The sequence below is a fragment of the Myodes glareolus genome, chromosome 12 (assembly GCF_982192425.1).
Source record: "Myodes glareolus chromosome 12, mMyoGla1.1, whole genome shotgun sequence".
In the NCBI taxonomy this organism is placed as follows: domain Eukaryota; kingdom Metazoa; phylum Chordata; class Mammalia; order Rodentia; family Cricetidae; genus Myodes; species Myodes glareolus.
Window position 1 is genome coordinate 50190803 of NC_142037.1, and position 144179 is coordinate 50334981.

Sequence of the window (144179 nt, forward strand, 5' to 3'; positions counted from 1 at the left end):
TTCTCGTATAACCAGTTATTGTAACCTAAAATAAATGTCCAGCTTTCATATCCCCGCCCAGAATGATGTTCTCTCTCTCTCTCTCTCTCTCTCTCTCTCTCTCTCTCTCTCTCTCTCTCTCTCTCACCCTGTGTGTGTGTGTGTGTGTGTGTGTGTGTTATGATAATCCATTTGTTGAAAGTAGCCAACAGGTTGAAAGACACTTTAAGAAACAAATTTCCCATGAATGCTGGAAATAATATGTGAAAGTGGACAGACAATATGCAGTTTCACATGCTGTCTACATGAGCTGAGGTCAGTAAAGTAACTTTGGCCCTCCTAAAATTCTTTTAAACATTTCTATAAATGTATTTCTCATTTCATTTCCGTACAAACTTTTCTGTGATGCCCAAAACATGTGGTGTAAATAAAGGCTTTTATTAGAGACTGACAACAGGGGCAGATATACATCATACAGGAAATAGATCAATAGCTACAGACCACAGACTGATGAAATATGCGTGCAGAGATGTAGAGAATTCAAATTTGTGCTCATTCTTTGTCTCAACTATTCCAAGAAGAGGTCACCTGGCCTATTCTTGAATGTGACATCAATGTAATGGTAGAACAAAACTATAGTATATTTTTATTTATTTTTTCATTCTAAAACCATATTTTTCTATGAAATACTACCTTTCCAAAACCCTAGTGTTTGACCAAAGATGTCCAGCTAAAACTATGTTCCTTAATTTCACGCTAATATGCATAACTTTTGAGAATCATAGAACCCCTTAATATAACAAATATTAATTTCTTACCTATAATATTCTATGCGTTACTTAATGGGGAAAAGCTGCATATGGTCTTATAACTTGAGGAATGATAGCCCTGTGATAACTATTTTAATCCTTATGACTTTATTTTATCGTTACAGTAAAATAACTACACTACTATCAGTTCCTTTATATATATAATAATGTATAACTAAAAATGGTTTTCAATTCCCTTATGTCTTAGAGTTCATAAGTGTAGACCTAGAATCAATCCTTTCTACACTTGCTGGAGTCCTCCAACGTTCTTTACAATTAAAATTACTGATGCTGGTCATGAAAGCTTTAGGCTTTTATTAGCTGACACAAAATTGATGTAGAAAACCTTGTCGTTTCTTCTGCTCTTTCTCCTCTAAATGAGTTTAAGGTCTTGCAAACATGCAAGACTAGGGGATTTCTAATTCCTAACTAATTGATCCATGTTGCCATCCTATCGTTATGAGCCCCTCCTGGCCTCACAGATAATACATACATATGACTACTGCAATCTTTCATGACCCCTAGGTGCTAAATGTTTCAACTTCATGTTCATAATCTTTCAAGAACCTTGATTCTATCCAGAACTGCATCCTTTGTAGTCATTTTTTGAGTATTATTAAATACATTTCTCATGATTCTGGTTCTGATTGAAATTTGAAGTTACTATTAATGGGAAAACTAATCAAACTTCTGTTACTGTCACTGCTACTTTCATGCTTTTTATCTATTACTATCAGTATAAAACACTTTGAATGCTTACCAGTAGTATCCTTTTTCAGAAATATTGATCTGTAGATTTGAACATGTAACTTTAATTCCATGCATATTAAGCAAATTCCAGACAGTTCCAACTGTTTGTTATTAGGCCTACCATATGCTGTTCTGTATGTGGACTGGCTAATATTTGATGTGTTTTCTGTGAGTACCTAAATTTTCTTTGAAACTGTATGTTGTTAAGCACAGACCTTTAAGTCATTCTTCTGGATGTGCAATGTGGAATTTTAATCATATCCTTAGTCTAGCCCCATTCTGTACCCATGTTGGCTATGCTTTCAATATCCTATTTGTCTGTGTGCTTACTTTGAGGGGGCGGTAAGGATGGTTGGTCTTTGTGGTGTAAACAACTTGGTCTGTTTTCAGTGTAGATTCTGTTTTACAAATTATTACTGAAAAACATGAAAGCGTATATAGACTATAACCTGCATATATTGAAACTAAAACTATCATTTAGGGCAGTGGATGTGGTTTTATTGGTTTACTGGTAGCTGGGTCTGAATGTTTTTTTGTTGTTGTTGTTGTTCTTACTGTTGTTATAGTATATTAATCCACAACTTATAAACAATATTTTCTTTATTTTGGAACATATTAAATTCACAAAATACATTTCTGAAACTAGGGTACACTCTACTCATAGAATTATTCTATGTTGAGTCATTCTAGGCTGTCCAATAAAATCCCTAAAAGAGAAAAGCGTTGTAATTTTCACAAGAACATCGATGGCGCCATACCCACTACCGTAAAAGGGCATCATAACACCCAGTGTGCTACTTTCCACACTTTCCAAGGGTCTGGAGTTCTGGTTTTGAATAGTTGCCTTCCTCAGTAACTCTTTAAAATTTGTTTCTATATTCAGCTGAGATCAATGTTAAGCTCACCAATTCTTTTAATGAAACCTGTTAATCTTTTTCTTCTCTTATGGTAGCTAAATGCTCTTGTAGCTATTGCTTTAAGTTTGAAAATCATTTTAGTCATCTTTGATCTTCAACACTCTCAATTCTAGTTGGTGTGGCTGTCATATGGGCAAACGGTACTGGTTTTGGTGAATTCTTTCTAAGTTAGATTTGCCGAGCTTACTCACTGCAATTACAAAATTTTCTCCCACTTTAAACTTAAATCTCCCAGAAACATTTATTACATTTATTAGATCCTTTTTTAGTCCACAGATCACTCACAGTGACAAAGAAGGCAAGTAAAATAGAGTTCAGAGGATTTGTCATCTCTTTCTCGGTTATTAACGCTCAATCATTAACTTCAGGGAATTTATTTATTCTTCTCCCTTTTTCTTAGTTGCTGTCTGAAATCCTCTTCAGTTCATAATGTTTCCCCCTCACATCTCCTTGAAATACTTTCCACTTTCAAGCTCTACCATCTTGATCCACTTTCTCCACATTCATCATGTATCATATGGTGAGATCCTTTTCATCACACCTGTTACTGTGTCTTTTAAGTGAGGTAACCCAAACACAGAAAGACAATTATCACATGTACTCACTCATAGGTGGTTTTTAAACATAAAGCAAAGAAAGCCAGCCTAAAAACCACAATCCCAGAGAACTTAAACAGCAATGAGGACACTAAGACAAACTTAAATAGATCTAATCTACATGGGAAGTAGAAAAAGACAAGATCTGAGTAAATTGGTGGCATGGGGACCTTGGGAGAGGAAGGGGGAAGGGGAGAGGCAGGATGGGGAGCAGAGAAAAATGTAGAACTCAATAAAAATCAATTAAAAAACACAGATTTTTTTATCAGGATTTATTTGCTTTTGAATTAGTTGTATATGAGTGTCTCTCTATGTGGATTTTTGCATGGGGGTATCAGTAACTTCAGAGACCTTGGGTTTATTCTCTGAAGCTGAAGTTATAGGTGTTTATTAGTCACCCAATGTGGGTCCTGTACAAGTTCTTGAATTAAGTACTCTTAACATGCTGTTTCACCATCCCCTGCTATCAAATGTTCTAATTCTAAACTATGGAATTAAAGTTGCAAAATCACACAAAGTATCCTATTTTCATTTTTGTATTATCAACATAGAGTTATGACTGGGAGGATTATCTGGTTGTGTAAAAAAAACAGGATAACAATGACTCCATAATTTCTGTCATTAGCAATGATGAGGAGAATAAATCGTATGATAAATGATGTCAGAGTGGGTGGAAGATAGCTGTACAATATGAATTTTACAAAATGAGGAAGAGAATTGTGAAAATCTTTAAGTTATGAGCTATACATATGAGTACATAAATTCTATTTTCTTCATTGACCTTTATTAACCTAAAGGAATAATTATAATGCTCCTTTTAATTGTCTCTGTATTTTCAGTAACTCAAACACAAAGATTTACATATTTTATTAATATCTAGAAAGCTAAACATGCCTCTATTTTCATTTTTGTTGATTCTTTTGTCATGTAGAAACATGAATAAAAGTTCTATCCTACCTGCTGTAAATTTCACGTGATCTATCCAAAGCAATGCGTTCTGAAATCATTAAAGACAATATCCTGCTAGACACTGTAAATGTATTTTTGTTCCTTTGCATAAGTATCTAGCAATATTTATAAGTAAATATTTTATGCATGTTGTATTTTAACTATGAATATAAATCAATGGGTTATAAATAAATCATCTAAGCATCTGATGAAACCATATGTAGTTTTGCTTGTATATTATATATTCTTGTTAGTTTACTAACCTTTATAACTTCTGAATGCATATTATGCAATATATTTTTCATAGGTTATTTTCAGAAAGAATATTTAATACTATGAATCAGTTAAATACTGATATTTGATATTCTTTCTAAATTAAATAAAAAGATAATATTCCTCTGTATTCTAAATCCTATGGGACCAAGTTTTAGATAGACATTTAGAAACACTTGTACAGAATTTAAGCACTTACTGTTTGTCATGGGTATTGGTTTTCCGACAGGGAAAAACTCCATTCCATTTTTTCTTAGGGTTTGTTTTCACTGTCCGACTTATTGTTAAATTCTAGTTCAGAGTCAGAAATGAAAGTGTTGCATGGTTTGGCTGAATTAAAGCTGTGATTTTGAGTCATTTTACTGAACATCACAATAGAAATTAATCAATTCTGATGTGTAAATGCAATAAACTTATTTCAAGATTAGAACTCATAGCTTCTGTTGAAATCAGCTCGTGGGTGAAAAGATAATCCCTGCAAGTTTTTTTGTTCTCTTATACTCTTTCTCAAAAATACTTACTGAGATTATATGTTGCATTGCTATATCACAATTATAGTTATTTTTTATCTTGTTTTGTTATTCAAGACAGTGTTTCTCAGTGTTCTCAGTCCTGCTTGTCCTGAAACTTGTTCTGCAGACTAGTCTGGCATCTAACTCAGAGAGAATCACCAGCCTATGCCTCTTAGTGCTGGGATTAAAAGTGTGAGCCACCATTGCCCAACACAATCCTTTTCTTGACCTGTGGTAGTTCTAAGACACTTAAGGAATATGAGACTTTAATGGCCTATTGTCCACCTTTTATTGGTGAACACCATCAGCACAGTATAGGCTTAAGCTATTGTTATGGGAATGATTGAACTATAGACTCCCTAGCATCTAAGATTTCAAATTAATCTCATGTTAATTAACATATGTGAAGAAGCAGTAGAGGTGAGAGAAATGTGAAAAATGAAAAAAATTAGAAAACAATAAGGCCAAACGTTATACATTTTTAAAAATGTGGCCAGATTCTCTGAATGTGGCTGGCCCGGAGTCTTTCTGAAAAGTCATTGACAATGACACTGGGACTTGTTTCCTCTGCATATACTGGATTTTGGGGCTCCAGTCTGTCTGGACACTCACCTTCCTGGACCTGGAGGGAGGGGGGAGGAACTTGAACTTCCCACAGGGCAGGAAACCCTGACTGGCAGGAAACTCCATTCTTAGGGATGGAGAGGGAGGAGGAGAGGGAGTGGGGGGAGTGGGAGGGTGTTGGGAGGAGGGGCAGAAATGGAAACTTTTATAATTTAATAAAATTACTTTAAAAAAATGATCATCTTATATCTCAAGAGGGTTTATTATACACTAGTTTTAGATAGTTGATTTTGGCTCTAGACATATGAAACAGTGTTTAAAAGCACTTGATGCTCTTGAATGGGGACCGAGATTGTATTTCCAGCACTTGCATGACAACTCACAAACATGTATAAATGCAAGTCTAGAGGATCTAGTATTCTTTCCTGCCTCCGTGAATATCAGACACATGTATGGTGCACATAAATACACGCAGGCAAACATTTATACACATTTAAAATTTCTTGAAATAGAGAAGAAAGTATTTTTTGAAATTACCATTTTTTCCATAGTATAATTCTCTTATCAATCTGATCCTGTCATAGTGCAGAAATTACAGTTTTGAAATTCCCCAAATTCTTAAGAATTCATGTACCACTGACTTCTTGGTATATTAAAGCACCAGGCAGAAAGTGTCTATTTTTCAACAAACTCTTACTAGTACCAAATTTTTGGGAAACGATTCTAAAAATGACCAAGAATAGGTCTCACCAATTGTGATTAAAGAATTATTTTATCTTCCCAAGTTTAAGGCCATGATCTCCTTGCCAGAATCAATAGCATTATGTTGTTTTTCTTAAATTACTTAAAACTTGAAGTTTCTAGATTTCACAACCAACAATTAGTTACTTTTCTATTCTTTACTGTGGGTATATTGGAATTGAAAGAATAATAAAAATATAAGACAAATTTCTTGAGTCAATAGTTGAAAATTTAAAGAGCCTGAGTCCAACCCAAGAACTACTATGGCAAAATAATATAAAGGAAAGCGTAATTAAACCAATATTAATATCAATATTCTCCTAATTTAATTTCTACATTATGGTCTAGTTCACATACTTTATAATTGTAATAACTGTAATTCTGCAAAATGTTCATTGACATATCTTATTCATTTTCACATTTCTAAAAATGCAGCTCATTATTAACATGAACATTCAGATTATGATTATTGATTGAGGCTACTTACAAAATAAATAAATTAGTAACATAACTATACTCAGTTTAACTATCTTAATGCATATTTCAGTCTAATTTAAATAACTCAAATTGAGAGTTCTTTAGAAGTTTAAAATATTTACAAGTTATATCTGAGAGAACACTAAGGTACATTGAGTCTCACTTTTTCTAAAATTTAGTGCAAGAGAGAGCTCTTTTCCTATACAAGGATAATCTTTGCATTAATGTTTGGAATTTTACACTCTGAATTGTCTATTATTTTCTTCAACAGTATTTTTTAAATGTTTAATGTGTAATGACTACTTCAAGGGAATTTTGATTTTTTTTATCTTTTCTCCATCTCTCTTGATGCAGGCTTTTTTCTCTTGCCTTTTAATTTGCTTGTTCTTTTATAATTTCACTGACTCTTCACTAGTTAAACTGCATAAACATCTTGTGATTGCTAAAAGCTAGGGTTACGCATGGTCCTTATCTGAATTCAAGTACCAGTGACAATCAAAATCAAAGTCCTTCTCAGGTGCCACACAGTTACCGGTCATTTGTGCCCTATCAAGGTATCTTTTCACTCCTGGACTTTCTTAACCTTTTTCAGACTTCTCTGGTTTTTCAGAGTTAGGCTTTACTTTTTGCCTTACAGTGTGTTATTGAGCTTTTTCTTCTACTGTCTTTCCTTCTTATCTGATGTTTGGCATCTTTGCAGTCTAATTGAAAGAGATTTGGAATCAACAACTCCAAGGAAATCTTCCACATAGCTTACAAATTTCATTTGTGTTATCTGGGTCAGTCTCTCTATATGGACATTTAATTGCAACCTCAAGCTTTTGCTCCCTGAAGAAGTCACAGCTCCATCACACCTATTTCACACCAGTTTTGATAATATTTTTCATTCCTAATGTTATGTTAATGAGAGATAGTCAACTAAATTTATTTCTCTTTCTTCAATATTAAATTGCTAGCACCTATATTAATTTCCTTTTTTCTATATATTCATGTTTTTGGAGATAGATGTAGATACAGAGAAAGATAATAGATAGAAAGATAGACAGGTGATAGAAAGGTGATAGATAATGTGTGCATTTTGACACATGGTCGTAAGTATTCCATATATATTTCCCATGTTCTAATATTATTATAGCTGGTGGAACAACGAAGCAAATTGTGTTGTAATAAATTTAAAAACTCAGTTACTGTAGGAAGGTGACTGATGTCTTGAACACAAGTGTCCAACATTTTATGAGTCATCAGTGACTTTCTTCTTCACTTAAAACCCTGGTAGATTTAAAGACTTTATTAATTTGATTACCATAAAAAATAGATGTCTTCATACTCAATGGTGGGTGCTTGTAAGTTTTCTATATTTCTTTCATTTAATTAGTAATGCAATATGAAAATATACATGTGTGTGTACATGTAGTTAACTTAAGCTAACTATTAATTTGTCTTCTTTATATTTATATCATCCTTAAATTCATATTCCTAAATCTTCTTGGTTAAACCATTTTAAAAACATTCTTAAAAGTCTAACTGACTTGAAAATTCTAACTAACTGAACTGAAACTCACTCTACTTATCTTCCCTCTCCCGTCAATCCAATGTTGGAAATAGCATCACTTAAATAAGTCCCTATTTAATTCACCCACTAAAATATAGTCACTTCAATATAGTTCAATCATGAAACTAATATACTCTGAGTTCAGAAATATGATGCATTTTTATAAGCTGGTTGGTGAAAAATTTGATTTCTAATTTAAAGAAACATATTTTAATGAGAGAAATAGAACACTAAAATAGCTACACAACTAGGTCCTTCAACAATCCTCCTCGCATGGAATAAGAGGACTGAGTGAAAATCTACAGGTCGTTAAATAGATGTTTGGCGAGTATTTGAAAAGAAAGCAATAACCATTAGGGACCAGCTTGGACTCACAGAAATAACTTCTTTTTTGATGTAGGTGCTAGATAGGTAAATTAGAAGAGTTTTACGGACAAACATTGTTGATTTCAGTAAGCTACATTTGACCTCAGTAAGGTTGTTTCATTGATGTTCTTGGAAGAAAATGGGAAAATATTAATAGAAGGCAAACCATAATAGTAATGGATGATACATAATAATTAATGGTCTACATTGGTTTGTTCACATCTAAAAATAAAGCTGTCTTGTAGACCTTTATGGGAACTAGAATGCTCTAAAAAGAATTACTTTGAAAGGTACATAATAAAGAAAATCATTCTTTTCAAATATTTGAGATTATTAAATGACAGAATGTACAGTGAAACAGATACCACTTTAAGCATATATAAAAGCCTTCTTAACTTTGTGAATATTTTAAAGATTTATAAATAAAACTAGATAACATTATTGGAAATTTATATTTATATTAAATTAATGTTATTTTTGTTTCTTAATGCATGGAAATACTTTGTCACACAAGAACATATTTTTAAAGAATGCATTTGACCAAAATGTTTTAGGTACAATTATACTGTGATAAAATATACCCATTGAAGGTATAAGTCACAAACAATCCCACACCAGTTTGGAACTATGATTAATAGAATAGTTATTTATTTAAAGGGGAAAAACTTACAGATCACTGTCCCAGACAACAGTCCTCTGTGCGATCAGGAAAGGAGTCTAGTCACAGTAAGAAAGAGAGTGAGCAGAAGGCTGCCGCTGCGTTTTTTAAAGAGAGAAAGACCACGCCCCAGTGGGCTGGTGTCTCAGCAGCTATTGGCTGAAGGAACAGAAGGAGTTCCCGCAGCAACTCATTATCAATACTAAAACAAAATTATTCAAGGAAATAGATCTAATCATGAAAAAAGGTAAACAGATGATTGGGTTGTTAACATGTCTTCCAAAATGGCAGACAGGAGCTACTTGAAATGTGGCTAGAATTACTGAAAAACCAAGTCTTGAACTGAATTTAACTAAATCAAGTTAAGTTAAATTTATACATGCATAAGAAGTTAGCAACTTGCATATTGTACTATAGAAGCAGAGATATTTGGATTATAAAAGAAAATTCTACTGAACAGTATTGATTTGATAAACATATGGTAAACAGAGATCAGTTTGTTGCAGGCATGGGATCTACAACTCAAACAGAAACAAAAATTAGAGGATCAATTGATAGTCCTTTGACAACTAAGAAAAATCAGTTTGAATTAGGGAAGAAGCCATTTAGTTGTAGGGCAAGATAAGATTTGAGATGACAGCTTTTAGAATGTACTCTTTGAAATTGCTTGGCAGTAGGCAAAAGTAAAAATAAGATAAATTTTTTAATTACCTATAAGAGACAAATTTAGACCAGTAATAGCAAAATTTCATATTTAATCAATACTTTTTGCATTTATCACACTACAGAAGAGTATGATATATTTTTCAATTTAATTCCCACTTCAAATTCTGTGACACAGTACTAATTCAATACACAATATTACTATCATTCTCATTTTACCTAGGTATAAGTAAAAGCTTAGAAAAGTTAATATCATAAAATATTTCCCAGCCTGATAATGTCAGAGCAGTCATTTCAACCGTCATTTTTCAGATACCAGCACCTAAATATTTAATTACTGAACTCCACTGCTTCTTGTTCTATGGAGTGACTCTTGATTAGACTTAGCTAACATATTTTCATTTTGGCAAAGGAAATTGAAATACAATCTTTAGGGATATATGGCATTATAGTCATGTAATCAGTTCTAAACCTTTGCTAATCTGTATCCTTCCTTCTTTCTTTCTTTCCTTCCTACTTACCTACCTTCCTTCCTTTGTTTCTTCCTTCCATCATTTTTGACATAACACTTAATATGTAGTAAATAAAATACCAAATATAAGACTGCAACATACTCTTCTTTCAAATAGCTAACAATATTTTAAGTCACATTTGAATACTTGGCACTGAGAGAAAGACAAAGACATGAGAAAATTCTTTAGCAGAAGAGGTTTAATTTGAGAAAACCTGCAGAAGGAAGGGATATGTATAAATCATGAAAATCAGAGAGTTCTCTGTCCTTTTACAAACTAGACCTCTTTACTAGAGGGTAAAGAGGGAAGAAGGGATTTGGGGCAGAGGTTAAAATAAAAAGCTTCCAATTTTTTTTTGATGTGACATTAATCATTCCTAAGCATGAGAATGTCAGCTGATCATTAAACACCACCTATGTGCAGCCATTATGAAACCAATAAAGTAGGAGAGACTAGAAAAAAATCTAGCAAAACACACTGAGTTTTAAAGAATGAAGTGTCCATGGCTTGCAACAGTCTAACAATTTTCTTATACAGGCGATCTGACAAGCTTAAGGCTTATATATCAACGAAAGTGACATCGTAAATATGGAATTTGCATTTTGACTTTTTAATATTCAGTCTCCTCATGCTCATGTTTGTTTAAATATATAACAATCTGTTCTCAAAGTAACAGATTCACTTGTACTTGAATAAAATTGTAATCGACAATTTATTACAATTATTACAATTAAATTTATTACAAATTTAACAATATAAGAAATTTTCAAGTATGGCAAACAGAAATGGGGAAGACTAAAATGCAATGGAAAGAAGTGGTATCGTGAAAGAAATCAATCCACATTGACTTTCCTTGTTTGCTAGTAAATTGCTTGCAAATATTAAAATATAATCTAAAGGTTTTTAACCCCTCAAGAAGTTTGTGTAATGTGTCAAATAATGTTGTGTTAGTGAGAAAATCTGCTTTGGACATGAAAACTAGAATTGAAAAAGGAATTCACGTTCACATCAAAGAGCTTATGTGTTGTTGATGGCATTAGAAACATTGGTTAAACTTGTTTTTCAAGAAGTTTATAAGAAATAAACTCGGGTATGGAGACAAGACACAGTGGTTTACAGAATTTTTGTTAAATTTCCTATACTCACGTGGTGGTTCACAACCATCTGTAACTCCATTTCCAGAAAATCTAACACATTCTTCTGGTCTCCACAGGCAAGACTGTTGTACACAGATATACAGATAGGCGAAGACTAATACTGAGGAAAAAAATAAGTAAATATGGAGGGAAGAAATGTAACTCTGAGGCAGAAAACAAAGGTCCTAATAGTGCACAGACTCTGCTTTATAATAAAAATGATTAAATAAAACAAGGAAGACTTTTCTTCTGAATGTTGGGAACAAGCACATTGTATGGGAATTTCTTCTGCACTGAAGCATTCAATCTATGCCTCTTGGAGGCATGAAGAATATTCATAATATTAACAAACTTCAAACCATTTACAACATGTAGGAAGTTCAGAAATCCATCACCAAAACAAGTCTAGCCAAAAGCTCATATACGGATGGACAATATCTAGTAGGAGGAGAGTCATTAGAGGAGTTGCCTTCAATTCGGATAGAGATCTTCAAGAAGTCAACTTTTTGTATAGTCATTCAAGCTAGAATTGACTTTTCAGTGAGTCATATGCCTAACAATCAACCCCGGATCTTATAATTAACTCCCTAAACCTCATTTGGATCAACAAGATGATTTGAATGGAATAAATTCTTTAGTATTTCATCAATGCCCCATCAAGGATCAACAGACGTGTGTTCATATTGCCCTCAGAAAAAGTCATATATAGCACAAATACAGGTGAGATTCCTGTAAGGCACAAAGGCACTTGATAGTGGCCACTTCATTTAGGTTACTATAGACCAAATCAAATCAGTGAGTAGAGGGTGTATTTGGCTGTATATTCAAAGCTTTGGTCCAATGATAGCAGTAAAATCAGGAACCTGGAGTTAAGAGATGAAGTAGAAACCAGGAATGAACCCTGCTCAGTACTTTGTTCTGCCTGCCATCCAAAACCCTCTTCCCAGGAGACATCATGCCCAGTGATCTGACTCTCTCCTATCTGTCATTAATCCATAACATTTATGACAGACTAACCCACAGTAGGCATTTTCTCAACTGAGTTTCCTCTTCCCAGATAAGCCTTGTGACAAGGTGACAAGAAAAACTAATCAGAACAGTGGCATAAAGAGTAGAAGGCACAAGCAACCGCCCTTCAAATGAGAAGAATGAAAGATGAAATTCAGTGGTCCCAGTGCTGTGCATTTCAGAAACTTTGCTATAGACACTGGCAACTTTAGCAGTGGGACTAAGTCTCTTAAAGCTTAAGGATGTTTTGTGTTTTCACAGGAAGTTTGTTCCTTGAAATGAACTTGTTCTCCTTATGGCCAAGCTGCTGATGCTTGGAAAACAATCTTGTGGTCAGTACGTATTGCTACGCTATTCAGTTCCATCATCTTCCTAAGGCACATCAAGTTTTTATTTAAATCAGATCAAGTTGTGCAAGCCATGAAAATCCACCATCCTAATCAACCTGTGACTGACCAGCTATCACTGGTGTCAGGGGCATACTGCATACAGTAGCACCTTTTTCATTTTCCTCCAGTCCATTGCAGAATGACCCTTTATGTTCCAGTTCACACTGTTGAGAACAAGGGCACACTGCTGAGAAAACTTGCCCTGTATGCCATAATTTCAGTGCCCCCTGACTCTCCTGAATATCTTCTTTCTGTGTAGTTTTTGGCTTTATTCTCATACATAGGTCACTCAAACTCATGGGTTACAGCTAAAGAGACTATGGGGAGAAAATATATTGAACACATCAGGGCCTAAGACCTGCATAGCTTTAATTTGGGGGAGAAGTGCCACCCAAAGCATTTCTTCAAGAGAAAGCTGGCTCCTCTCAATGCCAACATTTGAAAATGCAGGAGACCCCTGACCGTCAGCTGTGTAAATTTCAGTATAAACTAAAGGATTTAAAATTTGGAAACAAGTAATATAATGTGTCCAAAGCAATGCAATTGAAATAACTTTTTAGCAAGTATTCTGACAAATAATTCAAAAGAATGCATATAAGGAAACTGAATGAAACCCAAGAAATAAAATGCAAACAGTTCAGGGATATTAAGAAAACAATTAATACTATGAGTTTGAAATTTATCAAAGGGGAAAAAATCAACAGAAGTCATGAAAATGAAGAACTCAATATGCGAAGTTAAATCTGTGTGTAAATCTTAAACAGCAGCTAGATTGTGCAGAGGAACTATGTTGTATCTTAAAAATCAAATCATGCTAAATATATAATAAGACAGATATTTTAATGTAAAGAAAATTAGAAACTTTAGAAATGACAGTCAAAGAACCAGTCTTAATATGTTCAGGGTTTCTGAAGGTGGAAGAGAATAAAGGCATAGAAACATTCTGACTGTAGTAATCCTTGAAATAAAAATAATGAGGAAAACACAATGAATCAAACATGAAGAGTCCATAATTCTATTTAGATGCGATTAGTAAATATTTTCTCTTGAGTGTATTTTGTGTCAATTATCAATGGTATAAAGCAAATATGGTATAAAGCAAATATATGATGCTGTACATTGGACTAGAATAGTAAGAGTCACATTTATGATTACCCCTGTTATATTACTAGTGTATTGTCCCGCGCTACCGTCTCGCCAGCAAGAACCACACGGAACACTAGGATCCTTCTGCAGGAATGGCTTTAATCCTCTTGGGAGCTAGAGCATAAGCCAACATGGCCGGGGACCCAGATAAGATGGAACCCATCCCTTATAAAGGAAACAGACCCTGCCTTGGACGTGTCATTCCTGGATTGGTTAACTGCTCCCAGTCCCAGGTGAAACCTCGGGAGTAGGCAGGGACGCAGCGGTAGAGAGTTACAAAGCACGTGCGCTGGGATTAAAGGCGTGTGCCGCCACACCTTGGGGTCACAGAGGTCAATCTCTACCTTTGTTCCTAGAAGCAATGGAGAATGTGGTCCGGCCCTCCACAGTGTATCCACAAGCAGAAACCTTAGAAGATCAAAGGGAATGAAATCACACAGATTTACAGAATATTTCAGCCACACCTACACTGTGCACTACCTTCACCAACACATGAAACATTCTCTAGTATACCATACATTAAGTCATAAACAAACCTTAGCAACTTAGGAAGGAAGGAAGGAAGGAAGGAAGGAAGGAAGGAAGGAAGGAAGGAAGGAAGGAAGGAAGGAAGGAAGGAAGGAAGAAAGGGTGAGAGAGAGGGAGTGAGGGAAGGAGGGAGGGATGGAATGAAGGAAGGATGGAAGGAAAGAAGGAAAGAAGGAAAAGAAAGGAAGAAAGAAACTGCTTCATACATCTTTACGATCACAAGTAATACAACTAGAAACTGGTCAGAAAGGAAAATTTAGAAACCATACATGTACATGAAGAACAAACCAAATATTTTAAATAGACATTAAATAAATAGATTTAATTAATTAAACAGAATATTTTAAATAATTATTTATTGAAGAAATAAAATAAAATATTTAACAAATAAAAGTACAACAAAATAAAATGTGTGGTGATATAAGACTAAAATAACAATATCAAGAAAATGATTCATAATGAAAATTATCTTCACCAAAACAAAATTTAAAAAGTCAGACAAATTATATATTTTAATACAAACTAAAATAATCAATATAAAGTTTAGACAAGTAGTTATTTTGTGAAAGCATAAATGAGATCAATAAAAATTCAGCCAGCTATTTCAAGATCAGCTTGTTTTAATTTAAAGAAAGTAAGAAAACCAAATAGAAAATTACAAATATTAAAGGAGAGTCCAGGTACAAATATTATCAAGAAGATTATCAGGGAGAGCAATGAACACCTTTTCAACAGGCATGGCTGTGCACTCCTGCAATCACAGACTTGTCGAGGGGAGGCTTAAGTAGGAGTATCTCAATGTCAAGTTATTTCAATAGAATGAAAGTTGTATATGACAATTCTTTAGCAGCATAATATAATGGGATTAAACATTTGCTCTAAGATATAGGACAAGACAAAAGTCCACCCTCACTGTTACTCAATATAGTACTAGAAATTCAAACATAACTGTTAGACAATTAAGGAAATAAAATACATACAAACAGTAAAGGATACAGTCGATGATTACTATTTTTATATCATCTTATTCTATGCATAAAAAACCAATGACTATAAGAAAGATAACATCAAGGAACTGCTAAAATTTAAAAATATAAAACTGTCCATTCAGAGTCACTAGATTTTTACATATGAGTGACAAACTTGATGAGAAAAACATCATAAAACATTCTCAGTAACTGCATATTTTCCATAACAGGCAATTAATTTATCCAAGAAATGAAAGACCTCTGCAGTGAAAATTAGTTGCATTGATCAAAGAAATTAAAGAACATTAACAAAGAAAAAATATTTCCTAAGTTTGTCAGCTGAGAAAATTAATGATATTGAAATAGTACATCCTACCCAAAGTTATCCACAGACACAACACAATCCTCCTCAGTACCATGATAGCATTCTTTACAGTAGTGGGAACACCAATCCTAAAATTTATATCTAAGCAGAAAAGACTTCAAACAATTTGAAAATGAAGAATAAGCTAAAAGCATTATAATTTCCAAATTCAAAACATACCAGAAAAACTGTTATCAAGATAACATGTTACTGATACATAAACCTATGAAATGAACAGAGAAATCAGGAAACAATAACCAGCCATAGCAAACAGTGGACAGGAACAGTATAATTCATGATAAATATACATATATATGTATATATCAGAAAACATGACATGTTGTGAATATGTGTGCTTAAAGAAATCACTTTTCATATACACAAAACTGTGTCATGCATCTTTTTGCCATGTTTTTCTAAATTTAAAATAGTTTTTCAGACAAAATATTTTGATCACTTTCCTCCCCTCTCTCATTTCTTTCAGATCCTCCTATCTCCCTACTCATTCAGATTTATGTTTCTTCATCTTTCAGAATAAAGACTAAAACACAGAAACAACAACACCATCAAAATAAAATAAAACTCCAAGACAAAAATCAAAATGGAGACAAATAAGAACGATAGAAGAGGAGGGGAGAGTCAGGTAGAGGAGCAGATAAAAAAAAAATGAAGAGTTCAATAAAAATAAATAAAAAAATAAGAACAATAGAAAAGGTCTCAGGTCAGGTTTCAGTCCAGATACAGTCTAGGACTGTGCCCTGCTAGTCTGTGCTGGACAGGTGTCTCCCGCATTTAGAGAATAATTCACGCATTGTGTTAGTTACTGTTTTATTGTTGTGAAGAGATACCATAGTCAAGGCAACTGTTATAAAAAAAATCATTTAATTAATGGCTTGCTCACAGTTTCAGAGAGTAAGTCCATTGTCCTGCTGGCAGGAATCGTGGTGGCAAGTAAGTAAGGAGGCACTGAGAGCTTATTTTTCTGATTCACAGTCAGGCAGAGGGCAATACTGAGCGTGGTCTGGGCTTTTGACATCTTGATGCCCCCCTGCCCCTAATGACATACCTCCTCCAATAAAACCACATATATTTGCACAATTCTATGCCTCCTAATTATTCGCTAAAATAGATGAGAAGCATGAAAATAAATAGCAGGCAACCCGGCAAGAGCAATCTGCTAAAGCAAACTGGACATGACACAAGGTTTTTAATCTCCTAGTCTTCACTCAGTAACATCCTTTTTCCACCTAAACTTTCTGTACCACCTAAACTTTCCCAAATATTGCCACAAACTTGGGACCAAGTTTTCAAATATTTAGAAATATGGGGGGCATTATTTTCATTTAAACTCCTACATTATATGAGCTGAAATATGATAGACACAGAATAGCAAATCCTGTGCGGGAATTAAAGTAAGTAATTTGAATGTAGAATATTAATTAGCAGGAAAGGGGAAGATGAAAAATACCTACTGAAGAAGAGTTATAGAGAAGAAGGGATTTGTGGTGTTCCTCTCAACAATGGAATCATTAAGTTTAAATAATCTTTTATTTATTTCATGAAGATATAAGAGAGGAGCTTGAAATTTCTAAATATAAGGAAATGATGCAGAGAGGTAAATGCTAATTACCTTTATCTGATTAGTACACATTGTATACATGTATTGAAATATCACTCAAAACTTTGTTACTCTTAACCACTAACATCTATTAATAAGAAAGAAATGAGAAAAAAAGTGGAGTTCATCTTTCCCTATATATGAATAAATGCAAAAATCATGTATAGAGGAGTAAAATATATAATGGTTGTTGCTTTTCAAAAGCATTACATGCTTGAGTCTCTGTGAAAATTTGTACTGGGAAGGTGAAATTTTGAGTGCATGTGAAGCTTTTCAGGCTTTTTATGACTCATGTGACCCTGCCATGGCAAGGAATCCAATGCCCTCGACCCTTGGGAAATTGCAGAACCTTAGAGAATAAGTGCTGCTGATATGTGCAGGAAATGTCCACGGTAGCCTTCTCCTCTAATGTAACTGACCTGATGAGGGTTCTTCTACAGAGACTGCACCTGTAGAGAGGGATCCTAGCTACAGTTGTTTCTTTGTTCAGCTGCTTGACATCTGCTTCACCTCCTTCATAAACCGGATATAATAGCCTTTCCTTTCCAACTATGTATACGAAATGCTCTATGCCACTAGGGCACTGTGGTTGGTGATTTGGATGAATAAGGCATCAGCTCATATTTTTGAATGTTATATCCCGAGTTGACACAATTGGTTTTCAAGTGACTAGGAGATGAGACCTTGCAGGAGAAGGTATAATGGCTTTAAGGTTTGAGGTTTGAGAAGACATATGCCCTCTCCACCAGAGAACCTTGGTCATGCAACTCCAAAATCTGTGTCTGTATCTTTGCATCTGTCCCTCCTTCTTTCCCTTGCTGCCCTGTGAGTTTCCTGTGAGTCCTAGACATTAAAAAAAAATCTTCAAATCAGTAACTAGAACCCAGAATTGAAAATCATTGAAAAGTTGTTTTCCCTCTTTTTTCCTTAAGAAAAAGAGAGTAAGGGATGTTACACAGTGAAAAGGACTTAAATGGGTCAGAAGACTAAGTTGTTTCTATTACAACTAAACGTAGAACAAGGAATAGGTTTTGAACTTGTGTGCCCCAGATATCATATGAATTAAGTATAATTTCAGGATCTAAATCCTCATTACTCTTCTTTAGAAAAAAATTAAAGTTTGTTTCTAAATATGAGAAACCAAATTTCCATCAAAGTTTGGGGCTTCATGAGTATTACTTGGGAATTTTTCTGGTAACTGCTTATGGAATGGATGAAAGCAAAAAATTGGAGTCATCATCGTTACTAATTTCCCGTTATCTGACATTTGTTAGTACATCAGAATGTCTTGTATAGCATGTGTGCTCATGATTCTAGGGTAGGTATACCGCTATTTCATTTAGAAGCAAAGGGTTATGTTTTTATATTTTTCTTAAAAAATTTACCTTGCCTTTACATTCCAATCAAAGTTCCTGTCTCTCCCCTCTCTTACCCCCGACCCCTTCCCGTCTCCCATCCACTCCTCAAAGGAGGTAAGGTCTTCCTTGGGGAGTTAATAAGGTCTTGCATAGGGGTATTAAATTTTATTTCTGATTAATATCTTTAAAAGCATCTGCAGGTGGTGGCTCCAAGTTGTCCTGATTCTCCCTATTCTTCATCCTGATAAAGACAGGGGAGTTTTCAATTTCTTAATGTAAACCAGTATTTTGGATCTTGTGATCTTATGTGCTCTAATTCCATCATAGATCATTACCTCCTGTTCTCATGGGCTTAGAATCATCTTATGATTTAGGATTCTTGCTGGCTCAATAATTCATACAAAATTTCCGTTGGTAAAGTATTTGCCTGTTGTGCACAAGACCACACTAAAACAAAACAAAGCAAAACAAAACAGAATCCTTTCATATATACCTGAGATCAATTTGTCTGAGACACTTGACTTTAAAAAGCATATTCAATATTCAAATGGCTACAATAGTGACATCTTATAAGACATAGAATTATATGGGTTTAAATAAAGCCATCCTCAGTTGAAGGTTTATTTTCTCTGATCATCTTTTAAAAATATACAATATTCTCCATTCGCTCCCAAACTTACTTTCTTCATTTTAAATCTGTAAAGTAGTATTGCCCATATGAGAACTATGAAGAGTTTAACATAAGTAATATAGTCAACTCAATTTAGTGCTTGAATTATACTTTGTATGCAATTCAATTTACTTGTTATTACAAGAGAGATAAGCAGACACAGCTATAAAATATAAATAAAATGATGCATCAACAATTTCTCTTTAAATATATATATATATATATATAGATAGATAGATAGATAGATAGATAGATGTCTATAAACAAACTAGACTTCTGCTTCGTTTATCATATTATCATTTATTCTTGGGTAGTGATACAGGTAGAAAAATATTTTAAAATCATTGTTGAGTGTATAAGCATACTCAAATAATTCAAATTGAGTCTATAAAATCATGTTCTATACAAACAACTTATCTTCTTCAGAACTCACCTGTAGGCTGTGGAAATTGGTTCCTAGGAATTTATATTTAATGTAATTTATGTATTTCCTGTAGAACTTTCCACGTCACATCTGTTGCTCTGACTGAGTTTCAGAGAGGTATCCTATGATGGAAAATAGAAAGCTTAACTGAAAGTTAACTCTCAATTTATTACCTGTGGGAAATCATTTATTTTACTTTCAACCTTTATTATATTATGGGGGTTTATACCAACCTCATTCATATGTCTTTGTGATGATAGAAGGATCATTTCTCATTTTCAGATGAAGTAAAATCATCCACAAGGAAGAGATATAATGATGATTACACAATAAATTATGAGCAAATTATGCCTAAAACAATTGCTTTAATAACATAATTACAGTTTTATTATTGATAAAATATTAGCAAAATGAAATAATTTCTTGCCTTCAAATTCTGACATTCAATGCTAATCTTGTCAGCATTTATACATATGCTGGCCCTAATTCCATAGCTAAAATCAACAAAAGCCCTTCCCTTTTCACACCACCAGGAACTGACTTCCAAATTAAGGCTGCTTCATATATCACATCTTTTCACAATAGGAATTGATGATCTATTATTTCATTGGGTTTGAGACTTTTGACAAGAGAAGTAAAATGATCTGGTAATTCAGAGAATTAAACTGTGTGGATGATCAAGATTAAATTCTGCACAAAGAAGAGAAAAAACTAGAGGGAAATTCATATTGATATCAGACAAATGTTTTGATGAAGGCTTCGAAAAAAGAATAGACACTAATCAAACCAAGTATCATTCATACACAAAACACAATGAAACTGAGAACAGATGTGAAGGGCTGATGCTACAGCAGTAATGAATAATAAAGCTATTCAGTGCTAACCCCCATTTTACCTGATTATTGCTGGCTCTTTTCTTGGATTAAATATGAGAAAAGTTCATTTGTAAAACACTAAGTAAATCTTACTTATTGAATCCACTATCAATTCGTCAACACCAAATGACTGAGTGCAATAACTTAAGTTACCTACACAGAACCTGAATCAAGACACACTCTGTAGAGAAGTATATCTAATGACATCAAAAGTTGTGCTATTGAAGTGATAATAATTACAATAAATACTGGAAGTGTGTTATGTTAGTGTTCATCTGTCACTTATGCTTCCTTTTTCTTTCCAGAAACACCAAGAACTAAATAATGTTCCCCATTTTAAAAATAAGAAATCTGCCTCAAAGAGGTTGACTAAATTATTCAACCTCACCTGATCAATAAGTAGAAGGGACAGGATTCATGCAGGCCCTCTGACTCCAAAGCATCTATGCTACAGTCCCACTAATGATCTTTGTGTGATCAAACTTTTATCTCAGCTACTCCAAGGCTTGAAGGTTATTGTAGGTCCAAAGAAGGCATTTGAAATTTCTTAAAATAGAAAATCTGGAAATTATTCAGATATTATTATTACTGTGTACAATTGGCAACTTCAGGCTGTGAGATTGTTTAAAATAAACAATGGTGCTCATAGTATTATTTAATGATTTAAAATACAACTAATACTCTATCGTGGCATGAAAACATCAAAAGATGTCACAGAACAGAGTTCACAGGCGATATCTGATAAAGGCAAGTAGCCAGCAAGGAGGTGAGGTCTGATAACAGATGAAAAAAATCAACCCAAACATTTTAAGTTGACATTAGGACTGAACAGAACATGCAGCATGTGTACTTACTTCAGTGGGCTAAATATAACATATACGATTGTGACAGCTTAAATTCACAATTGCCCAGCCTACATTTTTTTGTATGGAGAGTATAAGAAGTAAGAAGTAAGATAAGAAATATAGTTCTATAATTTTAATATAAAATGAACTTGTATAGGATTAAATGTTATAATCTATGCGGAAATGTTAGCTCAGATCTGTCACTATAAACTCATAGTTTGTTTAGCAGGTATTACTTTTCATTGATAGAAACTTCTCTATTCAAATTTTGGTCTACCAGGGTACTAACTGAAGAATTTCAGTTAGTATTTTTTAAACTATAGATACGTTAATTTTTTTTTAAATGTGAAATGCTTAATTCACATTGGCTAAGTTTTAACATTTATAAATTCTTAGTGCTTTCTGGGATGGATAAGTGTGTGTGTGTGTGTGTGTGTGTGTGTGTGTGTGTGTGTATGTGTAGTCCAGCACTCAACAAGAGCTGTCTTCCTTTGTTATTTTTCACAGTTTTTGTATGGTGTTATGTTTGGTTTAGTTTTTATTTTTTTACTTTTAGATATTGATTGGCTAAACTGGACAACTAGACTTAAAATATTGAGTTCTTAGAAAAGTGAAAGACTGTCTAAAATATGTAAGACAGAGAAGTTGAGGGAGAAATACTTGTGTCAAAATTTGGTTTTGACACTCTCATGGGTGAGTTCACACACACACATACACACCATATATATGTATACAGAAAACACACAGATTTTACTTGATGTATTATAGTAAATATAGTCATCAATATTCTTTATTTTCAGAGTTTTTATTTTTAGTTGCTTAACTCATCATATAAACTTTGATTCAAATTTTATAGTTAGAATTTCTTATGAGTCTCTAGATTCATGCAAGTCAAGTAAAACAAAATAAAAGAAACAAAAAAATCTATCTTTATTGTGCCAAAACCCTTGTTTTCTAATAACGCATAATATACACAATTAGAGTAACTAAGGTCTCCAGACATTTCTCTTTCTTTATTTCTGTCAATTACAACCAAACAAACTAGACCTTCTAGGCAGATCAGGAAGAGCCTGAGATTCAACTTGATTGGTCACTTAGGACCTGTGTAACGAAAAGAATCAAGTTCAAATTAACTGTCTGCTAGAGGGTAGAAAGACACCATGAACAGCCTATACCACCCAAGTGGCAGAGCTGGGCTAAGAAGGGGAAATCAGGCTTTGGCATCTATAGACTATGTATCCTGAGGGGAAAACAAGGAAGGCTTTTCCAGAGAAGCAGACTAGAGTTTTTGCTTGAATCCAAAGGATGAAACAGAAGACACCCCCTACCCCAGCTGTACCCCCGAGATGAGCAGAGAAAGTGATATTGCAGGATGTAACACATTTTCCATCATCCTCACAGTGTGCTTAGCATGCAACTGTACACCCACAATCAACTGTCATTTACTGCCTGCCACCCACCTTCCACAAATTCTTTTTCGGAAACCTAGGAGTGTTTCTAGTTGAATAATGTGATCTATATCCATCTGCTAGAGCACTATCTGGTCCTTAAGACACACTCTGAAATATTTTAAAATTTAACAGATACGTGTTAAATAAGTGAAATTGGATGGTGTTCTGTTAAAGTCATTGCATAATGAGTTCTAATTATTAGAACTAATTATTATTATTTCTCATTTGCATGAGAAAACGGAGAAAAGGAAAAGAAAAAAAGTTAGAGATTTGGAAAGAGAGGTGTGTGGGAAACCAAACATAATAATTTTCCACTTGAATTTTCTTTTTTTAAAACTATGTAGTCAGAATAAAGAAAAAATAATTTATTTTTTTCTTTTTTTGCTTTTGTATTATCTTTATGGTGACAGAAAATTTTATTTGGAGACTTATGGTCATTTAGGATCTTGACATTTCATATTCTCTCCAAAAGCAAAATGGAGTAAGCACTGATTTTGCTCGTTATCATTGAGTATATATATATATATATATATATATATATATATATATATATATATATATCAAGCAAAACTTTGCTTTCTGTTGCTAATGCACAGTTTCTTATTCATGTGTTCATTATGAGTGAACTTGACCATTGCAGTAGTTCCCATAATCGCTTCCCTACAGTTAGAACAATTTTTGATGATATCATCCTCATGCTTCACTTACTTAATTAGACCCCAGTGCATCAATGAGTCATTTTAACTCTCTTCTGCGAAGGCTTTTCATGCCCAGGGCTAACCCCTGTCTCTAAGTTTTATGTGCTTCTTCTTACCCAAGGCTGTAGGATATTAGAGTGCAGTTTCTTCCTAGATAATTTCAGTAAGAATTTATTGATAGCAGAATGGATTTGTAGCCACTTCTTTCTTTCTCCTCTGAGTATGTAACAGAGGTAATGTTTACTGAAAACTGCCATGTGTGAGGTCACATACTATACATATAAAATTCATGATTCCATTTAACATGGATATTTTCATTTTAGACACAGTAACTATTCAATGTAAAATAAAAATTTATAAAATTGAAAACCAAGTTTTGTTTCTAGTTTAGAAGTAAAGATTTTTAATATTTTGGACATGACATTATGCATATAATTTTTACTGATATATTTAGCACATTGTAAGATTATGTTATTCATAAAATCATCTATATAATCAATTATAATCATTTTTAACCCTTTAAAACATTTTAAAGTATCTTGTGGTAAGAAGGCATAAATAACACAAAAGATATTCAAAATAAGTATACAAAACCATACTGTTTTATATTTATCTAGAATTACAAATAATGCATATATATGTATATATACACATTTTAATGAAGTAACACCACTTAAGATGATAATGCTTTCCATGAGAGCCATGGACTATGTAGAAAAAAAGGCTAGTACAAGGCATGATACTCCTTTTTGATTTGTATTGGACAGAAAATTCTAAGTGAGTTAAAAAAAATATAGTTTGGTGTTGCTACTGCTGTTTGCTTACCAGAAGTTAAAGGTAAGTCCGTGATGCTGGAGATATCATGCACTTTGGACACAGGACTCTGAGCATCTGACCTGGATATGACATGATAACCTCCTCCTAGAGGGCTAGGTTTCAAAGTACGAACAGGGGCATCTAAAGCCCCAAGGGAGGAACATAAGCACTAGTCCTATCCATCAGTGATACCTATGAACTAAAACAATGACCATCATGGCAGGATAATAGGAAAACAGCGGCAGCAACCAATAGCTGTGCAATTAGACTTAAAATCCCCTCAACAGAAGAGAAATTATACCTGGTACAATAAATCTTGTCAAACTTTCACAGTTTTGTGTGCTTGGGTAAGTAAATCTTTATGTTTCTTCCATTAATCTACACAGAAAATAATGAGTGTGTGGTATTACTCAGTATAATTGTAAATATGTGGCCCAGTTTTCTTGGGGTATGAAAAGCATAGAATTAGAAACTTAGTTAATTGCAGGATTATCCAAATTTGTGCTTAATGATATGCTTATTTCTGGAATAACATCCAGATATTCTTGGCAAACAGAGTTGGCCAAAACTTTGTATATAACTTCTACTAAATACAAAAGAGCCCTTATTCCCAGCATGACCTGAGTTCAGAAACAGGAGTCAATAAGTTCCACGTTATCTACAGCTGCCTCTAATGCCTTTCTAAGGCAATCCAGACTGAGGGGAAAACCCACAAAGTCTGGTCAACAATTTATTAAGGGTTACAGTGAAAAAAGCAGACTCACGAATACAGGACAAGATAGACATTGCTGCTGATCCAGCTACCATTGTCCTGCCATTTTTCCCAATGACAATGAGGACCAACCACAAGGCTTGTTCCTGCTTTGTCCACCCAAGAGAGAGAAGACACGCCTTGTCAGTTTTATTCTGTCATGTATCCAGGGAAAATCACACAAATAGGGATAGTCATTCCAAATATCATTGGTCAAAATAAATCTAATTCCCATAACTTCACTTCTCAATTTTTGGCTAATTAAGAAGATTTTAATCCTAACTTGAAAATGTATGCAATAAGAACAAATATCTAGTATTGACTGGAAGAAAGAAAAGGTAATAACACAAACAAAAATGAAACTACAACTGTTGGCTGAAAAGATTGAATTCCTATAACACCAGATCACAGAATGGATCAAGAAGATGGAGAGACTGTGCCTAAGCAGGTGCCACTGAAGGCTGCCAAGGTCATTGCTTCCGTGTACACATATTTTAATTATTCAGAATTTATTTCTATGAAAAGTAAAATTATAGGTTACTTTTTTTTCACAAAGTTTATTAAAATACAAAAGTCTCCATTTCCACCCCTCCTCCCAACACCCTCCCACTCCCCCCACTCCCTCTCCTCCTCCCTCTCCATCCCTAAGAACAGTCAGGGTTTCCTGCCCTGTGGGAAGTTCAAGTTCCTTCCCACTCCCTCCAGGTTCAGGAAGGTGAGTGTCCAGACAGACTGGAGCCCCAAAATCCAGTATATGCAGAGGAAACAAGTCCCAGTGTCATTGTCAATGGCTTTTCAGAAAGACTCTGGGCCAGCCACATTCAGAGAATCTGGTTGGGTCACGTGCTTGTTCAGTCCCAGTCCAACTGGTCTTGGTGAACTCTCATTAGATCAGTCCCCTTGTATCAGTGGGTGATCGCACCCCTCGCGGTCCTGATTTCCTTTTTCATGTTCTTCCTCCTTCTGCTCCTCGTTTGGACCTTTGGGGACTCGGTCCAGTGCTCCAATGTGGGTTGCTGATGATCCACAAAACATACTATGTATGAACAATTATTCACAATAAATAAATTTAGCACAGGTTATATGGGAATACTTTTCTGTAGAGAAGACAAGTGCCAAATGTATTATTTTTTTGGAGTATAACAAAGGTTTATTTATCTAGTGGAAAACTCACAGAAAGCATAGCTATCTGCAGTCCTCTGCATGTGCTGGTGGCTGGAACCAAATCCAGCAGCCAAGAGACCCGTGAACACTTTTTGTCTTCATTTATAGTGCATGTGACCATGGCCAAAATGAGCCTGTATCTTAAAGGCTATTAGCTGAAGAAGTTTCCACAGTACTGCCCCTTTGTCTAAATAAGAGAGTGCTAAGCCTAATCCCAAACTGTATACAACAAGAACAAATATAAAGTGTTATCCATGGAAAAGAAGAGACAAAAATATACATAAAAATTAAAATTACAATCAGCATGAACATCAAGCAAGAAACATGTGCTAAATGTTTCAATAGTTAGTCTTATCCTAAGGAGTCTAAGTCTTACATTAAAAATGGCTTGGCTAAGTAACTATGACTGCCTAGTCTTCAATCCCATCAAAGACTTGAGTAGAGAAATAATCTTAATTGAGTAAGCAAGAAGTATAATCAAGCAACTTCCAAAATGTGCAAGAAATAATAGAGATAGCTAGCTACCTGGGGAGTCACCCAAAGTCTCATTTGTAACTTTGGGGCAACCAACTTTGGCTGAGGCCTAGAGTAATTGACAGGCCATTTTAAGAAGCATGAAAATTTGATAAACTATTTTACCCTGTCTTTTTAAAGTTTGGCAGTCTTTGTGCTTTTAGTATGCTTATCCAGTCTTAATACCGTGAATTTTGTCAGTGTTTGAGGTAGGGTCAGTTCTTTGCCCAATGGCCAGTTTTGGCAAGAAGAAGGTAAGCTCCAAGAGGAGTGTCTTTAGTGCCCAACATTCTCTTAGGATTAGATCAGTGCTGACAAGAGCAACCATGTCTCAGATCAGCAGAATCCTATGTTATTTTAATGCCATAACTGAAACATATCTCTGCATATCTAGAAAACCTAACTAATATCACTAAATGTTTGACTATTATAAATGACTATCTATTAATATATAATTTTAAATTATACATTGCATTTTTAAATGAGCTGCACAAACACAATATCTTAACAAGAGCAGAAATACCTATACATAGTGTAAATGTATTTGTAAAAACTTAAGAACCAGAAAGAAAGAGAGCACATGGTTTATGTTGTTATTTGCTAAGACACTGTTTTGACAGTGGCACCAATAAAACTTTCTTTGAGATAAATTGGTCAAGCAGAAGGTCAATGTACACATGAAACTGAAGACTTTGTGGCAGGATTGTAGTCTCCTCAGAACTAGCCTGTTATTTTCATTACCGCATATGTGTCCCTCTGAGACAGCCTTGCATTCTTTTTACAGTTTGTTTGAAGGTAATTATGTGGGAAACTCACAATTATTCCAGAATACATTATAAACACGGGACCTTAAATTGGGTAACTGTTCCAAAGAGCCAGTTTCATCTACCAGCTTATGAAAGAAAGCTCTCAACTTCATCGTTGCTCTTTCCTTAATATTCATAATTACTTGCCATGATTAAAAAGATCAAGCAATTCTCACAAATAATCCAGGTTGATAAAGCAAATCCCAAATAACACACTGAATTTGAAAGAGTTCTCTGAAGTATTACTAACTAAAAAAAAAAATAGCTGCAAACAGAAGATATTGAAGGGAATGCTTGGCTTTAAATTAAGAAATATAACAAAGCACACAGGAGATGACCTGGAGAGATTTGGGGAAATGATACTTAAGGCTGAATTGGTTTTGCCTGTTCACTGAGTAGAAACATGGGGCGTTAAGAGAGTGTGTCAAACAAAATCCACATTTGATGTGACAGATTTAATTAGCCAACACAAATATCATAGCACATTAGCACATTTAGCAACATGACCTTCAATTGTTCCTGGGGGACTCAACCCGACTAATAAAACTTTTTTTTTTTCCTGAACTGACATCTGCTGGTAGTCCTGTGTGTTTAAACACTCTCTTCCATCTAAAACTGGCTTTCCCTAAATTTTGTGATCTTCTTCTAAGGCTAATGAATCTAAACTAATGACTATGACAGGTTTGCTTCTGTACGATAGGTCGGTTTCACAGGCAGCCAAGGGATTAAAAATTATTCCAAATCTAGGACTCGGAAAGGGCACAGAACCGGAGAAGGATGAAAAGCTCTAAGTGAAAGGATTAAAATTGATCCTAGATTATCACAAAAGTCATCTAAGTTGTCTCCTGATGTCTACGCCCCCTCCAGATGCTCAATTTTCTTTGGCTTGTATCCATTCTTTTTCTTAAGCACATCATTGTTCATTTAAATATGCATTAGTCACTTTCAACTGAAACACAAATGCTATCCCTTCTGGTCACTACTTAACTTCAATACCCTTTAAAAATGGAAGTTTAGCAAGCCCGTTTTTTTTGTTCTTTGTTTGAACCTTCCACTCTTTCTACCTTCTCTTTATAGAAGCACTCTCAAAACATATACAATACCTTTTCACTTATAGTTATAATTCCATATATTCTCTCCTTAAGTCAGGAATGAACTATTTATTTTTTGCTTTGTATTTCTTAAACACTCTGATTTTGGGTAATGATATTTTCTACGTGTCCATGTAGTTGGGAATCACTCTGACACTGCATGGCGCTCTAAGTATGCTAAGTTAAACAATTTCTTTCCAGAGGCAAATAAACTGACCTACGGATACTTCACTGTACGAGTTCCTTTGAGCTGCTATGGCAAATACCGTATGCTTTTCAAGATTTCACCTTTACTTTGCAGAGTTTTGGTGTCTGGAATTCCAAAATGACAACATTGACATATTTGGTGACAGATGACAGCTCACTTAAAAATAAATAAATGAAACTTTCTGAGTCCTTAGAATATTACAATAGAGTAAATGACATTGAAACTGCAGATTTTATAGAACTATTGAGCTTCAGCATCATAAAAGGTTAATCTTATTAACCTGTTCATCCCCATTATTCCAAATTAAGTGATCAGTGTTGGGAGAATAAGTAGAGGGGGTGGTTAATCAATATTTCCCTGACACCAGGGAAATAATAGAGAAAAAAAAAGGTCTCCTGACCATAAATTCATCTGGAGATTAACATGAGCTTTAGATTTAAATAGAGAAAAACTGAGACAGAGGGTAAGATATATTCAGAATTTAGCAATAATGATAAAGATTTGATCTGCTTGATTACTTGTCTCTGGAACTGTATGGTGGTTAAATTTTCGTATCTTATTCATTGCTAAAACGTGTGCCTTCTTCCTATAAACAACTACTTCCCATCCAGTGCACAGTCATGGATAACTCTCTTATTTGGGCAGGAATCTGGACTGTGAGGTGAAGTTCTCCTTGAAATTCAAGGTTACTGTAGGTTTAGAAAAATAATTTATCTCTGTGCCATTAGCTAGAAAACAGACAGATCAAAATGAAGGCAGGGATACAAGCCTTTTATTCTGTTTAGTTATCTTAGGAGCACAAGTCAAGAGTCAATGGTTTCTTTCTTTCTTTCTTTCTTTCTTTAATAAAATCATATAGGTGTCCATTTCTATCCCTTCTTATGCTGAATATTTCTCAATCTTAAAAGAAATGAGTTGGTTCATTGGCTTCATAAGTTTATCCTACTGATGATCTGTTACTAAAGAGCTTCACAAGCTGTAATGTCTGAGGCATCTAAGAAGAGAGAGAGAGAGAGAGAGAGAGAGAGAGAGAGAGAGAGAGAGAGAGGAGAGAGAGAGAGAGAGAGAGAGAGAGAGAGAGAGAGAGAGAACCTGAAAGTAGAAGCCTCACTATGAAGCATAATATAAGGAAAAGGCTGTCAGAGAACTAATTAGATAAAATTTAAGGAAGGGAGTCATCTTGTAAATAACTCCATGAGGATTTGCAACTAAGAATGGGGGTGCAAGGGATTTAGTTTGAGGGTGCCAGATAACTGAACAAAAACCATTCTTTTTTATCATATCATATGGCCTTAGTTACTTTTGAAAAATCTAGGATAAGTGATTCCAATTTCGGTTTTGTTTTTAACACAGGATATCATCATGTACTAAAAAATGGCTTCAAATTCATGCTGTACTAGTTTGAGCTTCCCAAGCGCTAGGACTCTGGGTCCTGCCACCGTAGCCCACAAGGTTGAATTTTGACTCATAATTCTACTCTTATCTCTGACCAATTTTCTCAGAAATATTATTGAATTCTTCTGCATCCTTGAGGTAAAATATGTTCTTGGTGATAAATGGGGTGGGAGTAGCAGATATCTAAAAGTTAGCATGAAATAAAACCCCTATTTCTCTAATGTAAGTAACTGAGAAGTATAGAAGGAGTCTCTTAACATAAGTTCACTAAATTCCAATCCTAAACTTAGTCTTGTATCACTGGGTGATAACTGTAAAACACTACCTAGGTTATTTTGTTAAAAGTTGTTTCTTTAGGCTATCAAGTGACAACAGTTTTCAAGAAAATTTCAAAACACAACAAGAGCAAATGTTTAATGAAATATTAGTCTCAACATTAAGATATTAAGAGTCATTTTTCATGAGTTTTTAAATGCATTAAATGAAGATAAAAACCATGGTTAAGTTAGAATAGTGATAATTCTATGAAAAGATTAGCAGTTGACAAAACAGTCTACTTATTTTAATTGTTTATACCATTGTAAGACATTAATCATGATTGACAACATTATGTACAAACTACAAAGTTGCAGTAACATTCTGTAGAAAAATATACAAAAATATATAGACTTATATAAATATATGTTTATGAAAATTTACATAAATATGTGCATAGATATATATGTATGGATATATGGATATGTGTAAAATTTTACATGTAAAATTATGTAATTTATCAAAATTAGCCAACTTATACATATAAATCTCCATTTAATTTTGACTTTAAGAATAAAAGTAAAAGATTTAATAAAGTAGGATAAATTTAAGAATCTCCTGAAAAGACAAATAAAATTCTATTACTTTTCTATTTAGGAGGCACTTCTGTGAGTGCTTAGTACCTGGGCCTGTAAACCTTCTGATACAATTAGGAATACTTGAACAGAAAGCTAGACAATGTTAACACCTTTAACAATTGTAGCTTGGAAGGCAATAGATTGGTGATATGATCTCATAATCTTTGTATTTTAGAATGTTTACATAATGTGGAATACAAATATATTTCACATACAAATTAACCAGCAACAAATGGTTTTACAGCTATATAAAATTTATGTACAAATTTAGGTTTTCTTTTGAAGTACAATTTGGAGTTTTTGACTCATCAGAACAGTAAGTAAATCCCTGAAACCAAAAAAAATATTAATATTATAAATTTAGGAAATTGTTCTAGTCACCACTAAAAGTCTCACTTTTTGACAGACAAGTATATACAACATAGTCATAGTCAATACCATCCAATTAATTATTTAAGATGAATAGATTCAGCCCGAAGTTTATATAGAAGAATTCCATAATACAAAATTTTTCATATGATTACAAACAGGAAAATTGTCAAAAGTTTTATTGGTTATTTTAATGAGTTGTAAGTTCATATGCAATGAGTTCAGTATAGAAAAGAGTGGTCACTGGCCATTGGCTTGAATTAAAATCACTTACGATTAACTCTATAAACTTCCTCAGGTAAAGTTAGGGGCATGTGGTGTTGCACAGTTTTACTCAAAGATGCATGAGCTATTACATGTATTAAAATTGAGGCAGACCATAACCATACTGAGGAATATTTTGCTTATCACCATAGAACCTTCATCTGGCGATGGATGGAGATAGAGACAGAGACCCACATTGGAACACTGGACTTAACTCCCTAGGTCCAAACGAGAAGCAGAAGGAAAGAGAACGTGAGCAAAGAAGGCAAGACCAGAGGGAACCTTCATCCAACGATGGATGGCGATACAGACAAAGACCCACATTGGAACACCGGACTGAGCCACCCAAGGTCCAAATGAGGAGCAGAAGGAGAAAGAACATGAAAAAGGAAATCAGGACCGCGAGGGGTGCGATCATCCACTGATACAAGGGGACTGATCTAATGAGAGTTCACCAAGACCAGTTGGACTGGGACTGAACAAGCACGTGACCCAACCAGATTCTCTGAATGTGGCTGGCCCGGAGTCTTTCTGAAAAGCCATTGACAATGACACTGGGACTTGTTTCCTCTGCATATACTGGATTTTGGGGCTCCAGTCTGTCTGGACACTCACCTTCCTGAACCTGGAGGGAGGGGGGAGGAACTTGAACTTCCCACAGGGCAGGAAACCCTGACTGTTCTTAGGGATGGAGAGGGAGGAGGAGAGGGAGTGGGGGGAGTGGGAGGGTGTTGGGAGGAGGGGCGGAAATGGAAACTTTTATAATTTAATAAAATTACTTAAAAAAAACAGAAAAAAATAAAGTTGAGGCAGAATGATTGTTTATAAAGTAGCTATTTTAAAAGTTAAATATAAAACTAGACATGCTGGTGTATCCCTTTAATCTCAGCACTTGGGAGGAAAAGGCAAGCAGATTTCTGTGAGTTCTGGGTCAGCCTTGTTTACAGAGCAAATTCCAGGACAGCTGGAGATATACAGAGAAACATTGTCTCAAAAAAAAAAAAAAAAAAAGAAGAAGAAGAAGAAGTGTCACAAACTTATCGAGGAACATAAAGCATTATGGTGATAAAGCATGATAAAACATGTAATCATATTTGCTATATTTTTTTCTGCAAAGCTCAGAAAGATAAGAATAAACTTTGTAAGAAATACCTTTGTGTTCAATAAAGAGACTTAGTTTCTAATTTTATATTAGTGCATTCATGTTTGACCTTAGAAAACTCTTAGATAAATTCACAGCTTGAACTATCTTTCAAAAATTTTAGACTGTAAAACAAATCATTTTGTAATCAATTTATTGAGAATGTCATACAATATATTTTGAACACATTAGCCTACCTCTTCCCCTTCCCATTATCATCCTCTCCTGTCCTATTACTGGTCTTGTCTCCTAAAATGGAAGTACTAAGCAGTGTTTTTAATTTTCAGTATCTAGAAGTAACTATGTTAATTAGAATTTTAACTCCTAAAAATACAAAGTTCCAAGAAGAAAGCAATCTTGAACTCATTTATTTTTAAATTAGACATTTGTGCAAATGCTATTACTTGGAATCTCAGGTAAATTGCAGAAGAGAACAGAGTCTATCTTATATTTAGGGTAAAATGGAACAGATTAAGATTATCTCTCCATGTGATTCCTTCTGCAGACCTATTTAAACAGACAACAAAAGCTTGGTTTTATAATGGCCAGCTTAATTTTTGCCTTAGTTCCATACTTAAAAGTTAATTTCTAATTTTGTACTTCACAATGATGGCTAACAAACAAGAAAAACTAGTTTTTCAAAAGAAGCAACAGTGTGAACAGAAATAGTATCCAGGGAATAATCAGTCTGCTTTAATGTTATCTTTTTAAGATCAAAATTCACCTCCAATAACTCATATTCAGGCTTGAATCAGGCTTGACAAGAATAACACTTTGCCTGATAAGTTTGGAAACAATGCCAAAACGAAGTGTCCATTGATTTATCTCTTTCTCCAGACAACATATAGAAGAAAGACATAAAATGATGGCAAAGCTGCAAGTCTTTATCCTGTGAATATCTTGGGTGTGGTTTCATTTCAGACTTGAATTCTTGTTAGCAAAGCATATTCTTAAACTGTTTAATAAACGTAACAATCTCTTCCTGCAGTTTCCTATCTGCCAATACCCACACTGGTGATTTTGTTTTAATATGTGAATTTTGTGGGGGATATAAACATTTAGAACCCAGCAATCTTTAATACCTTTAATTTGTGATGTAAATAGGAGCTTAGTGATGTGGGATAAACACAGTGTAAATAGGAACTTAGTGATGGGGAATACACACACACAAAAGAGAGACACACTGACACGTGTACACGCACACATATAGTGTTTACCAGTTGCTTGAGAATTATTCGTAAAGCAGCATGAAAAATTGATGCTGGGATCATGTTGAGTTAGGTGGCCCCTGAATACTTTTAATTTCTCTATGTCTTCTCCCTGAACTATCCAGTTTTGATTCACCTCCCTCTTCTCCACACACATCTCCCCTCCTTCCAGATCCACTTTCTTCAATTTCTTTTCAGAAAGTAGTAGGCCTCCAAAAGAGCCTGTAATTTCTTGCAAGGCCAATGTCGCATAATATGGCCAAGAGGATGAAATCAGGCCAGGTTGGAGGGGCCATAACACAACTGAGGTTATGGCAATTTTATTAAGAGCAATTAGACATTTTATACCTTTATAAGAAACAGCATATAATGGCAATGTCCAGAATCAATACAATTGTAGCTGTTAGGATACAGTGATGTTTGCAAGCCCTACACGGTACAAAAGATTAATGTCTAAGACCAACGGTTTTCAAGTTTCCATGTTTCCTTGACTACTAAGGGAACATGCAAAAAAAAAAAAAAAAAAAAAAAAAAAACGCAAAGAGGCCTGAATGCCTCACTGTCTGAGGAAGGGTATCAGTCTTTCAGGAACTGGAAGGCACATTCTGCTCCAGAGACCATGGGACTCTAACCTTAAAAAATTATGACACATGCCTGTTAAGGCAGCTAGGTCAAGCCAAGACCGTGGTTCTTTGCAGTTTTTCAGGAAATCAAATATACACAGCATATCAAGTTACAGTAAGAATAGACACATCCCTCATATTAAGGCTGGATGAGGCAAGCCGGTAGGAGGAAGAGTCCTGAAAGTAGTAAAAGTATCAGGGATACCCCCATTCCCACTGTTAGGAGTTGTACAAAAAATCGAGTTACTCAACCATAACATATGCAGAGGACCTAGGTTAGACCCAAGCTCCATGATTGCCTGTTCATAAATGTTCCATAATCTGAAGCCTAGCATGGGGTGGGACAGGTGGGATGGGAGTGTTCTATGACAGAATGCTTGCATGGGACCTTATTTATGTTCCATCTCCTCAAGAAACAAATGCTTCTCACAAACCCCTTCTGACCACACAACGCAAATTATTTTATCAGTTTTTATTAAAATGACAACAAAACCTTTGAAAAATACTAATATTAAATCAAAAAACTTCAAATATGTACTTTGGTGTCTCAATGAGATTCTTTTCAAATTTATTAGACCAAAAATATTGCAAAAAAATAGTTAGCTATCAAATTTATTGTGCTTAAGGTTTGAAACATTAAAAACAAAAACAAACATCCCTGAAAAAATCAAATCTGGTCTGGTGACGTTGGTCTGTAATCCCCATTCCTTTGGAAGCTGAAGCAGGTGTGCTATAAATGTAGCCCTTTGAACTACGGACTGAGATCAAGGCCCTTCTAGACAACCTACAGAGCCCTGCCCTAATATAGAAAGTACAGAGAGAGTTGGGAATGTATCTTAGCGGCATAGTACTTACCTAAAGCATATACGGGCTAGTTCAGTCTCCAGCACCAGAGGAAACACACAAAAAGGGAATAGAGGAAAGCCTAGGCAAGATTTATTGAACAAGTAAATGAATTTCACTGTAAATATGAAAAAAATATGACTCGCTCTAGAATAATTTCACTTGTACAAAGAATGGAAAATGAACCGCAATAACTGGAACAGAGTTTGGTTTTGTCAACTCCAGCATCACCACGGCAATTGTTTCTTCATCTTGTCTCTCAAGTCCATGCCCTTCCAACAGCAGAAGAGAGATACATACAAGAGAAAACTCACTGTAACTGTGGATTTTCTGTGGGAAACCTCGCTCAAGTGTGACATTTTAGAAATGAGTGGTTGACCCGATTAAAAATTAGGCTGTGTCATTTCTACATTTTCACATCTCGCTTTGGTTCAGTAAATCACTCGGCTAAGAGATTAGGCAAAAGTTCAAGTTAAACTCAGGTTCTAATGTTTTATCATCTAGGCCATCACATCATATTTATAACTCATATATATATAAGTCTGTGTCACCTGTTCTACCCTGAATAGATCTAAGAGACTTTCCTTGGGAAACATACTTTCTTCCCTCATTAATTCCTTCATCTCCAACTTTCCCAACTAGTTCTTAAAATTTTATCTGACAATGTGATGCAATTTTGAAATCATTATCATGTGAAATACACACATATGTATCATATTTCTACTGATTTTTAGCATGCTTTCCTTATTTGCTGAGATTTAGCCCTAGGAAAAGCAGAATGTCGGATGATTCTCTGTGCACACGTATGAGTTTGGTCTCACTGGCTTACTGTTGGACATGACCAACTGTAACACATGTGAACCTAAAATTTGTTCTAGAAGCATTTAAATGCACTTGCAAATATTCCATTAATAATCTTGAAAGATATTGAAAGATCTATGGAATTTCTCTATTCTGCTTTTAAAAGTGAAAGTTATTTATAAAAACTATGTATATATATATTCATAAAGACTATTTTTTCAACCTGAAATTCTATGAAAAATATAAATTAAATGAATATTATTAATATGCATGTTTGCATATTTGTGGGCTATATCAACTCTTTTATATAATAAATAAAGTATATATATATATTATACATTGAGGTATAATGTCAAGTGTAATGAGGTGGTTTCAATGTTAAATGAGTGGTGTAAATTTGTAAATTTGTTTTTATGTGATCTTTACACATTGTGTAAGTTATCTGGAAAGAAGAATTTCATGATTAAAATTTTGATATTGTTCCTACTCCATATAACTTCAGACTATTTAATTTTAAAATTTTTAATGAAAAAATTATTGTCCCTAAGGGTGCTGAAGTTTCCCAATATGATCAAATTAAATTTTTCAAATGGACTATATTCTCTATCTATTTTCCATATTGAAATATATAAATATTTCAGTCCAAGAAATATTTTTCAAAAGAGTAATCATTTGCCACCATTCAGTATACCTTTGTCTAATAAATATTTAATAACAAAAACATATGAAATAAGTTGCCTGTATAATTTATTTATGTTCTGCTAAATTTAAAATGGTGTAAGATAATATATTTCATTAGTTTTGTTTTAGTTTCATAAGGGATATAATTTTACCCAATTAAAAGATACAAGCTCTTTTAATATGCTATTCCCACAAGTAATGGTGATTGAAATACTATTATAGATTTTTCCAATTATGTTTCAGATTCTTCATGAAATATCATAATTTAATTCACTTTTCATTCCATTGCTCTTATAGGAAGAAATTCCACAATTTTCTCGAGTATTTGCATGACTGTTTCAATGGCTGGAATTCTCTGAAGTTTCAAAACTGAACTTTGCAGTGCTCCATTTTGGGAATAATTTGGTGACACTCTTATACTTGTCAACTCATTTCTTCCTAACTTCCCTTCACCCTATTATTATATGAATCAAATGATAATAATAGAAGAGTTTTTTATAATCTCAACACAAAGAACTGATAAATGACAGTCTTTAATATCCTGCTAAATATTTATGAGGTACCCTGTGTCCTACAAACATGTAATCATTTTAAGAAAATACATTTATTTATTCTTTGAAGATTTCCTCTCTCTCTCTCTCTCTCTCTCTATATATATATATATATATATATATATATATATATATACACACACACACAAAACATCTTCATCATACCAACTGGACGTCTTTCTTTCTGGTTCTACCCAGCCCCCACTCCCAATGCTAAATATGCCCTCACAATCCTTCTGCCTTTACCTTTATATTGCTGAGATCACAAAAGTAGGCCACTATGCCAAGTTCTATACATTTATTTCCAAATGCTTTTTCACTCACTCATTAAGAATAATTTTATATACTTATGTCATATAATACTCAATTGTATTTTCATGGCATAAATATTATTTTCACATATTTTTTTACTGTTTTTAATTGAGCTATATATTTTATCTTTCCCCTCTCTTTCCTCACTCCCCTTCTACCCTCTTTCATGGTCCTCATGCTTCCAATTTGCTTAGGTGATCTTGTCTTTTTCGACTTCCCATGTAGATTAGATTCATGTATGTCTCTCTTAGGATCCTCTTTGCTCTCCAGGTTCTTTGGGATTGTGAATTGTAGGTTGTTTTCTCTTTGCTTTATGTCTACATAGTTATATGTAGTCACTTAGTGAGTACATATGGTATTTGTTTTTCAGGGTCTGGGTTACCTCATTCACTATTATGTTTTCTAGAGCCATCCACTTGCCTGTAAATTTCTAGATGTCAGTAATTTTTTTTTCTGCTGCGTAGTACTCCATTGTGTAAATGTACCACATTTTCTTTATCCATCCTTTGGCTGAGTGACAGCTAGGTTGTTTCCAGGTTCTAGGTATTACAAACAATGCTGCTATGAATATAGTTGAACACATTTCCTTGTGGTACAATTGAGCATCCTTGGGGTTTATAACCAAAAGTTTTATTGCTGGGTCTTGAGGTAGGTTGTTTCCTAATTTTCTGAAAAATCACCATACTGATTTTCAAAGAGGATGTAACAGTTCTCAATTTGCAAAATCATATAGAGTCTGAATTACATATTTAATCTTACATATTTATTGCATTAATTGAACAAAACATTACTGGAATTTAATTTCTTTCATCTTTTGAGGAATCTTCTGAGACATCTACAGGCTTCCTGCATTCAGCAACCTGAGACAAGGCAATCATTTGTTTCATTGGCAAAAAACATCATTTCTCACGTGCAGAGAACCTTAGGATCAAAAGAGCATTTGCGTGCTACTATTCTGCATGAGTTTCATTATTTGCAAATCATGTCATAATTTAAAACTAAAAATATAATATAATAAACAAAAATAATAAATAAAGGAAAAATTTTCTTATATTTGAATAAGAAATGATTCTTCAAAATCAACTCTATGCCTTTTGTCACACCACCAGGAAGCCATTATCAGGAACAGTCTGTTAAAATGCTACTAACTTCCAAAGCACGTGTTGAACTTCTAACAGTAGATTCAAGTTTCTTGGTTTTAATGTTTTTAAAAGCCTTCATGGACCGGAGCATTTGGAAGATAAAATATTTAGTATAAGTTACAGCCTTGTGGCAAAATTTCTTTTAAGAATGAGACAGTCAATAGGGCAGGAACTGTTACTTTACTAAACACATTCTTCGTTTTTGTAAGCCTATTTCTGCCGAAATAGTTCTGAAACAAGAAAAGGGGATAAAATAAAAAATAACACGAAATAAACAAGTCCAGGTGACCATTCTTTGCTTTAGGAATACTTCAGTAAGAAATATTACACTAATAACTGTATTTTCTGGGACAATACAATACTTTCTATTTCCTACATATTTACATTATTTTTCATGCCTCTTTTGAACAGAAATGTGAAGGCTTCAAATGTCTAGCAGCCTACCGCATGGATCAAGATACAATGAGCTATTGGTTACTCACTTCGCAAGCTTTCTTTCAGGGAACCTTGCTAATTATGTTTTATCTGTAGAGGATTTGAAAAGGATATATAGATTACCATTGTCTGTATTTCATTTAAATATTGTATTGGAGAGTGCTGCTAATTGAATATGTAGCTCCCACCACAATAGAAACCATCTCAAAAGAGTAAGGCAAAAACAACCTAATACCATTTAGTTCAAAGTGATTGTTCATGGTATTTTTGTTTCCAGAAATCTAGGAGAATGTCAAGGACGGCAGGATAAGTTTGAGGACGATGTGCCTAAGCTGGTACAATATTGGGAAACCTGAAAAATGCGAAACTTTTCTCAAGCCTTCAATTCATACACACACACATACACAGACACACAAGACACACACACACACACACACACACACACACATACACACACATAGCTTTTCCCTTGACAAAGGCTCCACTGTACACATTTTTCAACTTCCATATATTAAATCTAAATCTGCTTGAACTTTTCTTATAAATGCTTCTTGTAAAGTTTGGGGCACTTTTCTTAAATAGCAGCTCAGTTCTCAAATTTTCATGTGTTTCATCTTTGAATTGATCTTGACCATTAACATAATAAAAAAGAACATTCCCTAGGACTCATGTGATTTTACATCAACATCTGGCATATTTGCATGCATTAAAATCTCAACTGGTTATTCAGACATTTCCCATATACTTCTTTTAGTCTTAATAATATGTTATACATGTGGTAGCTCTCTCTGGGGATTATAGAAAAAAATGTGTTTCAAATGAATGTATCCGAAAGGTTAAATTTTAATTAGAGTCAAGTACAACTAGTCTCTAGGTATTTAAGGATCCTCTGAAATTCAATACCCTTATGGGAATAAGGACAATAGGAATCTATGCGCACAGACTCATGAGCACAGATAGGCATTGTTCCTATCAGCTAGGCGATATTAATTTTTTTACTTAAACTATTCATTATTGTAGCCTACTGGGAATTCTTATGCTTTTTTCTTCTCTCTCTTTTTTTTTCAAATTCTGTCATTACAATGGGTATGTGCTTATAACCTGAGCATCTGTATCTCCATTCTTCTGGTGACAGCTCTGAACATATTCTTTGTTCAGATTGTTTGAGATAAGGGTGTAGTCCCAGGAGCTATGCTGTACACTTTTTAAAAAAAAATAGATACATACTAGGCAAATATATGATGCAGAATAGAATAGACACATGTAGTAAGCAAAAGTAAGTCAGTAGACAAATTCATTTGCTTCCACCCATTTACAATAAATATCTTGCTAATAATAAACTTCTGGTGGTAATATGACTACATATTAGGAAAAAATAAATATTTTACCACTTGATACTTATTTTAATGTAATATGAGTCTGCCTTGAGAGAAGAAAAGATTGGTAATTCAAAAATAATAACTTTTAATTTATATTCATGATGCTTTAATTCAAATAAAACTTCAGGACACTTTATATGCATTTTGTTATCACATACATCAATTCTCTCAATAAGCAAATAGAAAAGAGGGCAGAATTTTCATGGTATATTTCCAAACAATGATTCTCAATCACATAAGAGGTAGTTATAAACAGTTTAATGTTTCCTATTTGTTTTGAGGTGAGTACCTGAAGGTGATTTGATCTACATTAGGAAATATATACATATATATATATATATGTATATATATATATACATATGTGTGTACATATATATGACATTTTGTCTATGCATATCTGAATGGCATGCATGTGTATAAGTGTATTTACAAGTAGATGTACCTCAAGGAGTATGTATGCCTGTGTGTATGCATCAATACAGGTAAAGACCTGAAATTAGCATCATGTGTCTTTCTCAGTTGCTAATCAGAGTAATTATTGAGGCAGAGTTTGATTTCTTGCTGAACTGGAATCTTTCCACTTCTGGGTGGCTCACTAGTTATCTTGTATTACGAATACCCTCCCTCTACCTCGTAAGTGCTGTGATTAAAAGTATCTACCACACTTTCCCAGTTTAAAGTGGGTTTTGGGATCCTAATTCTTATCCTCATACTTCATGACAAATGCCTCACCCACTGAGACAACTCTCAGTTTCCTAATTCATTATTTACTTTAAAACGTTTGTGAATTTTTCAAGTCAGTGTCATTGTAGGTATTTCATCTCATACCCATCAGTCTCACAGTTGTTAACACTTGAGATTTGGGTAGTTTTATTTATTTGTTTTTTTTAACAAAATGCAAACAATATAAGGACTAGTGTCCTTATAGAAAAGCAAACTGCAGTTTAGGGGATTGTGTACAGAGACTCATTTTACTTACTGTGCTATAACACACGCAGTATTTGCATATGGAATTGCCTTGATTTCTCAAAGACCTCAAAGGACTGTAAAATAGTATCTTCATACCTGACATTAGAGGAATAAATCATCTGGATCAGATGGTGGGAGCTATGCCCAGAGGAAAAGGAGCAATTTTTGCTTAAACCACAGATCTAGAAAAGTCAAAGTGTAACTATTGTTGTACAAATCCTCCATCAGAATTACTCAAGTCCTAAGATTTAATTGATTAAAGTACCCACAACGTATCATAAAAATCACGTTACACAACTTTGTCACTCTGCATTGGAAAATGACTATTTTACAAGTACGTGGAAATAAGAAGTTGTGGGTGTGTCAAGAACATTGTCAAATAAAGCACTGCATCTTTGTCCTACAGAACATGGATACTTAGCATCCTCCTTATATATTTAGTGTACCTCATAGATAACTGTTTATATCAATCTTGTCTCACAATGTAAACTCCCTTAAGAAAAAAGGTTCTTTAGAGCAGGACTTCACAAGAGACAGAGAATTATATATTTAACAAATTCTATTTTATCAAAAGTAAAAAAAAATCACAGAAATTAGCATTAATAAATTATTCAAATATAAAATAAGAAAGTAGAAATGTTTACTTAGTAAGATCAAGGGAATGAGAAATATCTCTTTTATCTTTTATGCTGTTCCATGAATTAATGCTCAAAGATTTGAAATATGACATGGTTAAATTTGTAGAAAAAAATGATCATAAGTAATGATTTTTAAAAATATCATTTATCATTATCTCAGAACTTTGTTGACCCCAAATTAATAACTAAGAAATACTGAACACTAGCCCTTACTCTTTTCATTTTGACCCTGAGTGTTCAGTGCTGACTTTATGTACAGAAGTATGACCTACTAACCTTCTCTGGCACAAGGACACTCTTTTAGCTTGGGTTCACTGACAAACTTAGCACATTATGTGTAGATGCCAATAAAAGTGACCTGTACTCTACTTTTTATGTCATAGCATAGAATATTAAATTTTATACTGTACAATATCAGAAGTTAAGAGAAAAATATATTTAGAAAGGATTGTTTGAAGATTCTATATCTATTTCTCTAGGTACCTTCATACCTATGTCTTGGTTCAGTTCATCAAATGTCTGTGTACCTGAGGACTATTGTACTGGTTTCTCATAGAACCTGTTTTATTAAATTATGAGTAAGCATAATTCCAATAGCCATATATTATAAGAAATAGCACTATGCAAATCAAAGCTGTGTTTACCAGAGGATGTGAGTGAGGGCTTCCTTCATTAGATTGCAACGTTCTCATTGGGAAGAACTTGAGAAAGAACAGATTATTCTTTACAGACTTGGAGTTATACACTGATCCTATTTTCATTTCTATTTTTCTATTCTATGGTGGAATGATAGAATTCACCTCTAACATGTGCTTTTCCTCATTTATTTGATTTTTCTTCTCTATTTCAATGATATTTCCCAATACATATTTCTACTACATTAGATTACTTTGTGTATTTTTATCTGCTTTTTTGTCCTAACTTCAATAATAAATGACATAATAAATATCATCAATAAAGAATGATTTCATAAAATACAGTTTTGGTATGTTATGTACAGGAATGGTACCCACAGTCCCATGTTCTGGAGTTTTTGTTGCCAACAAATGGTCTTCTGGAACATGATAAAATCCTGAGGGCTGAGGGACAGTCAAAGACTAAACTATCTATGGATTCATAGATTTGAAGCTCGTGTGAATAGGAAGTGGTTCAGATGTCCTGTGATGGCAATATCTTGTTCAGGTCTCTTCTGTTCCCCTCTTTCTCTGCTTCCTCTGGATGGCCAGAGTTTATACATCTATGTGCTATGACTTAGCAATCTTTTGACTGATTAAATGTCTAATCTTATAAGAGAAAGCAAAATCACCATTCCTTTAGTTGTTCTCTTAAGTACTTTATCTAAAAGAGGAAAAAAAATCTTCAGTGCAGAGGAAACAAGTCCCAGAGTCATTGTCAATGGCTTTTTAGAACGACTTCGGGCCAGCCACATTCAGGGAATCCAGCCTTCTCCAGAGAATCTGGTTGGATCAAGCGCTCCTTCAGTCCCAGTCAACTGGCCTTGGTGAACTCTCCTCTGCATATTCTGGATTTTTGGAGATCCAGTCTGTTTGGATACTCACCTTCCTGGACCTGGAGGGAGCGGGGAGGAACTTGAACTACCCACAGGGCAGGAAACCCTGACTGCTCTTAGGGATGGAGAGGGAAGAGGAGAGGGAGTGGGGGGAGTGGGAGGATGTTGGGAGGAGGGGCAAAAATGGAAACTTTTATATTTTAATAAAAAAAATCTTCAGTGATCCTAAAAATACATTTCTTTGAAGGAACTATAATATAACAGAAAAAATTTCAGATTCAAATCAAAGATTTGGTTGTATTAAGAAACTATACAATCATAGATTTTTTGCTTATTTTTAAACAAACTGTTGTTATATGTGTACAGCAACTGAACTGAAAGCAGAGAGAATCAAAACACAAAGAAAGAAACTTGGTTGAAGTTACACTAGTAAGCAGTAGAACTGACACATTACCCTGTCTTCCTTCTCCAAATGCAGCACCCATTACAAAAGCTCATGAGTTAAGACATGTTTTTTAAGTTGTTTGTTCCTTTCAAGGAAACATGTCAAGCATTCCTTGACATGGCTCATGATATTCCTTTACCTAGGAAAATCTACAAACCACCAAATTACTTATAAAATTTAAAATGCATCAGTTGTGTTATAATGATTGAAAGATAAGATTCTGTTATAATCTGTCCTGGTGGTAACATATTCATGCATAGCTACAAAAATACATTGTTATCACAAATGAGATATAATATGTTCATGTAAAATGGTGAGTGAATATTTCATTTAAAATGCATTGTGAATTGCTCTATATTAAACTCACAACCAAGGAATACCATGCCACTTACATATATAACTGTGTTGTGTAATGAGAACCCATAATTTTTGCCAGCTTACTTCAATGAACACTTGTCATGGGTCTGTCTGCTGAACTGGGCCTGAGGCAAGCTTCTCATGTCTGATTGTGGGTTAGGAAGTTCTTGTGCTCTAGCTCGGCGTCACACTTGCTTTGGAATTCAACTGGATAACTACAGATACTATATTTTTTTCTCTGGGTTTAATCCTATTAATGTTGGTCAGGAATTCATGATTCTTCCAGTCTATATAAAATCTGAGACTCCTTCAGATTCAAGAAGCAAAGAGACTACTCTTAATAGAATCACAAGTAGACACATATTTTAAAGTCATAGATACAGAAAGCAATGGAGAATTTCGGCTGGAGACATTCTACAACAAACACAGACAGAACACAAGATGGTTCTTTTATCTGTTATTTTTCTCACTGTGATTAGCCTTCTAATGTGACCTTCCTTGGGTTCCCGATTGCCTACACTCCTCCAGTCACCAGGCATGTGTCGTTTACCTGCTCCTATCACTTGTCGGAATCCCATTTTCAATCATTTCATCATAGCCAAATGTAAGCTTTCAAAAACAATCAATCATTTTGCCTGAATCTTCTATTTTCCTCACATCAACATTAAATAGCAGGCACATTTTGAAAATCTGCCCCCCTTTTGCGTATGAAACAGAATATTTGTCAGAACATGATTGTACTTTCCTCTCATTTATCCTGTTGGAAGGCTTGTTTATTTTCAAACCATCTCTTTTAAGGTATTAAGAATTCTGTTAGCATACCTTATTATTTCTGTTCAGTATTGACGTAATGTAGTAGTTTGAATAGGAATGATTACAGTAGACTCATATATTTTAAAATTCAGTCTCCACAAAATGGAAATCTTTGATAAAATTAGAAGAATTAGAAGTCGTGGTCTTGTTACAGGAAGTGTACCAATGGGAGTAAGGGTTGAGGTTTCAGAATCCCATCCCAGCTTCGGATTCTCTCGCTGCCTGTGGATTAGGATATAGCTCTCAGTTGCTGCTCCAGCATCGTGTGTGTCTCCATGTTCTCCTTCATAATAATTGACTAAAACTCTGAAACTTAAAACTAGCTCTCAACTAAATACTGTTTTAAAAAAAATAAGACTAGCCTCAGATGTAGTGTCTCTTCATAGCAGTAGAAGAGTGGCTAAGACAGGAAGCGTTGTAATTTACTGAGAGGGGTGACAGGACAAAATATGACCTCCCTGACTTTAGCAACCACACAGCAGTCACAAACCCTGCAGTCATTTTAAGGTGTTTCTTCCTTTTTCAATGTTTCACATTTTAGAAGAAGCACCGCATCCCAACAACAGACAGCCTCTAAGTTTCATTTTCTGTCACCTAGAGTAATACCATGGTCCTCACTCTATACTTCTGACATTTTCTTCAACGGTTTATTTTCTTGTACTTGTACATCTATATTCCCATTCATTTTGTAATATTGTTATCTGTTTGTTTTTAAATGATGCTTCTTTTATTTTTTGTGTCCTTTGTTGACTTAGTGTTACTCTCAATAAATACAAACAAATTCAGTAATATTTGTTGAGTGTCTATAACTTATCACTAAGCTTGATGTTTTGTGTGCACCGGATCCTTTAATTGTGTGTAGAATATCTGAGGATATTACTAGCAGTGTTTCCACATTGCAGATAAAAAGGTTGAAGCTCTAAACAATTAACCTGAATGTCCATGTATTCAGGTATAACTATTTAATTTAGGCTATCAAAAGTCAAATGCATTGCCCTTAGTTGTTATATTTTATTATTGTTTTCAACATAAGTTTTATTGGTTCTTTGGTAATTTCATATCAGGCACTCCAATCCCACTCCTTCCCACTCTTTCCATATATGTCTGTTCTCAACCTTTGTAAGCATACCCACAGAAAAATAAAAAATTAAAATAAGAAAGATCAAATGATCCCCTCTGGGCAATGATCTGCTTCTCTATCAACCGCTGCCTTCTTTCGCACCTCTCACAGCTATCCCACCACCAGGTTCGCTCTCCGCGTACAGCTCTGCTCTTCTGCCTTTCCTGCCTCTCCTGTTCATTAGTTGTCATGACACTAGGAGCTACAGGGTGTCATGTAGTACACCAAACAGCTCTGCTGGCAAATGTTCATTGCAATGAGTGAGGCCTCTGCCTTTTACTACATCATCCATACTGGACCCTTACAGAGAATCCTCTAGGATATCCTGCTGCTACCCAGAGTCATGGAAATCAAGCTGGAATGGTTCCACAGGATTAGCCCCTTCATACACTCCAGCAACTCATAGATGGTGTAAATGTGCTAAGGCAACCATCGTTAACTGTATCTTATATATTTTCTAGTCCCTTTATCTGTCTGTCTCCTGATCAATGTATCCCCTATTCAACTGTGAGTAAAATAAGAGAACTGGCCTTCTTTAAATCTCACAATTTGTTCTGTCATTTTCATCAATAATTACAGTTTCACTTAATTACACCTTCATGTCTGTAAGTCATCCTGCCAGGCATCATTTTTAAGCATTGAATTTAACCGAAAGCTTCTTGCAAATGAAATGATCTCATGTTGACAGTCTTTCCATCACACATGTAAACAGTCTCCTGAGTCATATTTGTTAATTCACCTAAGGCCTGCCTTGTTTCATTGGTACGGGTCTCCAGAGTCGCTGCATTTGAATTTGCAGCTCTGACGTAGCCAATAAGTACTCTCATTTTATCTATTTTCTACTTCGTTTCTCCTGCCTGAATTCATCTCACTCAAACACCTTTGTCTTTTGATGATTTATCAGTTGAAAAAGCTCACTTTTGCAAAGTGTTCTTAGGTAAAGCTGACCTAAAATGAAGAATGTATTGATTTATGTTTTTGAAAATCAAATAAGAAGGTAGGTCCAAATCACGCTGATCACTTGGCCATGGTTCCTTATGATTTTTAGGCTGTGCCTTCCAAAGTTCCAGTGTGAGTCTTATGCTTGCTCCTAATCTGCCATAAGCAGGAGCAAATTTCTTTTTTAAAGAAATTTTAAAGGGAGGAAGACATTCCTTCCCTTTACCATCAGCCCTAATTCAGATTGAAACCTCTCTCAATTCATTCTGATATCCACCATTTACAGCCTGAACTTCTGATCACCTTGAAGCAGTTACCAAACCAAAACTGGAAAGTTGCTCAGATTCTTTGTTTGTGTGAAGCCACCCATTAATACCATGGCAGGGTGATCTAAAACACGTTTGTTTTAACTTCATCCTTAATTGCTTTGCTTGATTTGTGCTAATTTTTGTGTTTGTGTCAAATTATTTCTATCCTGGTGATATCAAGTATTTCAAACTCACGACCTTGTTCATTCTATCAGGGACCTAAAGTTTCAACCCATAAAACTTCAAAAATTTGAACAATATGTGAAATGTATAATGTCTGATTTTTACCCATGATGCTGTCTTCTTTACCTTCTTGCTTGGGTAAAAGCCTAGCTTGACACTTACAGAATTTGAAGACATCTAGTATACTCTAATACAGTGATATTCAATCTATCTGATGCTGTGACCCTCGTGTTGTGATAACTTCCAAACATAAAATTATTTTTGTTGTTACTTCACAACTTTCATTTGATAGTTGGGAATCATAACATAAATATTTTTGGACATAGAGGTTTGCCGAAAAAGTTGTAACCCAAGATTGAGTACTACCACTCTAATATAATAAGTATCCTATATATATTCGTGAACAAATCTTGATCATAATGACAATTAGGGAAATTGGCAACATCCAATACTATTTTAACTATAATCTCCAAATGCTGTGTAAACACAGCACAAAGAATCATGTATTTGGATTACCAAAAGAAAATACACTTTCTCTATTCCTTCCCAAGTTCTTAAGTATAAACTACATTTAAAATTTCTCCTTAAGAGGCATCAAGAATTCTGCAAGTAAAATATTAATTTTCCTTATGGTATTTCAAAAAACATTAACTCAAAATATTTAATTCCAAGTTAAGTGGAGTGGTACACACCTTTGATCCCAGCACTCAGAAGGCAGAGGTAAGTGAAGTTCTGTGAGCTTGAGGCAAGCCTGGTCAACAAAGCGAGTTCTAAGACAGCCAAGGCTGTTAGAAAATCCCTGTCTTGAAAAATCGAAAAAAGGGAAAAATTTATTTCCTTATTTCTCAAATGTCATATGTACAAACACACCTAGAGAGTACCAACATCTATCCCAAATGCCCAGTAGATCCTCTTGATAATACAGATTCAGGCAACTAATATTGGAATGAATTCAGAATACTCTGACCGTTTCTTAATAGCTAACCAAACTCAAGAAGTTATCTATATTACTTATGTCAGAAGTGTGCAAAGAAATTCTCAAAATAAAGAAAAGTGTTTTCGACTAAAGATGATGCATTGGCTTTTATACTTCTCAGTACAATAAAGTCTCTTTTAGAAGTATTTTATAAAGGATTAGATTTTTGACCAGCATATATGAAAAAAGCAATTTATCAGCATATACATGGATGCTTCATTCAAAAAGATTATACTGTTCTGTGATTCTTCAGTAGAAATGAAAGTCTAAACCTTACTATCCAACTGCAACACTGACAAAGCATGTAGTGATAAGAAGCCCTCTTGAAAGTGATCGTCAATGTAATTTAATGCCAGGCTCAAAGTAAAAAACATGCTCATCTCTTACTTGAATTTCTGAAGTGGTGTATGTCACAGAAGCCTTGCAATCTGTTTCTAGACTTGCGAAAAAAATTGTGGTCCTATGTTGTTAGCAATGGAGGCCCTCAAAGCAGCTGCATTTGAGTCATTTTTAGACTTTTAGTTTTAAAACACTGCCTAACATTTCTTAAAAAGAAAAAAAATAACTCTAAAGCCCTAGCCCCATCTGCAAAATGCAAACCCCCGAGGTAAACTACACTGAAGCAGCAAGACTTAACCAAGCACAGAAGCTACCTCAGTTCACTCCAGGAAGGCATAGTCAGTGAAAATTTTGCTAGAAGCAATTTCATAAAGGTTTCCTAGCCAGAGAAATATTCAAATAATTCTAATTAGAGTATCTACCTTAGAGGGTTAGATATATTTTAGATTTAAAATTTAGCATCAAAGTGTGTCTATAGTCTCCTGAGGATCTGCAGGAGTATTTTTTTCAGATAGGGTGGCACGTGTTAGAGCCAATTTAATAATAATAACAGCTTATTATTTGTCGTCCCCCCTCCTGAGTTGGCATTTATACTGATGGTGCAAAGCTAATGATAAGTAAAATTGCCGATATCTTAACATAAATCAAGGCATTAACAGCAAGCTAGACTAGTATATAAATAATAAGGAGGTTAAATAATGATGGTAATAGCAATAAGGAGAGGAAATGAGGCAACTATCCAAGACTGAAAGTTTCCCTAGTTCTTACTCATAGCTGAAGTGTTTGACTTGGAGGCCTCCAGAGGAATATTGACAATCCACTATAATACTTTCATTACTGAGTTGTCAATTATCATTTTATTCTTCAAACTTGATTCTGGAAAGAATCAACTAATTGGTTTGCTTTAATTGTTTCTAAGGATAGTACTTTAGAGCAGGCTACCCTATATGTGGGTCTAACTCTAGCTTTACATGTCTGGGCCTTTCTATCATGCACTTATCTATAAGGAATATAGAAAAATTGTCCATATAGAAAAATTGATTGTGTGTCATAACTTACACATCTGTACAATGGATCTCATTCCGTGCATATGAGCATGGAATACAGAGACAAGAATAAGATGTTCTTAATCAAGTAGTTTAGTGAGGAGATCTCTGCCACCATCCCTAGTGAGAGTTTTGAAATTCTTCCTTTATGTACCAAGACACCAGTTCACCAAAAACACTAATGTGTTTTATCAATGTGTTTCCTTGGGAAAAGGATATATGGTTTCAATGACAGTGTCTCTGAATCTCATTTTCCTTCGCTGCTCTGGAGAAGTCACTACTTGTACCATTCTTGATAGTGATGAAAGAATGAATTTGATGCAGAGAGGCTTATCTAGAGGGATAGAAGTTGTCACTTGCTAGATTGAGTAAATGAAACTTTAAATGCAGTAATCACTAAGGATAATGTTAGAGTACATTCTTAAAAGCAGAGACCCTTTCCTTAATGGGTTTAGCATCAGGTATAAGGCTGAGGAATTTGAGAAAAAAATGATAGTGCCTGTGAGTATAGAGAAAAGAAAATGGTTTCAAAAGGCAAAGGTAGAAAAAATACATACATACACACATACATACATACATACATATATGTTCTTGAAGGTCTGCAAATAGGGCAGTATCTTTTCCAAAAGTTTTATTTATTCTACTTAAATTCATATCGGCTACCTGTCAATATGAATTTTTAATGATTTAAACCACAAATTATACATTGGATTTGCATAGGAGCAGTAAAATTTAAAACTAACAATTATAATCATCCAATGGAGATGCATGTTGTCTGGAAATAGGTCCAAAAAAGAGAATTTGTATATATTTGAATTTGAAGGGGGTGCTGAAACATGGTTTCTTTCTGTATCCTTAACTGTACTTAGACTTCTTTGTAGATCAGACTGGCCTAGACCTCAGAGATTCACCTGTCTCTGCCTCCTGAGTGCTGGGGTTTAGGTTATGTGTCATCACTGTCAGGCTAGAATACATGAATAGTAAGATTCTTTTAGCATCATTACAAAATGGCAATATTATGAGAGAATAATATATTTGGAATTCTGCTCTAAATATTATTTTAACAAGAAATATATTTACGAAGATTATTGTTTTTATACATATTTTAAGCATAATTTTAATTTTTACGATCTTCATACATGAGCACTGCACACTTACATGAGTCTTGCCCATCTCTCCCCTCAAACATCAGTCTTGTTCACTGCAAAATTTATGATTTCTTCATTAATTACTATTTCCACATGCTTCTATATAGATATATACACATGTGTATACAAACCTTTTGATGCACTTCACATTGTTTGTATGTACATGTGTCTAAATTGACCTCTTCAGATTAGACAACATATGTAGGAACTGGCCAGACATATTTATTGTTGATAACTACTTGTTGTTTTTCCGTAATTATTAACAGTTTAGTGACAAGAATAGTAATCTAGAATTCTAAAACATGCAGAATTTCTTAGAAACTTTCATATTTTCAGTATTTCAAATCAACATTTCTAAAGTAGTGAAGATTGAACTTTCAAATTATAAAAAGTTCTTCTTTCCATCATATATGTACACTGAGTATACTATTCAATGATAGAGCATTAGCTTAGCTTATCTAGGATGGGTCCTATACCTTAGTGATACAGACACAGACAATACACACACACACACACACACACACACACAACCACAGAGAGAGAGATACACACACACTACACAAGAAGATAAATATAGGAAAAATATTTAGTTTTCTGGAAACAGTTGTAGTTTTTCACCAATTTTCACTTTTAAAATACAGTTTGAAAAGCAAATGTCAACTCAGTTCTTCATCTCAAAGCACAATTTTTCTGTAATGACTCAGGATATAGGTCAGGATAGAATATTTTCTTCATATGCACAGGTTCAGTCACCAGCACTAGACAATTAAAGAAGGAAATGCTCTATGAAATTTCTTTTCTAGTGTTCTGGCTTTTTATAATTTGAATTTTTTATTTAAACAATAAGCTAAACTAACAAACATTCGTATTTATTTGTATATGGATACATCTATGTGTTAAAAATTAAAATTAAAACCAGAGGAAAGTTTCTCACATTACTACTAATAATATTTATAATAAAAATATCATATATATATATGGAAATGATACAAATTTATAAGATTTGAAAAAAGAAAAATACTAAAGTACTATAAATGCAAAAAGTACAAATAGCATAGAAAAAAATAGCGGAACATTCAAAGTAGAATTTATAATATGGTTATGGTAGTTTGAAGGAAAATGGCCCGTATAGGCCCATGATAAGCAGCATTACTAGGTGGTGTGGCCTTGTTAGAATAGGAGTGGACTTGTTGGAGTATTTGTGTCACTGTGGAGGTGGGCTTTGAGCATGCTCAAGCTGCCCTGTTTCCTGCAGATCAAGATACAGCATCTCACCTCCTTCTCCGAAATCATGTCTGCCTATGTGTTGCCATGTTTTGAGCCATGAAGATAGTGGCATAACTGTAAACCAGTCTCAATTAAGCATATTCCTTAAAAGAGTTGCTGTGATTGGTGGTCGTGGTGTCTCTTCACAGCAATAGAAACCCAAACTAAGGAAGACAATGCTGAAGCTTGGCAAGGTGGCATATATCTGTAATCCCAGCACTTTGGAGACTAAGGGCACATGGAGAGACGGTGTCAACATGGAAAGAAAATGGGAATGGAAGGAAATGGACAGAGCTAGAGAGTGGGAAATGTAGGGTGAGGGAGTGAAAACTTTAAGCACAATTTGTTTTTGTAGAAATCATATATGAGAAAAACTATTCAGCTAAAGAAACATCGATTTTTTATTTTAAAACAGACTTTTCTGATTAATAGACTAGAATAAGTGGCAACTTGTCCTTGACCATGATTGGAGTCATTCTGGGTACCATGGGCCCAGAAAAGCACATACCTATATTGCTGCAGATTTCATTTAGAAGAAAAGAAAATGGTGGCTACGGTAGGCTTTACATTCCTTCGAACTCAATGGAATTTATACAGAAATAGATCACAAGATTTAAATTATCATAAAAATGCTATCGGTAACAAGATAATGAGGCTGCTTATTACCCATTTCTATATTCACAAGGTATAAATTCTCACAACAGAAAGGATGAAAGCCAGAATTCGTAAAAAAGCAAAATTAGCTTTCAGAGAGTAACTTCTTCTGCCACTTATAGAAGAGATTATTGTTGAACAAGGTTGAGACCATTTCCAAGACCCTTGTATATGTGCTGACCAATGGTACCAAAAAGTCAGTAACATTTTAAACATCAAACTTAAAAATGTTACTTTATATATCAAGACTAACTTTACAGGTGAAAGCAAAATAGTGATCTTGAGTTGAAAAGCCTTCCTTAGGTCCCACTGTACAGGACACAATACAACCATAGCCGTCATTCTAAACAGAATCAAAGATGATCAAAGTGAGGAAGGTAAGTGTGAGATGAGAAGGGGCTGAGTTAAGAGAAAGAAGCCAAGAAATACTTTACAGTACTCATGGACAAGATTTTCCCTCACTCCTTGGAGCTCCCGAAGGTAGGCCTTCTTGGAGAAGCTTTGATATCCACTCAGTGATACAATTTGAATTTTTGACTGCCAAGATGGTGAGAAAGTAAGGTAGTGTTGCTTTGAGCATTTGTTACAGTCGCAGCAGGAAAATAAAGCAGAACACCATTCGAGAACAGATACTAGGAACTACTTTGCAGCCTTCGCAAGGTGAGCTGATGCAATCTCTTCCTTACAAGCCAGGCAAAATGCTTGTCAAGTGTAGGGAAATTGAAGTACCATGGCTTGTTCATCAGCAAATGAGTAACTTGAAAGTGTATTCATATGTTCATTAGTTCAAATTCATACACTTATTGTAGATGAAGTTTAAAGATTTGAGTCATTAATCTTTCAACTTATGTGGTAAATTACTTTGCATGGCTCTGAGCAATAAATATGAGGATGATTAATATGTTCTTTCTCATAGTGATATTGAACATTGATGTTTAGAACTCAGTTCCGATTGATTATATCTTAATTTAAAATTATTCATCTTATGCAAAATGTGTCTTCACTATATAAGCTATAACATAGATCATACTGTCTCATTAATTTCCATTATTGTTTCTGGGTGGTATATTAATAGCCACTCATTTCTTTCTGTGATGGCAGAGATAAGGACCAGAAAGTATAACTATTCTGATATATACTTGAATTCAAAAATATATGTTTTAATGGGTTTCTTGAAATTGCACATAGCCAAACCTAATACATATTGTTTTATCTATATTAAATTAGCTAATATGCAATATGAAGTTTAAATTATAAAAGACATTTGGATCCTTTTTATTTAACTTGTGAGGAATATAGATGAAGTATTTCAAATCCTGATCAAATGTTGAATATGTGTAAATATAGAGAAAAATAAGAAAGAGGCCAAACTAGAATTTATTACAAGCTGAGTAATCATAACTAATAAAAACAATATACATTCTCATGGTATTTATATGTAAAATCTGATTGCTATTATCTATATGGCAAAATCCATATCACAAAACAATATGAAGTATGAAAACTTTTTTGTTTAATTCAAAACAGAAGAGTTACAGCTTTCTGTTAATCATGGTATTAGTCAAATACTGGTGACACTGGAACAAAAACAGGACTTTATCAATAGATGTGTTTTCGGTGAAAAGTTTATTGAATTACTGAATGAGTGGTGATTTGGGCTCTCCTCATGTCCTGTGTATTCTTCAGCTGTATGCCTTTCGCTAATCTCAAGATTTCTTTTATCATGTACATTATTAAATTAGCCGAGAACTTTTATAGATAATAAGGTATGTGCATTTTCATTGGAGAGTAATAATAAACTGATGTTCAGCATAACTCATAGACCAGTACTGTGAAAATAGTGAATTAGCTTTTTAAAGTTTTAAAAAGGTCAAGGTCAGAGGCAAAACGTTTCTTCTGGACAGGACAGAATTTCTGCTCTTATGAACACAGCTGCATCCTTTTGCTTCTTTTACACAAGGTCAAAGCAGTTAACAGACTTGCAGGTGGTGGGGAAGGAACTTAAGAGCCTGCCCTGCTAACAAAGGAGCCATTTATAGTTGATGACTTCTGAGTGAGGAGGAAGTGTCAGTTTCTTTAAGGATGTGCTCTCTCTGATATACTGAGCTATTTCCAGTAACGGACCCCATATCCTGGAGTATATGAGCAACACAGTTTGGACTTCCTGGTTTATAAGAAAGATGGAAGTCAGGGATTGGGGGGGGACAAGAAAGAAAGAGGATAGATGTTGTGAGTGGGTGAAGTGGAAGTGTAGATCATAGAGGAGTTGGAAGCAGTAGCCTGGAGTTTTAGATTGTAACAGTTGGCCTTGTAAAAAGTAGTGCATCTTTACTCAAAATTGTTACCAACATACTTGGGACTTAAAACTTTCAATAATAATAATATTTTAAAAACTAAAGAAAATACAATGAATTAGTGAAATAACAATGCATATTAAGTTAAGTTGGCTTCAAAAAGGAGAGATAAAAGAAAGGAAAGGGGAAGAAGAAAAGAAGGGGGAGGGAAAGGAAGGGGAGGAGAGGGGAGAAGGAGAAAAAGGAATTAATGTTACATCTTTTCAGTTGACCAAATGAATTTCAAAGGCCAAAGCTTTCATGCAGGTAATGTAGGTAGTCACACCAAGTGATAAAATTACACTCCAAAAGTGAGTCAAGGAGACCTCAGAATGCGTATTGAGAAATTACCTCACAAAGCAGGCACTGAGCCAGTCAAACATAATTCAGTCTGAATTATAAAAGAAAGGAGGCTGAAAATAGCAGCTTGGCCACATCACAGAGAAGGGCAGCAATTCTGCCCTTGATTGTTTTATCTTGTTTTGTGTTTCATTTTGAGAAGGATAATTTTCTAAACTATTATGTTTTCTGGTTAGTCAGTCTACTTAAACATTGGGACAAACCTGTATTAACAGCCAGAAATTGCCACTGCATTGAAATAGGACAAAAAGCGTGATTTATCTGATTTGAGAAACACCTCAACTCTGGTTTCAGTGCCCCAGAGTTTTCTATTAGAGAGGTTTCTATTTCTCTTTTTGTTAATTTTCTTAGAAATTGGATCACCTCATCTTCTGAACAATATAAGCATGTAGCTATATAGTTTCAGCAAGCTTACCATTTACATGTATATGTGTACAGATTTTATTACAAAACATACATACGCATGAGCATTGAGAGAATTGCTTTAGTTTTAATTATTTTAAAAAATAAGTATAGCTTTCTTCAAATTAATTTTAATTGTAAAATCATCAGTAATGCATTTGTTTGAATTAAATTTCCTTAAATACAATAAAAAACCAGAAACGTCTCTTAAATAGTGATGCTGTACCATGAATTAAATTATTTATTCACTCTATAAGATTTTGAAAGAAAAGACTGAAGACATCTAGAGAAGAATCTTGGAAATGAGTAGGCAGGTGACTATATCATATCTACGGGAAATGAAGATTACAGGGCTCTCTGAACCACTCAAGTATCATCGAAAATGACTATCTAAGTTTATGACTTCTATTTTTCTACCCACAGGAATAGAGACAGTAATAATTATCTACAATTTCACCTACTTTGAGAATGTATTTTCTTGTCATTTTCTCCTGATTGACTGTGAATATACCTGGCACATTCATTTTCATAAATATAACAGATGAACTTTTGTCAGTCTGTTTTTCTGGTTTTTTTTTCAACATCTTGTCAGAATTCTCATCTCCTAAAAACTACAGAAGCTAAAGATTTCCATGCATTAACTATGTACAGTGACCATGACAGTCTCCCAATCCCAGGAAACAACAAGTCAACAGTGATAAAAAGAGGAACTGAGAGCAACAATGGAGCTTTGTTGAGCTTGCAAAAGGCTACAGCAAGAAATATTTGTTGTGTAATTCTTAGCATCATCACTGCCATAACAAAATCTTAGACTGTAGGAAATCCAAATAAAAGAACTTTGTTCATCAGAGTTCAGGATTTTGGTACACACAACCTTAAGAAGAAAACTGTTGTAACATCTTGGGATAGTTCATAGATTGTTTTCTTCTTGCCATGTCCTCCCTTTGCTGAAGAGACAATGGAACATTTCAGCTCTTACAGATTCCTATTTGAAATACTTATCACCTACCAAAGGCTCTGCCTCTTAATCACATTGTATTGGGTTTAGAAGTTCCAAGTAAGAATTTTGAAGTCCTGCAAGAATTGTTTGTAGCAGTGACTTACTGAATAACTTACATATAGAAGATTCTGAATAAATGTTGTTGGGTAAGTGAATTAGAAAAAAACCTTACAATTAAAACTAAGACTGACTATGTAGAGAACATAGATTGCATACTGGGTATTAACATGATAAATTACCAATTTCCTGTGATGTCTTATACTGTATAAATTTAAATATGGCCCAATAACATCAGAATCTGAAGAACAACAGCTAATGCATCAGTTTTATTAGCTGAAGCATATTTTAAAAAAAGAAACCAAATTATGTCACTGAAAGAGGAACAACATAAGATTATTTTGTCTGGGTGCAGACAGTCATAATTATCTTCAATTTCACTTACTTTCCAGTGTATTTTCTTGGCACACTTTCCTGATTAACTATGAATGCATTGGGTAAATTAATTTGTATAATAGAGCATTTGTCTATATGTTTTTAATATCTTTTGTTATTATATGATTTTACCAATTCAATATATACATTATATGTACAATAATATTAGTTAATCAATATTATCAACTATGCATAAATATTTATATTCATAATTAATGCAGCGACAAGTAATTTTTCATGCTTTATTTTATAGTGACATTTTAATGTATATCATACTATATATGACTATATATATATATAGTCATGTTAAAAATCTATCAAGAAAATAACTTTTCCTCCACTAACAGCTATTGATTAGATATAGCTCCTCAGCTGCAGGGTAACCTAATAAATCTCTCATCCATCATGTAGAGATTTCTGCTGCCTTGATCTTGTGCAGATGTTGTGATTATAGTCATGGGCACCGTGAATTCGTGTGTGCAATGGTACAGTTTGCCCAGCAAATACTGTTTCCATACATATATCCACTTCCTCTGGTTCTTGAATGTAATGATGCCCAAGTCCAGGGAGTAAGACACATGATATTGATGACGCATTCATAGCTAAATACTTGGCAGTGTCCTATTATCGTCACACTAGGTAATAGTGAGTCTCTAACATGTTGTCATAGTTATCTTCATGTATGGGGACACTGAGAGGCTATTCGTGCTCCAGTAAATTTTCCTGCACTCATGCATATACAGGTAGCCCTATGTGGACTCTGAGTATTTGCTTTATTTAAGCACAAAACCTGTGAAGGAAAAGTGAGGAGAAAGGATAGAGAATTGTAGGGGAGAAATAGGAGGTAAGATTTGATTAAAATACATTATTTGCATACTTGAAAACCTCAAAGATTAAAAAAGTAACATAGCAATCCTATTAAGCAAGAATTAGTGAATTGGATTAATGTCTAATATTAAAACATGAATTTTATCACAGAAATCAAATCAGGCAAGTTGACATTTTAAAAATTTGGTAGGATTTGCAAATTATGGAAATAGTTTCAGAATGTGTAGGTTATCTTTACACACTATCAAGAGACAGAAAGTAAATTATTATAAAGGGCTATTTGCAAATGATTAATTTCTTCTTGGTTATTACTCTGAAAAAAAAATTGCTCTTGTTGGCTGTAGAAAAAAAGTCTACCCAATATTTAGGTCTAATCTCATCTAAGTTTACTCAAAAAGACAGGGAAACAACTGTTAAATTAATTGATATGTCTGTGATATACTGAAGAAAACCAACTTGATAAAGGGAAAGTTCCATTTTAGTAGTGTTTCAGAGTGTTTCTTCCATGCTTGAGAGCCTTTGGGCCTGTTACCGTGCGATGTCTCCCAGAAGGAGTGTGTATGGAGGAGACTGTCCACCTTCTGTGAGTTGGGAAAGAAACAGAAAGTGGCATTGTTCACGTATCACTTTCAAATAGATCTTCCTTGACCCGTGACTTTACATACACCACCAAGAGCCATCCGCTAAAGGTTCTGTAACTTTTTGATATCACTTGTTGCTGGCCAACCCCTCTGACACATCTCCTTTTAGATAGCACTCTAGAGTCAAGACACAGCAAGAAGGAAATGCAGGAATTACACAGTGAAAATTTAAAGTACCTCTGACTAACTGCCCTAAATAATTACACACACACACACACACACACACACACACACACACACACACATATATATATATATATATATACCAAACCAAAATAAATAAAGAAATCAATAACTTAAGACAAATTGTAAATAGCTTTCATTTTTTGAAACCCATATTTCATGTACCTTTTTTGTTGTTGTTGTTTACTGCTTGTCTCATTTTTAGTAGTTGTTAGTATCAATATCAGTGGTGGGCTGTAAAAATTCTGAGATATGACATTTTTGTCAATTATTATAAATGAATGATGTGTATTTGTGTATTTTCTCACTATAAGACCACTGTTTTTTCTGCAATAGGGTGCTGCATAAGGGATTCTGCTAGAACCACAGGCCACAGAAACCGCAGCAGTGATTTCAAGTCCTCTGTGGCCGAGGAAGTTGGTATTGGAGGAACGGAAAAATAGCTGACAGAAACACAGCATTATGTTTAAAGACAGAACAACGAAGATTTAAAAAATGGCTACTGCCAATGTCTCTGGAGACCACATTGCCTGCCTTACCTACCACAAAAGAATGAGTGTAATATCATATTGCATATTTTAGGAACCAAGAAACCTCTAATGGAAACAGTTCACAAAAGTATGCCTTTTGATTGAGATAAAGCCTTGATTCAGAGAATACATGAACTTTCAAGTCTCAGTACAATGCTGTGTTGTCACCCAGCCAGAGCAATGTTTTTATGCGTTGATGAGGTGTGGTAAGCATTGGCCTACACAATTAATGTATACCAAGAAAACGATTTACCATAGTCAAGCTCAGCTCAATGTTCAACAAATCAGTAGAACTTGCTTATTATTTACTCAGCAGAAGAATCTGTGGAAGATAACGCAGAAGAGGACGGTGATAATCACGGACCATAGTCTCAAGGAGTTTAAAGTAAGTTTGACATTCAGGTGAAAATACACATGCAAACTATTATATATACACCAAAATAATACAGGTCTGATTGTAGTAGTCTTTGCTAATCTTTGAAATACAAGGCTAGATCATTCTTAAAACCACATATGGGTAAACAACCATACACACTAAAGAAACTCGGGAAGGAAATTTGAAAAACTATGGATGCAATCCCTTTAATATTTTACAATCCATTTCAATAATTAAATATTCAGTAAGACTGACAAATGATCTCATAATTTTGAAAAAATTAATCATTTATATAATAAATTTAAAAGCTTTTGACATTTATGCTTTGTACTATAACAAGTCGTACTTTAAGGCTAATGTATACATTTTGGAAACGTTGATTTATATATTGAGCCAATGCAATTGCATACTAAAGAACTACACCAAGATTGATATCAGGTACAGCAACATGTTACTAGATAATGCTTCAGTTACCTTGTTTTTAAATAAATTTAAAAATTTTCAGCTTTTCACCCCAAAATCAATGGTTCTATAAATTTCTCCTTTCATTCCCATTGGTTTTCAATGCCATTTGTGTCTTTAATTTATTTTTAATAGTCTTGCCAAAAGAAAATTGAATGAGGATTATTCCTTTTGTCTCTTTCCCTGCTGATTATTTTCCACTTATTCTGACCTCCAATCACTTAGCTACTTCAATTTCTGATTATCTAGACACCATTTGCAGTGGTGCTATCTTTATTAAATTTAATTTTCTCCTCTTGGGAAATTTTTTTCACTCAATACAACCAGAGCCTCTTGACATTTATCCTTTTCATCAGAATCTCCTTATTATTTGCAGCAGGCTGTTTCTGCCATTTCCTTTTCCTCTGCTTCTCCGCTGTTAATGGGACACTAGCACTATACGTATTTCTATACTTCCTTCTCCCTCTTTATTACTTTGTGAAGAGCATCTAACATTCACTCGTACTGATAGAAAAGAGTCTGAACAAAGAAGAGGGAACAGCCTATAGATGATGGCTTGCCAAAAGGATTACAAAACTGCTAAAATGAGAAGCTGGCTGTTGCCATGGCATTTTGCCTCACGTAGATGAATCACGTTTTCTTTGCTGACAGGATAATATTGGCATCTTAATACCTTGGGTACCAAAAGCCACTATTATGTATACACCTATAATATCTATCAGCTTCATGAATGGAATGATGGTAACTCACCAAGATTCAGGTATGTGATTTTCATTCTGGTTCTGTCACTGAAGAGCTACATAAATCAGCACAGTCAATTAGTCCAGTGTGCTTTGATGTAACCAGTGGCAATCAAGGTTAATGATACCTACTTCAGTTGGTTATTGAGGCCCTTTATTTACCAGTTAAACTTGCACCCTCTATGCGCATCAGAGTGCACTGAAAATTATGATGTTTAGAGTTTGTTAGATAAGCAAAAAAGTCATTTTATGCCTGTATTTGAACACTTGAGAATTTCCTAAATAATTATACTGCAATTAAGCTCCATAAAAAAATAACAAATGAAGCAACCAGAACTAAAATTAACCTTGTAATTTACTTTTGTGACAAAATCTTACCAAATTCTCAGGGTAATTAAGTGATATGGCCTGTTGCCAAGGAAATTTTCTAGACTTCTAAAATGTAAGGTGTTGATAATGATTAAGAGTTTTGTGACTGAGTAATTACCTTCAAACTTGAGCAGTAGAAGCCATGAGTAAATCTGGAGAAGCTTATTCCCTAATCATTCTTTTCTGAGTAGTTAAAGGTTCTTGGAATTTGGTGTAGAAATAAGGGCAAAATGTACTATTCAAGTTTCTGGACTCTGTGTTCACTCCGTGGAAGAATAAATCGCTGCTCGTCACCTGAGTAGCATCTTAACTGAGAGCTTTAAAGAAGGAAGTAGATAGGCATGTGGCATGAGTTGGAAAAGCTTAAGAAGATGCAATAGTGTTTAATATATTTTCCTGTAGTAAAATGATATCTATTAGGTTCTACAACTATTTTTCTTATGAATATAGCTACTAGAGAAAATATGTAGCATTATTCATCACCAACTACACCACATGTTTTTCCAGCTTTGCAGATTTCATATGGGTGAGGATACTTATCACAAGGTTTCACATTCAAACCATAAATTTTGGTGCAATTTTTCTGCTAATCAAGTTAACTAGTATTGCAAATTTTCAAACTAAATTCTTTATGCCTCCACAGTTTTTAAGATTTATTATGTGATGTCCAAAAGATTCTCATTCCCGAAAAGTTTTTTTCTTTAATAATGGGATAACCCATTCTGAAAATTGTCCATTTGAAATTTTGAAAGTTATTTCAATTAAATTCAAGCAGGATTTGGATTTTGTTGTAGCATCTAAGAGCAATAAAATGTTACCTTGTTAAAAACAAGCTCGGGAGATGGCATGTGGTTGGCTAGAAGTAGCTGTGTATGGGGGTTCTCCTCTCTGCCATTAGGAAGTGTCCATTCAAACTAATCAAAACCCAGTGCATCCAAAGTTGTCCATTCAATAGAGATGTACTAATCAGACTGTTTCACACAATTCTTAAAATAAAAGGATAGTGTGAAGTAATGAAGTGTTAGAAATGACATTTTTATAAAGCTGAGAATCTGGAAGCATGAATAACTAAGGAAAGATTCATTTAGAGGAAGTAAGTTCCACACTAAAAGAACTGGTTATTCAAAATTATGTATGTCCTTTTCACAGACTCTCTATATCTTTTTCTTTGGGATTTCTTCCTTTCTTCTCTTTAAGTTCAAGGTCCTCATTTATTTATCATATAAAAGATTTATTTGTTTATTATTGACAATTTAATGCATGTAAATGATGTATTTGAGACCTTTTCGTCCCCTTTTAGCCTTGTTCATTTCCTTCAAATATTGCTGAACTCTTTCCTTTTCCCCAAAAGTCCTTCTCCTATGTTCATATTGTCATATGTTTGTTCGCTTTCTCTTATCCCAATGAGTTTATTAGGGTTGTTTGCATGTGCGTAGATAATACTGAGTTATTAATTGCAGAATGCACAGATTCATAGTGGCTAAACCATTGAAGGAAATGACCTCTTCCCTAGTAAATATCAACTGCTAATATTTTTTTCTGGGTCATTTGCGCTCCTCCAAATAAAAAAGATCGCATATTGTATAGGTTATATTCAGATAATCATGGTTACTGTGACTACATCAGTGATATACATGCCATACACAGAGGACAGCATTTCAGAGCATACACAATGCTTCTTGTGGCTTTTTTTTTATTTTGTCCACTTCCTTTTCCATGATGTTTCCTGAAGCTTAGCGGTGTGTCTGTTGAATATTGAGAGCAAGAATGCTAAGCTGGGATTTTGAAGATAAACTTGCACACTAAATACATACAGTATTTTATTTGTCTTAAGTAAAACTGCGATTTTTAAAGAAAAGTTCAGAAATCAGCTAAGGTGTTGCAGTAGTTTTCTCAAGAGAGCTGCCAGAATATTTTGCTCATTTTTTTCCTCAGTAGGAATCTAGAAAATCCTTATTTCTTATGACTAGTCTTTATATGCCATATTGTTTTCCATTATTTAAATAGAAGTTTTAATTTATGTTATTGATGCATCATAGACTACTATAGACTACTTCTCATTAATCATTTTTAAATTTCATTTTATAAGATCTTTCTGCATTTATTTTATAATTTCTTTATTTTTTTGAGACAAATTTTCAATACGTTCCTAGACTAGACTTGAATTTATAATTCCCTATGCCAGGTTCCTAAGTAGTTAGGGTTAGAGGCATACACCACTACAATCAGCCATCAAATGTTCTAAATCTTCTACTGAACTATTTGAGTCATCTATGTTTAAGGATATGTTTTGTTTTAAATAAACTAATATTAATTTGCTTTATTTTAGTGACAAGTACTCTTTGATACATTTTTGAATACTGTATGTGAGAAACTTTTATCATTTTATCACTTCTAATAACTCAACTTGTCTTTTAACTTAAATGGAAGTTTTCATGAATTTACAACCTATACCTTTAAGTAACAATAGTGAAGCCTGAAACCTCAAATTATATTGTTCTATTTCATGTATATTATCCTATTCAATCTCGAATTTAGTGTCAAAATGGCTATAATTTATAACTGTTCTTCCTGTCATTTGTAATATTGTCATACATTTAATATAGTTATGGACATAATAATATGTGGTTATTTTTAATTAATATTTTTTAAAAATGAAAATGAAAATATTACACTTACACATTTTTACATGTATCACTATTTCTCAGGGATATATATATTTCATTAAAATAAAATTACATCCATTTCCTCTTTCCTTTCCTCTCTTCAGCTGCTCCCAGGTACTCTCCCTCCAACTTTTCCAATGTCTCCAAATTTATAAGATTATAGTTACTTTTTTATTATTATTGCTACATCTACACACATATGGAGAAAGATATAAGTATAACCTTCTGAATTCATTTTTGTTGTTTATGTTTATATGGCTTCAGGGATGACCGCTATTTGCTGGACAGCCAGTAAAAGGTTTCATCCCTTTGACAGAATTATTGATATTGCAATTAATTTGACTTTGTTTATGCAGCCATTTCTATGAGAGACTGTTTGACAGCAGACTTCTTATTCTGGCTCTAAAAATCCTTCAGTCTCTCCTTAGATTTCCTGAGCCACAAATGAAAGCGTTTTGGTGGAACTATATCGGCTGGAGCTATGTTCCCCATGATTTGTTGATCTCTGAAGTTTTTTACATTTTCTTTTCTGTTGTGGTTTCCATTTTTTGTAGAGAGGCTTCTTCGATGAAGGGTGGTAGCTATATTTTTCCATGAATGGTAGTTCATGTACTATTCCATACACTCTTCCTTACTTTTCTAAGTAATAGCTTCTAGTCACAATTGTGTGAACAGTAGATAGATTTTCAAAAGACTCAGAAATCATATGTATTTTTTAAATGTTTTGTTGGCAAATCATGTTCATGATGCATGTAATATTATTACTTGGGACACAGGCACAAGAGTATCTCCACATGTCTGAGATAACACGGGTCTCATAGTAAGACCTGACATGAAATAAATGAATAACTAAACTAATGAATGAATCAATTAATTAAAAAATAAATTTTATTTTGTTTTTGTTTTGCTGGGTATTTAATAATATTTATAAAAAATTTATAGATTTTTAGGGCTGTATTCATCTCAGTATTATTTCTTTTGTATTTTAAAATTATGAGCAACATCTAATATCTACCGTTATATTTTGGATTAATATGTGTGAATTTTACCACTTTGCCCATTTCTTGCTCTTCCTTTTATTAAATGCTATTTTTTGTCATTATTTTCAGGGGATTTCTCACAAGACATCTTGACATTTCACTCTCTGTTCTTTAATGTCATTAATGTTAATGATGTCAGGTTAGTGTTTTCACTACACTTGAAAATACTCAGCTTCTTACCATTACCTTCAGTCGTTTTTTTCTATTCCTTCAGATTTTTTTCTGCAATTCTCATTTAAAGTGACTGTAGATTATTTGTTAGTGTTCTACTTGTCAATGTTTTGTCTACTGTAAATTTATATAAGCAATGTAATTTGCATATATAATATTTAAATAATAGTTTCTGCTGTCCTTTATCAATGATCATTATTTGAATTATTATCTTTAACTTATAGCGTGTTGTTTTTTGTTATAAAGTAAACTTTTATATCATTTTTTGTATTTAAATTTTATACATTATATTTATGTCTATAAATTGTATAGTTTTAGTACCTATCTTGATTATGTTCATATATTCCGAATACTTGAAGGTATAAATTTTAAATTTCATCACTGTTTTTTGAAAGTTTTGTCATTTCTGGTTTTTCATAATTCTGAATAATATTTTCCTACCTATTTATGCAGTATAATTTTTTGTCATGCAGTCTAAAAGTTTGATTACATGGCCTATTTATTATAAATGTATCTTGATTTTCTTTCACAAAACACTGTGTTTTGCTTTGTCATTCACTTTACTTCAGTAATTTTTGAGTCCAACTTTGCAGCCTCTAGATTCCAGAGTCCAAAACATAAATGGTACTTTTTCGGGAGAATAGCTTGGCCCTATATCTAACATTTTATCTTTTTGAAACTCTAATGAATATCATATATAGTTAATAGTTCTAACACTCCTCTTGTTCAACCATGACTCCTCCAAATGGGAGGGAGAACTGAGAGAGACACAGTAACAGTTGAGGTAGAGAATCTCTTTACGGTGTTACAAGACTATCACTATTTGTGATGAGAATTTGGAGTTAAGGAATGTGTTATGTCAGGTGTTTCGTGACTTCCTCTGGGTGCCACCTTGTAGCATCCAGGATGCCAATTTCTCACGGTGTACTACAAATATAATAAATGGTCCAGGGTAAAAATTTTCAAAGATCAGCTCAGAATTGTCAATTCCCTTTGGCAGGCGTGGGGACCAGGGTGCATTCACAGACAACCTGTGCTATCCATTTGTTTTTCCTTTGTTTGTTTGTCTTGAACCTGTAAGACAGTCATTTCATATGTTTCCTTCAATGTCTAAGATACTCTGTCAGAATCAGGAGTTTTATATTAGTCCATCATGGCCCAAAGTATTTCATTATGCATTTTCTCAATTGCTGTAAAGGTAAAGCGTGAACTTCGTTATGCATTTGTATGATTTTAACATCTAGAGGAGCTTCCCTATATAATCTAATATTCAAAAATGAACATTTTAAATATTTACCTCTAAAAATAGAATTGTTTCACATGCTATCTCTTAATAGCTTAGTTTTAAAACATATTCAATTTCATTACTAAGAAAGTATTCTTTCTCAATTTTATACTCAGGACATTTGCCAATATTTCTGGAGAACGGCTCTCTTTACTTAATTGTTGCTGATACTTTTCTGTTTGCTGGCTACATGCCTCTTCATTTTGCTTGATCAGCATAATTTAGGTTCCCACTTTGGTAAGAAAGCAGCTAATACATCAGCTCACATCGAGGCAGCAGAAATATCATCCAACTTGTGTCTTAACTGAAATGAGATCCTTTGTTTGGCAGAAAATAAATGGCATGGAAACTCTCTTATGGCTTTTAACAAATATTATTTATGAAACAAGTATTCAAATTGTACTACTTTAAAAAAATGTGACACCTGTCTTTTGAAGCTATATTCTGTGTTACATCTTCCATTTTGTTTCTTAATTCTTTCTGATTAGATAAGGAGAATCTATGGTCATGAATCTATAATAGATTAAATTCCTATTCCTTTCTACTTTGTCCATTCTGGAGAGGAAAACGTCTATGTATCCGCTAATGTCTTGGCTTTTTCATATGTGTTATTTAACAATCATTTCTTTACTTTTCCCATTAAAACACAATTAAAAATATATTTAAAGGCATTTTTTGAGGATAGATATTTTACTTTATTTTATGTTTCTAACACTAACAACATCTAGAGTTTTCCTTTTCCTTATGTTTATTCAATAAATTCTCAAAGACAGTAATAAGAAATTAACTCTGTTGCTTTTTATATCTGAGATCATATTACCTCACTTAATAGCCATGTAATTCTAGTTTCTTACACATTGTATTCCTCAAAATTCTTTAAATGTCCTTGGCAAAATTTTACCGTGGTCATTTATAGCCCAGAAGTCAATATGTAGCAACTTTTAGAGAGAAATTATTAGATGATTTATTCATTTAATTTATATCAGTCGCATTATGTATTTTATGTATTGTTTATCTCCTTACTCAAAATGTGTTCTATAACCAAAAACTTTTATTTTTTGTTTATTGTATATCCTGAAGTCCATGGTCCATAATAACTCCTAATAAATAAAAAAAATAAAATTGAATATGTATATATTTTATTTTCAATATATGTAAATATTTGTAGACTTGAAAACTAATGATTTATGAGTCATTTTTCGCCAGACATTGCAGGAGCCCTTTTCTATCAGTAAGCTCAAGGTAACTTAGTCACAATTTCAAAAGATGTAAAACAGACTGCACACTAGCATGCAGACTGAAGTACTTCTTCAGAAATATATCAGTGAGTGGTTCTGTAGTTCTATGAGTATTAGAACACACTTATAGAAATCTGAATGTCAAGCTAAACGCAAATCACATGGCCTCGATACAATCCAGAGACACCATAAACAAAGGATGTTTAATAAAGCTCAGTGAATTACGGCAAATATTTTCACAATGGATGTTTTATAAGTAGAGGGAATATACACTAAAATTACAAGACAATTTAGCATGGGAAAGTACATAAAGCCTGATTTTCACTCTTAAGTATTCTGTTGTATATTACAAGCTGTGCGGTCATTTGGTTCTACAAATTACATCACATTAGGAGTGATTAGACAAGCATAAACATGGAAGGACATTACACCGTGTCATTATTGTGACTAGAATGTCACTCACTAGACCCTAATCATTTTCAGTCATTTTCTCTTAAGGCATTGTCGAAATACAGTTTATTATTGATCAGAATGTCTTACGTAGTCTTTTACTCATATGTCCTGGTTGCTGGTTTTGTGCTTTTTATATTTTGCATTTGTGTATGTATATGTCGCTGAGTGTATGTGTGTGTGTGTGTGTGTGTGTGTGTGTGTGTGTGTGTGTCTTTTGTAATTTTAAATTATTGCTTGTTCTGTTTTCCCTGGTGTTTTCTAAAGAGAAAGGAGAAAAGTGGCAAGGAGGTATGTGGGAGTTGGGGGAAGATCCAACAGGAGTTAAGAAATAGGAAACTGTAATCAGAATATAGTGCATGAAAAAGTATTTTAAATCAAAATAATGTGTTATGGTGGCTCATGATTGTTATCACATCCTTACGATGCTACTATTGGTGTTATTTTTCAACTACAATCCTTGATCCTTGATTCATTAACATGTATTTGATGCGTGTGTGTGTGTGTGTTTGTGTGTGTGTATGTGTGTAGAGGAAGATAAAGGAAAGGAAAGGGAAAGAAAGCGAAAGAGATAGTCATTCATAGGGAGTAAGGAAGAACAAGCAGAAAAGAGAGAACAAAAATAAGTAATCACGTTCATTATTTCTGATCAGTAACGTTGGGAAAATTATAGCAAATTGCAATTTAGTGACATATTTTGGCTCTTCTTATGAAAAAAAAGAGGTCCAATTACTGGTATTTGAAGATTAGATAAATGAACAACATAAATTTCTAAATAGTCAGTGAATACTGTACTCTCATGCACTATTTTCTTTATGAGCTTAAAGATTTCCTTAATATGTAATTTTTAAAAAATATCTTAAGCTCATGTCTTGAGCATAATGAAGATAAACAAAAGAAAAAAAATGTGACATATTTTCTACCAAACAATATTTTTTTCAGTCGTAGATTTGTGTGTAGGTCCCTTCCTCTTCAGTGTGGAGAGTTTTGCTCTAATGGCTTAAAGATTTTTGAGATCTATTAGGGAGACTCCTGTGCCCTTCCTACTTCATTGGAGAGTGTGAGTGTGCGCCTGTTAGTTGATGGCAGGCATATAAATCACTTGCCTACTTTATTGTTGCAACAGATTAGGAAAATATCTGACAAACACTACCTTGAGATAGAACAAAATACCCAAAAAGAAATGTAAAAGAATAAATGGACCAATGTTTGGAATGATTTGAACATAGACCACAACATCTTGAACAGGTGCATGTTATATAATTTGTTAGCAAACTAAAATTCACCTTCAGTATCTCCAAAAATATAAAATTAATTTGAGACCCCTTTAGAAAAGAAAATGCTTATATTTATATTGATATTCCCATAAATAGGATCATACACAACCGAACAAGACACAGTTCTGTTTTCTTTCACTTATTTCCTGTTATTCTATACAATGTTATCTGTATTCAGGAAATACACCTTTTCATATGGCAACTTTCATCCACTTGGAAAAGGAAATCTTTTGATTTTTCTCTCTGAAGTACCAAATAATTAAACAAATAATAAAGTCAACATTTTTTTCAGTACTCTTGCTCTCTCTTTGGTTTTTGAATTTGCCAAGCTATTACTGCTTATTAACTGACCAGACAGCAAAAATATCGTGCGCGACACCTCAGTATATCTGAAGAAAAAGCTAGTTAATCGTATTGAGTATTCCGGATTACCAGCATCTCCATTTTCCACAAAATGAGGCGGTTTTTTTTCTGTTGTTGTTGGTGTTGTTTTTTTCCAACTCTCCATCATGGAGAAGATAATTGGAAGAGCCTTAAAGTGTTTCTGTCTCTCTAGATCTTGTTAAGTCCTGCATGCAGAATTCCCGATTTACCAAGAGGTCTAGCAATCAAGACATTATCTGTGAAGGCTAAACACTTCTTAAGGATTTTGCCATAGCCATGCCTGTAGAACATCTCATTTACTGGCTTCAGGTGGGGGTATTCCCATGCACTGTAAGATTTCACAGTCCTCGGAGTGTTAACTGAAGCCTTATTGAGCTTAACAAAGACAAGTGCAGCACCTAGCAGACCTTGAGGGTTAAACCATCGATATCTCAGGTTCTGATGGCAAAGGCCAACTTCGTTCTGCAGGTGCGTAGCAGTTGCAGCTTTTGGTACCATCCTAGCCATTCGATTCTTAGTCCTGTATTCCTTGTGATAGTGCTTTTTTACTGTCTTTATTTTTTTCCATAGATAAGTTTCTTCCTTGCCTTTCAAAGGAGTTTTGGGGGCTAATTACTTCTATCAGGAGCTTCACTTTCAGCTCTGAGGATTTTCCTCACTTTTTCTGAATGTTTTCTGTAGCAGCAGGAACCTTCTTTTACTTCTCCAGCACAGCCTCGTGGTTACAGCCAGAAGAAGAGCAATTGTCTGGGTCTAAGCATAACTTCTGTAATTTGCTTATGCGGTTCTATTAGGTGTAGGAGGAAGGTTACTTGTTTATCCCCGACGACTTAGCCCCGAAATAATCACACGGAAACTGTATTAATTAAATCACTGCTTGGCCCATTAGCTCTAGCTTCTTATTGGCTAACTCTTAGATGTTGATTTAACCCATTTCTATTAATCTGTGTATCGCCATGTGGCTGTGGCTTACTGGCTAAAGTTCTGGTGTCTGTCTCTGAAGTGGCTACATGGCTTCTTTCTGACTCTCCCCTTCTTTCTCCAAGTATTCAGATTAGATTTCCCCTCCTACCTTTATTCTACCCTATCGGGCCAAGCCAGTTTTCTTTATTCATTAATAGTAATCACAGCATACACAGAGGAATACCACATCAATTAGGTCATGAAATGCACAACTCTTGTTTCGTACAAAAGGACTCTTGTCTTTCACAGTGGTCTTTGCAGTATTTTGTCAGAAGCATTTTTTTTATACCAGCCACTGTTGTAATTGAATTTCAGTTACTGCTTTTCTTTTTCTGATAAAACATATATCCTGTCCACAAGGAAACCAGGAACTGACTTATAATTGTAGATGACCTTTTTTCTTTTATTGAATAAATATTTTGCTAAACTTCACAATAATTTAGGTAAACTTTTTCTACTTTTAAATCAAATCTTCTAGGTTCTACTTTGGCAAAATAGAAAATAGCTGCAATTAGTAATTGCATGCATACTGTGTTATTACTGTTAAGGCTGAACGGTTTCACATGAGTAATTTCCCTTTCCGAAAACAATAACAAAAGCTATTAACTTTGACGAGTAGCGTAGGTCGTTTTCCAACTAAAATGCTGTCTGTTGTTCAGTGGTATTCAGTCATAAAATATCTTGATGAGTAGCCTCTCTACTACTGTGTTTCAGAAAAATTGTCTAGATTATACAGTCAAATTCCAATGTTTTCAAGCAAATTTACATTTGTATCAAACATAACTATACCATCAGGACTCGCATATATTTCATTGAACATACAGTACATAATCAATGATCTTAAATTCCTGCCATTAACTTGGGGGTCATACTGTTCCATTCAAAATGAAAAATACCAGCATGACAAATAATTTGTATTTATTATACCTTCTTTTTAATCTTGAAACTGGCCAAGAAATTTACTTTACCTAATACTGCAAGCATATCTCTACAGAAAAGAGTACTATTAATTCTCTTTAGTGGTTGTGTCTTCTTTCCAGGTTTTTAGACTTCATTCTGGTATCATATACATAACTTATGAAATTTTAAAATGTGCTCACACAAATACCTAGGGATGCTGTATGTATAGTTATCTAAAATGTTTAAGTCAGTATCTTCAAATTATGTTCCATGATATACTGGCTCTTCAGGATACTGGTGCATGCCATTAACAATCAAAATAGTCTTATTATTGCAAGAGGAATTGCCTAAATCTAATATACATCACGCTCTTCAAAGCAAGCTTTAATCTTTCAAATTTCTTCAATATTTTATAACAATTTATTATTTCCCAAGAACATCTTTTGAAATAAAATAAACTATAGAATAATCTTGAGTCTAGGGATAGCTTAGTTTTAAAATATTGAAACATGGGGATTCAAGTTAGATCACTATCCATGTAAAATGCAAAGCATTTTGGAATTTGTCTAAAATTCAATGACTGTAAAGATGGACATAAGGGAAATTTTAGGGTTCACTGACCAGTTAGTATACCTAAGCATGTGAGCCTTTGGTTTCAAAATACAAAGCAGTCGGTTCTGGAGAAACGATACTGATGTTTGCCTCTGACTTTCACACACAAACACACACACACACACACACACAAACACACACATGCATTTTTTCTCTCTCACACACACATACACACACAAACATGCATACACACAAACACACACACACACTAACCTACACACACACAACTCACATACAAAGAATATGCTTGAAGAAAAACTAATCTTATTAATGCTATAATAAAAGTAGACAATTGTAGTTAATGTATTATTCTATTGGTTTTTACCCTTTATTAAACTAGGATGCCTTGTTTAGCACTCACTCCCCAATTATATTACAGTTATGTATGTGTGTTGAAGAGCATATCATGATGTGTTTGTCATGGTTTATGTGTACACGTCACAATGTAATTTTCAGGGTTTGGGTTTCTCCTTGTAGCATGTAGGTCCTAAGGATGAAACTCAGGTTGTTATGGAAATACACAGATTAATAAAAATGGGTTAAATTAATATGTAAAAGTTAGCCAATAAGAAGCTAGAGCTAAAGGGCCAAGCAGTGATTTCAATAATACAGTTTCTGTGTGATTATTTTGGGTCTAAGCCAGCTGGGTGGCCAGAAACCAACAAGCAGCCTCCCTCCTACAAATTGGCATCAACTTGGTTGACCAAAAACCTCTTAAAATCTGTGAGAGCTTACAAAGAAAATCTAGACACAAAAATACAGGGTTAAACACAGCTTCTTTCTGTTTGCTGGCAGTGTGCCACAGTTCCCTTAAGAGAGGTTTTCCTGACTCAGATGTAACAGAAAAAAAAATGCCGTGCTGTTTTAAAATGCCACTTTTCTGGGCCCTGCTGCTAGCCTGACCTATGGCTCTTTGGGGAGATAGAGCATTTGGATGGTGTTTGTGAGCAGTGTGCTGTGCTGTGGCTTGCTTGATGGCAACATGGACTGGCTGTGTGCCTGAAAGTGGGGTGGTCTACATGACTCTCAGAGGTACAAGCAACTCTAGCATGCTGGACTGAGCAGGCCAAGCAGGAACTACTATATTTGACCTAGTAATGCTGCAGATTAAGTTTTCAGAAGAGCTTAACATTTTAAGAAGTATTCCTGGACAGTAAATAATTACAGATACACAGGACAGATTCAGGCACAAAAGACTTCTAAATGGATCACAGTGTTGGACAAATGTACATAGGCTTGAAAGAAAAAATAAAACGAGTATAGAGAGTTACAAAATAAAGTAAATGCTTTATAAAATTATAAAAAAATAGTCTTTAAAGAGACAGAGTGCAGGAGAATTGTCTGTAATCTGTCAATCATGTTTTAAATAAACGCTGATTGGCCAGGCAGGGGGTGTAGGTGGGAAAAACAGACAGGAAATGGAAATGATGCAAGGCGAGCAGGAGAATTCTGGGGAGGAGGAAGTTGATTCCTCCCACTACTGCCCAGATCACTGAAGCAGCAGGATGTGAGCTGCCCCACTGAAAAAGGTACTGAGCCTCATGGCTAAAATAGATCAGAAAAAAATGGGTTAATCAAGATGTGAGAGTTAGCTAATAAGTAGCCAGACCTAATGGGCCAAACAATTTTATAACTTACAAAGATCTGTGTGTGATTTTTCTTTGGGACTAAACAGCTGGGTTTTCTTTAAATTTTTTAACTGTGAAGGAACTAAGTACAGAGAGACATCTTTTTTTAATATGGGTTGCTAAGCTACACCAGCCTGTATGTATATTATAAAGATACCTTGACTTCAGAATTTGGGTCTAAGGATATGTTTCTTTAAAAAAGAGGTTTTTTTTTTTGTTTCCACAGATGATGACAATCTGTGGATTCATTGCAGGCTAATATGGCTTAATATACCATGACCCCCGAAGAGGTTGCAATGAACAAACTTGAAAATTACTTTGTCCAATAAATAGCAAGAAAAAGTTCAGACAAAACTACACCCATATCTCCAAATATTGTTTGTAAATGTTTCTTTACATTTAAAGGGGAATATGCTATAGAGATGGATACTTTGCACTGATATGGATCTTGGTTAATTTATACAAGTTTTAGGTCAATTATGTTATATGTATATTACTGCTCTCAATTAAGGTACTGTGTCTGTATTCATTTCAAAATGTAACGTATAATCAAAAATGTTGGTTAATATATTATTTAATACATTATTATATATAATATATTATATTATATTTTATATTATATTATATATATTATACTATAATATATATAATATATAATAATCTATACTATTCAAGCTTGTAGTCATGTTGGTTATATTTTCTAAATGTATTGATATATTTCAGTTAGATAGGTATTCTTCAAATCTTTTCGAGATCTTCAAAATATAGCATTTGAAATGTTTAAAAACTTAAGACTTTTCTTTACAATGCAAAACATCTGCTCCTGGCAGCATCAATCTACTTCAAGAGAAAGATGGGCATCAAAGAGGCTCCTGATGGAGTTTGCTACCCATTTGGGCAAGAAACTGCTCATGTCTGGACTGCTTCATAAACTGGATATGCAAGACCCACAGGGAAATGACTGCTAAACTTGCCTAAAGGTGAGACTGTTCTTCAGGGTTCCTGCCTGCTTCATGAAAGAGTCTACTAGACATTCTACAGGATTCAGAAAAAAAGTCAGACCTGTCTTTAAAATTTCCTGCTTCAGGTTATCAAGCTTGGTGGCAAGCTCCTTTACCCACTGGATGATTTTTGCCTGCCTTTGGGTAGTGTTTACTCTCAAATTTACTATTTTCCTATGTATTCAAGTAATAAACCACCTCGGATAAAATGTAGATGAAAATATTATCAATCTTGTTCATCACAAAAATTAGCATACTTTAGTTTCAGTTATAATATACCTATTATTATACACAGATTTTTTTGCTTGTCACATTATATAAAATGTTTTAGTTGCTTGCTATTTTGTCTGTTCTTAGATTAGTTGGGTGTTTATATAAAGGTCTAGATCTTGTTTTCACTGTGTATGTCACAACAGTCTGAAGGATTTTTATAAAGTAGACTTTCACAATTGTTTTTCTGGATATTACTTAAACACTAGACCTTGTATTCGCTGCCTTTTACAGAACTGCTGGATTCCTTGACTAGGAATATGCAGGACGGCAAGTGTCAAGGTCTGGATGTGGAGCTGTGTGTTTATTTCCAGGCTAGCTTCCACTCTGCACCCCAAACTTTCTAACCAACAGATGTTTCTGTCAGTTGCTTAGTCTCCTCACTGCAGTTTTTGTCTCTCAACTTGAAATGTGCCTTGAAAGAAGCTGAAAACATGGTGATTACAGTTCAGCAAATTAAGTTCTACAATGGCCTAATTAGAATAACAAATTGTTCCATTCTTTCTTTAGAATATTCCCATCACATCTACTGAAAAAAGCACAAAACAAATGAGGCATTCAAAAGTCTTGCTTAATTCCCTCTTTACTTTCGAAGGAGGGACCAGAGTTGAAAACAAATGAGAACCCTAAAAATTTGAAAGCTATAAAATAAACATCATAAAAGATGAACCTTGAATTGAAATACATTAACAATTAATAGTGTTTTAAAATAATATACATATATAATGTAGTTCCCTGTATTTTTTCCCCAAAGAGGCCATCATATACAGTGAAAGTGTGTATCAACTTTACTAAGGAACCAAGCATGTCACACCTATAGTTAATTGACTGAATTTCTGTGCTAGCTTTATAAGCTGAAGGCTACTAAATTGTGCTCATATAAATCAAAGGTCAGATCTGACAAATCAGATAAACTGTTCTTCTTTTACTTTTGTGTTGTAAATTTAGCTTGACATATTGGACAGAGGGTCATTCTGACCGAGTTTGGGTCTGGAATGTTGTGACATTCTAGAAACTTTTGGTATCAAATAAACTGTGTTGAGCTAGAGTCAGGTTTCCTTTGAGCAAAAGTGGAAAATAAAAAATCAAACGCTCCCAGGGAGCACTAAGATCATCAGCTGGTATAGTATTGCTCTAAATAAACTGCCACAAAGTTACATTCAGTTGAGATTACTATTCTTGGTAGGAATAGATGATGAGTATCAGCCTTCCTTTGAAAAACAAAAACATAATCATTAAGCAAAACTACAGAAAGAAAAGAAGAGCAATAAGGAAAAAATAATAGTATTTTTGAAAATGGAAATTGTTTAAAAACATAGATAAACAAAAACAAATTCACAATGTTTTCTATAATTAGTAAATACACAAACTTAGAAGTGGATGTTGCAAACACTACTAGGGAATTTATTTAAGAAGCAGTGATAACCATTCTTTTTTGTTTAAATAATTTTTTAACTTTATTTCGTGGGAATTGGTGTGAAGGTGTCAAATACCCTAGACCTGGAGTTACAGACAGTTGTGAGCTACCATGTAGATGCTGGGAATTGAACCTGGGGTCTCAGGAAAGATAGTCAGTGCTCTTAACCCCTGAGCCATCTCTCTTGGCCTGTCACGGTGGTGTATACTTTTAACCCCAGTATTCCAGAAGCAGAGGCAAGCCAATCTCTGTGAGTTCAAGGCCAGACTAGTCTACAAAGTTATAACCTTTCTTCAGGCAAGACTCATCACATATTTTGCACACACTTTCCGACTATATCAACCAGCCAACCATTCATTCTCTAGTAAAAAGTAGAATTTTAATTTCCTACAGTAAACATAAAAAGGTCTCTAGACGGCCCACATATCACAGATTTAACCAGAAGAAAAATTTTATTTGTTGAATCTCAGTACATAACTGTGTTCATCCTAGAGACCCACCCACCTTCTAAAGCACTGGGATAAATAGATAGCATATTTTCATTTCCATCAAAGAAGTTATAAAATTGCAGGACGGTGGTGGCACACGCCTTTAATCCCAGCACATGGGAGGCAAAGGCAGGCAGATCTCTGTGAGTTCGAAACCAGTCTGGTCTACCAGAGCTAGTTCCAGGACAGGCATCAAAGCTACAGACACCTTGTCTCAAAAAAAAAAAAGTTACAAAAAAAGTTACAAAATTATTTTGAAATCATTACCACCAGCAGCACCACCACCACTCCCTCACACAAATGACAAGCTACAGTAAACCAAGTAAGATATACAGACAAAACCAACACAGAAAGGCCCCAGAGTAAAAGCTGTGTGCTTTTCTACCATTTACTTTTAAAGATAGATTTAAGGTAGCATTACTGCCTTCTTGCAAGAGTAAAATACACTTTTTAAAGGAGGGCAGAAGTAGATCATTTCCAGTTTCAAATTAAACAGAAAAAAATTAAGTGCTTGGAACACAGGAGAATAAAACTGGGTAAATACAAGGTATCATCCAACAGATTTAATGCTAAGAATTCTAGAAGAGAACATAGATAATATGAGAAAAAGAACCATTATTTAAGTAAAATAAATTTAATAGAAATGGTTGGGTGAATAAAGGACACACAGTTCCTTGTGCACTAGACAAAACCATAGATGCCTATGCTATCTTTGAGTTTTGTAGAGATAAAAATGTGTGAAATTCCAAAAAAAATTATAGATAAAAATATATTGCATAAACCTACTCTTGATGTTTCTTTATCAGTAAGTCATGGATTAATATTCTGCGTGCTGAGGATGAGCCAATTGCTTGGGAAGTGTGCAGCTGTGTTAAGTCAGTGCATACTTCCGGATGCTATAAGAAGCATGATGCTCAAGAAAGCTAACATATCCTCTCCCACAGTGAAAGTAATAATTGGTAATTTGAAGAGATACTTAAGAAATAGTGAAAGAAACTTTAGTGTGCAATGGTTCGTATACTAAAGAAACTTTAGTATACAATGACTTGTTTAATATACAATTGGCTAACAGTGCTGACAATATTTGTCCCAACAGAAAGAGAAAGGGGGAAAAGAGGGAGCCACATTTTTATAAACATGGTTTTCTATGTCAAAATCCATTTTATTCACAAGAAAATGGATCAATGAAATCGTTTCCCATAATTGAACCTTAGAATTTCATCTGTAGCCATCTAGTTCTACTTATCACATCAATGTTTATAATACCAAAATCATAAAAAACTCAAAATATATAAAATAAAGTAAAATTAAGTATTCAAAATGTATATCACAGAAAATTTTGTTCGCATTAAACATTTTGAGTGGTTTAGCATTTTAAAATTCACACATATTAATGTTAAATGAAAATATGAGATGAAAGATCTGTATGATTCAACTTAAATGATTGAATAGAAACCACTATAAAATGATTAATTTTAGAAGTAGAATTTTTTCATATTGTTCCTTTCAATTTTCTACATTCTATTAAATACTACATAATATAAGGTTTATTTTACATATAAAGATTTTAGAACTTAGAGATCTATGAATCTATCGTTGCATATTTTCTCTTGAAACTATATGCTGTTCACTGTGTTTTCAAATTTGATCAAAGCCAGCAAATATAATTTGAACTCATGAACCTAATGTAAATGGTAATATTATTATTGCTTTTCCTATTTCACTTAAATGAAAAAGTTTCCTAGGTTAATAAAACATTTATAGCTTTTCTCGGGAATAGAAATCGGGGTGAAGGGTCACACCCTGCTGGCAAGAGACTCTCTTCCATATTATTGTCATCATTCTAGATTGTTATGCAGTCAAAATGAAGGGAACTGGTTTGGGATCTCTCTCTCTCTCTCTCTCTCTCTCTCTCTGTCTCATCCCCTTTTTTCTTTCTTTCTTTTTTCTTACAACTTCAGAACTATCACAGCATTTATTTTCAAAATTGAAAGAGGTAAAGTATAATTTTCTGAGAAGAATGAGAGTCTTTTGGTTACCAATCTGTTCTGACTCAACAGAAGACTGTATTTATTTATGTATTTTTCAGCTATGTACAATTGACATCCGGAACCTTGGCCCAATGCTTAGCTGTAGATCTTCCCCCATTCTATCTATCCTGTTTCCTCATGTTCTCCTCTTCCCTCCCCTTCTCCCCTCCTCCACGACCAGTTAAAGAGAAGCAGGAGCAATAATATGAGCAAAGGGGGTCAAGACCATGATGGGGATACCTACCACAACAGCTGACCTGAGCTAGTGAGAGCTCACTGACTCTGGACTGACAGCTGCGGAACCTGCATAGGACCAAACTATGCCCTGTGAATGTGGGTGACAGATGTGTGACTTGGGCAGTCTGTGGGGCCACTGCCAGTGGCACCAGGGTTTATCTTTAGTGCCTAAACTGGGTTTTGGAGCCCTTTCTTTTTGGAGGGATACCTTGCGCAGTCTAGATATAAGAGGAGGGTCTTGGTCCTGCATCAAAGTGATGTGTCAGAATTTGTTGATTTTCCATGGGAAACCTTACTCTCTGAGGAGTGGATGGGGGTCGGATAGAAGGAAGATGGAGGGAGCAGGAGGAGGGGAGAAAGAGGGGACTGGGATAAATATGTAAAATGAGAAAAGATCATTTTAAGAAAATTAATTAATTAATTAATTAAAAATGCACAACTGAAGCAAACAATTTATGACTATAGGGTATTAGAGAACCATGCAGAAGAGTTAAAGGCAGACAATCAATAAACTTTGTTCTATTTCAATTTTGTCACTGAGTTGCCTTCTTGTGTTTTAAATAAAATGGCCAAATGAGGCAATACAGTCACTGTTCTAACACTGGGAACTTGATGTGACTGTGTAGACATGGTGTCAGGCACTCAACATTCTCCAAGTTTTAAAATTCTTCATGTACTAAGAAAAACTCATGCCACTAGTCAATATGATTAGAGGAGGCAAGATACACCCACCTCAGTGATGAGCCCAGAATGAACCCAAAAAAGGATTTAATGTTTCCATCTTGATGCAGCCCTGACATTTACCTGCTACACAATAAAGGTTATCCATATTGAATAAGGGGAGTAACTTGTGAAGGAGGAGACATATGTGCTTTCCAAGGCAAAAGAGTCAAGGAAGGCTGCATATTCCGGATCTTAGCCTTTCCAGACCAACATTTGCCTTCTGGAGTTCCAGACATACTGTGAGGAGGTGAGTAAGTTTCTGCTGCATAATGTATGATCTTTCGTATGCATGAGAAGAATGCAGATTTTATGCCTATATTTGCTATTTTGTAAATGAGCAAAGATGAAACGTAGACCTTCAACACATAAACCTACAAATAAAGTTGCTGACTAAAATAAATTTGAGAGTACGCAAGTGACACAGATCTACTTATTTAATTGCCTTTAGAAACCTCCAAAAGCCTGTGGGCTTTGGGATAATGATTGCTTAAATGTATATTTTTTTACACTATGTGATTTTATTACTAAACCATTTCAGAAGTATTATCCAGTATTTCTTTTCTCCTAGAAGAAGATTTATTAAAAGTAGTATGAATTATTTCATTTGCTTTACTTAGCTGAACCTTTTCCTATCACATTGAGTATTTTTAGTAGGAATCGTTTTTATAAAGTTTCTTTTTTCTGTGCCCTGTTTTATATAATTCAATGGATGCCATAAAAGTACTGTGTTCATCTGTGAGAATGACTTGGCATTACCAGAATGGGGAGTGGATTTTAAGAGGCCAGTAATTTTGACATTGGTACTGACTTATTCATTGGAAAGAAATTACTTTCCATGTCATTCAGAGCTCAACTCCATGAGTACTACAGGTTTTTTTGCCAAGTTCTCACCACTTAGATATTTAAAAACACAGAAATATAGAAAAATAATCGGCTGTGTTAGTTTTTCTCAAAGTTCACCCACAGACCCTCAGAAAGGGTCAGCTAATAATTTCACCTTCATTGATCTCTCTAGAGGGTCATAATCAATGTGACCAAAGTTCCAACTCCTTTTTCTGCCATTGATTTTTATTCAGAATTAAATATTGTGACTTTAGAAGTGTTCTGACCCATCTTCTGTATGGGCAACAATTCTTATATAAATTCTTGTGGTATGGATATATGGAGAGAATTCCTAGGTCGTTATCTGAATGCCAGGATTGTAACAATGATCCAGTTGTCAGGTACTAGTTAGGTTAATAAGTTAGAAAATGATAACACTATTAGAGGAATACATATTCTTAAGTTTTATAGAATAGAGATACAGCTGGAGGTGGAGCTCACTTGGATAGAATGCTTATCTAAGGTTAATAAAAGCGTGACTTTAATCTCTGGCAAGTCATAAACTGTACTGTAGTGATGTACTTTTGTAAGGCTGGCACATGGAATGTGGAGACAGAAAGATGAAAAGTTCAACTTCAGCCTGAATGTTATTTTGTCTGAAAAAACAACCTAACAAACAGAACTGTTTTTTAAAAACTGTCTGTAAAATCCCAGCACTGAGAAGATGACATTTACCCAAAGTCACAACCATATACAAAAAGATATACTCAACTGATACGTGCTGGGGAAAGGAAAAACAGTACTAACACACACATATGCTTAGCTTTGGATAACCAGTTGGTAAATTTTCAATAAGGAAGGCTGTTTCTCTTACTTTCAGCATTCGTTAGTTGCCAGAAGTTTTTTTTTTGTGAAGGGTTGATGAAGGTTTAGTGAGAAGACCTCCCCTTCCACGTCATTTTATTTGTTTATTTTGTGGATGACCACAATCATACCAAATAACTTTATATTAAAAATAAAGGGAGGTAGAGCTGAGATCACAAAGTAGCATCTAGGTTGCAGACCAGGAATCATTTAACTTACTCAAACATAACAAAGATCTAAAACTTGTGAGCTAAATGTCCATTATCTGCCACTTCAAACTGAAAGGCAAACAAACAATGCCTAGAACAATAGGGAATGATGAAGAACAACTCACGAATTTCTAGGCTAGAAGAGACCTCAAAGAATGTTATGAAGGCTGACTGAGAAGCCAAGGACAGTGGCACTGGGTTTTGATTCTACTGCATGGACTGACTTTGTGGGAGCCTGGTTTGTTTGGATGCTCACCTTTATAGACCTGGATGGAGTGGGGAGGACCTTGGACTTCCCATGTGACAGTGAACCCTGACTGGTCTTAGGAATAGAGACAGAAGGGAAGTGGGGAGGGGAAGGGAAACGGGAGGCAGGGAGGAGGTGGAAATTTTTAATAAATAAATAATAAAAAGTAATTCAAAAAGGTAAAATAAGTATTGCCATAGTCACGTGGGGTCTAAAGAGACCAGATAACTAAATGCCATTTAATATTCTGGATGATACCCTAAAACAGAAAAAATGACATGAAGCAAAAACCAAGGATTATAAATAAAATGTCAACTTAGGTAAAATATAAAAAAGAAGAATGTTATATGTGAAACCAAGGTGAAATCACATGTTTGTATTTCTTCATCTCACGTGCTTTCCCATGCACTATTTCCTTAGCAAAGCAAATCAAGGTAGCTGGGGAAAGTGAGCTGTTTGGCAAGGAGGCATGGTGTTAGCTGCACGTGTTTTGGGCTACATGCACGGCTGTCTTGTGCAGTGTGTGGGCCACCGGTCGCACCAACCTGGGATGACAACAAATTAGGTGACGTTTCTTTGTTCTTTGTTTCAGGCTGCTAGTTCAGTTCCTCCACTCAATTCACCTGCAGCCAAGGCTGAATATAAAAGGCTACTCACAGTATTTCTCTTCTCACGACAGTGAGTAAAACTGAGTAAGCACATTCACGACTCCTCTGGCCAAGTGTGTCACATGGACATGCAACTGTCAAACACCAAAAAGGTCTACACACAATGAGGGAAGTGATGGGGATGAGTTTTACTAAAATCATACAAACTATCATAGACGATATATAGGTACAATTTAAGAAGAAAAGTTGAGTGAGATTCCTTGGTGCAAGTGACAAAAGTCCATTCCCTGCTTTTTAAAAATAAATTATATTAGAAGTATATTACTTTCATTTTATTCTTTGATCATACCTGCTTAATCTTGGCTTTTCATCTCCTAAGCTCCTAGAATTTTCAGTGTATCACATGCTCTTAATAGCTTTGCTCAACTCTAGAGTGTTTAATAAATAACTTTGTTTTAGATTACTGAGAAATAAAGCTGAACAATGTTGAACAATTAGTTGTCACGAGTAATCTCTCAAACTTGTACTGCAATTAAATTAAAAGGAACCCAATGCATGCAAACCAAACAAATGTTACAATACTACTACAACAGGAAAGTAAAACCTATTAGCATAAGATAATGGGATAAAACCTCCATAAATCTCCTTTGCTTCATGCAGTTAAAGTTAAAGAAGAAGGTAAGGTTGATTTTCTATCTGTTCAGGGAAAAAATTGTTTTCTGAAAGTATTGAAAAGTAATATATGAGAGAATTTGTGCATTATTTCCTTTGGGTATGTGGGAAGAATGCAAATGTAATAGTTCAAATTTTGGCTATACCATTATTTGATTATCCATTCTTCTCCTAATGGTTATATAGTTTATTGTCAATTTGAGCTAAGACGGTTTCAAACTTTTTAATGTCTTTTGTACATATGGGTTTTCATGTCTCTTAAGTTCCTGGATAGAATGGTCAAAGGATGTGCAAAGTCACGAGGAACCATGAAACAATTGTCAGTATGAATTTTCCATTTTATCCTTACATGGGTTGGATTGGAATTTATTTTACTTGTTTGTTCTTATTTGGTTTTACCAGACTTTAAAATTAAAATGTGTTGTAGCACACAAGACTTTTCAGTGGAATCATTTTCTTGTGCAGATTCCAAAGAAGTACAGAACATTTTTTTCTGTTTTCTTCTTTTTTCTTTGTTTTTATCCTTGTTAATGGTTTTAAATCCTGTAGTCTTCATTCAATACTATTGAGGGAAATATCACTTGTGAATAATTTCTCCAATTGCATTTCCTTAATGGCAACTGTTATTTAAAGGGAGGTTTAGATTCCAATGAAGCTTCCTTACCAATTACTTTTCCCTCATGGCTATAAATATTTTTGGTCCAATTAATGATCCTATTTTTTTTCACTTCTCTATATTCCAAACACAATGTTAATGCCTTGTGTTCTCTTCCAGAGTTATTTGGTGGTGATGTTTTACATGTAAAACTATGATACAGACTTTTGAATATAAAAATTATCATACATATCCAGGTCTTTGATTTTTTGGGGACTGCCTAAATTGCTAAGTTTACTCTTCAATAGTCAATGGTACTTTTTAAAACATATATATGAATCCACAACAGTAACAGAACCTGCTCCAAACATTCTTTTCTGTAAAATTAACGATCTCTGTCAAAAATCAAACTAGTCACACATGAATGAGCCTAACATAAATAGCACTGCTAACTCTGCAAAAGAAGGGAATGCATTTATCTATTTTGTCCACTAGGGTAGCTGTAGGGTAATTGTGGAATTTACTTATCTCTTTCACTTGCCCCATTTTAGATGTCTTTATTCTGAAGTCTTGCTTGATTATTCAAACTTATTAATATTTTTAGTGGATAGCTTAATCGAGCTCTTGTCCCAAATGTTCTACCATCCAATTAAAATTCTAAAATAAGCTCCAATTTTTAGGTAGAGAGATATAAGAAAGACCTTGTATCAATACTCCAGGGGGCTAGTAATGTGAAAATCACTTTTTATTTGCATTAAGTACCAACTTTTAGAATATAGTTTGCCATGAAATTTCTTCATAATTATCACGAAGACACACATATTAATGGAATGAGTAGCAGTATTATATTAATTATCAAAGGATATTTCCCATATGTACTTTCAAGATATATTGCTGGAAAGACTTCAGATGCCTGAGGCTTGTTCAAATGGAGAGTGGGTGGGTTATTAACACATGTGATCTTGAAGTGATTTAAAAAAATCAGTAGTAAGGAATGAAAATATATTTATGTGTTGATATATTTTCTATGTGTTGTTTTAGATATGAATTTTGCTTGTGTCATGGTTCAAATTTTGAGAACAACAAGAGAATGTTAATATTTTCACCTACCTGGTGAGAACATGAATAATTTCTTGAACTGACAAAAAAACAAAAGAAAGAAATAACCTTGAATGTGCTAGGCAAGAGCAACATAATGCCAAAATGATTAAACATGATAAGGTATTCTGAATGAAATTTTAGAACAAAAGTTGATATCAGATAAACACTAAGAAATGTGAGCAAAGTATGAATTATTATTAATAATGTATATATTATTTCATGCATTGTTATGAATACAACAATGTAATAAATAATGAAGAAAATGAGATTTAATCACAAGGAAACTATTATATTGGAAACTTTTTATGAATCAGAAAATTTTCTATAATTAGCATTTCGTTTGAAAATGACGAATGAATGCAAGGGACCTGCTTTTTGCATCTTGACCTTTAGTTTTCTGTAACCATATGTGAGATAATTAAACACTGTGGTTTAATCATTTTTCATCAACATATCATAAATTTGAATATTGTCACATTGAATTTTTCCTTGTGGAAAATGTAATAATCATTGCTTTATTAGTAGTAAATACATACACTTTAACATTCAATTTTAATATGGAAATTTTAAGAAAGATAACTTCATGGTATATGGCTATAAGCTACAATAAAATTATTCAGCATGTTGCATGGTGTAATTTACTAAATGGAATGTGGCTACCCGCAATAATTCGGTTATTTGTCTATTTTTTTTAAGATCTGTAACTCCAAAGTGAGCAATTCACAACTGATTATCAAGAAAATAAGTCTCATTAAGTGTATCAACTGCAAAATGAATTTAACTAATCAAAAACACAAATGCAATAAAAATGCAAAGCATGCAGCAGTACATTTCCCAGTGTCTTGTTCACTAAAGCCTTCACTGCTTGTGGTAAACTGCAAAGCAATTAAGGACTAAAAATGCTCAGATCTAATATGGCTGTGAGTACCAATGGAGTCCCGTGTCCAGAGGAAAAAAAGTAACATCCACAAAATGACTCAGAAATGCTACTCTTCCTGTGCCAAGTCACTCCAATTGTCTGTCATGGCTTCTGAATTGTGTGTGGTGTGTGTGTATGTACGTGTGCATTTGTGTATGATGTATGTGTGTGTGTGTACATGTGTATATGGGGACCAGCCACCAATTTCAGACATTGCTTTTTGGGCATTGTTCACCTTGTTTCTTTGCTTTTTACTCATTTTTTATGGATTTATATTATTATATTATTTTATGTGTGTAAATGTTTTGCCTGCATCTATATATGGTTTCTTGCTGTATGTATGTTGTCTCTGGAGGTCAGACGAGGGTGTCAAATCCCTGGATCTGAAGTTAGTAAAGGTTGTGAGTTATGGTGTTGGTTTCAGAAGCCAAACCCTGGTTCTGTGCAAGAGCTTCAAGGCCTTCAACCACTGAACCATTACTCCATCATCCACACCTTGATTCATGAGATAGAGTCTCAGTGGTCTGACACTCACCAAATAGTCTAGTATGACTGTTCAGTGCGATTTAGGGGTTCACCCTCCCCCACTTCATCAGTTCTAACATTTCAAGAACACATTGACGCATCATGATTTTGGTTTTGAATTAGTTTTTACATGTGTCCTGGGGATTGGAATCAGGTCGTTATGTTTGTATATTGAGTGGACTCATCCATCTCCTCAGCACATACTTCTCAGTTTCTACTGATACTTTCTACCAGTTGGGTCTATTACTTCAGCTTCCATAAGTAGCCATGAGTCTAGACTCCTGCATGTATCCAGGTAGGTCTTTTTAAACATAAAGTATGGATAAAACTAATATTTAGAAAATCTCAATGTGAGTCTATAGACTTCCAATCCTGAGGAAAATCACTTTTTGACTAAGATGTTGGTGTTGTATCATTGGCAAAGACAATGAGCCACAGAGTCTCTGGGGGTCATGCACAGACTCCCATAAGAAACTAAAATATATGAATATGTATATAAATAGCTGCATTGTGAATTTATAAATAAATTATAGAAAGTTAGACTTCTGTCTTCAAAATGACCTTATTGACACTCTTTTTCTAAAAGTAGCCATATGAGTTCTCCTTGTCTGACTTACAGAAAACGCACCAAAATAGCCTCAAGCTGAGCGCACTTTCAGTGGTCGCAATTTTCTTTGGACATGTTGGCATGCATGCCTCCAGTCAGCTATGACCATCAAGACTTCAGCTTTAATTTGCATCTGGTTTGACGGGCACATGTGTGATAGGGTGGACTATATTGGTACTGTTTTATCACATATATTTCATTATTGTTTGACTCGATGATGCAAAATACTGAATCCCAAAGAATTTCCATCCTTTCACTGGTAAGCTTCTTACTCACATTAAAATATTTAAGAATAGGCATATGTGCTCAGCTCTTCCCTCTCTTTGTCACTCCACACAGGAACATTCATCTGGCCTTTATTTTTCTTCTTAGAAGCAGGCTCAATGGTGATGTCAGCGAGCACATACAGAACTGCCATCATTTTCCCCCCTAATTATGTTACCATTCTTAGCACAAAATCTGCCTGGCTCTCCAGAGTTTTCCATTTCAGTGATAACTGCTATTATATGTCATGTCATGCCTTTTAATGTTATCCCTCAATAGTAACTTAACTCATGTACTTCCCTGATGGTTCATCTTTGTCTTCTGAGACAAGGCCATGAGCTTGTTATTTCAGGTCTCCCATCTCAGCAAAAAGTACAAGTGCTTGTAAGAATGTCTGTGTATATAAAAGGAACTAACATTTATCAAAACTATCAATGGACATCTCTGTATCATTCAATCCTAAATCCTGATATGCTTTGCAGACTTTTATCTAAAAAGCAAGTTTTTGAACTGGAGAGATAGATCTGCCAGTAAATTGCTTGCTTTGTGATATGAAAACCGATTTGTAACCCAAATACCCAAGTAAGAACCAAATGGCATGGTGTAAGTCTCTAATTTCAGCTCGGGGAACATGGTGGCAGGAGTGTTCTTGGGCTTGCTGGACAGAAAAGCTAGGGAACTACAGGTTTAGTAAGGGACCCTGTATAAAAAATAAGGTGGAAACAAATGGTAAAAACACTAAATATTGGCATCTAGCTTCCCAGGGTCCTAAAACACATGCATTACTGTGAACAAAGACAAATACAAATGAGCATACACCTCAAGCAGACACACACACACAATGCACAACATACATACACAAATAGTAATTTTTAAATGGTGTCACAAAATAAAGAGTAGATACTACCTGAGTCAAATCTTAGACTTACATTTAGAGAAGAGTTTAAGAATAACTTGGAGAGCTGAAAAGTTAAGGAACTCAGTGATTAAGAGCACCAGCTGTTTGTCCATAGGCTTTGGTTCAATTTCTTAAACTAATATGGCAGCCCACAATTGTGTGTAACTACAGTTCTAGAGATTCAATTCTTACCTCTGTGGGAAAGAAGTATATATGTGATGTATACACATGCATGCAGGTACAAAACCTTACACTTTTAAATAAAATAAAATAAAATGATTAAGTGAATAGTGAATATATATATATATATATATATGTTTATATACCAGATACACACACACACACACACACACACACACACACACACACACACACATATATATATATATATATATATATATATCCTGATATGTAGTATATTATGTGTTGAAGTAATATATGAGAAGGTCTAAAAAACCATGAAAGTATTTGCCTTTTTAAAATTTTTGGAAAGCCATATAGAAATGTACAGTAAATTTTAATTAAATAGATTTTTCATTAACGGTAGTGGTTTTAATCATAATCACCATAATGAAAAGATATATTTTTGAAAAGTATATAGGGATTTATTAATAATTCCACAAACCCATACAGGAAATCTTCAAAACTATATCTTGATCTCAAAATTATAATTATTAGATTCTGTGTTGGTAAACACAGATATAACCTATCCAGAGAGACATGGGACAGTATATTATAGGAAAATAGTTATATGTCATATGTGGATATATATGTACTAAGTAGAATAGAGGATATAAGTAGCCTCATGCCAGTTCAGATTAGGATTTTTGCCAAACAAGTTCAGGTCTAGTCATATTTATATTCAATTGCATGTTAAAATGTTTCTGATTACTGATATATATGAACTTCAAAGTTAAAAAAGTCTGAATCATTGTTTTTACCTTTCTTTTTACTTTATAAAATAATTATGAAATAAAGTTTAATAAGTTATTGCTTAGTTATGCTCATACCTTTTTACTGAGTAACTCTGTGAACCGGGACTATGGAATTTTAAAGTCAATAGACACAACATATTCACCATGTTTTCCTGATTGAAGCTAAAGCCACAAAGGTAAGGATAAAGTAAGTAAAGAAACAGAACTAAGCTTTGAACATAAAGCCCTTAAATTTTCACTTTCAATCTTATCAGTAAAGGTTTTATATATCTCTTAGTACTATATGTTTATAAATTTCATCCAATTACATAAATGACATATAGAAATTAAAATGATAGAAGAACAGAAATACTTACAAATGTTAACATGTGAACACCTCAAGGAATAATTTTGAGTATTTACTGAGATTCAAATTGCTTTTACATCTGCTGCAAAAACTTAGCCCTTCTCTGTCTACATTGACTCATACTTCCCACAGCTTATTATAGAAAGCATTTTAAAGAATGGTGTTTCTAAAACTGTGGGTGTATTACCCTAGTGACACAGGAGGGGATTTTAGGAAATATGTAAAGTGTGCATTTTGCTTACTAGTTATTTAATAATTAAAATTTATTTAATCATTTTATCTATTTTTATTTCATTTTTAAAGAATTGATTAAAAGAATGATTGATGTGGGACTCCCCTCTGTATGCTGTAAATATCATTGGTTAATAAAGGTACTGCTTTGGACATATAGCAGAGCTCTAGGGGAACAGAGCTAGGTAAGGAAAACTAAATTGAATTCTGAGAGGAAAGGAGGTGAAGTAAGGGAGAAGTTGTGTAGCCCTGCCAGAGACAGATACCAAAAGTATAGCTGATAAGCCACAGCCAGATGGCTACACACAGAATAATAGAAATGGGTTATAGTAATATGTAAGAGTTAGCAAATAAGAAGCTAGAGCTAATGTTCCAAGTAGTGATTTCATTAATACAGTTTCTGTGTGATTATTTCAGGGTTAAGCAGCCGGGAACAAACTAACGGCCTCCTTACTACAAATTGGGGCCAACGTGGTGTACTAAATCCATGTAAAACCTGAGAGGGCATGAAAAGGAATTCTAGACACTAAAAAGAAAGGGTAGCCACATTTTTTCCCCCCAAATGACTTTGCTTGCTGGCTGTGAGCTATAGCTTTCTTAAGAAAGGTTTTCCTGATTCAGCAGTAGTAGAAAAAAAAAGCCATGACTGTTTTGAAATGCTGGCTTTCTGGGCTGTGCTGTCAGCACAAACTTTGGCTCTTTCAGGAGGACAAGCATTTGAATGGGGTTTGTGAGCAACATGGTACGACTTGCTTGCTGGTAATATGGACTGCATGGACCAGCTGTGTGCCTAGAGATGGGTCATTGTACATGGTTCTTGGAGGCAAGGAGCAGCTCCACCATGCTGGGCTAGTGAGTCACACAGGTAGTGCCATATTTCCCCTAGCAATAGTGCAGCTCAAGTTTTTGAGAAACGCTTAGCATTTCAAGAAATGCTCCTATACAGTAAAGAATTACAGATACACAATAGGACAGATTCAGATATAAAAGACCTCTGTGGGTCACAGTGTTGGATAAATGTGCATAGACTTGGAAGAGAGAAGAAATACAGAGTCTTAAAGGAAATAAATGGTTTATAAAAACTAAAGCAAAGTCCTTAAAGAGACAGAGTACAAACAGTCATAGATTAAAAGGAGTAAAGAAAAATAAACCATGTAAAGATGGAAAATTGTCTAGATTATGTATAGTATTATCTTTTCTTTGAATTTTTTGACTATGAAGGAGCTATGTACAGAGAGACATTTCATTTTATGGACTGCTAAGGTAAAGGAACATATATACTTTAATGGTATCTGCTGCAGGAATTCCTACCACCAGTAGCCTTTAAGTTACCTGCCCACTTGGGTGTGGCATCTTATACTATTTATGCTGTTGTAAAGTACACATCTGGTCTCTTTTTCTGACTGTAGGATTTGGTTTATGTTCCTCATTCTAGCAGAGGATTGTGATCTGTGAGTCTACCCCTAAATAAATAACCATCTATTATACTCAATTCTGAGTTAGCGTGGTATTTGTTTTAAGTGTCCCTCTTCATTTGGTGCCCAGCATGGGGCCAGACTCTCCACCTACTGGGTGGAATGGCTTAAATGCCTAACCAGTCCACAGCCCAGCAAGTACCCCAACCCTTAGTGTGAGCTTACTCACACTAATAATAATAGTGAGCAACATAGTGAATACTTGTGAGCTATTATTTATAGGTAATTTACATTGGTATAGATTCTTGTATATTGATACAAGCTTAAATTATATTGAATATGTTTCTATTTTTATCCATAATATTTGTATACCTAGGCAAAGTTATTTTGTCATATTGTATGCATGCATACGTCTATCTCTGCTTGAAACATTTTGTATATTGATACAAATTTAGGATATATTTATCATATTGCAAATGTACATTTCTACTTCTTATACTTGTACACTTATACTTGTACACTGCTTATGTTTTGAAATCATTGTCCTCATTTTTGCACAGTTGCTTAAAGATTGTTTAATATTCTAATATACAGTCTTAGTCTTTAAGTTATATAGGTATTAAGAATAATAGGTCAAAAGTCATCCATGTTTGTCATACTTATATTTACACTAATCAGGTTCTTTAGATACATAGAGATTGCATTCTGCATAGATAGGTAATCTTCAATCAATTCAAAGAGATGTAGAATATGGCATTTAAATAACTTAGGGTTTTGTTGAAGCAAAGTGAACACGATTGCTCCTGACAGCACCGATCTATTCCCGAGAGAAAGTTGAGCACCGAAGACACTCCACTTGGAACTTGATTACTTCTTGGCAAAACTAACCTTTGGGCAAGGAACTGCCAATGCATAGATCACTGACAAAATGCGTGATATTGGGACCGGACAAGCATGATACAAGAAAATAGACTGTCAAATCTTGCCAAGACAGGGCTAGACAGTTTTGAAAATATTCCTGCCTTGAAAATGATCTGTCTGTTACTCTAGGCCTTAGCCAAAGCTGGTTGCTCCAACATTGCAAATGATATTTTGAGTGATTGCCGAGGTAGCCAGTTGTCTCTGTCATTTGTTGCACATTTTTGGAAGTTGCTTAATTTCACTTCCTGCTTGCTCAAGTAATATTATTACTTCTCGGGTCTTCATTGGGGTTGAAGACTTGAAAATTGTAGTTACTTTCCTCTCATGACTTGGCCAAGTTATCTATATACAAGACTTAAATTCATTAGGATAGGATAATTATTGAAACGTTTGTCATGTTTCTTGCTTGATATTGCTTATGCTGGTTTTAATTCTAATTTTTATACCTGATATCTGTTCGTATTTCATACAGCTTTGTATTAGGCTTAGAACTTCCTTATTTTTAAAAAAAGGGGAGGTGCTGTAAGAATTCCTATCACCAGTAGCCTATAATAGTCAAGTGTGTAGTCTTGTTATTTAGATTTTCCAGATGTATAGAGATGTATTTCAGATAGATATGTATTCTTTAAATCTTTCAGAGACCTTTAGAATATGGCATTTAACTTAAGAATTTTCTTGACAATGAGACACATCTGCTCCTGGCAGCACCAATTACTTCAAGAGGAAGATGGGTATCAAAGAGGCTACTTATGGAGTTTGCTTGCTATTTGGGTAAGAAACTGCTCTTGCCTGTTCTGCTTGATGAACTGTACATGCAGGACCCACAGAGAAATGACTGCTGAACTTGCTAAAGGTAAGACTGCCATTCAGATTTCCCCCTTCATGAAAGATTCTGCTAGACATTCTGCAAGACACAGAAGAAAGTGACTGACAAACTGCCAATATAGGCGCAACTGTCTTTGAAATTTCTTGCTTGGTGGAAAAGTCTGCCAGAATCTATGGACCTGTAGGCTGAAGATGGATGCCCCAATGGTACAGAAGAACTTTGGGTGACTGACCAGGCAGTGAGATGTCTCTGTCAATTCTAGAGTTTTGAAAGTTGCTTACAATACACTTCCTGTTTACTTAGGGAATAATATATCCTTCTGGAATCTTTGATGATGTTGAAGAATTTATAGTTATAATTTTTCTTAGTTATGATAAAAGATAAAGTAGATATAAATATTGTAACTGTAATTCTTAATTGGCTCTTAAATATTTACATTTATGCTGATATAAAAGACAAGGTTTGGAACAAGAATCATGGGTTGTTATTATTTAAATAATTATAGAATCTGTAGTGATTAGATTTGAAAAGAGGAATAAGATGATGGAACAATAGAACCCAGTGGCAGCTGTGGAAGGTGACATAAACATCAGCACTTTGGTGGTACAACAAAAGACTACATAACAAATTCAAGATTCATTTTGGGTATTTAGACTCTATCATTCAATTATGCAGATAATTAGTATATATAGAAAACAAGTAAGGCAACAAAAACAACCCAGTGGCTAAGAACAAGCACACAAGATTTTTAACCTATCTTCTAAAGCATGATGTAAAGTTCAGGTAAAACAGAGAAAATGTGTATTTCAGCACCTAAGACAAAACACAAGTTTCATGAATTAATCAAGTTAAGCCATTTATTTAGCTCTGTTCCTTTGTCAATCTTAAGTAAAAGTACAGATGAAGCATCATCTACATCCCTTTTGTGGGAACGGAGAGCTGCCTCTGCAATGAAGAGTACTTATTACTTCTCTTGCAGAGTTCCTGGCTTCAGTTTCTAGGATCTACATGGTGGTTCACAACAGTCTGCAACTCCAGTTTTAGGCTTATGATGTCTTCTGTAAGTGCCAGGCCATACATTGTGCTTATACATAGAGTCAAGCACACATACATATACACAAAATTGAATGTATCTAAAAATTGACTTTATATAACTCCCTCATATGTAACCAGTGTTATACATCCAGAGTTTGGGGAATAGAGTTCTGAACTCTGTCCTAAGGGGATATTGAATATGCACAAATTTATGCACCAAATTTTATGCAGAACTGAATCACAGAGAGTAATTTGCAACCTAAGGAAAGAGATAAATGCAAACAACTGCAAGAAATTAATGTGGGGATGGATCAGGTTTCTCTTTATACATTCAGAAAATACCTGCATATTGTTGATTGCATGTTTAAAATCAAAAGTTTCCCAAATAGTACACATATATAAAATGTTACAATGTAAGCCATAATTTAATATATACTTTTATAAAAGAAAAATTAAAATTTCTCATTTTCTGGATTGCATTAACTAAATGTTTATGCTTGTCAATGCCAAATAGAATAACATTCCTTTTGATAACAATGTTTTGATTTATTTTATTGTGTTTGAATTGATGAAATTTCAGGTGGTGTTGAATTGGCCACCAAAAATAGTTTGTAATTTACAAAAAAAAAAAAGCAAAAGGGCAAATCTGAGATAGCACTTTATTGTGTGAGAAACATTTCCATCCTTTTATTTCTTTATTTTAGGAAAGTGTGTATGATTGAGTGTATTTATATGCACAATATGCATGCAGAAACCCCGGGAAATCAGAATAGGATGTTGTATCTCATGGATCTGGAATTATGAATGCTTGTGAGCCACCATGTTGCAAATGGACCCAAATAATGACTCCTAGCCACAGACTAATTTCTCTAGCCCTGAGTAGCCACATTCTTTTAAGGAAGACAAATAAGCATCTTTTTGAGCAATGCCATGAAGATTTTGGGGGGCAGTAAATAAAGAGCTTGGCAACTTTGAATACTAAAAACACGACTCTGCTCCCTATCCTCAACTTTACTTCCCAGACAAAATTTCTTTGAGAAATTAAAACCAACTTTTAAATTTCCAACCTTTTAAAATTAATGTACTTTAAACACATCTCAAGAATAAATTAGTACGTTCACAGACCATGATAATTCCTCTAGAGCTCAATAAAAATGCTTACCAAGATTGACCTAGGAACTTGTTAGGAATTACTGTTAAAGACAAGCAACAATTCCCTCACCGTTGCAAACTCAGACATCTTTTAAAAACCTAAATGGAAATTGCTCGCTTCATGATTAGGTTTCCATTACATATGAATTCCTTGGCATGACATTCTGTTAGCTTTGCTGTTAGTAATAGAGATCATGATCATACAACTTACTTTTTTTTATCAAGGTCTTATAGAAATTAGTTCATATCAGCACATTTTTTTTCTTTTTCTTTCTTGCTCTATCCTCATTCTTTCTCACTATTTTTTTCTTTTGCTCTTACTTTCTGATTTCAGGTAATGTATATGTATTCACAAGTAAGTGTATATGATGTTGGAGGAGGTGCGAATCCCACAGCAGGGGAGTATGTGGCATTCAGAAGACACAGTCTATGTGATGTTGGAAGAAAGATTCACATAGATTCTGAGTATCAAATTCAGATTACCAGACCTGCATGACAAGTGCCTTTACTTTCTGAGATATCTGGCTGCCCACGATATCATTTTTTAAATTATTATTTCTTAATTTTTGATTTAAGAATTTGTTTGCTTATGCAACTAAGTAGATGCATGCCACGAAATGCTTGTGGAGATCCAAGGACAATGTATAAGAGTTGCTTCTCTTGTACCATTATATGAATACCTGGTTTCAAATTCAGGTAGTCAGACTTGGTAGCAAGTGATCTAATTGGCTGAGATATCTGGGAAGCCTCTCTTTTTAATCCTTTCTGTCTTTTGTGAGAACCTTTGAGACATCACCATGAAAAGCATGAGCTCTGTAATGTTGATAGAGTCACAAACTATCACAGAAGCAAAGTGGAGCTGCTTTTCTTGCCTCCCATCCACTGTGGCAAGCTCTGCATTACCAAATGGACAGAAGAGTGAGGTACAGGCTGTGGAAAGCCTCTATTCCAATAAAGGCCAGTTTCCATAAAAACCTCTGAGATGTCCAGAACAGACCATTTCATCCTTCACTGCTGTGTGCTTAGTCCATTGTTTAATGAGTGCTGTGATAGCAAATGAAAGAAAAATAGAAGCTTAGCTTCTTGGAGTTTGGAGACTAACAGCAGTCAAACATCTGTATTTCTGTTATTTCCTGTAAGAATAACTGAAACCCGCAAAACAACCCTTACTCGATGTCCTCTTTAAGGTGTAACCTAATCTTTCTACTGGGTTGTATCTTACCAACCACTTTAAAGCATTAGCATTAATTCTATGCCCCCATTTTTAGTGTCTAGCTTCCAACTGTAGAAGCTCTGTTCTCCCTCCTTTTACGTGATTAGACTAAATCACTCAACATTCACGCAGTAGTGTGGACTCACAACAAGAGTGAAAAGATTTCTTTCCTGGAAAATGGTCATATCGGGGGAGGGGATGCACTTTTCTTGATTGTTTACAAGTTCTTTTGAAAATTCTACCTTGATTCCTTCAGAGGAAACTGCTCTCTATGACCGAAGACGCTCCAGTACTTCCCAGTACTGCCACTTTGAGGATCCAATTTTTCTGGGAGGTCAGATGTAATATTCTCAAGAGAAGATTGCATGCTTACCACCATAACCACCGCCTCCTGAAAACAGGACTGCTTAGGTCGTTAAGGAAGAAGGGTAGCTGTGCTCATTGAAAATGAAGAGAACTTTTTTTTAGCTCACGGAATCTTTGAATAATAAAAGATCTCAAAATACTCTAAGTGCTTAGATATAATAAAGTCCATGGAAGTAAGTCTCAGAGAGATTATATTCTAGTCTCAATGTCATACAGCTGGTGTATTATAGGACCTCCATTCAAATTCAACTATTAGGAGTTCACTCAGCATATGAGCCTCTCTTTCATTACTGGGAAAGGAAAATGGTATGGAAATCCATATGGGTGTCAAGAAATGGGATCTATTTTGAAACTCCGTGGTTATGATCATCATCTATTCCCTTCTCTGAGTCAGGCTGGCAGTGCAAACCTTCCATATGTCTGACACGAATCAGCTTATTATCGAAGGAGTTCACATAATATGCTTGATCTACTATAGTTTCTGTATTTAACAGGGCTATTTATTCATAACTGCTTTTCTGAAAGATTTCTTAGGAGACTGACATGTCCATCTTCCTCCTTTCCCTTGATATGGTTTACCTCTATTTCCTAAGAGTTTACATTCTGGGTTGGTTTTTTATCGAAAATTATGATGTTAGATAATAATAGAGACGTATGAAATCATCCCCGCTGCCCAAAATAATAACAGGATTTAGGTTTCTAGCTCCAATGACATCAGTGTAGAGGTAACTGCCTTTGGTTGCATGTGTGTCTTGCATGTATTTGTCTGCAACAGACCCTCGCCTGCATCTCAATTTACTTGCAATGGGATTTTGTGGCTCTCTTGAGTCCCTAACAGCTAGTGCTTATGAAGAAAAAGAGCATCAGAAGGGAAAAACACAAATCTAAGAATAATCTCTTATAAATTCCTAATACCATAGACTTTCTAGAATCTCAAGGGAGAAAATTCTATTCACATAGCAAACCAATCCAAATCATGAAAGTATCCAAAACCTGCTTTCCAGATAGTTTATCTGAAATACACACACACACACACACACACACACACACACACACACACACACACACACATATATATTCCCCTCTTTTCCTGTGTCACTTTTTCTGAAGTCTATTGAAGTCTGTGTATGTGTTTAGAGGGACCATCTCGTTCCCCAGAGGCTGTCTATCAGAAATTCTGGCCAATATCCACTTTATTAAAATGTGCTCTTGGTGTTCACTTGGTTACCCCAAGTTTTATCTCTATTTAGGACATTGCTTTCTTTTTCCTGTCACTCTTGGTAAGGATGAAAATTATATAAAACAAATGAAAATGGTTACTTCAGAGCCTTTGATTTAGTAAATGATGATGGTATTGTTTTCAAGAAGTTTTAACTATACCTCCTTCCTATTAGTGAGTCAAATAAACTAGAATTCCGGGTGGCAGCAAAGCTATTAATAGTGGAAATTTTATTAGCTTTATGGATATTTCTCAACTATAAGCAGTTGAAAATGTTTACACCCTCTCACTTTATTCCTGTCTCTAGGGACGAGCTAGATGTTTAGATGTTTACTCTCATATAATTTTTTATGTTTTTCGCTTTTACAAATCATACCCCAAATTCCCATCATCTTGTAATCAATGGAGAGTCACTTCTTTATGGATCAATAAAAACACTGTCCTTTTTCTCTGTTTTCATATAAAAACAGAGATGTCTTTTGTAGATTTCACTCAACATTTGAATATAGGAACATGTAAGATCCTCTGTGAATGTTCCCATCAATGCCTCTGCTACCATCCTCAGAGTCAACCCACACACACACTGAGCCTTCCCTTGCTTAATGAAGAAATAACTGGCTGCCCCCAAAGCGATGCTGGGTATGCAAGTATCGTTTTTGAAATTCTCCCTTCTATTTTCCTCAATTTTCTGCTGCATTTCTTCGAAGGCTTAACTTTCCCGGAGACTTTAATTGGTCCATTTTTAATCCCTTTCGGCATCATATAAGTATTCATTTCCCCTGTAGGAAAAAAGCAAGAGAGCAGTGTTGTTAAATATAAAATATTTTATTGTAGGGCCTCTGTGAGCACTTCAGACTGACCTTTTGTATTGCATGTATGGAGTCAGCACCACACAATATGGGCCCGTCTTGTATTCTATATTTTAAACAACTCTCCACACACTCACCACACAGGCTTTTGCTTAACTTATGTGCCTCCCTAAACTTCCTGCTATCTTTATTACAATGACCTTGAGGCTATATTCACTTCTGGCCAATTAAGCTGTAAATCAGAATTTATCACTAATAGCCATGCAATTATAGGCTGCAGTGGAATTGCTCAGCAAAGAGAGATATCTGTATACATTTAGGTTTTGTTTATCTGCCAAAGATCAGACAAAATTAGAGCAAATTCAGTTTGCTCTATTCCCTCACCCACTCAAAATAATGCTTATCAGGCAAATTTACATGTCATTTTCATTCAAATATGTGTGCAATTCTATATTATCTTTGTAACCTCAGTAAGATTGATTTTGAGGTTACATTTTATTACACATGAGATATAAACTTGTAGGTAAGTACAATAATGAAACTTATTGAGTCTTACAGAACAAAATTTTTCTAGACAATAGTGTTTAAAATTGTGCTTTAATTAACTGTATTGAAACCATCAAAAGTGAAGGTTTGTTTGCTGGTTTGCTTTTTTTATTTTTAGGATGGAACAGGCAAGCTGCATTGAATTTGGGCATGAAATGCCTTTATCTTCATTTAAAATTGTGAGGGTTCTAGTCAACACAGTCAAAATATTTACCCTCTTCAATAAGGCCAGCAATCTAGGTCAGTGATGGAAATGTTGAAAATGCCTTCATTTTTCTCTTCTTGAGGAAATAGAAAAGTAATATAATTGTGATTATCAGAATGCTGTAGCAGAAGTTGAAATACAAAATACACTGTAAATGAAATTTCTTTTGACTTCTATTAATAGCATAAGCTTCTATAAACTGGTTTCTGTGAATCATTGCTTGATATTACTGAAGCTTTTATCTGCACCTTCAAACTCTTCATTAAATGATTCAGAAGTGTATATTGTGAACAGATATTTATTTTATGGGTCATTCTATAAAGCAGAGAATATTTGCATGTGATTAATCTTTTGGATTATTATAAATGCATTAAATTTCTACTGACAATTGGAATTGACAATTACTATTGTAGAATTAAATACTTATGTAAGAGATCATTCAAGTATGACATATTTCAAAATTATCATATTTTAGATATTTTAATGTTTCTGTTAATTAAGATGCTTTTAATAAATTGGCGATATTAAAAACTATCAAGAAATGTATTATATAACAAGGAATTATGCTACTTGAAAGAACATTAATTCTGTCTTTACAATTCACATTATAGAATAAGTAACATATTATAAAGTAATAAATTTCCATAATTATAACAGATAATTAAAAAGGTATCTGAGAATTCCTCAGAAAATTACTTTAAAAATAGATTAAAATTAGGACCTAGGTTTTTTGATACACACTAATAGCTATTTGGGTCATTCAAAAAATGTAAATATTTGCATATTTTAGTTTCCTTGATTTTTTTACATAATGAGATAAACTTAAATTCATGATTATTGCCCACTGAAAGTAAGGTATATGTATATATTTTGATTAAGTCAGTTTTAATTAGTAGTTTAGATTGTTCTAATATTGCCCACATTTAAGATTTCTGATTAATCTTGAACATGAACTTCAAGAAAATTCAATTATTCCAACATAGTCATATACATTTTTTAAAGATTCTAACGGAAACAACAGAAAATCTAAGCATAGAGCCTTGGGCTGATGAGACGGCTCAGCAATTAATACTTTCCTGCTCATACAGAGGATGCTGTCTCAGTTTGTCATTTCAAACAAAGACATATCTGGGAAGAGGGAATATTATTTAAGAAAGTTCCTTTGTAAGATAAACTGTAGAGAAGACTGTAAGGAATTTAAAAAAAAATGATTATTGATATTGGAGGGCCCAACTCACCGAGAGCTGTGACACCCGGGGGAAGTTCATCCAGGGTGGTATAAGAAAGCAGTGGTGGTGCACACCATTAATCCCAGCACAGAAGCAGGAGCATCTCTGGAGTCTGAGGCAACCTGATCTACAGAGCTCGTTCTAGGACAGGCTCCAAAGCTACAGAGAGAAGCCCTGTCTTGAAAAAGTAAATAAATATATAAAGAAATATGAATAAGCGAGTCTGAGTAAGCAACAAGGAGCAAACTAGTAAGCAGTGTTCCACCATGGCCACCTTTCCTGCTTCAAGATTCCTGCCCTGACTGGCTTCCCTAAATTTCTGTTATTGTGGACTGTGACTGGGACATGTAAGCTGAAATCAACCTCTTCCTTCCTACAGTGCTTTTGGTCATAGTGTTTAATCACAGCCATATACACGACAACTAATACAAGAACCGTAGTTCAGTTTTTAGAATGCATAATAGGCAGCCCATAAGTGCCTATAACTCTGGAACTGAAAAAATCCAACACGGCATATATGCTTTCACATACACACAAATAAATAAAAAAAACTAAAAAATTATTGAATACATTTTTATTGTTGAAAATAGATTCTTCTCTCATACAACACATCCCAAACACAGTTTAGTCTCCCTTTCCTCCTCCTTGCAATCTTAATCCCACTGTTCCTCCAAATCTGCTCACCCTCTGTTTTCTCTTCAGAAAAGCAGGCCTCCAAGAACCAACAGCCAAAATGACAAAGAAGACACAATAAGATAAGAGTAAAGTACTCATATTAAATCTGGACAAGGTAACTTTTTTTTTTAAAAAAAAAAAGAAAATCAATGTCCTTTTAACTGAAATATAATGTAAATTGTGTCATGGTTTGTACAAATTTTCAAAAATGGTGCCTTTAGAAGGCACAATGAGCAGAAGAATGGAAAGAGATGATGTGAATTAGGAATCCAGGAGGCAGTTTAAGTGAACTTAAATGAAAGCAAAACTTTGGAACATAAAATACAGTTTAAAAACATGTCTATATGCTTATGACATGGGAAATGGTCTATGTGACAAGAAAGTCATATGTCACATGGACCATGGGAGAAATGAATGGCAAGTCTTACATTTATCTTGTTACTAGATTAACAATAATAAAGATTTTGAGTTTTATCTGCAGGTCTGTGGAACACTACAAAGAATTTGATTAGATTACTGTAACCATTTTTAAGGAAAACATAAAACCTGAATATACCAAAGTCCCTAGAATACCAAACCCTCCCAAAAGTAAATAAGATCATGGAAAACACACAGACTACAGAAGAACAGCAATGAAAAACATATGCTTTACAGTTTGATTTGGAATATGCAATACAGGAGCTATATTATAGGTGATCATATTGAAAAAGAAGAGTTGCAAGGCAATCATCCTGAGAAAATATTTGGTAGAACAAAAGATTGTATAGAGAGGGAGAAGTTATCTCATTCTGGGATCTGCATAGAAAATCCCATGCCTGGCTAAAATATGCTCCAGTTTCTCCCAACTCACATCACTGCAACACTTACAATAGCGTGGAATAACACGTCCACTAATACGGGATCATTGTGTTTGTTCATTCATCTATTAGCTTGGCTTTCACTTAGTAAGAAGATATGAATCGCCAGATATTACCATATGGGAAAAGAAATGAATAAAGCTAAGACAGGTTCCTTTCTCAAAATTTTATAGCTTCTTGATACATGAGAAAACCAAGAAGCAAACAAGCTAGCTCCAAATCAAAGACCTATAGATCCAGGAGGGTTAAGGCAGATGGAACTAATTGTATTTTCAGATAATAAGATAAGTAATATCTTATTATCTGAAATAGTATTTCAGATACTATCTAATAAATTTCAGATAATATCATTATAATAAGATGATAATATAGCAACCAATACAGGACTTTTTTAAAAATTCAATACATAGTTTTACTGAACACATCAGAATGATAAGGGTATTGAACAAACAAACACACAAACAACCAAATCCACAGTTCATTCAAAAACAGCACATAGAGTTGATTTCTTAGACTTTCAAAACATGACACCTATGATATGGGAAGCAGGAAGCTTTCAGAGATGTCTTTACAGGTGGAAAGAGTAGGGATCTGAGGAAAGCAAACAGATCCAAAGGGGCTCATCTCATTAACATGAATATACGTTATTCATAACTCTGTCATGGAATACAAACATTTTCAGGAGATGAGAAGGTAAGATCAACTCAAATATACCCAGAAGTAGGAATCATGCTTCATAGAGTCTACATACAACAATGCCCATAGTAATAAGACTCGAACAATTAATTCTACTTTCTTTAACATAAAAAATAATAGCTAATGAATCTGACATATTTGTATCCATCTATATATCTCAAAATTATCACACAAAAATATTTTACTTATTTTGGAAATTTTTATATTTCTTTTTGCTACGGTTATATCTCTATTTTTAATATTTTTTCATAAAACATATATAATACATATATGTGTCATATAATGCAAGACTTGTTTTATATTTGATTAGTGTTTTACCATTCAATACACAGTTTTTTCAAATACATTACTGATATATAGCACATACGCAGACACATTACCTTTTTAAAAATCTTAAACAGATACCTAAGCTACTTAACTTTCCTTAAGTATATTTATAAGTCTCCAAATGAAAGGGAACATGTCAAGATATTGGAGTATCACGGTGCAAAAGCTAAACACAGTGAACCCTCGATAAATATTAGCTGAATGAGCAAACACAGTCAGAGGGTAGTGGAAATTCCATGGCAGGAACAGGAATTTGTAATTTATCCCACAAGGAAATCCCCCCCCTCAAAAAAAACCTTTTTACACAGAGAAAAGAATGCAAAAAGCAGTTATTTAGAAATATTTCTCTGATGTTGGATTCAGGAATAATGAGGGGGAAGGCTGGGATGAAAATTTATCAAGAAACTGTTACAAGAATCTAAAACATGAATCTAGGTCTCAATAATGGCAGACAATAAAGGAATAAATGCTTTTTAAATAAAAGTTGGGAAATTGTTAAACTGCAAGCTGCAAACTGTGTAATGTCAAGGAAGAAACATCTAAGGTTACGGCAAAGACTAGATTTGAGGGAAGGATTACGGGGCAACGTTATAGAGGGCCTCACCCAGCACTTAAGCGTCTCTCTGAGGCAGCTGTGTTACCAATTGGCAGCAATTCTTCTCTCTGTAGATAAAGGATGCATTCCCATTAGTACTTTGAATTTGATTAATCTTACTCTAAACAACCTTCACTTAGGGTCTGTTAAACATTATTTTTGAGGATTGGAAAAATGAGTTTCATAATAATATATGCTACAAGCCTCCAAAGCACTATATAATGTTCATGAAATAGCTTCCTTCAAGTAAACAATTAGCACTGGCACTTGTAAACATTTAATAATTAAATTAGAAGAGAAATGTTTTCAGTAAGCATATTATAAAATATAGCACAAAGATTTGGCCATAAATTGACTTAGAAAAAAAATGTATGAAGAATTTTTCTTTTAAAACTTAAGATCATAATTCTGTGGCTTGATTTTATTGATAGAGATAACTTGTAAGCTGACATTTTCCAAATTAAATTTATTTAAATATAATATTTTTCAAATTGTCTTTTTAAACAAGTTTCATTATAAAATTTAGTTTACTCAGTAAACTATTTCATTGAATTTTTCCTGAAATAAGTGAAATCTCATGATAGATAGAGCAAACCATATTAGATCCAAATGGTTCTTTATAATGCATTAAAATATTTTTTAATTTATAATTTATATTTATAAATTTATAATTTATAATTTTGTATTTATAATTTATAAAAAAATTTATAATTGCATAAACTACAAAATGTGTCAATGCGAACTCATGGGGCTCTCATCTATGTTGACCTTTTCATGCATAGAAAGAAGAGAGGATGCTGCGGGAACACCTTCTGCTCCGTCAGCCAATAGCCACTGAAATACCAGCCCACTGGGGCGTGGTCTATTTCTCTTTTAAAAGGAGCCGCAAAAAAAAAAAAAAGGAGCCACAAGTCTCGGCTCAGGCCTCTTGGTTAAGGCTCCTGCTCCAGCGACGAGGCTCCCCTTCTGACGGTTTATGGTGTATGTAAGTTTTACCCCCCAAAATAAATACCCCCTTAAAACATAATTGGTGTGGGATTGATTCGCCATTATCTGGCGCCCGAACGTATGATTTTTTCCCCTCTCTTTGCATGGGCCAAGCAACCAGAGTCGCACACCGCTACTGGCTCCTGACTGGCCCCAACCTCGGGCGGATCAGGGAGGGAACTTTTTGGCTTCCGTTACCCCTATCCGGCACTGTCTTCCCCGCCGCCTGGCTGAGTCCTGCGCTCGAACTGCGCCGGAGCACACGATCTGTGAATTTAACCTCTGGATTTGAGTGTATATATTTTAGAGCTTGCTTCCTGAATTGACGCCATTGCCACATGGATTCAGGTGCGCCCCCACCACCTACTGGCAGGCAACGGTCATTACAGGTAAGATTTTTCTTTTCAGTTGAAAATAAATATATAAATACATACATACATACAAGTACAATTTCTTTTGATTGACAATGTCAGAAAATATTACTATCTAAAAGTTCAATGGTTTTTTTTAATTGCGCTATGGAGGATATTTTGATGGATGTCTCTGATATTCCTCTTACTTGGTTATTCCTGGGATCTGTCGCTTTTCTGGTGTTTGGCTATTTTATAAGGATGATACAGTCCTTACAGACTGAATCCACAATGCTGATGACAGAGATTAAAACCTTAAGGACAATTCAGACTGACACCAACCTCCTCAAAAAAGAGTTTGGAGTTTTCAAGGAGGAGACTAGATCAGAGTTTGGAGTTCTCAAGGAGGAGACTAGATCTTTGTCTGATATGACTCAGTCGGCTGACCAAAATATCAAAAAGGTACAGTCTGATATTGCTTCATTAGAAGGGAGCTTCACTGCTCTGGAGGAGGGGACAACCAAAATGACTCATAACCTCCAGTCCATGACTGTAAGTGCTGAAACATTAGCTGAGAGGATTATAACCATTGAATGTGAAAATTGGAATTTATCAAAAGGGTATGATAGATTAATTGACAGGATTTCCATAAAAGAAGGCACAGTACATGCCATGAGGATTATGTCCGAGGAGGATATGGTATCTCTAACGGACAAGCTCCACGCAATAGAATTATCAATGAAGGCGATTGTGTCCAAGGAGGAAATGGTGTCTCTGATGGACAAGCTCCATGCCTTAGAATCGTTAATGAAGGCTTGGGAGCATAATACTGTCAGGAGATTCAGGACTTACAGAAGTCAATGGTGAGCAGATTTAATAAGATTGAGGAAATAATAGACTCTGATGAACAGGAGCAAAAGGTAAAAAGGCAACATTCACCTCAAATAACTCTCAGTCTACATAGAGTTATACCTGCCTTTCCAGTAATAACATCAGAAAAAAATAACAGGCTCCAAAAACCCTAAGGTCATTAAAGAACATACATGGGAGTCTATAAGTATGAATGATCTGAAAGAATTTAAACAAGCACTTGTGAATTATGGACTACATTCATCCTTTGTTAGGGAGATGTTAAAATCCTGGGCTCTGAGCAGCAGGGCTACCCCTCAAGATTGGAATCAATTAACGTCAGCTGTCCTCGAGAACGGACCTTTAGAGTTCAAAGGGCTGGTAGATTTTTCTATATGTCCAGCATCTAATTGCTCTTGTACCAGCTGTTCTAAAGCCTGTAACTTTTCCTCAGCTAAAGGCTACTGTTTAGTCCATATTGGTTTCTCAGTCAACCACTGTAGAAGCATGGCTGTTGGTACCTCTGAAGGGCCATCAATTGTGTTGTGTTCTTGTATAGCTCTAATGGCTGGTTTCTGCCATCTGTAATATCTTGTAATATTGTCCTCAGAAATATAGGCTCTGGAAACAGCAGGAATGTTAATTTGGGTATTCCATTGCTGCAATAGGTCACGGTCCCATAAATTCACTGCAATATTGGCTACATATGGCCTTAGTTTTTCTATTTGTCCATCTGGACCTATACAATTGACCCATCTCGTGCTTTGTCTTACTCGAGATAGGGTTCCAATTCCTAAAAACTGAATATCTACCTCCTGAAGAGGCCAATGCGGATGCCAAGATTCTGGAGTAATGATACTTACATCTGCACCTGTGTCCAGTAAGCCTGTAATAAATTTGCCATTTACACACACTCTTAGCTGTGGTCTTTGTTTATTTATAAAAGTCTGCCAGAATATACGTTTACTTTTTCCTCTTAGATTTCTTGATTCATTCAACACATTGAACTCATCCTTCAGGCCGTTATTGCTTTTAACAGCAGGCATGGGACATTCTAATTTTCCTGAAGAGGCATGTTCTCTGCAGTGATCGGAAATGACTGGACCACATTTGCCATGGCGGCCTTCGAGAGGCCCCCATTGAGTTTCCCGATGGCAACGGGTTGCCCTGTTTATCTCTTGTTGACATACACTCTTTCATCCAGTGCCTGCCCTTTCCACATCTACATAAACCTGAAGGCTGAGTCCTCCTATTCCTGTTATTCCTAGAAGAGACATTATTCCTGGAATTCCATTGTCTGCAGCCCCTTTTCATGTGTCCCATTTTGCCACAATGAAAGCATTTTGTAATCTGATGTCTCCTTTTACGTTTGGAAAATGCTTCTTGCACCCATGTTTCATTGACATAATCAAATGTATCAACATTCATTGTATGCAAAACCTATTCTTCCAAAGGCGCTGATATGATCTTTAAAGGCCCCAGGATCCTTTTGCATTCTACATTGGCATTCTCACAATCCAAAGACTCAATTAATATATTTCTTGCTTCTGGATCAGGTATCCCTATTTGTACAGCCTTAGTTAGTCTTTGCAAAAAGTCACTAAAGGGTTCTCTTTGACCCTGTTTGACCCTGATATATGATTCTACTCTCTGATCTGAGTCTTAAACCCTGTCCCAGGCCCTTAGAGTTGCTGTAGCGCATATGGATAAAATGTTTTCATCATAAAGAGCTTGTTCCTGAGGATCAGAGTAAAGTCCTTCCCCTAGAATTTGTTCTGGAGAAACCTCAATTCCTTTCACTGATTCTTGTTGTTAAGAAAAAAAATCTGGTAAATGGAGAATGGTGACAGATCTTAGAGCTATCAACAAGGTTATTCAACCTATGGGCCCTCTGCAATCTGGAATTCCTCTGCCCTCCTTGTTACCAAAGTGATGGCCTCTTATAGTTATTGATCTGAAAGATTGTTTCTTCACTATACCGTTACAAGAAAAAGATAGAGAAAAGTTTGCCTTCACAGTGCCTACTTATAATAACTCTCAGCCTGCAAGGAGGTACCAGTGGACCGTCCTCCCACAGGGAATGTTAAACTCTCCCACCCTGTGCCAATATCTTGTAAGCCAACCATTGAAAATTATACGAAAACAATTACCTAAGTCCATTATATACCACTATATGGATGATATCCTGATATCTGATCAAAACAAAGACACCTTAGAAAGGCTGTTTGAAGAAGTAAAAATAGTATTACCTAGCAGCAATTTACCATATTGACTATAGGTTTGCTATATAGATTCTTTATTGGAAATATGCTTGCACTGTCACTTTCATGAATTTTATCATGAAGGCAGGTATGATTTTATCAAAGGTTTTGTCTGTGCCTTTCGAAATAATCAAGGAATTTATTGATTGATTTATGTATATAGAATCATTCCTAAATCTCTGAAATAAAGACAACTTGATCATCATGGATGATCTTTATTTTATTAATTAAATATGTTCATTTATTTTTATATCTTTTTTTAAATTTTTTATTTTTTTATTTGTTTGTTTATAAATATTTCCACGTCCTCCCCTCCTCCTCATACCTTCCCATTCCCCCCACTCCCTCTCCTCCCACCCCTCCTCTTCCCTCTCCAGTCCAAAGAGCAGTCAGGGTTTCCTGCCCTGTGGGAAGTTCAAGTTCCTCCCCCCTCCCTCCAGGCCTAGGAACGTGAGCATCCAAACAGACTAGGATCCCAAACAGCCAATACATGCAGACGAAACAAGACCCAGTGCCATTGTCAATGGCTTCTCAGTCAGCCCCCATGTCAGCCACATTCAGAGAATTCGGTTTGATCAGATGCTCGTTCAGTCCCAGTCCACCTGGCCTTGGTGAGCTCTCATTCAATCAGTCCTTATACTATTTACAAGGAAGCTGAACCTGCTTGCCCCTCTTTTTCTTGTTCCCCTTCCTCTGTTCCTGCCTGCTGCACTTTTGGATTGTGTAATTCAACCAGTCAAGCGGAAGATTCTGATTTATGAGTTTACCCCTAAATAAATATCTATTTCGTAAAAAAAAAACATAGTATTACCTAAATGGGGATTGCAAATTGCTCCTAAAAAAATTCAGAGAGGAGATTCTGTTAATTATTTAGGTTATAAAATAGGTTTACAAAGAATTAAGACACAAAAGGCACAAATCAGGAGAGACCGGTTATGAACTCTTAATGACTTTCAAAGATTATTAGGAGACATCTCCAGCCTACGACCAGCTGTTGGGATAACACCTGATCTAATTATTCATTTAAACAAGACCTTGGATGGTGATAAAGACTTAAACAGTCCCAGAGAATTAACAGCCGAAGCAGAAAAAGAACTGACAATGGTTGAGGAAAAATTACAGGAGGCTCATGTGGACAGGGTAAATCCAAAGTTTAGTTGTATTCTCATCATATTGCCTTCCAGAATTTCTCCTACAGGAATCTTGATGCAAAGAGATGATATTATCTTGGAATGGATCTTTTTACCACACAAACCAAGTAAAAAATTAAAAACTTATGTGGAAAAAGTCTCTGAATTGATTATAAATGGAAAATTGAGACTTTGTCAATTAGCAGGTATAGACCCAGCAGAAATTATAATGACTTTCACTGCTGATGAGATAAAAAAGTTGTGGGAAGACAATGAACCATGGCAAAGAGCTTGTGCTAATTTTTTGGGAGAAATCAATAACAATTACCCAAAAAGCAAGAGACTTAACTTTATAAAGAGAACTTCTTGGATCCTTCCTCGAATTGTCCATGATGCTCCAATAACCGGAGCCCATACATTTTATACCGATGCTAATAAATCAGGGAAAGCAGGTTACAAATCAGAAGAATTGAGTAAAGTGGAACAAAGTCCTTATGATTCTGTCCAGAAGGCAGAATTATATGCCATCCTTATGGTGCTTAGGGATTTTAAAGAACCTCTTAATATAATTACTGACTCACAATATGCAGAAAGAGTTATTTTGCATATTGAAACTGCTGAATTTATACCTGATGATACAGAACTGACCTCATTGTTTATCCAGGTACAAGACATGATCAGGAACAGGCTCTGCCCTATGTATATAACACGTATCCGATCCCATACGGATGTGCCAGGTCCTCTAGCACAAGGTAATGCAGATATTGATCAATTATTGATTGGTAGTGTGCTGCAGGCATCTGAATTTCATAAAAAACATCATGTCAATAGCAAAGGCTTAAAAGAGTTTTCTATTACATGGCAACAAGCTAAGGAGATTGTAAAGAAATGCCCTACTTGCTCTTTTTATAACCAAACACCATTGCCTGCAGGGACTAATCCAAAGGGTATTAAAAGCAATGAAATTTGGCAGATGGATGTGTTCCACTTTGCAGAATTTGGAAAATTAAAATATGTACATAACACCATTGACACTTATTCAGGCTTTCAGTGGGCAACTGCTTTAAGCTCAGAAAAAGCTGATTCAGTAATCACACATTTATTAGAAGTTATGGCCATTATGGGTATACCTGCACAAAGAAAAACAGATAATGGTCCAGCTTATATATCTAGGAAAATGAAACGTTTTTTTGCTTATTATAATATTAAGCATGTTACAGGTATACCATACAATCCTACAGGTAAAGCAGTCATAGAAAGATCAAATCGAACTATAAAGGATATGTTAAATAAACAGAAAGGGGTGGAAAATGCCCCCAGAAATAGATTGCATAATGCCTTATTAACCTTGAATTTTCTTAACGCTAATGAGAAGGGAACAACAGCAGCAGAAAGACATTGGATAATGGAAAAGTGTGCTGAACTAAATCAACCGGTTTATATCAAGGATGTGCTGACCACTCAATGGAAGCCAGGAGATGTACTACGTTGGGGAAGGGGTTTTGCTCTTGTTTCCACAGGAGAGGAAAAATTGTGGATATCATCAAAATTAATAAAGGTTAGATCTGAAGAGAAGAAACCTCTTGGAAAGGAGAAATGACAGCATCTACAATGATGATGACCATACAGGTGGTAAGAAAAGCATAAAATGGGGGCAGGGTTCTGTTCTTATCTCCACAGGAAAACACTCATCTTTGAAAAATTCAAAGGACCCTGGATGTTTGAATACTGACAGATGAAAAAATAACTACCCAATATGGATTATCAAGAAAACTGAATAGATTCTGTGAGTATGAAGTTCTGGAATATACTAAATCATATTTTTGAATTTATAGAGCTGGTTTTGGAGTTGGACTCTTGGCTCAGTCCCTCTCTAATTCCAAACCTGTTGTTAGGAGAAAAACCCAGAGTTTCTGCAGTTTCTGTCTTATGTCAAGAGCCATGATATGAGACAGAAAGAAATATGAGTTTAGAAAACATCTTTGCTTTTCTTCATATCTATCATACTTTTCATTGAATATGTCTATCAAACCTTTCATTGAATATATGTTTGTATATGTCTATATAATTAATGTCTAAGTTTTCCACAATGAACAATGAGTTCTTTCTGCACTGACATTTGAAGTTTTCAGGAAGAAGATGGGACCCCCACAACAACAACTCCACTCGGTTGATATGACATCATGATACTGATAGTGCTACTACAAGTCCTGTTCCGGGTATCAGCTGCACAGATGATTCCAACTTGGTTAGCTGAAATGGTGCACATCTTGAACAACATTCTGGCCAGACCTCCACAAAATACTCAGAGACTGCTTGCAATTTTAAAAGACAGTGATCTTGAAATTTAACCATCATTTTACTTTCACAGGATCCTCTAGAAAGAACCTCACCCCCATGACAGCTGGAAGTAATTCTAGAGGACCATGTCCCCTCTCTCAGCAAAGTTTGTCCTCAGGTTTAGGAACAATATTTAGGGATTGATTATAATTAGTATACGGTTGAGAGTTTGAAAGGAATTTTTAAGTTCAGGGATCATTTGGGGAAAAAAAGGGATAATTTGATAGATAATAATGGTATTTGTGAGTTATTGTTTATAGATAATTACATCGGCATATATTGAATATTGTATATATGCATGCTTCTACCTGTTTAAAACATTTTTATGTATTGATATATATTGTATTGATATATGTATACCATATTGCAGTGTCCATTTCTACCTCTGATTAAGACACTCATATATTGTTTATGTATTGATATTTATTGTTTACATTTGGAGGTCATTGTCCTCATTTATTGCACAGTTGTTTATTCTCTTAGTCTTTAAGTTAGATACATGTTAAGAATTGTAGATCAATAGTCATCTATGTCTGTCATATTTATGGTTAGACCAATAAGGTTCTTTAGATACATAGAGATTATATATAAATAGTCTTCAACCTCTTCGAAGAGCTGTAGAAAATGGCATTTAATTTAATCTTAGAGTTCTGTGTAGTGAGACACAATCACTCCTGGCAACACTGACCTATTCCCGAGAGATTGTTGAGCACCAAAGACACTCCACTTGGAGCTTGTCTTCTTGACAAAACTGGCCTCTGGGTAAGGAACTGCCCATACCTCAACTACTGACAAATACACGGTATCCGGAAATGGGTAAACAGAACTGTCAAATCTTGCCAAGACTGGGTAAGATGGTTTTGAAAAATCTCTTGCCTGTTAAAATCCGGAAATGGATAAAATCTGGAAATGGATAAACATAACTGTTAAATCTTGCCAAGACAAGGTAAGATGGTTTTGAAAAATCTCTTGCCTGTTAAAAATAATCTGTCAGTTATTCAAGGCCTTAATCAAAGTTGGTTACTTCAACGCTGCAAACAGGTCTTTGGTGATTGCCCAGGTAGCCAGTTGTCTCTGTGATTTGTTGCATGTTTTGGAAGTTCTTTGATTGCACTTCCCAATTACTCAGGTAACATTATTTCCCTTCTTGGATCTTCTATGGGGTTGAAGACTAAATAAATGTAGCTACTTTCCTCTCATGATTTGGCCAAGTTATCTATTATACAAGACTTTAGCTAGTTAGAATAGGATATTTGTACTTATTGCATATAATTGTGTAGGTTTGTACTTATGGTATATAATTTCATAGTAGGCTTAGAACTCTATTACTTAAACAAAAGGGGGAGGTGCTGCAGGAATACCTTCCGCTGCTTCAGCCAATAGTCGCTGAAGCACGAGCCCCCGGTGTTGCGGGAGTGCCTTCCGCTCCGTCAGCCAATAGCCGCTGAAATACCAGCCCACTGGGGCGTGGTATATTTCTCTTTTAAAAAGATCCACAAGTCTCGACTCTGGCCTCTTGGTTCCGGTGCTTGATTCCGGCTCCTGCTCCAGCGACTAGGCTCCCTTTCTGACAGTTTATGGTGTATGTAAGTTTTACCCCCCAAACTAAATACCCCTTAAAACATAATTGGTGTGGGATTGATTCGCCATTAAGGGGAACCTATAAATAAATCATTACAGAATTCAGACTGTCCCAAAAATGAGCTTAGTGTTTTCTTGAGTTTGTGTAGAAGCACTGTTATTTTTGATGAGATATAGTGGAAATCCCTGCAGTTACAGCTAAAGATTTTCTGAATACCTAGTGTTTCAGAATTCTATGTTGAAGTACCCCTAATCTAATAGAAGAGGTGATCATAAATGAGACTACTCAGTGTCTGCCCTCCTCCTTCTGGAGTACAAAACTGAAGAAAACCACTTCTTAAGCATTTACGAGGCAGGTCTTTATTGCGCAATCACATCGAATCCCTGATAGCAGTTAAATTTGCACAATTTTGTTGTCTCTATATTTACACTAAATGAAAATAAAGTTTGAAAGGGAAAAGCACACAGTACAAGTATCCTAACAAATTTAAATGAGTCTTAAAGATCTACATTTACTATTTTATCAATCATCAACTCTGGGGAAAGTGTTAAACCTTTCTACAATGCATCCTTATTTTAAAAGTATATAAATGTTAACACAGGTAAACAGTACACTAGGCCATTTTTCCTCACTTGGAATCAGTGGGTTAGCACATTAACTGAAGCATATCTAGAGAACCTCTGGGGAATCAGGAAAGGTCCCTGTCAAAAGGCAGAAATTTCGTGTGTGCCCCGTCCCATATGCAACGGTCAGTGAAACTGAAAATGATTTCCATGGGTCTAGCCTACTGACAGAAACAAAGAACAAAACAGGGTCCTGCCCAGCCCCATGACAGAAAGAGCTGGACAATGATACCCACACAGAGACCCAGGATGGTCTGCCACGGGTCCCGAAGCGCAAACCCAGGCACACCCAGTGCCTTGTGCAGCTAGGGAAACAGGCATTAGTATGTTCAGCAGATGCATGGGTGTGGTATGTGTGAGAAAGAGACAGACAGAATGGTTCATGTCCTGTGGACAGAGCCATGTCTGAAGAGGTGAAAGCAGTGAGAATCGAGCTGATGTGGATGGCTTGATTGCTACCCAGGACTATTGTGATATCTGGACCTGGGCTGCTACTGCCAGAGCCAAGGTCTGCGTTCATGGTCATGATGCAGTCATAGACTATGTTGATATCCATGGCTTCTGATACCATCCAAGGCTGAGAGAATAGGGCTGTACAATGTTGACTCTGCCACATCACTGCCTACAAAACAAGGAAGGACTGGTTCTATCCTTCACCAACTGCAGCTGTTCAGAGAACAGGTCCTGCACCTCACCTGGGAAGCAAGTAGAGCCAACCCTGTTGGCAGAGGTGTGGGTGAGCCCGCTGCTTATGAGCATGGGGGACCTGTCCCCACTACTCATTTATTATAGTGAGCCATGGGCAGGGGAGAGATGACACTTGCCCCTTGCTGCCTGTAACAAAGGAAGTAGTTGACATTCCCCCTTACAAGCTAGCTGTAGCTCCTCACCTGGGAAGCACAGTAGAGCTGACCCTATTGACTGGGATGCAGGTGAGCCTGTGAAACCAAATTTGAAGAAAATTTTAATTAAATTCTGGCCACGTGAATGGGCTTTGGCCAGGTCTATAACCAGGTTCCCCTAAGGAAAGGGTCCAGAATCAAGGATGGCAAGGCCTTTAAAGGAAACCCCATAATTTATTGCATTTCCCATCAGGTTCAATCAAGGCAAGCATATATCCTGATATATCTCCTGCCTATGTACCTCTCACCCGCATGCAATCAAGCACATCCATATCCAATGTTGATTGGTCAAACAAACTTGTTTAGGAGACTGAAAAACATGTAGCTTGTTTTCTTCCATAAACAATAGCTTCCAGCATGTCAGTACTTATCTATCCTTGGACAAGGGGTTTGCAGATCAGAGGCATTTTTGCTTCATGGATCTCTAAAACATACTAATTAAAGCTTACTAATTAAAACTTAAAATGTAACTTTGGCTCTCATGAACCGGCCCAAGAACATGAGCATGGGAGAACTGGCCCTGACCCTCATCTGCCATACGGTAGTGTGGGCAGAGGAGAGATGCCTGCCTCCTAGCCCCTGGATGCCTATGGCAGGTGGGAGAGCTGTACCTACCCCTCACCAGCTACAGCACTCAAGACAGTGGCCCGTGTACCTCCCCTGGGCAATAACAGAGCTGGCTCTGATGGCAAAGGTGTGGAAGGGCCTACCCTAAGGGCACGAAAGAAGAACTGGCCCTGCTTTTTGCCCATTATTGCAAGGGTGAACTTGCCAGGGTAATGCTGAAGAGCTCACCTTGTGCTGAGAACAGGGGAGAGCTGGTGGGCTAACCAACCCTGCAATTATTCAGGCCCAGAACCAGGGTTTTGATTAGCTTTCCCTGACATCCACCCCATTTATGATCTGCTGGAGTATATGAAGGGTGCACACTCAAAGCTGCAGGATCTCCATGACACAGAGCAACAACTGTTTATCCAAGAGGAGTCCCAGCGAGGGCCCAGCATCAATAGTGTAGGAGAAACCAGAGAACTCAAACCAGACCAAAGACTTTCTTGCAATGAACCTCTGCATGTAAAGATACATTGATAAAATGATTTACTGTGTGACTCACTGTGTCACACTATAGCTTCCATGAGGAGGTTGATTCTTTTCTTTATTTTTTTTCTCTTAAATTTTATTTTTTTTGTTGGGTGGGGGAATTGCAAAGGCAGAGGGCTGATACGAAGGGAGGGAAATGAATGGGATTGAGATGCGTGATGTAAATGACACAAAGAATTTTACAAAAAGAAAGTTTAAAAAAAAGGAGATGTAACCAGGTAGTCCAGCAGTAGAGCATGTCACGGCAATAGCTGAGAGACGGGTTAGAGTACACACAAAATGACTATCCAAGTTAGAGACTGATGAAAATAAAATTCATACATCAGGTGAGAGTACACTTTCCCAGACAAATTGCAAGAGGAGCAAGGAGTCAGAAAACACCTGAGAGATTTTTAGGTGCTCAGGCTGAGAAAGAACTCCCCTGAGTGAATATCACTAAAACTAGTACTGATGATTGTTTTTCAATCATTCCAATGCAAAGAAAGAAGGAAAGGAGGGAGAAAACAAGAAAGGAAGGCAAAGTATGAGGTACAGAGAATCAGAAAAGACTGGGGAGGGAGTTCAGGGGAAGGGTTTCTCTTTAGCATGGGCAAAGTCACTTCTAAACAAACAAAGGAAGATAACATTTTTCAGAAATAGAAAAATAATCCTATTTTTACATGGAATATCAAGGGTTCTTAAATAGTTAAATAATCTTGAAAACTAAGAACAAAGATGAAATACTAACATGTACAGGTTCAAAGTGTTTTATGAAACAAAATGTCCTTGTTTGGTGGAAAGTTTCAAGCCCCATCCCTTGTAAGTTGCCACAGATCAGACACCACCTCCAAGAAAGTCCACCAAAATACGACCCCTACCCAGGAAGAGTCAAGACCACTCCCATAAGCTACTTAAAATGACCCCCAGAGAACGAACACGTGATCTCCCCAGGTTTCTGTCCCTGCCTCCGTGTTATCCTGGCGGGCCACCGGGGAGCACGGGCATCCATTAAACCTGGGCTTCTTCTAATTTGGCTTGATTTGGTCTGATTTGTATTATTGCATGAGTGGGGAGGTTTGTCCGGCTGGAAAAACTTAATAGTCACGACAGGGTTTCACTGACTCAATGCAAAGACAACTGTAACATTCGAGTGAAGTGAAAGAGAGAACAGGGGACATCTTTGCTTAGATAGCCAGATGATTTCCAACAAGCCTGCGTGACTCTCAGTAGCACTGTGGAAGTTCAATTGGACATCTATATCCAAAAGGAATAAGGACATTTCCTGGGATGGTTCTTTTTGTATGTCGAGTTAATTGAATTACGTGAAAAAAAAATAAATGTAATTTATGGATGGTTTAAGATTTGAATTGGTGGCCCCATTAAAGGAAATTAGTTTTACTAATGGAGTGAACATCAATTCACTGGTGTCTCAAATGCTACAAAAAGCAGAAGAAGGGAATTCTGGGGTCTGCATCTTACCTCTATGATCACAGGGGATGTTTAGTGGAAATATTGAATGTATTGTCTTGGAATTTTTTCACCCTTTTACAAATTAAAGATTCAGTCTGTTATTGTGACAGCATATTCAAATGTTTGCTCTAACGGTACCTGTGATCATAGAGGTAAGATGCCAGCCCTGGAGTTCCCTTCACTTGACTGTGTGAGGTTTGTTGACTAGAAGATCAGAAATTGATTCCATACAAACCTCTACAATGACTCTTCTGTACACCAATGCTGCTGAGTTATTGCTGTGGATTTTCTTAATTTAGGCAGTCTTCGTAGACAAGTTTTAATTATCTTGACAATATTTATGTGTGTTGTATTAGTTTCCTATGGCTGCTGTAACAAATTACCACAAACTCAGTGCCTCAGAGCAATGAACATTTATTTTCTCTCAGCTTCAGAAATCTGGAGCAACTCCAGTGAAGCTGAAATGGAAGTGGTGAAATTGATGGAAGTCTTTTCAGCTTCCATGTCTGGGTCTGTGGGTTCCCATCCCTTTCCTCGACCTGCTAAGCCAGCAGAATATGATTTCCTATCAGTGTCTCTGCTGAGCTGGACCCTTACTCTGATGGGACCTCGGTCTTAGTAGACTGTCCTTCTGCCTCTCTCTTAGGAGGATAACTGTGACTATTAACAGCACTACCAAGGAAACACTTCAGTCTATCTTCCTATCTCCATACTGTTAAGTCATATGGACAAAGGTAGTGTCTTGTCACATAGTGGTAAGATCCACAGGATCCATGAATTAGGAGGTAGATACTTTGGGTACTACTGTTCAGCCATTCACCAAGCACAATTCATCATGACAACATGACCATAGTTTACATAGGAGTCATTCAAAATATAGACTAACCTATCTATATGTGTGTGTAAATTTGTATACATCAATAGAGATTGACAATAAGTATTTCAATCAAATTTGAAACTTTTTAAGGTACCTTGGAAAATATATGTTGCGATTTTTTTCTTAAAACAAGTTTATTAGACAATCAACAAAATAACTGATGGAAATAAAATCCCCTTTGTCCCAAGACTTTTCATAGCTTTCTTTTCATGAAAAGCTATAGACAAGCAATGGATGACTATTGTCAGCACTTGTCAGAGTGTGTGCACACTTAGTGAGGATAATATGCAGTACCTGCTTAATTAGCTAGCTATACACCTTCCCCAGAACTTCATCATATGTCAAATCAAATTGCATTCAGAAAAATAACCATACTAGTCTACCAAGAGCCTTTGATTCCACTTTAATTCCTGAGTTTTATAATTACTTGAGAGAGGTAACTTAATTCACTGGGGGTTTTTTGTTTGTTTGTTTGTTTGTTTTTCTTTTTTATGTGATTTGGTTTGGTTTGGTTGGTTATTTTCTGACTCTACTGAAAATGGCTGTGAAAACATATTCAAACCTTTGTGAAATTTAGAAATATACCTGATTCCTTTACAGTGTTGCAGTTTTTTTGTATAGGGAAGGAGAGGGAGGGAATGGAGCTGGGGTGGGGGGGTTCCAGTTGGTATGAAAAATAAATGAAAATTTTTAATTAATTTAAAAAAAGAAAAAAAAACAACAAGCACAGGAGAGGTCACTCAGAGAGTATAGAAGAAAGAGCCAGAGATGACTTTAAAGCCCTTCTCCCACCAGGAAAACTACTTTTGCAATGATGGACCAGATTTTCACTGTCTGCAAATGTCAAGCACATTGTTTATGTATTTCTGTCTTCAGACAGTGGCTGTTCCTCCACAGGCTCCCATGGAGCTTTGTAGCAGCATATACGTCAGTTCAGAGCTCATTTGTCTCCACTAGTAATATGTAGAAAATTCAATTATTTGGAATTTTCCATGAGAATTTTTTTTTAAAATATGTCTTAAAAGTTTTAGAGGCAATAGAGGAGAGGGTGCCCGAACTGGCATTGCCCTATAGTCAGACTGATGATTATCTTAACTATCATGATAGAACCTTCATCCAGCAACAGATGAAAACACAGGCAGAGACCGGCAGCAGAGCACTGGACTGAGCTCCTGTTGAAGAGTGGGAGGAGTGAGAAGATGAGCAAAGAGGTCAAGGCCATGATGGGTACACCCACTGAAACAGTTTACCCAAGTTAATGGGAGCTCACTAACTCCAGCCAGACAGTAAAGGGGAAACAGCATAGGTCCATACTAGTCCCTCTGAATGTTGGTGACAGTTATATGGCTGGGGCAGACTGCAAGGCCACTGGCAACGGCAGCAGGATTTATCCATATTGTTTGTACTGATTTTTTTTTTTGGAATCCATTCCCTTTGGAGGGATACCTTGCTCAGCCTAGTTATAATAGGGAGGACTTTGACTTTCCCCAAAGCAATGCGTCTTATCCTCTATGAGGAATGGATGGGAAGTGGGGTGGGGAGGTAGGTAGAGGAAACAGAAGGAGGGGAGTTGGGAACTGAGGTTGGTAAATAAAATGAAAAAAAGATAGTTTATTTTCTTTTTAAAAAATAATAAAAAAAACGTTTTAGAGGGTATAGAGTACCATACCACATTAATACAAGAATAGAGTCAACTTGAAATCAGTATGAAGAATAAATATGTACAAAATCCAATGTGGGAAAGTGAAGGAGAGAGAAACAAATATGGAGAATGCCAATCAGAAGTTAAGTTGGAATTACATAATGTAAAAAGAGGTGATGAATATTTCATAAACATGGGAAATATGATGCTAGGGTTTTGTTTGCAGAACACAGAGAGATATATATGTCCACTCAGCACTTGAAAGCATCAGCATTTCTCTTCATATGTAACTGTTTAAAAATAAATCAACCCATACATTATCATATCAAATATAAACATGTATCATTATTCTTGAAATAAACATGAGTCTTTGGTGGCCACTCTGTATCAGACTTGTCTGCCTGAATGACTGTTATAGTGACTATTCTGTAATGAATAAGACTACATTTAATTTTCAATTCTCATTGCCCTTAACATGAATCATTGTCTTCTATCAAGCATATTGACCCTATTCTAAGGGAAGAACATGAATAACAAATTTTATATGTCTTAAATGCAGATGCCATATTTTCTACAATGAATGAACAACTTTTCTTAACTATTTCTATTTATAGCATTTTAAGAATTTGATTCATTTTTGGCATCTTTGAAAGCACCCAAATAGCTGTTTCTCAGTAAATCCAATTACACTCTCAGTATTTTAGGAAGCTCCCATATTACAAGCACACAGATGCTTCCTACACAAGTTCCTGAGATTGCTCAAATATTCTGAAACCCTGTGCAAATTTACATTCATCCAAGAAAGTCATTAAAACATCTAGAAGAAATCCAGGCTTGTACAATGGCCAAATCTGCCATTCTCCTTTTCGGATGAAGCTAAATAAGTTTACCTGCTGTCACTCACAAATACTTAATACACAGTATGGGATTTTGAGTTATGTTCATCAGTGACCTCCCTTCTATTTCTGCCCACAAAAAAGCACAATAAGTGACTTCTATTGATCTTTGCCAGGAATAAAATAGTGACCTAAAGAGGTTCTTGACAGTTAGCAGAGTTGTGAAATACAGATTCCTTCATGATGTGTCTTGTAAATTTTGGAATCTAAAGGGATAGAACTTGATATAGGGTTGACAGAGTCATTGTGTAATTAAGGCTTTACAAAGGTCCATTGCATTCAGTAAATGCTGTAATAGTGCCTACAACCTAATTCTTGTCACAGCCAGTGTTTACTAATTACTTAAAGCAATATAAATGGTATAGTGTAGGTGATGAAATAGGTGGAGTTCCATTCATATATTATACAATAATATCATTTGTTTTGTTCTTTGTTGACAGATAAAGAATAGTTTTGAATAGAAAATTTAGTTAAAGTCACTTAAATATGTATTAGTCCTTCTAGTTATATATCTCATCAGTATTTGAGTCCCCAAAGTCCACTTACAAAACATGATGGGGCATACTTCTTCACATGTAATTCCATAATCCCAGCACATGGGAGGCAAGAGTAGAGAATCCCCCAGAGCAAGCTGGATAGCCAGAGTCGTAGAATCAATTATTTCTGAGTTCATCCAGAAACACTGCCTCAGCATGTACATTAGAGAGTGATTGAGAAATACTGTAGATGAGAACTTCAGGCTTCCAGCACACTAACAATATGTGAATTTGCACCTGCAGGCACATATCTTCACACACGTGCTAAACCAAATATAGCCTACATACTGCATACATGCATACACATGCAAAAATACTATCTGCTCACATATTTCACAATTGCTTTAATTCACACAATCTTAGCAAATCCTAGTAAAACTAAATCAGCCAGAAGAAGCAGAGTAAAAGTGAAAGAGCTCAAATTCTGACCTCCTCACAGTGGTTTGAATGTTCTGTTCTGACCAAGACAGTGAGCCTTCAGTGCTCCTTCATTTAAATATGGAAAATTAAGACAGCCAGCTCTCACAATATTAGCATGAAAACTTTGAAAGGTATACTAGTACTGTTTAAACAACAGATAAAAGTCCTGTTGAATGGAATCTGTGTCATGTAGTAGTAAATCTTATGGTAAGTTTATCTAGTAATATATTAGAAAATCATTAACATCATAAAAATATTAATTTGCCTAGCTGTAGTATTTCATCTGGTAAATCACATTTTCCACTTAACCTACCAAAATCAAGTCTAGTACTATATGCATAATATAGTATTAGAACTCTCTGCATCGGCACAAATAAAAACCCATGGGAATATGATACATTGTATATATTGCTATATCACTAATTCTCTCATGGCACATTCATACCACCTTTCAGATTTTTTCTTTATACCCTCTGTGCTTGAAAGTTGGGTTATAAGTACACATTAGTTCCTTTTCCTGTCACTATGACAACGTATCAGACAAAAACAACTGAAGGCAGGCGACGTTCACTTTAAGTCAGCTTGAGGGGTACGGAGTGTCCATCCTTGCTTGAAACAGTATTAAGGAGTGCCGTGGCAGTGAGGCACATCACTTGAATCCCTTACATCTTCACACTTGCTCACAAAACAGAGAAGAGATGAAGATGAGGAAATAGGGCTGCACTATAAATCTCAATGTCACACACTCAACAACCCACTTCCTCCAAAGCGGCCCACTTGCTAAATGGTTGCAACCTCCCAAGATGGTACCACCCTCCACGGATCATGGGTTTAAATGCATTTGTGAAGCCACCATAACAACAGAATAATACAGTTCCCAGGATAGTCTCTAAATGTTATTGCTCTGTCTACTGAGCATTAATTAGTCTTTTTTATCCATTCATGAAATAACAGAATCTGATTTAGAATGGACTTGATATTTGTGAATTTTAGTGTAGACCTTGAGCACTAAAGCATTATTACAGCCTATCATCATTTATAAATAAAATACTGATGAAGGAGAAAAAATTCTCCATTTAACATTCATCTGATAGATTGTGTAAACAGAGACTACTTTTGTTCATTTCCTGGCCTCCTAGACTCAAATAATCACACTGAAACTATATTAATTACAGCACTGCTTGGCCAATTTCTTAGGTTTATTTCTAGCTAGCTCTAACATATTAAATTAACCCATCTCTACTAATCTCTGTATCACAGTGAGACTGTGGCCTACCAGCCAAGTTCCAGCGTCAGTCTTGGTCAGCTACATAGCATCTCCATGACTCTGCCTACTCTCTCTAAACATCTCTGTTCAGGTTTCCTGCCTGGCTTTACTCTGTTAAGCCATTGGTCAAAACAGTTTTATTCATCAACCAATAAAAGCAACACATATACACAAAGGCATCCCATATGAAGACTGTCAGCTGTAGTCCGTCTAACGACATTCTTTCTTCAAGAGCGCATCTTTGATATTTGCAGGAGAAAACAAAAGTTAGCTTCCAAAACCTCTGAAAGTCATCCTCTTTTCATGTCTCAGGAAAAACAAAAGTGAACGAAAGTACTCTAAAAGTTGTTTTCTGTTACATTGGTGTTAGAGCCAATTTCACCAATGAATTCTGAATATATTCTCAAATTTCATAAGGGTATAATTCATTTTCATTTTTCAATGTTAGCTTAGATATTATATCAAGTAAGGCCTTTACCAATTCAATTAATAGATTCTACAGGCTATATTTAAATCTTGTTTGTACATCTTAAGAGCTCTAAATCTGCTCTATATTTTCTAAGAATTATTTCCTGATCTTTCACTTTTTTGCCACTAAGACAGACTATGTCTTTTCTATTGAGGTTCTATTTTGAAATGTTTATTAGGGGTCTAATGTCTATCAGTATCTGCCATATCTTGCTTTGCTGTTCTTTTGCCTTTCAACTTTCATTTCTCTCAACTCAAATCTCCTGAATTTTCACTCGTATTTTATTCTTTAAGGACCTGAAGGATGACAAAACCACTTTTAGAAAGAGCTGGGTCAGTAATAGAAGGTATTTTTTTTTGTACAATTCTCTATCATGCATAAAAGAACAAAATGGGAAACAAGAGGAAGCAAAGTAGAGCTGTGTGAAATTGCTCATTTATTCTTCTCAAATAGTTTTGGGTTTTCATGGACGTGCTGAAAAGTTCACAAATTGTATGCCAATGAGATGAATATTTGTTTTCCAAGTTTTCATCAAAACTTCTGTCTTTCAGTGCATGTTTTATATGCATGAGACATCCTGTTCCCGTGTGTAACTGGTAGAGCCTGTTTGTTCACAGGCATGAAAATGGAAATGAGACATGAAATGTGCTCCCGTTGCCTGACTGGATAAGAAAAAATGCAAATTGTGCTGTGTGCCAGGAATCCACACTAATGTTCAGTTGGGCAGGTGTTTTCATTCACCTTCATAATTCCAAACAGAAACTATGGAATTTAAAGAGTTTTCTAACAGGTAATTTCATTTTGAATGAAATCAAAACCTTGCTGGTTAGCTTTATCAGAAGAGGTTAACATAAAGTCAGACTCTTTTACCTTTAATCAAAATAGAAAAAAAAATAATAACACATGACAAGATATTTGGGGCATTCTACAATATTCTAAATTCCATATGTACTATTTTCTCTTGGTGATAATATAATAATTCATTCATTTCCTGTTTCAGATTTTAATTTTCTAAATGAGCAACTGTAAATGCGGTAGTCCCTTAATGGATCAGCAATATGACAACAAGTTTGTTATCTGCTAGCTTGAAATACCATGTAAAGGGTACATTGAAATTGGTTTTCCTCTGTGTGCTTTAAATGATATTAAAACATTCCTTAATTTGTAGGAGGCAAATTGTTCTATCATAAAGCACTGACAGAGGCATTTGTAAGATAGTAGCTTAAAGTAAAATGCCATTAAGGCCTCTGAGTTGTGGGTAAGGTTTCCTTCCTTCTTTTCTTCTGTCTGTCCCTCCTTCCCTTCTTTCTTCCTTCCTTCCTTCTATCCATTCTTCTTCTCTTCCTTCCATTTTTTCCTTATTTCCTTCCTTCCTCCCTCCCTCCTTTTTTGTCTGTCTGCCTTCTTTCCCTTCTTTTCTCCTTTTCTTCCTTTCCTCCATCTCTTCCTTCCTTCATTCCTTTCTTTCTGTTACTTTTTTTTACATTTGTTTTCTTCATCTAGAAGTTCTCTCTGTGCCCTATTAAGGGTTTCTATTGCTGTGAAGAGAAAATATGATCACATCAACTTGTATAAAGGACAAAATTGAAATGAGACAGACTTTAGTTTAGAGGTTTAGTACATTGTCATGGTGAGAAGCATGGTATGCAGGCAGACATGGTGCTGGAGAGGTAGCTGTGAGTTATACATTTGGATCCACAAACAGCAAGACCAGCAACTAGGCCTGGCTTGAGCTCCTGAGACTTCGAAGCCCACCTCCTAGTGACGCACTTCCTCCAACAAAGCCACACCTACTCAAACAAATCCTCACCTCCTAATAGCCCCACTCCCTATGGGCCTATGGGAACCATTGTATTTCAAGCCACCTCACTTTTTTATATTTGATTTTTCATGTTCACAAAAAGCACCTAAGAAACATGAAAACTTCAGTGAGTAAATATAAAGAAATAGGAAACACAATGTCTGTGGAAGCCTGGATCAGTCTGTCAAGTCAGCTGACATAATTTCTAAAATATGTAATATTTTGAGTAATACATTCAGTTTATAATGTGGCACCAAGCCTCTGAACCTATAAAATTATATCTGCCCAATAATTGTTAACTTATATTTTCAGGTATCCCATTACTTTTTCTTTTGTGGATAGCGTATGTGTCCTATGCATGTACTTATTGTTCTCTGGTATCTTTCTGAACATGGTTAAACTATTCTAACTTGTGTTTCACTACTCATACCAGTTTGTTGGTTTTGTTTTGTTGCAAGGTACATGTGCCTTTCTATTTTAATATAGAAATATTTCAATGTAAAGGGGATATAGTGAGGTGTTTTAATGTTTTTTTCTTTATTCAGAAATCAGATGTTTTTTCCTCAGCTGATATATCCTGATTATGGTTTCTCTACCATTCACTCAACCCAGATCCTTATCTCCCCTCCCATCAGATCCCTTTCTATCTTTCAAAATTTTATGGGATAATAGTAAAATAATAAATAATAATAAAATAAAATGTGAAAACAAAGAACAATAAATAACCCATAAGTTTTGAGCAAAGCAAACAAAAAGAAGAAAAAGCACCAAGTAGAAGGCATAATGCTCACAGTCTCTCTGGACTGCACACTCAGAAATCCCATAAAAATACTAAACTGGCAGCCACAATACATACCCAAAGAACCTGTAAGGTAAAAAAAAAGTAAAGAAAGAATTATGCATATATAAATAAAATAAAAAATAGTAAGATAATTAAAAAATAGGAAGAATCTTCACACAACTCTCTGAGATAATAAACCTCCAAATATGCATTTTACTTACTTTCTGTTTGCCATCAAGTTTTGGGGATGAAGGCAACCCTTCAAGTCCCCACTGAGACTCCTTTGGATAACTCTAAATTTTCATTAGCAAGTGTTTATCGAATAGAGATTCATTTGGGATTAGGGATGGATACAAGTGTTCACTTCACTTTTCAGTCTTAGTCTCCAACTACTACAGAGCCTTGTTGGCCCTGTACATCCTGCCTTAAAGTCTTTTATTTCATATGTGCTCCTACCATGTTGACTTAGGGGTCCTTGTTTGCATGGCGTCTTCCATACCCTCTGGTTTTGCCTTATCGTCCATGGGATTCCCTGAGTCCTGAGGAGAGGGATTTGATAGAGCCATCCTATTTAAGACTGAGTGCTGCAAGGTTCTCACTCCCTGCAAAATACCTGGCGATGGGTCTCTGTATTTGTTACCAAAAATTTGAAGAGGAAGTTTCTCTGAAGATGGCTGAACAAGGCATGATCTACGAGCATAGTAGATTGTTATTATGGTGATTTCTCTTTTTTTTGTAATTTTATTAAATTATAAAAGTTTCCATTTCCGTCCCTCCTCCCACCACCCTCCCACTCCCCCCACTCCCTCTCCTCCTCCCTCTCCATCCCTAAGAGCAGTCACAGTTTCCTGCCCAGTGGGAAGTTCAAGTTCCTCCCCCCTCCCTCCAGGTCCAGGAAGGTGAGTGTCCAGACGGACTGGATGCGCAAAATCCAGTATATGCAGAGGAAACAAGTCCCAGTGCCATTGTCAATGGCTTTTCAGAAAGACTCCGGCCAGCCACATTCAGAGAATCCAGCCATATTCAGAGAATCTGGTTGGATTGTGTCCTCGTTCAGTCCCCCCAGGAGCTCAGACAATAAGAGAATCAATGAATAAATGGGACTTCCTGAAACTGAGAAGCTTCTGTAAAGCAAAGGACACTGTCAGTAAGACCAAAAGGCTAACTTCCGACTGGGAGAAGATCTTCACAAATCCCTCATCAGACAAAGGTCTGATCTCCAAAATATACAAAGAACTCAAGAAACTAGACACTAAAACTCTAATTAACCCAATTAAAAAATGGGGTACTGAACTGAACAGAGAATTCACAACAGATGAACTCCGAATGGCCAGAAGGCACTTAAGGTCATGCTCAACCTCCTTAGCGATCAGGGAAATGCAAATCAAAACAACTTTGAGATATCATCTTACACCTGTCAGAATAGCCAAACTCAAAAACACCAATGATAGCCTATGCTGGAGAGGATGTGGAATGAGGGGAACACTCATCCATTGTTGGTGGGAATGCAAACTTGTGCAGCCACTGTGGAAATCAGTGTGGCGGTTTCTCAGGAAACTGAGAGTCAACCTCCCTCAGGACCCAGCAATTCCACTCTTGGGAATATACCCAAAAGATGCCCTATCATACCACAAAAGCATTTGTTCAACTATTATGGTGATTTCATTGCTACATTTTTTATTATTAATTCTTATTTTTAGAATAGTAGTATTTGGTTTTATCCTAGGTGTCTGGGCTATCTAGTCTCAGATTCTGGTTACCCAAACAGTGTAGGGTATAGGTTCCATCTTAAGGAGTGGATCTTAAGTCAAATCAGTATTTGATTGGTTACTCCCACAAATTTTCTACCACCGTTGCACAAGCATATCTTGCAGGTAGGACACTATTGAGGATCACAGGGTCTGTGACTGGGTAGGTCTTTATGCTTCTTTGGTAGTGCTATGCCCAAATCCACGAAGTCCCTCAAAAGCCAATAAGGAGACTGAGTCTGGTATGTAAAAGCAAAGATCCTTTATTTTAATTAAGTTTGCAAACTCAGTCTCTTTGCTTATCCAATGTATTGGAATAAATGGAGAGCCCCGAGCTCAGTTAGAATTGGTTTTTTATAGTAGTAACGGTGGGGGTGAGGGGTTTCTGAGAACCTCTAATTGGCTGACATTTGTCTATGGTTGTCCTGGTGAGCGTGTTCTGGCAGGTTTTCTTATCTACGGTGATTGGAATACTAGGCATTTCCATTGAATTGTCTGTTCTTGGGTGGAGGTTGGATATTCACAGCTTGTGGTTCCTCCTACAACCAGGTCTTGCCTGAGAAAACTACTGAGACTCAGGCCTCATTTTAAATTTATCGATGGCCAAGTTCTACTCTGGCAGGTGATAATGATTGGAAGTAAAGAACTTCCTTTGGGTGATTTGCCTATACTTAGCTTATCATGGCTGACCCCCACAGATAGCATGGGGAATGCCTTTCTGAAACAAACAATATAGCTGGAAAATCACTAAAACAAAATACGGAAAATTGAATATGGGGAGTCATAGGAGTTCAACACCCTCTCTTAGTGTACTAACCTTAAGTGTACTTCCAAGTGTCTAGTAAGTCAGGAGTTCTTTAGACCCCAAGTCAAGGGGATTCATCATTGAAGCATGACTGTTTACTGGCCTTGTCTAATCCTACATTTTCCTTCCTGGAGGAAGACAGCTCAGCCTTATATTCATGCCTTGATTCTTCTGGTAACATCCCCCAACCAAGGGTCCCTCAAGTGTTAGACCATTATAACAAATAATAGTCTTATCTCTCATAAATTGTCAAGAGATGAGGAGGGTTTCTGTGATAGATACTCCAACTGGGACATCACAAAAGTCTTAAGAGATCTGCTTTAGAACCAATATGTGTATATTTGACTAGTTCATAGTGCCTTTGAATTACGAAAATGTTTATATTTTTTAATGAATAAGGAACACACCTTCCTTCCTTGGCAATTTAAAATTTAGTAGCAATTTAGATTAGGTGACAAGATAAGTGGTCTACAAAAGATATTGTACGTGGCATCTTACTTAGCTATGGGAAATTAGAGTGTCTACTCAGGATAAAAAAAATAATTAGCAGCAGTGTGTGTAGAAATTAAGGTAAAGAAGAGGGTAAAATTCAAGGATTTCCAATAGAAAACACCATCAGAAAGACTCAGGAGAAAAGTACAATATGGATAATGAGGACAGCAAACTGTACGCCTTGACATTGCTTTATGGTGTGAAGATCACAGTGATGTGAGGTAACTGTGAAAAAGTGCCAATTCATGTCAAGGCAGAGGAATGAGAATGAAAGCATTCACTTCATCTTGACAGTGTTGGGGAAGGAGGAACTTAATTATAAAGGATTCATCAAGAGTGAGAACAGTGAAAACCCTGAGGGTTTTAGGCCTCTTTAGTAAAATACAAACCCCAATTTCATCCTGCATACAACCATTATAGTAATGAAATATTGGTTCTCAGCTGTGAAGATGACTCCGTATGTAAAAACTTGCTGCATGAGTATGGATAGTGACTTTCACATCCCCAGAATCCATATAAAAGACCATGTCTCTATCTGCAACGTAGAAAAAGGTTGTAGGAAGACACCAAACACCAAGCTCAGGTCTCCACCCAGATGTGCACACAGGCATATGCACGTTCCCATATGCAAGTACTCACACACGTAAACACATATATGGACATGAAGGCTCACCACACATACACAGAGATGCAAGAAACATTAGTTCTTTTAATCTACACTCATAGGACTGATTTGTGGAGGCAATAAACGATAGTTGAAAAAACCTCTTGACTTCCTCTTCATTCATTCCTCTGATTTAAAGTGACAAGCAAACTTTCAAATTTTTAATTTGTTTAAAACATTAATATCACATTTCATTCATATATATTACTATAGAATATAAAGTATTCTGAATAGATGGAACCTCTGTTATTTATTGAATTATGACAAAATAATTTCTCAGAGGAAGCCATACCAGAGCACAAACTAGCACAAACACACAGTTTCTGTGGATGATGGCTGCTTGTATTGAACAAAGTAATAATATTTTCCTTGATTTGAACTCATTTGAGTTATAACCATTAAAAATGTTAAAATTTTATGTGATCAGCAGTTGACATTTTTGGACCAAAGAAATGACCATTGGAAGAAGAAGATGGATAAACATGAAAGGAGCATGATTCAGTAATTTGTTATTTCATACAGTGCAGATGCTGGAGAGCATTATGTGAGATGTGGAATGATGCGAATGAGTCAGCTGTACAAATCTCAGTGACCGAAAGCAGAATACGAGCACTTGCTCTTTGCTACGTTTTGGGAACATGGGATACAAGTGTGGTTTTACCTATACTTGTCAAGCTACACAGAATATACAAACTGTTCGTGCTTTATAGGCACATCTGAAAGACAATGAGGAACAAAGACTAAGTGGCTGAAGTTTCCTGAAGTTTAATAGTCTGGATTTCTTATTGAAAAGTACAACCTTGGTTTAGAGAAATGGCTGAGTGGAAAAACAAACAAGCAAACACCTACTTGCTGGTCCTGCAAAGAACCCAGTGAAGTTCCTGGGGCCCCTCATGGCAGCTAGCAACCTACTGTAACTCTAGCATAAGGGTAGCCAACATCCTCTGCTTAGTCTCTATGACTCCTGAATGTCTGTGGTATTATTATATACATTCAGAAAAAATACACAAATACATAAAATATAAACAACTATATCAGTATTTTTACAGAGAAAATAGAATTTATTTGTCAAACTGAGAACACTTTTTTCGTATACTTTCAGCGAGCTACAATGACATCATTACAGATCATAGACAATGCTTGGGTGATTGTGTCAATCTCAGGCAAACTTTCCTGATTCCAGTAGGGAGTCATAGAAGAGAAGTCACGTGCGCACTCAGCAAACCATTTCTGGCCCCGCTTCTTACCATTTTTAGTAATATTTCTAACAAGCTACATCTTTGTGGTCCTCAACCTTTATCAGGACACCGTGAAAAGATCTGGAAATTACACAGCTGTATCTGGCAAAGCATACATTACTTTCAGATGTGTCTACTTTATGGTCTATCAATTAAATGCATTTTTCTATTTAACACAGACTCTTCTAATTCAACTTTTTCGGGCCATCAGACAGGAATGTGAAGCCCCATTTCTTTAAAAGGCTGAAAAGATGACACTTTTAGTCAAAGTGGTACCTAAACTTTACCGGACTAATGAATTGAGACCATTTCATAGGAATATTCTTCTTACCCCATTTATTTAATGCTGTACAGAAAAAAGCTGTACACTTTTTTGGCTTCATGGAGAAAGAAACTGTTAGATATATATTTATCCATAGCTCAGTGCCATAGTGGATTCATTAATCGTTCTTCTTATTGTGCAATGGTACTTTCTGAGAACTTTTCTTATAGTTTACCAATCATCTCAATGATATTTATAAAGTGTGCTTCATGTGACCATCTCAGGGAGCTATGCAGACATCACAGAAATGGAGGCATGATAAATATTTAAAAGGCTAAATCAAACAAATATGCTTTATAATTAAACCTTACAAATCAACAGAAAGTGTGCAGTCCTCATGCACAAAGAGTAGAAACTGGAGCCGAACAGAAGAGGACAGAAGGATTTGTGATCTTTTAGGATTGGACTGAAGAGTGGCAGGAGCAGGTCATGGACTATACATTGTGACAGAGATGCCTCTGAAATCTGGAAATTGTTATGTAGCCCATTTGCACCGGATGAGTACAAAGAAGGAAAATGAAATTGTGTAGCTTATAGCATATGGGGAGGTGGGGACTTTACAATAATTCTAAGGTCAAAAACTAGATTTTTAGAGCAAAGGAATTCAGCTCTTTAAGGTTACCAGCATAGATTAGCTATCAAACATTTAGCCCAGAGAACTAATCAGTAGAAGTCCAATTTTATCCGTACTAAATTCAGGAAAAATTTGAAGACATCCATGCTTGAATATCACACAGACAATTATGCAAAACATCAAGCAGCTTCATAGGTCTGCAGGGACTCAAAAGAATATCTGAGTGTCATCTGCATACATACGACCCTGCAGGCCATTGCATTGAATAATGCTATTCACTAAAAGTATCTAAATATAAAGCCAAATAGGATTTCAAACAAGCCTCGGGGGAATCTTAAAGTAACTCAGTAAGGCACAAACCGTTCCCAGAAGAAACAAATTGTAAGATGAATATAGGGTTGAAGAAACTATCGGAAGCGACCCATGTTAACTCAAGAAAATTCAAAAGTCCTCTTGCTATCCCTCAAAGGCTTAGGAAGCAGTGTTCACACTAGACACAAAGCTTTAAAATGAAATAAATAAATAAATAAATAAACAAAAACAGACATTCAACCAATAAAATGCTCATGGACATTGTGTTCTTAACTAAGTCCAGAACACATGGTGTGCATTTCTAACACAAAATGTTTCAATGACAGCATAGCAAAATGTCAATATTTATGACCCCTTTATAAAAATTTGAAATGGCTGGTAAAGAGAGAAGCAGAAACAGTCATAGAAACATGAAACACAGTTAATTGTCCAACTGAATTAGTTCCATTAACTTACAATCTTTTTCTCTGTGCCTTAGGAAAATTTATTCTGTGATGTACTTTGGCATATATTCATATATACATGTATATATGAATATATGCCAAAGAATATCACATATATATACACATATATGTATATATACACATAAATACGTGTAAATAGACAGATAAAGTCATACTTGCATTTGACATATCTAGTAATCTACTTGATGAAATTTATATGATTCTTTGTAAAGAATTGAGAAGTCTTAAAGGAATAAAAGTAATATATTTATTATTTTGTTATTACCACTATCTACTACTGTAAAAATTATGTGTAACCTTTTCACATGCAAAATCAGTCAAATATAAAATATCTTTTACAACTTATTTATAATCTGTGTCTCTCATAATCTAAATATACAAAATTGCCCAGGCAAAATAATGATGGTAGCAAATAGAGAACTGACAGAGAAGAATTGATTCAAGATTACTACAGTTAGAGGAAACTGAATAGACACCAAATTTCCAGACCAAAAAAAACTTTAGATGCTGGGCCAGCTAATGGAAAGGTACTAGAGGAAGTTAGAGGTGAGGATGATCTACCATTAGGCTATCTGTGATTGCTGATTGTCACTGATAACGTACCCATTATAAAAGTTAGCCTTCTACCATTTCAGGAAGTAGAAGATAGCTATTTTCCTTGATCCTCATTTTCCAAAGGAGTGCCTTCTAATCCCTGACAAAGACTTTCCTGGATTTTAAAACTGATAAGAACCTAGAAAAAAAAAATTGACATATCTAAGGAGCAGAGAAAATTGCAAATTTTCTAAAGGAAGTGATCTGAGAAACAAAGTTGGAACAAGGCCAGCAAAAGTTCAATCAGATTGAAGCCATGAAAGTTATCCTGGTCAGCCAAAGGCATCTGTCAGATAGTAAACCAGAATTCTTCCCGAATTTTCTTTCCTAACTTGAAAAGACCTGGAAGGATTTCAACTAAACTGTTGAATGAAAATTATCTATTTCCAGAGCAGATTAATAAATCGTCATTATATATGACAGAATAATAGAAGGAAATAAATGAAAACCCGGACATTGTTGATACAGCAGAGCAAAGTCATATTCAACAAGCAACGTGATGATGACAACCAAAAGTGGGTTGAGCTCAAGACCTTGTAACACTGATGATACAAAATGGGGATGACTAAGGTTATGAACCTCTAGTCAATAATTGTGGGTAAAATATTTTAGCATTTTAGGACTCTTCAATATTTTGGCAATCAAGCCAGTGAATATAGGAGAGTAGGCATTCTTACATTGTAAAAGGAAATAATTGTTGACCACAATCAATTTTAAATGAAAATCACCATAGCCAATGGGGAAAAAATGAAAACTACCAGACTGATTATTTTTACTCTGGATTCTTTGTAATAAAATATTCATATCTATATGCTCTGAGGAGTTTGGCAGAACACATCTCAATTAGCATACCTCAGTGCTTCTGTCTGATGAATACCAGATTAGAAATTTAAACAAGATAATGGCCAAAGATCTTTCACAATCAACAAAGGCTGTCACTGTGAGCAAGTTGACATGTCTTACTTCTTTTCCTAGAAGCAGGGGTTGCCTGGAAGCTCCCTTCCTGGCTGCAACCTCACCCAAAGACAGGTATCCATGCCTCTTCCTAGTGAAAACTCAATCCTGCTTTTAATTGCTTTGTGCAATTTCATTCTAAAAGAAAACCTTAAACTTGTTTGGCGCTCTTTCGGAAGTCACTGCAGGTAGTTAACAGTTTGGCTAAAAATAATTAAGCCAATTTGTTAATATGAAACTTAAACTCCCTCAGATAGAACACTGTTTTCACAGGATGAAAGAGATTGTCTAAGTGGAAGGTTCTCCGGGGAGGCTTGGAGCCAGTCTCAGCATGAGGTGTTTTATTTTCTTCTATAATTCTTCACACTTCTGTAAAATTGTTGGAAGCCTGTACATCTGTGGGTCGTTCTGCCTATTCTCTCTGCTGTCACTGGTCCCTACTGGGACTACCTCCAGTCATTGCTAAGCAGGTACCCTACAGCTAGCTCGGAGCATTAACACAATGCACAGTGAACTGAATACAGTATGACAGATGCCTCTAGAAGGGACAACGATGGTATAAACAGAAGACAATAACTGAGATACACTGCACTTGTCACTAACTAAGATAAAGCTGAGCCCAATTCCAAGGAACAGGCACAGGGGGAAGGCCCATTCATTTATGGTAGTCCTATTTATCCTTCTGGAGTATCTGAATTAAATTGTCTAGCTTTCCTGAGAGATAGATGTAGCTCAGTAAATGGAAAAGTATTGAGTATTCAAATAGCACCTTAGTTAACACATGACCCAACTTCCTGATTGATACAGCCACAAGTCTCAATTAGGCTCCAGGACTGACAACCATGTGTCCAAATATATTTAAATGCATTAGATATATTTACTAATCTTTCTGTGCAGTGCATATTTATTGCCCACTTCTTATAGGCAGCCCTTCTTATCCCCAAAGAGAATAGAAATCCAATTCTTTTATCCATTCAGCGAATGAAATAAAACAGTAAAACAGTTCTATCAAAGTGATTATTTCAAAACTTTTATTGTAAATTATGGCAGAAATGTTCCTGTTTTACGAGATTTAATATTTATTTCTGATGTGTAAATATTTTCTTTTGTATCCATGTGTTTTCTTCACCAATCCAACTTAAAGGCAATAAACAAACAAGCTACAATTCTTAACTGATCCATCATCAAGTGACTAGATAACAACAATATTTCCAGAAGACTCTGTAGCTCTGTGTGTCTGTGCATCTGTCCACACTAGTAAATATGCGGTATCCAACTATCTTTGAAATTATGCCCACACAGAACAAACAATAGGTTTTTACATTACATTTTTATAGCAAACAAAATAGTAGGCAACATGCAATGACCGCTGTAAAGTAATTACTACAATGTTTGCAGGAGTCTTTCTAATAGGTTACATTTACACCGAAAAAGGCCATTTTCCAGTTACAAAGCACCATAATACAGTTACAATTTCACTAACTTCTAATATAAAAACAAGATATTTTAAAAATTGAAATTAGATTTTTTTTTACAATGTATTCTGATTATGGTTTCTCCTGCCTCAGCTCCTGGCAGATAATCCCCACTTCCCCAACCCCCAAATTCACAACCTTTCTTCCTTTCCCTTGGTAGAAAACAGACATCCATCTAAAAGTAATAATGGTGAACTAAAATAAACAGAATAGGATAAAATAAATAAACAAATGGGGGGTAAAGCTGAGGCACAGGAAGAGCATACAAATGCTGAGAAACACACACATTCACAAATACAGAAATCTCATCAAACAAAATCAGAAACCATGATATATAAGCAAAGGATCTGTTAGAGAAAAGAAAAGCCCAGACAAAATATTATGAAACTAGAAACTTGCAAAAAGTACCACGGCGTTCATTTTGTATTTGTATTGACCACTTTCTTCTACCTGCCCTTAAATGTGCTTTGTAGACACAGCGAGAATCTTTGATGAAAACTATTTTTCCTTAGTGAGAAGTTATCAATTGAAGATAGCTTATGATCTAGAATTGAAGGCTGTGTTTATTTCCTCTTTCAGCATTAGGATACCATCTGTTTTATAATTGTGTAAGCCCTGTGCATGCCATCACAGTCTCTGTGGCTTCATAAGTCCATCAGTCCTGTTGTGTCTGGAAGACACTATTTCCTTGGTGTCATCCATCCCCACTGGCTCTTACACTTTCTGCCTCCTCGTCAACAGGGTCCAATGGGAAGGATTTGTTGAAGACATTCCATTTAACAGTGAGTATTTCCAGGTCCCTCTCTCTCAGCACATTGTCCATTTGTGGGTGTCTGTATTTGTTCCCATCAGGAGGAAGAGTCTCTGATGATGGCTTAGCAGAGCACTAATCTATGAGTTAGCAGAATGCTGTTAGGAGTCATTTTATTACTTTGTTCCTGTTGCAGAACTGTAATATTTGTTTTGCCCCTAGGTCCATACCCTAGTCTTGGGTTCTGGTCACCCAGACACTGACATGCATTGGTTCCAACTAATGGACTGGGCTTAAAATTGGACAGTGGTTGGTTACTTTCACAACTTTGTCATGACTGTTGCACCAGCCTATATCTTTCAGGCAGGTTACAATTGTAAATTGAAAGGTTTGTAACTGCTTTGGTGTTTACCTTTCTCCTCTAGAAGTGTGCAGATTACCTACCAGTACCATGAACACTAGTTAGTTGGGATGAAGGCACTAGATAGATACCATCTCAACTTCTCATTGTTAATGAGTTAAAGTAGGCTTTGTCTTCAGCAATAGAACCTTACTGTCAGTTTTTAGAGAATGACCAATAGTCTTTGTTGCTTGATTTGTTACATGGGGCACTTTGGCCAATAATTCAGTTATAACCCATTCCTGGAAGTTCCATTTGTTGGCAAGAGATGTCTAATTGGAATTTTTTTCTCCAGTTATTTGGTGACTTCACTTAGGTTTTAATCACATATGTATGTATTTTAAGAAGCTTCCACTGTAGTAGAGTTCCATTCCACCTCTCAAATGTCCCTTAAATTTAGCTACCCTTTCCATATTGCCTCCTTTCCACTCCTCTTCCATTACTCTCCCCATTTGATTCTCCCATTCCACTTCTCATCCCATCCATTTTAACTAACTATTCTATTTTCCCTTCTATAGAGATGATTCCCTTACTTCTAGTGCCATATTCAATACCTAACCTCTATTATTCCATAAACTGTAGCTTGCTTATTGAAGACTTAATAGCAAAAATCTCTATATAGGTGAAAACAAACCATATTTATATTTTGGGGTTGGTTTATGTCATTCAGGATAATTTTTTTCTATCTTCTTTCATTTTCCTGCCAATTGCATGATTTTTCAATATTCCACTTTGTAAGCATACTACACTTTTCCTTATCCATTCATCCAGTGATGGACATCCAGGCTGTTTACAATTTCTGGCTATTATGCATAGAGTAGCAATGAACATGACTCATCAAGTTTTTCTGTAGTTGAATAGATAGTCTTTTGGGTATGTATCCAAGAGTGATATTTCTGGATCTTCAGGAAAATCTATTCCCATCTTTCTGAGGATCCATCACACTGATTACCACATGGAGCTGCAGAAGTTTTCACTCCCACAAACAATGAATGAATGTCCCCCTAACCCCACATAATCACCACCATCAGCTGTCATTTGTTTTATCAATCCAGGATATTCTGATTGGTTTTAGATGAAATCTCAATCTTGTGTTGATTTGCATTTCCCTGATGACTAAGGATGGTGAACATTTCTTTAAATATCTCTCAGTTAATTGTGTTTTCTGCTTTAAGTTTTTTAATTTAAATCTGTATCCCTTTTTAAATTTGGTTGTTATTCAGTGGGTTGTTTTTGTTTAGTTTTGAGTTCTTTCTATATTTTGGGTATCAGTTATCTATAGGATGTAGAATTGGTAAAAAATATCTTCCCTTTCTATAGAATGCTGCTTTTTCCAATTGAAGGTGTCCTTTGACTTGCAGAAGCTTTTCAGATTTTTGAGCTCACATTTATTAATAGCTGTTCTTGGTGCCTGTGATATCAATGCTCTGTTCAAAAAGTCTTTTCCTATACCAATGAGTTCAAGACTATTCTTCACTTTCACGAATATTAGGTTCAGTGTATCTGCTTTTATGCTGATGTCTTTGATCCATTGGAAGTTGAGTTTTGTACATGGTGATATGTGTCTAATAAAAGTGATGTTATTATACTTTATACTCTAAGAATGCAAGAATGTAAAAGTATATTCACAATTAAATGTTCTTGCAAAAATTTCCATGCAAAAATCAAAATTACCTGCTTCATGGAACCTGACTGCAGTGGAGCTCAAATGTTAAAGACATCATGATCAAAATATTTCCTTTTACTATTTATTATTTTTTATTATAGTATATATGCCTCACTTTAGTATATTAATATAAAGGCTAAAGATATTATAGATAGTGGTAGTTTCAAGATTTTTTCAATTATTATAGATAGTTATATGATCATAAGGGCAATCAGTATATCAATTAATAGGCAAAGCATCAATACAGAATAATATTGAGGTTTGTAAACAAGTGGTTTCCTTAGACCCCCCTCATAGATTATTCTATAAAATCTTGATATAATCACTGCAGCAAATTTAAAGATAAAAAAATTTAATTTAAAATTTTAATTTATCAAAGAATAATAGTCAAGATAAGTTGGATAGGGATCTAGCCCACTGGTAGCATTCTTTCTGAGTATGCATGAGGCTATGGGGTAAATAGCTATATTAAAGTTCTCACATTTCATCCATTTTATACAAATTTTTATTGAACTCTACATTTTTCTCTGATCCCCTCTGTACCTCTCCCCTCTCCTTCCACCCTCTCCCAAGGTCCTCATACTCCCTATTTACTCAAGAGATCTTGTCTTTTTCTACTTCCCATGTAGATTAGATCTATGTATGTCTCTCTTAGGTCCCTCATTGTTGTCTAGGTTCTCTGGGATCTTTGCTTTATGTTTAAAGACCAGTTATGAGTGAGTACATGTGATAATTGTCTTTCTGGGTCTGGGTTACCTCACTCAAATACAAACAGAATACCAACTAGAAAATGCTTTGAAATTAACTAACAGCTGTTGTTTGGTGCTGTACTAAAATGGGGGTCATTGTAATACAATGTAATATGTAAGAAGTAAAAGAGCTTAGCATCTTTCCTTAAAAACTAAAAGTCTAAAAATAATAAGGTATTTGAAAATATGTTCTACTATTTAGTTTTGTCTCAGCCAACCCATTTCTGAGCTAATGAAGAAAGTTAATAATTTGCACATAACCGAGAGAGAGAGAGAGAGAGAGAGAGAGAGAGAGAGACATAGATGTAGATAGACACAGAGAAAGAGAAACACAGACAGAATGAGAGAAAAAGAGAGCAACAGAGAACATTAAATGTAAATGCAAAAATTAAGCCATGATTAGAGCGTAAAAGTTTCTAAAGTTAAAAATGACCACAACTAGTAATATGATTAGAAAAGTCTTCAGAAAAGAAATAATTAGGATTGCCCAAGTTCCCAAATATTGTGAAAGAACTGAGAGGGCAATTATTAATTTTTAATACTGAAAATCTTGGCTTCATTTTTGGAGCCAATTAACTATAGAAAGGATCTCATGAATATTTTTGTTTATTTTCCCATAGAGAAAAAAAAATTGTCAAGGTGAAAACAAAAGCTACACATCTGTCTTCACAAGAAAATTTAAAAAAAATCACATGATATCTTCTCAAAAATATGATATTATTCATAATTAATAATGAAGCACTAAGCTCCATCTAACGAAAAGAAATAAAAATGACTACCCACAATAAAATATTTGAATTTACCATTTATCAAACTAGGCTAATGATGATTGAAATCATGATCATTCGTTCTGCAAAATATTAAAGTCTACACAACTCAACTTCTTAAGGATTTTTAACATTAGCAATCAATTAGTGAAAAAATACACATTTGTGCAGTGTCTGCAGGAACCAATGTAAGGTTGTTTATAAAAATACATTACATATTATCCATAAACAAATCTCCTATTTGGAGGTTGACTTAAAGAAAACATTATCAAGTCCTGGTGGTGCAGGTCTATTTGAAACATTAAGGCCACCTTGATCTACAGATTGGTTTCAAGACTAACAGGAGCACCTTGATGAAACCAATGAAAAGTAAGGAGATAGACAGAATATAACTCAGTAGCATACATAAGACCCAAGGCTCGATTTAATGCTGCAGAAAGAGAGGGAAAATATATTCAAATTTTACATTATGGTTTCAACGATATTAGTATGAGCGTATAAAAACTATAAATTAAAAACCTAAAATATATACAGTGGGCTTGCAAGCATTCATTAAATCCTGTGTTTATATATTTTAAAATATGTACAGCTATGGCCTAACACAGTAAGATCTGAGTAGATATGTTTACTTACTGTATTTTTAGTCCTCAAACTTTTATCAATTGTGTTTTTGAAAAGGTGTAAAATAAAGGAATAAAGAAAATAAAGTTAAGAAATTTCATAAATCTTGATTTTAAAAAACAATGCATATTTAGTGAAAAGTGTTGAATTTTTAACAGGGTACTGAATTGAAATGTACTGAAAATTAAATTGGCAGAATATAATTGAAATACTAAATCCAAATTAAAATCTGTTATGGTGGTAGCCTGGAAAGCTTTGCCATGTCATTGCAGTGCAGAGGAACTTCTGACCTTTGTATCTGTTTCATGCTCACAATGGTTCTGAAAAGGGGGTCATTGAATCAATGTAAAACACAATTGCATCATTCCCAGTGTCCCCTCAAACCTCAGAAACGTTGACTTGCATTTACTTTCACATGTGTGAGCTCATGACACAAGACAGAATAGCTCATGCAGATTTTCTAAGATTCTTCATTTGAATAATGGCAGTGTGTGGGCAATGGGATATTTTTCCACTCACTATTCAGAAGTCTCAGCACTTCAGGCTCTTTTTTGCTCAGGGCCTAAGGCATTTGAAAATGTATGAATAGTATTCAGTATCTGTTAGCAAGAAATATTACCATTTCTCTGTGTGAGGTCTATTCCATGTTAATATTTTATAGAGTAACATTAAATATTGGCTGGTAGCTAAATATGCAGCCAAATATATATGAAATTTCACTTACACTTTATCACAAAGTCCATCGTTGAAAACAGAAAGGCTTTATGAACAAATTATTTTCCCACATGAAGAATGTTTATTTATCTGGGCCATATACTAGTCAAAACCTTTGACGTATCCAAGAATATTAACTACATGCACAACTATATGTATATGAGTCAGTTCCATTAGCAATACCCATCACATCGCTTGACATGAAGAAAATATTAATCCATTATAGAATTCTAAACCCTGCAAGTCAAATAGACATGAACAGCTAACGTTGACAACACAATGCAGATGATCTACTAGACACATTGATGCCTGCTTCATGACAATGAGAAAGATGTCACTCTGGAAAAAATTAACATTTCATCCAGAAGTTGTGTAGATGGTAGACTTTTCTCTGTCTTGCCTGGTCCCAGTGGACCAGTTTTTCTCCACCTACTGGTACACTCACTAGTTCGTTCCCACAGCAGTTTACAAAATAACCACTCTGAGAATTATTTCAGTTACAATTGTTTGGCCAATGTCTTAGAATTTTACTGGATAGTTCGAATTATTAAATTAATCCATTTCTTTTAATCTGTGTATTGCCGTGAGGCTGTGGCTTACCCGTGCAGCATGTTACTCCTTCAGGGGCTACATGGCATTTCTTCTCTTTCTCTCTCTCTCTCTCTCTCTCTCTCTCTCTCTCTCTCTCTCTCTCTGTGTGTGTGTGTGTGTGTGTGTCTCTCTGTCTGTCTTTCTCTCTCTCTATCTCTATCTCTGTTCTGATTTTCTGCCTAGCTTTACTCTGCTGAGCCAGTGGCCAAAACAGCTTTATTTATCACCCAATAAAAGCAACACATATGTAGAAGAATATCCCACACAAAAGTTGGCTTAGGATCTACTTTTTTCCATATGTATCTTAAAGTTTACCTTAAGAATAAAAGGCCAATGATATTAAAAATGAAGTATTTTCCTTCTTTCATCTACAAAATAACAAGAGTATTAATTGATTTAAAAGTTTAAATTTAACTCAGTCAAATTCTGAGTTATAACTAATTAAAAGAGCTTCTAAATCACTATTGGCTTCGTATAGGTTTCTTTATTAGTACAATACATATGCCCAGTGTAAATTTAGAGTTTCTCTATGGTATTGGAGTCATCAGTTTCTTCTGCTTTATGTTATATTTTACTTGCCAGTCTGGGTTAATGACAGCGGAAAATTATGTATCTTTTATGTATAAACTTTATTATTATCTTACATATAATATATAATTTAATCACATTAAAATAATAAGTTGTCTTGAACCTGAGAGGCTGAGGATCAGCTGTTATTTAGTCCCTGAGGCTAAGGTTTCAGCAGTAGGAGTGGTCCCTCA

The 144179-nt window shown here is 35.1% G+C and overlaps 1 pseudogene; it reads right to left on the reverse strand.

Moving 5' to 3' along the window:
• Positions 1-71208: 71208 nt before the first annotated feature.
• On the reverse strand, positions 71209-115935 carry LOC146892188 (large ribosomal subunit protein uL30 pseudogene; annotated as a pseudogene).
• Positions 115936-144179: the final 28244 nt, after the last annotated feature.